Raw genomic sequence first — 144,179 nt, 5'->3', positions numbered from 1 at the left:
CTTAAGTCAAGAGCATAGACATCACTCAAAATTGGGCTGCTTTCTTCCAGGTGCCTGGGAGCAATGACTGCTGCCCAAGGTCATGTCTCACCACAATACAAAACCCAGCCCCTCCACACACCAGGGGAAACCCTAAGACTGCATGGAACCAGGCTCTGCCGAAGCCTCTGAGGCCGGCAAAGGTCAGGGTCAGGGTCAGGTTAGGTTAGGGTCAGGGTCAGGGTCAGGTTAGGGTCAGGGTCAGGGTCAAGGTCAGGTCAGGGTCAGGGTCAGGGTCAGGTCAGGGTAAGGGTTAGCAACCACCAAAATCTGCAGAGGGAGACGGTGAGCTGCAGCCCTCAGATTGTTCACAGCCACCACCAGGACGATAAGGCTGTCTGACGGAGAGTGAGCTGCCGCACTGACTGCAGGGCAGAGGCCCAAGGTCACGTGACTCAGGCGGTAGCCTTCAGAAGTTGCAGCTTCTGAGGCAAAAGGACGTAGGTAACCAGTGGTAAAAATCACTGAGTGAGTGAAAGGAAAATTTAAGATCTTGTGAGACGAAGTGGCATAAAAATCAGAGGACGGGAACCACTCCTTGCACCCACGAAATCCCCGCCCACCCCACCAGCTGGGGTATGCGCTGCAGGTGGGGACCCCATGCCAGCAAGGGAGGACCTGCAGGTCAGCACAGACACATGCCACGCCAGTGCCCGGGACTGAGGAGACTGCAGGGGTGGCCGCGGGGGAATGCAGAGGGACGTCACCCCGGTTCAGATGCAGCTTCTCGCCCAGCGACGGCTGTGAAGGAAAATGGGACCATCAGACACGACCCAGAGCGAGTTGGACACTCGAGAGCCACCGTGAGTCAGACCGAAATCAGCAACGAAGAATGGACAGAAGCCGCAGAAGGTATGGGAGAGGGAATGACCGACCCTGGCTGACCCCTGCAATGAGATGAAAGTAGATCCGGATCACTGCAGAGGCAGGACGCCTCAGGTGAGGGCTCCCAGAGGGACGGAGGGGGGCACCACTCACAGGGAGGGGCGGAGGAGCAAGGGGAGTCGGGGGACGGAGGACACGCGGGCGGAGGTCGCCGTGTGGAGGACCGCGTGGCAAGGAAGAACTGGAACTTGATTCTAACCCAGAATTTTATTTTATTTCCAGAAATAAAATCAGGCCCATGTGTACGCAGGAAAGAGCTGCGGATTCCCCGGACCGGAGGGAGTGGCCAGCCGCAGGCGTCTCCTCGCCACACGCTCGGGCTTCATCTGAGAAATCCATCAGGCTCTCAGGCTCACAGGTGAGTAGTGTCAGAAAGCAAAGGAGTCACTGTAATTAGAAGCCTCAAAAGTGACGTGAAAAGCAAAGCAGCAAGAGCAGAATGTCAGGAAAGTGAAGGAAGCTGTGCGTGGTGGCCACGCCTGTGATCACGGGTACTCAGGAGGAGGCTGAGGCAGGAGGATCGCAGGTTTGAGGCCAGCTTTAGAAATTTGATGAGATCTTAGTTCAAAATAAAAAGTAAAAAGTTCTGGGGTGGAGCTAGTGGTAGAGCACCCCTGGGCCAATCCCCAGCACCCCTGCCGCCCACACATGTGAAAGAAAGTGTGAAAGGGCCTTTCTTCTCAAACTGTCAAGTGCAGAACTGCAGAAGGCCATTGTGCATCCACAACCCCTGGGTGAGGCCAGGAGGAAAGCTTCAGCAGGGGGAGCAACCGTGTGCCAGCCAGGTGTGCAGTGTGTGTGCCAGGCTGGGGCCAGGCAGAGGCAAGGGAGAGTCTCAGTCGCAGGAAAGTCAGCACTGGGACTTAGAGACGAGGGGGACAGGCGGAGGGCGGGCGCTGATCCATCCTCTCTTAGAGACCGTGCGGGCGCCGAATGCTGACGCGCCAGACAGGACACAGAGCACTGAGGGGGCGCAGAGGGACACAGGCCAAGGGCCAGCACAGCAGCAGAAAGACAAAACAAACGCTGTGAAAATGAAGAGCCGATCAAACGTCGTGCAGAGAAGGGAACAGGCAGGAATGACGACGAGACGGGCTGGGCAGGCCTGGAGTCCCTGCTGCCCAGGAGCCTGAGCCGCGGCTGGCCTGCTTGGGGATGGGCGCACGACCAGGAGGCAGAGCGGCCGGCCCTCCACTGCGGCCACCTGCTGTGCGGGTCTGTGAATCTGCGGGTGCCGTGAAGGTGGGGAGGGGGTGGCCTGGGGTCACCCCGTGTCCCCTTAGGGTCCTGTGGGAGGACGCGTGGGCTTGTCAGCTGCATCACAGCCTCCACAACAGCTCTGTCATTCCAAGAGGAGCCCCCGTCTTGTTCCCGGGCTCTGTAGAGACTCAGTGTTGGGCCACAGGGCACCAAGCGACCAGGAGGCCAGAGCCCCGCACGAGCTGCCTGGTGGCACCCATCTGGACGCCAGCCAGGCGCACGGAGCAGCCCGCTGCACAGTGGACATGGCAAAAGTGGATCAGACAGGAGCAGCCCAGCCGGTTCAGAGAGCCAAGAGCTCCAGACCGTCGCCTGAGTTTCCACGTGTGGCCTGAGCTTCTCTCTGCATCCTGGCTTAGTCCAAGACAGACCTAGTGCAAGCACTCAGGGCCAGGCCTTGCCGTGGGGTCTCTGTGACCCAGCCTTGCATGTCACGTGGCACCAGCCTGCAGCACGCCATTCACCAAGGCCAACCATGGACAGAGCTCCAGGTTCAAGGGTGGGGAAGTGGCCTCTCCCTCTCCCTCTCATGACCAGTGGCCATTTTTACTTTTTCACAGGGGCTGTCTTCTGGGGCAGGCGTATGCCCAGATTAACAACCAGCACATAGGGCTGTGTCTCCTATGGCCTAGGACGTGGAAACAGAAAGGACTCCTGTGCTCCACGGCTCCCTCTGGCTCACCTCGGGCTATGCTTCTGGTCCGCGCAGTTCCAAGCTCAGCTTCCACAGGGAGATACGTCCACCAGTGAGAGTCCCATGAGCTCTCAGCTGTGGCCTCTGCTGGTCCCACTGGGCTCCAGGGCCATGAGGGCAGGTGGCAGGGAAAGGAGCCGTCGTACCTGCTGGTGAACCTGACTCTGATGGCTGGGAGGAAGGAGGTCTGATGCTGCCGATGGCCCCCGGCGCTGGTGCCCGGTGTTCCAGGGCCCCTCTTCTGCTCCACGCTCACTTTCTGCAGTCAGTGGAAGCTCAGCAGCCCTGGCCTGAGCTGGGCTTGGTAGCGAGGGTGTCAGTCTCCTGATGATGAGACTCTGGCCCTTCCACCAGGAAGACCACCAGGACTGCAGCCATGCCAGCCAGAGGAGGGGAGTGTGGCGTGTGGTAGGAGGGCACTGATGGCCTGCAGTCACTGCTTCCCCATCACCTGCAGTCATAGGAGCTGTCCACCAACCCTTCTGTTCTATGTTCTCCAGAAAACAGGACCAGAGAGAATCCTGGAGAGCTCTTGTCACATGGCACAGACTGACGACGGGCAGCCCGCTGGTCCGGGTGGGGAGGGGTTGGGCAAGGACCCTTCCTTTAGAGACAGTTTATCCATAACAGGTGTCGGTGGCTGTATCTGCAGCTGTGCTGACCAGTTCCACTCACGCTGGTGAAGGAAGGGTCCCCACCCCAAATAACAGGACGCGGCCAGAACCCGGCACCCGGCACTGGACAGGTGAGACAGCAGCAGTTCATTGGTCACACAGACTCACACCCCGGGTGGAGGGCGTCCCATGCCAGAGAGGGTCACGTGAGGCCCAGAAAGACTTTAAAGCAGGCTTTGTAGTGACTAGAGGGTGAGGGGCCGCGGGCCCTGTGGGAGGACGTGGTTGGCTGTTGGCTTCATGGCTGGCAGGGAGCGGAGACGCCGGGGGCTGGGGCTGGTCTGGTCAGCGGGGAGCAAGCCGTCAGGGAGGAGGGGAGCTCACGGGGTGCCTTTGGAATCTGTGGGGCTCAAGGGCACCAAGGCAGCTCAGGGAAGTGTTTCCTCTTCACCCTGAGTCCACCTTCATGACTTTCCAGCATTCAAATCCTCCCTACTTAGAGGAGCACCTGCTGCCTGTGAGCATATTCCACAGGTGAACCCAGGAGACCACAAGCGTGCACGCCCCGAGTGTCACTGGAGTCTCCCGAGGGCACTGCAGGCCAAGCGGAAATCCACAAGGCCAAAATCAGCCTTCCTACCACGTCTCTCCTCCTGGGACCCACTGAGCCATAGGCAGGAGATTGGGGTCACACACGTGGGGAAGGAAGACAGGATTTTTTTCTTAATACAAGATACTAGCATAGAACATGGTGTGGAATCAGAAAATAATTCATCAGACTGGTCTTTATAAACTCATTTATGAAGTTCAAAATGACATTATAGATCAGAGTTCAACAAATTTTTAAACATTATTTTTATAAATGTGTCAGGCCTGCGGGCCGTGGTCTCTGACGACCCAACTCTGCTGATAGGTGCAGATGCAGCCGCGGACAACAGCCAGCGAACGGCCAGATCGCTTCAGTAAAGTTACCTGCAAGAACCGATGGGGGCTGGACGTGGGCCTCTGGTGTATCTGCCCTTAAGAGCTCGTCTCCTGCCTTCTTACCCAGCACCCTCCAAGTTATGCGTTGTGAGGTGTCTAGGCAACATCCTCTCACTTCACAGGTGAGAAAACTGAGGCTGACCTTCCTGAGAAGCCCTATGCTAAGCAGGGAGCCAGGCCAGCACCGGGCTTCCTGCCGGGGCCCCTGCCCATCTGACTCTTGCTCAGCCAGGCTACAGCTGAGATTCTATCCGTGGGCCACTGTGAGCTGCAGGAAAACAGAAAGCTAGGTAACTACCTTGTATCCAGCTGGCTCTACTAATGTCTGCACTTACTTTTCTTAAAAAAATAAGTTCACTTGTAATATTTTCAGTTTTCCATGGATTTTTATTTATTCATTCATGTGCAGTGCTGAACCGACCCAGTGCGTCACATGGGCGAGGACGGAGCCACCATGGAGCCACACCCGGCCCCACTTTCCTTTGCGTTTATCTCTGCCCTCCTCCCCTCTGGTGCCCGGGGCTGCCATGGCCGTGCGGGCTGCTCAGCCCTCAGCTCGGGGGGGCCCCACTGCTTTTGCCAGCTTCAGCACGTTCTGCAGCTTTCTCCTTTCTGCGTCTTGGCTCTGCCCAGACCCGTGACAGAACATTAAGAAAGAAGCTGAAGAAGACACAAGAAGACGGAAAGGCCTCCATGTTCATGAATAGGCACAACTGATATCGCTAAAGTGGCCATACCACCGAGAGCGATACAGAGTCCAGGCAGTCTCCAACAAAATACCAGTGACGTTCTTCACAGAACTGGAAAAACAGTCCTAAAATCCATTTGGAAGAATGAAAGACCCAGAACAGCCTAAGTAATTCTAACCAAAAAAGAAATGCTGGAGGCGTCATAATACCTGATCTCAAATTGTACCCTCGGCCTGTACTCCCAAAAACTGCATGGTACTGGCCTAAAAACAGACACGTAGGCCAAAACTACAGGATAGAAGACTCAGAGACAAGCCCACAGATACACTCACCTGATGCTTAACAAAGTGCCAGAGACACATTGGAGAAAAGACAGCCTCTGCACCCCATGGTGCTGGGAAAATTGGTGATCCATATGTAGAAGAATGAGAGAAGACTCTTACCTTTCACCATACACAAAAATCAACTCAAAATGGACCAAAGACCTAGGAAACTCTACAACTCCTACAAGAAGACACAGGGCCAACACTCTAGCACATAGACTCAGGCAACGACTTTCTCAATAGGACCCAAAAGCTTGGGAAATAATGCCCAAGAGTTAATAAATGGGATGGCATCAAATTAAAAAGCTTCTGCACAGCAAAGGAAACAATTAGAAATGTGATGAGAGAACCTACAGAATGAGAGAAAAATCTTTGCTAGCTGCTCTTCTGACAGAGAATTAATACTAAAATATATAGAGAACTCAAAAGACAATACCAGAAAGAAACAAAACAAATAAGCAAACAAAAACAACAAATAATGCAATGGATAAATGAGTAAATGAACTAAACAGACACTTCTCAAAAGAATAAATACAAATGGCCAACAAATATATGAAAAAAAATTCAACATCATTAGCAATTGAGGAAATGCAAATCAAAACTATACCAAGATTTTATCTCACTCCAGTCAGAATGGCAATCATAAAGAATACAAAAATAATAAATATCGGGAGAGGATGTGGAAAAAGAGGAGCACTTTTACATTGTTGGTGGGACTATAAATTAGTACAACCACTATGGAAACCAGTCTGGAGGGTCCTCAAAAGACTCGGCATGGAACCGCCATGTGGTCCAGCTACACCACTCCTCAGTATTGACCCTGGAGACGTAAAGTCGTCAGACCTCAGTGATACCGCACACCCATGTTACAGCAGCACAGTTCACAACAGCCAAGCTACGGAACCAGCCTGGGTGTCCGTCAGCGTATGAATTGGTACAGAAAATGTGGCGTACATACAGAATGGGGTCGTACTCAACCATAAAGAAGAATGGAATGATATCATTTGCAGGAAAATGGATGGAATTTGACATCGTGTTAAGTAAAATACACGAAACTCAGAAGTCCCAGGGTCATAGATGAAAGGTGGAGAGGAAGAAGGGAAGACAAAGGTGACGATGGTGGGAATCTCACGAAAGTCAAAGGGAGGTCAGGAGAGTACAGGGGAGGGACCAGGGGAGGGAAGGGAAAATACTGGGGAATGATAGGGCTGAATTAAATTGTCATGTTGAGTGCAAATGCCACCAGCATGTACAGCTACAATGCACCAATAAAAATACAGGGAAAAGGGGAAACAGAAAGAAGTTGTATTTAGGGAAGCTCAACCCCAAGGTGTACGTGAGGCCTGGTGCTGAGGCGGCCATGTGTGCCTCCTCCTGGGCAGTGGGACCACCCTTCCCAGTGTCCCTTGTGGTACGTGGAGTTGACATGAGCCCCTTCTAGACATGGCCCATCCAACACCAGGGCACTCCTTCCTGTCTTGCTTTCCAGGTGTGCCTGGTAACCACAGGTGAATGTGGAGGTGAGATGAACGGACAGTCTTGACTGCAGGTGACCGCCTGGAGAAGTGTCAGTCCAGGCCAGCAACGTTCATTTCAGACTTTGTCCAGGGGAGGAGCCCTGAGGACCCAGGACGGCCTCTTCTGGAAGTGGGCATTATCCTAACTGACACGATTTCTCCAGTGTCAGGGGAAGGTGGGAGGCTGCCAACGCCTGGGCGCCAGAGGTTCCGGGCTCCTGCAGCGGCAGGGTCCTGTGGAAGGTGGGCGCTGTGGGTGTGCAAGGGCCTCTTGCTTAGGACCTGGCCATCCACTCTGCACAGCACTGGGTCCACTCGCCCTGCACCTCTGCTCAGCCACCAGGCCCCCGGCTCTGTGGGACTCAGCCCCTTCCCTCGACTGGGTTGGAAAGGGCACTCCTGAAGAAAGAGACCTCATCCCTGTCCGTTTGGTGGGGTTTGCGAGTCTAGTAAAATGGAACTGTCTGACATTACTTCTCTAGGCCACAGGCAAATTGTCCGAAGATCTCATGCCCCTAACGTCTGGCCGGCCCTCCTCCCCAGCCAATGCCCGGCTACCAGTGGATGCTAAGGACTAGGATTCGGTGGTCAGGTACCACGGCCCTCCCTTTTCTGGCTCTCTCCTCGCCTGCATGCCAGGAACCAGGGCTCCCTGAGGGCATGGGCCCAACCTGAAGCTCCTCATGGTGCACCCTGCTCCCTCGGGTGGGTCCCTGCTGGAAGATACCGGGGAATCCCTCTCTCTGAGCCAGCACTCAGAGCACTGGTTTGCCCTCAGCAATGTCAGCCTCTCCATAGTGCCCCCTGGTGGTGAAGTGGGCACACGTGACCATCCCCACAATGACCCCTGGTGGTGAAGTGGACCCACGTGACCATCTCCATAGTGCCCTCTGGTGGTGAAGTGGGTACACGTGACCATCTCCATAGTGCCCCCTGGTGGTGAAGTGGAAACATGTGACTGTCCCCATAATGACCCCTGGTGGTGAAATGGGCACACGTAACCATCTCCATAGTGCCCCTGGTGGTCAAATGGACACACGTGACCATCTCCATAGTGCCCCCTGGTGGTGCAGTGGGCGCACATGACGTCCCCATAGTGCCCCCTGGTGGTGCAGTGGGCATAGTGTATACCCCAAGGCAGCAGCAGGGCCCTCCTCCACAGCTTGGTGGGGTGGCGACCTAATGGACAGATCGCTATAACAGCCTCATCTGTGTCTGGGGCGCTGGGCAGATGCCCTGGCGGGTTGCTGAGGCCCTTAGAGAAAGCCCTGGGGGCATTTCCTGGATGCCGTGATCCCTCCTTCTGGGACATCAGTCTTGAACTTAATTTGGGGAGTGACAAGGCTGCCTTCGTGTCCTGCGGGCGCCTCGGGCTCCGGCATGACGGGGGCACTGGAGCAGGTCTTGAGCGCCCCAGGCTCTGTGCTGAGAGTAAGGATTTTATGATCAGCCAGCAGGCGGCTGGGTCCCACCTGGTTCTACCGCTGACGGGCTGGCAGGTTGCTGGCCTCGGGCCCTGTCCCCACCCTACGCTAGGTGGTGTGTTGCTTGGCACAGTGGCCTGTGGTCTCGAGGTTCATGAGCCGGGCGGGTGCCGTGCTTTGAGGGGCCCCTGAGTCCGGGGCCCATTCTTGCTCCCCCACCCCACGTTCCTCACGTGTTTGAGTTACAACATCAGCTTCTGATTGGACAAGACCCTGTGCTGGTGACCCGACGGGATGACAGTGCCTTGCAGGGGCCCTCTGCCATGGTGACAACTGTCAGACAACAGTCTTTTTCATTCAGAAACAATACGATCACCATTTCCAATAGTCATCCTTGGTTTTAAGCATTCCAGGGTTGTGGAAACCGGGCAGGGAGAGCTGGGCCTTTCCTGCTGCAGGCTTGGGCAGCACATGCCAGGAGATGCCCAGAACTGCCCGAGGCAGCCGAGTCAAAGGAAGGCTGCTGGCACCTGGCCTCCATCTGCTGTCTGGTCAGCTGGTCACACCGGGCAGGGCACCTCTGTGCACGCAGGCTGCCCAGCCATCTTTCACCTTCTGGAACTGAGCGGTGGGTACCATCTGAGCCAGCTTTTCCCTTGGCACCAGCTGTGCCCATGCTGCAGTGGGAAGGGCAGCTAGCCTCTGGAGAAGCTGGCAAGGACCCAGGACCAGCTTTCAAACATGAACTTACTCTGGGCAGCACCCTGCTGCATCCGCAGGGCCCGCAGGGTGGCGTGTGAGCTGCAGAGATGACCAGGATGGCGGTGGGCAGGAGGACTGGTGAGGGCGCGTCTCTCAGCGGGCTCCAAAGTCCCTGGCACTCTGTCCCCTGCCGAAATCTCCTGGGCCTGTGTCTCTTCCCAGTTCTTCCTCTGGGAGGAAGGCGGGCTTTCCGCTGCTTCCTGGCGGAGCACAGGACAGGCTTAGATTCTCGACCCTCCTCGACTCCCCGGGGCCCTGCAGGCACTGGGTGGTGTGTGCAAAGCTCTTCCCAGTGAGAACTTCTTTTCTGTGAGCAGATCACACGTTCAGCAGAGGGCCTGCGTCTAGGATGTACGTGAACTCTCAGAACCAAGACTCTCAGGAAATGAGCAAAAACCTGGACTGAAATCTTACCTCACAGATACTCAAATTCACTAGTTGGTGGGGAGAGAAAGTTAAGACCATCATGAGGCGTTGCTAATACGTCTGTCAGAATGGGTAAGACAAAAATGAGAGGAAGTGCCAAAGGGGCCAGGGTACCAAGAGACCCCATCACTCAGCCCTGCGGTAGGAAGACGAGCTGGCAGTCCCTCTTAAAGGGACAAGTGGACTTGCCATACACACCAGCAGGTGCACTCCTGAGCACTTGTTCCAGAGAAACGGAAACCTATTTTCATGTAGAAACATGTATGTGAATGAGTTCGTGGCAGCTCTGTTCACAGTAGCTCCAAATTGAAGGCTACCGAGTGCTCTTCAGTGGACGGAAGCTGAGTGTCCGCTACAACCGCCCCACAGAGGGTTACTTGGCAGCAAATGGGAGTGAAATTCCGGATGCCTGGCATGGCTTGATGAATTTCCAGGGCTCATGCTGAGGGAAAAAGCCGACCTCAAAAGGGTCCACATGCACGATCATTTAGTGTAATGTGTGTAATACACTCGCAGACACTGGAGTGAGTTACCAGTGTCCAGGCAGGACAGGCAAGAAGTGGAGGGCATGTCCCGTCAGTGACTGTCACCGGGTGGGAGGGGCGTGAGATGGGCGTGACTGCAGGGATGGTGGCACAGTGGATCCTGACTCTGGCATGTGGAGCTCACACATGGTGCAGAGTACAGAGCAGCAGAGACACGTGTGCACGTGTGATGGGCTGGACGTGCCCAGGAGTGCAGCAGTGTCACCTCCTGCTGTCCACATGGTCATGCAAGGTGTGGTCACTGGGGGCGATGGGCAGGGTGCTCAGGACCTCTCTGTGTCTTTGCAGCTTCCTGTTGTCTTCCTCTTTAGCTGTGTGTTTTGAAGGCACACACCCAGATGTTTCGATGTGCATAGTGAAATGAGCACTAAAGCCAAGTCATCCTTCACATAGTGACTGTGTGTGCAAAAGCACCCAAAATCTCTCTGCAAACTTCCAGTTTAGAGCAGTGATATTAACTGTCACCCTGATGTGTGTTCGACCTCAGGACTTATTCATCCTACATAACTACAAGTTGTGCTTTTTGATTTGTGCATATTTTTGATCAAAATAATAAACATGTACTGAACTGTAAAGTGCAATGGAGACAAAAAAAGGAAATAACAATGTTCACCCAAACAAAACTGTGATAGCATGGGAAGAGCACTGGGCTAGGGTACTGAGGTGGGTTCAGGCCTCCTCCATCCTTGCCATCCTGGCCAGGGGACCTGGGATCTCTGAATCTCAACTGCCTGTTGATTCTACAGGGACAGTAAGAACTGTGTCATTATGCAAAGAATTCAATAAGTTATTGTACATAAAGCAACTTTCATAGTGCTTGGGGCATAATAATCATTCAATAAATGGCAGTTCTTCCTTGATTAGAAACAATCAACAATCATTTCAAAACAGAAGCAGGGATTTTGAATATTCCCCAAGCAAAGAAGTAGTGAATGTCTGAGGCAATGGACATGCCAGCTACCCTGTTGGATCATTACTCCAAAACATGCATATTGAAATATCACATGGTACCCTTCAAATACATACTCTTACTATGTCAATTAAGTAGAAGTATGTAGAATGTTAGTCCTTCCATAGTGAGTTAGAGCCATCATCTTATTTGAACCTGCATCTCTGCAGTGGGAATTCTGGTTGCCCCTATGTAGGAGCTGGCTGTGTTCTCAGGCTTTGATTTGGATAGATTGTGCAGAATACCCTGCTCGAGTGTAATCTAGCCTGGGAGCCACTGGCAAGGGCACCCGCGCATCTGTGTGTTTACACTGGTTACGGGAAAGTATTTACTAGTTAGAACTTCACCTTGCCAGTGGTTGGACCAAGGCAGTTTGCAAATTCCCGTCTCCGAAGTCTGTTTTCTGCAGGCATCCATCTTCATCAGGATTCTTCTAGGTCACTAATAAACGCTGCAATAGAGCTTGTTCATTTACCCACCCTGAACTGGTAAACAAATTTCTGAAACGCTCTCAGCTGAGTGTCTTTTCTGTGTCATTTAGGACTGTATGGATAATAATGTTTGAAGAATTAGATGGATAGGTTGGGGGTATGGTTTTTACTACACATGAAACATTAGCCGACGTGTTAGTTCACTTTGTTTTTGTTGCCATCACAAAATGCCTGAGGCTAAATGCTTTATAAAGTGAACACGTGAGAAAGCAGGCTCCATTCAGATGGAGAGCTATCACTTCTACACAATGTGAAAAGTAAGTGGTTTGTTAGCATTGAGGCCATTAGCAAGCCCACTCACTCTAAAGCCGTTTTATTGATGATTAAGTAACAAATCTGAAGCTGCATTATGGAGGGGTCTCTGTTCTTGAGTGTTGGCTGGTTCCTAAATGGCTGATTTCTGAGGGCAGGGCAGGAAGGCAGGAGAGGATAAAGTTTAGTTTTTGAAGACTTCTAAAAGAGTCTCTTTTAATATTTTATAACTAAATTTATAGGAAGTAGGTTCTAAAAGATTATTGGGCCTCATGAGCTGAGTCCCTTAACATACATAATTCAAGTAATCTTAATTAAGTATTCTAACTGAGGTTTTAGCCATATCCCTTTCATTTAGTTTACCATACCGGATTGCAAAGCTGAGAAGCATGATTTCTCAAACCTACGACCTTTCATCCATTAGATAGCCTTCAAAGTTCTACTTGAACTGGAGAACTCCTGTCTTAACAGTCATTGGGCTCAGATTAGCGGTGTCTATTCTGTAACAACTATAGGAATGAAGACATGTACTGAGTCCAGATCTGATCACCAAAACATAAAAGAAATCACTAAACTAAAATATCAAAGAAGATGCTTGTCCTAAATATTCAGATAGTAAAGTGAACTTTTAGAGAATGTGACCCTCTTCCTCTTTTGCTATCTTTGTCTCACCTGTGCCAGCTGTTTTATAAAACCTGATTTAATCCTGTGATATCTTTTTGAAGTTCTTGTGTTCATAAGTCACAGATGGGGAAACTGAGATCGAGAATGGTTGAGCAGCCTCTGGAGATCACTGCTATATCAGTGTTCACACGTAGTCTGTGGAGTACTGTCAGCCTCACCTGGAGGCCAGAAATGCAGCTTAGGGACCACACGTAGTGCCGTGGTTGGGACGTGTGTCCCCCCAAGGCCCCTGTGCTGTAAGCATGGTCCCCAGCCGCTCCTGGGAGGTGGTGGAGACTTTGAGAGGTGGGCCTGGGGGTGGTGGCCTTGCGGGGGATCTTCAGCCCCTTCCTCTCTCTTTGCTTCCTGTCTTCCAGGAGGTGGGCAGCTGCTTCCACCACGCACACCGGCTATGGTGCGCTGCCTTGCCACAGACCCAGGGCCCCAGGGCCCCGCAACTGAACCGAAGCCTCGGTGCTGCGAGCCAACATGAGTCCTTCCTCCCTTCTAAGGTAAGAAAAGAAAAGCACAGAGGGACTTGGACTTTGGGACTGTCCTCCACACCAGTGGGGGAAGAAGCCCACTTAATCCATCTGGCTTGAGGCCGCTCATGAGAGGCCAGACCTCCTGCACCAAACACAGTCAAAACTACATTTCGAGTGCACTAGAGATAGAAACGCCAGGGCAGGCCGCATCCTGCGGCCACGTTCTTGTGAGCCACAGAGGCATATGTGATAGTGGCCACCAAAGATATTTTGCCTAATGATGGTGCAGTTTGCCTACCTGCGTTCTGTGATGTCCAGACAGTGACAAGACTGCGTAAGGTCGCACAACAAGGCATATCTCAGATGGTGTCCCTCTCGTTGAGCGACACGTGGCTGGAATTTAAAAATAAGGAATTTTAGGATAATAGTTTTTAAACCTGGGGCAGGAGTATCATCTGAATAAAACTAGAAGCATAAGGAAAAGCTGACCACGCTGGCCCCATAAACATGGGGCGTCTCTGTGCAGAGATGCCACAAAGCCAGCCAAAACCTGTGAGGAAGCCAGGGGCAGATTCATCCTGTCCTTCCCCAGCTGGAGGAGACGGCGGCAGGAAAGTGGCCAAGGCTCAAGTTTGCCCCCTCCTCCTCCTCCTACCCCCGTCTTTCCTTCTCCCCCTCTTTCTTTATCTAGGTTTGCATTTTTTATTTTGATTCTTATTTAATCCAAAAGTTAGATCTGAGTGTTTTATATTTTCTGGGTATTTTATATCTTCTAAGTGCTTAAATTTATTTGGACTACATTATTATTTTCAGTTTTATTGACTAAGGGTCAGAAAGTGTCTTTTTTTAAAATTTATTTTTATTGTAAACAAATGGGATACATGTTGTTTCTGTTTGTACATGGAGTAAAGGCATACCATTTGCATATTCTTATATTTACATAGAGTGATGATGTTTGATTCATTCTGTTATTTTTTCCTTCCCCTTACCCCTCCCACCTCTCTTTCCCTCTATACAGTCCCTCCTTCCTCCATTCTTGTCCCACTCCCACCCCCCATTAAGTGTCATCATCCACTTATCAGTGAGATCATTCCTCTTTTGGATTTTTGAGATTGGCTTATCTCACTTAGCATGATATTCTCCAATTTCATCCATTTGCCTGCAAATGCCATAATTTTATTATTCTTTATAGCTGAGTAATATTCCATTGTATATATATATATACCACAGTTCTTTATCCATTCATCAATTGAAGGGCATCTAGGTTGGTTCCATAGTCTGGCTATTGTGAATTGAGCCGCTATGAACATTGACGTGGCTGTATCTCTGTAGTGTGCTGATTTTAAGTCCTTTGGATATAGGCCGAGGAGTGGGATAGGTGGGTCAAATGGTAGGTCCATTCCAAGTTTTCTAAGGAATCTCCACACTGCTTTTCAGAGTGGCTGCACTAATTTGCAGTCCCACCAGCAATGTATGAGTGTACCTTTTTCCCACATCGTCTCCAACACCTATTGTTGCTTGTATTCTTGATAATCGCCATTCTAATTAGGGCGAGATGGAATCTTAGTGTAGTTTGGATTTGCATTCCTCTTATTACTAAAGATGGTGAACATTTTTTCATATGTTTGTTGATTGCTTGTACATCTTCTTCTGTGAAGTGTCTGTTCATTTCCTTAGCCGTTTGTTGATTGGGTTATTTGTATTCTTGGTGTAAGTTTTTTGAGTTCTTTAATATTCTGGAAATTAGTGCTCTATCTGAAGTATGAGTGGCAAAGATATTCTCCCACTCTGTAGGCTCTCTCTTCACATTGCTGATAGTTTCCTTTGCTGAGAGAAAGCTATTTAGTTTGAATCTATCCCAGTTATTGATTCTTGCTTTTATTTCTTGTGCTATGGGAGTCCTGTTAAGGAAGTCTGATCCTAAGCCAACGAGGTGAAGATTTGGACCTACTTTTCTTCTATAAGATGCTGGGTCTCTGGTCTGATTTCAAGGTCCTTGATCCATTGTGAGTTGAGTTTTGTACAGGGTGAGAGATAGGGGTTTAGTTTCATTCTGTTGCATATGGAATTCCAGTTTTCCTAGCACCATTTGTTGAAGAGGCTATCTTTTCTCCATTGCATATTTTTGGCACCTTTGTCTAGTATTACAAAATTGTATTTATTTGAGTTTGTGTCTGTGTCCTCTATTCTGTACCATAGATCGACTTGTCTATTTTGGTGCCAATACCTTGCTGTTTTGGTTACTATTGCTTTGTAGTATAGTTGAAGTTCTGGTATTGCCATACCCCCTGTTCATTCTTCCTGCTAAGGATTGCTTTAGCTAGTCTGGGTTTCTTATTCTTACAGATGAATTTCATGATTGCTTGCTCTATTTCTGTGAGGTACGTCATTGGGATTTTAATTGGAATTGCATTGAATCTGTATAGCACTTTTGGTAGTATGGCCATTTTGACAATATTAATTCTGCCTATCTCAGAACATGGGAGATCTTTCCATCTTCTAAGGTCTTCCTTAATTTCTTTCTTCATCTTTTGTAGTTTTCATTATAGAGATCTTTTACCTCTTTGGTTAGATTGATACCCAAGTATTTATTTTTTTTTGAGGCTATTGCAAATGGAGTTGTTTTCCACATTTCCCTTTCAGCTGTTTTGTCGCTTGCATATAAAAATGCTGTAGATTTATGCATGTTGATTTTATAGCCTGCTATTTTGCTGAATTCATTGATGAGTCTAGAAGTTTTCTGCAGGAGGTTTTTGGATCCTCTAATATAGAATCATGTCATCAGCAAATAGTGACAGCTTAAGTCCCTCTTTTCCTATTCGTATCCCTTTAATTTCTTTAGTCTGCCTAATTGCTCTGGCTAGAGTTTCGAGGACAATGTTGAATAGAAGTGGTGACAGAGGACATCCCTGTCTTGTTCCCGTTTTTAAAGGGAATGGTTTCAGTTTTTCTCCATTAAGAATGATGTTGGCCATGGGCTTAGCATAAATAACCTTTACAATGTTCAGGTATGTTCCTACTATCCCTATTTTTCTAGTGTTTTGAGCATGAAGGGGTGTTGTATTTTGTCAAATGCTTTTTCTGCATCAATTGAATAACCATATGATTCATATCCTTAAGACTATTGACATAATGGATTACATTTATTGATTTACGAATGTTGAACCATCCTTGCATTCCAGGGATGAACCCCACTTGATCGTGGTGCAATTTTCTTAATATGTTTTTGGATACAGTTTGCCAATATTTTGTTAAGGATCTTTGCATCTATATTCATCAAGGATATTGGTCTAAAATTTTCTTTCCTTGATGTGTCTTTTCCTGGTTTGGGTATGAGGGTGATATTAGCTTCATAGAATGAGTTTGGGTGTATGCTGGCCAGGCCAGCATGCAGGGAGGCCCGTGGGCCTGGTGCCCTGGCCCTTTAGCTGACATGGTGCCAGGGTGCTCTTCGCCATGCTCAGTTGTCCACACTTCCGGAGGGCTGCAGACTGGGTTTGGGGTCCCCAGAGGCGGCGTGTTGGAGGCTGGGTCCCTAGCGCCACACTGTTGGGAAGTGGGGCCTGTGGACTCCGTCCTCGGGGACAGGCCCTCAGTGGGTGGAGCGGCGCTTCCTCTTCCTCTCACGTCCACAGCCCACCCCAGGTGGGCTGCTCTGCTGCACGCCTGCCTTGGCCACCAGTGTGCAGCTGAGATGCTGGGGGAGGATGAGGAAGCAGGGGTGTACTGTCTGCTAAGATCACGTGGTCCTGTGGGGACAGCTGGGGCAGCCAGCACAGCCTGCCCGTGGTCAGGAGAGGCAAGCTGTGCTCTGCAGAGCTGGGGGCTTCTCGCCGCCGCTGCTCACTGCAGCCTTGACACCCCTCCCAGCCACTCCAGAACTCCTGTGTCCTCCCAGACTGAAGCTTCCTGTCTCCACAGCAGCCTTGCCATGTCCTCCGCGGAACCCCGTCAGAGCGTCCTCACCCTGGAAGTCAGTTCCTTTTGAAGGAGCACCTTGCAGGGCTGGGACTCGGAGGCCAGCACTGGCCTTTGCTTTGAGGAGTGACGCTTTTCTCCTTGAGAGACGGGAGGGCTTACTGTTTTTTCTGTCCGCACAGGTGGCGTCCACCACCCCTGAGTGGGCAGACCCCACAGCCCCTTGGGGCAGAGACCATGCCCTGCTCTCTGCATCCTAAGGAGTACCCCAGACTTGGCTGTGTCTCCACCACTACGTCTGCTCTGCCCTGGAGGACAGCGTGTCTCTCAGGCTCCCTGGCCCTCGGTCAGGTGCTCTGGGGTAGGACAGGAGGGTGCAAGGAGAGAGTTCAGGGTCTTAATGCCCACTGTCTCCTTCAGGCACACTCTGGGCTCCTGATTCTGGCCAGGTGGCCCCTAGGGCTCACTCTGCTCGTGCCCAGGGAGGCCTGCCTCCTGCCTGGGACCTGGAGGTCCCCTGAGTGGCTACTCTCTGGTGCCCCAGGCCCGCTCTGGCGTCTGTCTTCCAGTGCCTGAGTGAGCAGTCCCCTGTTAAACCCCTTGAATCAAATCCTGGCCTCGTCTCGTTTTAAGACTGGACCCTGACGGACACAGGGTCCATCGTTTGTCAACAGGCCATGTGTTGATCGCGTCCCCTGATTCCTGGGGGGTGGGTGGAGGAGGCGGCCCAGTGGGCACCAGCACACTTCCTGGCGTTCTGCTGGGTGGTGGGCTTGCTGTGGTTCATGGCAATGCACGCCGTCTCTGGAAAACTAGGAGAGCTTGAAGTTCCCCATTCGAAAAGCGATAGGTGTGGAACAACAAGTCCCGGATTTTCAATTCTGCACACATGTCAACAAAATTGGCACGGGTTGAAAACCATGACCTAGAGCTTGTACTATTACATTAATCCATAGTATTAGAATTGTGTATTATATGATCATATTTTACATTATATAATTACATTACATGTGATGTACTATACTTAAATTTTTATAGATGTTCCACATCTGGGATGATGGGACAAAATGTGTAAGGGGATAGAAATGCTAAACACCCCAATTTGATCATTCCACATTGTATGCATGTGGCAAATTATCACACTGTACCTCAGCCTCCAAAATAACAGTAAAGTGCTGGGTGTTTTCTTAATGCCGGCTCTGTGCTGGTTGCTGAGAGTTGGAAGATAAAAGAGAAATAACCATATTAAATATATTTGTGTCATGCAAAGTCTGCAGGAGAGGATCATCCTGCCTTGAGCTCCAGCCCTGCCTCAGGCGCTGAGTATTCTGGACGTCTGTGTGTTTGACGCCTGGACTGCTGTGCTCCTAGCGAGTGGTGTTTCAGAGGAGAGCTGCCCCGTCTCCAGCAGGGGCTAAGTGTTGGATTCATTATTGGACGTGAGTTCCGACTCCCTGGCAACCCAGCGTGTGGTGGCAGCTGAGGAGTTAACCCTGAGCTCAGGCAGGGTTGGAATTCAACATCACGCCAGGACAGTGCTGCCCTGCCAGGGCTCTGCTGCTGGACACAGAGCTGATCTATACTCTATCTCTGGCACTCTAAGGAGCATAAGCATCCTAAAATTCCTTTATGTTCTTGGAAGAGGTTGGTTCTGTATCATTGCTGAACATTTCCAGCATCAGATGCGCAAGTCTTCAAAGTGAAGCTCTTCAGATAGCACCGACCCCATCAGAATGCCAAGCGCCACTTCTGAGCAGGCTACCAGATCTTGCCCACAACGGGAGCTCCTGATGGGAACCAATTTCAGAAACTGGATTAGGAGGACCTTGTCAGAGACTGTGTCTTGAGCTGTGATTCTTTAGGCAAGGCACAGTGTGGCCTCCCACTTGAGCCCTGCACTGTCCTCATACAATTTGATGGATCGTTTAGCGTTTATCAGCCTCTGAAGTTCCTTGCCCAGAAGTGACACTTCCCTGGAATCAAAGTCTTTAAGGGCTCACAGGAGTGCCAGATGAGATGGGTGGGTGATTTATTAGGTTGCTGGGCTGCTTGAGTTTCTTTGACGGTGGTGCAAACGCTGCTTAGTGCCCTGGATGATGACAAACGCTGCTCTCAGAGGAGCCTGACCTCAGAGAAAGTCTCCTTCCATTTGGCGGGTTGTACAATTTCTTCGGCATGGAGCAAACTTCTTAATGTCTTTTCTTTAGGGGAGAGCCAAGGACCCTTTGAGGGTTTGATAAAAGCTCTGCACTTTCATTAAAAGGTATATCTGCACATAATGTTGCATGCAGTCCCTCTTATCCGTGGGCCCAGACAGTGATTGCTAATATGGACTACACACGGCTGATGTGTGCTGGAGAAAGTGCTGGATCCCCGGGCCTGAGACGTGTATATGATGGGCGTCCACACCCTGGTTCTGCCTTCTGGGGACATACCCCATATGCATTGGACAGCTGCAACTCTGTGTAGGACCACAGCGTGTCCGTCTGTGCTCAAGAAAAAGACCCCATCTTCTCTGTGCATTGCTTTCTTGGGAGATGGCTGAACCCGGTGACATCCAGCATTTTTCCATTTCGTTGCAAACGTTTCCACGCGGCTTGTGTTGCTGCACTGCCTAGAAGCTGATCTTATCAAGTTCACCAACAACCTCAGTCTCCCCAAACCCGTCGCGTTTGCTCATCTTTCACGAGAGCTGAGCTGACACAGAGCGTCTCCCCTTGCCTGCATTCTTCTCGTTCTTGGTTCGTGCTGGGGCCTCGCCCCCGGCGCTCCTCCTCAGTCTCCTTTGCTGGCTCCTTTTCTGCTGTCTGCGTCCTGGGCTTTGACCTGAGGTCTTAGTTCACCGCGAGCTGCCCTCGTCGTCTCCATGGTTCCGCAGTTCTATTGCTTTAAAACCCTCCTGGGCGCTGCTGTCTCCAGCCCTGATCTCCGCAGTCATTACTTGGGTGAATAAGCAAGTTGAAATAAGTACACCTAATGGAATTCATGACTGCAACAAGGTGCCATTTTCGTGAGGCAAGGGAGCTGGCAGAGGACCAGGGTGGGGTTCGAGTGGAGAGGTGGCCAGTTATCAACTAACCACTCAGAGCACCCTTAACTCTCCATCTTTCACTTTATCTTGACTACTGAGTTCATCTGAAATGCGAGTCTGAGCTCTGTCTCCAGCCCGGGGCCCTTTCCTCTGGCTGTCCCTGTCTTGGTCACTCGAGGCCATGCCACCTTGGTGCTTGCAGGTGTGAAGCTGTGGCTGCCCACTGGCCTTCCTGCTTCCTCTCTCATCCACGGACAGACCAGGCGTCGGATCACATCACATGTGATACCGTCTAAACGTCAGGGGTGGCCAACCAGCAGCACGCTCGCCGCGGCCCCTGTGCCTCTGCACCAGCTTCCTGTCTCCCGCTATCAAGGTTCGGTGGTTTCCTGTCTGTTTCAGACATGTGGGGCTGCTGACGGAGCCTTGGTGGCAAGGAACGCGTGAGCTCGTGTCCTCAGCTCCTCACGTCCGCCTCCCTCCTCCTGCCTTAGTGTCTGCGACAGTAACGTGCATAATTCACTTAACACGTTGTTTTTGAGCACCTCTGAGTTAGGTACTCGGAGTTTATAGTAGAAGATAGATATGGAGATTTTCTCTCTTAGTTTAGAAATATGAGCCACTGCAGGATGGGGGTAGGAGCGGGTGGGGGGACTTCAGTTATAATTGAGAGATATGTCAATGCAAATTTTCAGCTTGGGTAGAATTTCATCATCCTAATGAATTTTGAAAACTATCGCAAGCTAACTTTATTGCTTTGGATTAGTAATTGACGAAATAGCACCTTGGTTGCATGCAAGAGTAAATATAATTTCCCAAGGTGCTAAATTCACTCCTGGGCTGTAGCTGGAAGAATCAAACTTAATGGAAAATAATGATATTTCCTAACTGGAATAGACAACAAACAAGGTAAGCCCTTGTTTTTCTTCCTTCCCCAGACAGACATCTGCTTCGAGTTCTGTCTGAAATACAGCAGAACCGTCAATTGGAGCATGTTAAAAGAGAAAGCACCACTCTCCTAGCCACAGACTCCTCGTTCAGATTCGAACACAAAAATTATTAGGTACGAGGTCGTGTCTGTGGAAGTGTTGGGTTTAGGACTGGAGAATGTTCCTTACATCTTTGCCTCAAAACTTTGCTAAAAATGCACAGCTGGACTTGCTAGGTTATAACCCAAAGCTGCTTCCTAAGGCCAGTGCAGTCCATGGGGGGCTCTGCAGAGTGGCTGAGCGCTTCCGGTTCAGTAAGCAAGCTGAAGTTTCCTGTGAATTTGAAGTCAATTATAGAAGAGCAGAAGAGCTTGCTTCAGCTGAGATGGTGCCAGGATATCGTCTTCAAAATCCTAAGGGGCTGTGGCAACAGGTGTCATGATGTTACTTAAAAATATACAAGTATGTATACTTTTCCTTTTTGTGCAATTAAAAATAGAATCGGAAGGGGAACCTTGGGCACCTGTGAGTTTTCCTTGCTGTCTGGAAAGTGAAGACTGGTGGAAGTCCATCCTGGGGGCTTCCCGCTCCATTTCGTTTAGGCTAGAACACACATAACATAAAATCTACCATCGTGGTGAACGTTTTAAGTCAACAGTTGTGTTGTGGTACTTGACTGCATCACAATCGCACAACTGTCACCAACCCGTCTCCGTAACTCTTCATCTTGCAAAGCTGAACTGCACTGGTAAGCAGCAGCCCCCAGCCCTGGGAGCCCCGCTTCCACTCCCCGTCACTGGTTGTGACTGCTCCGGGGCCCCCACGCCTGCCATCGAGCAGCCTCTGTCTTTTTTGCAGCTGGCTTACTGCTCAGCATGGTGTCCCAGGTTACCCATGCCGCAGCGAGCCATCCTTCCTTCCTCCCAGGCTGAACACGTTCTGTGGTGTGAGTACACTACATTTTGCTTACCCGCCATTTGAGGATGCTTGGGTTGTTTCCACATTCTCAATATTTTTGAAAAGCCCCGACCATGTTTTCCCCAGCAGCTACACCACTTTACATTCCCACCAGCAGGAATGGGACAGGGATCCAGTCTCCTCCCTGCCCTGCCAGCTCTGGTTACTGTGGGCCTGGATAGAGGCCGTCCTAGGGAGTGTGAGCCCACGTGGGTGCTGGTGTCCTGGGGCCCTTGCACCCTGGCTGTTCTCTGGTGAACAGTCTTAGCTCCCTTGCAAACACCCACTTGACCAGGTATGTGAGGCTTTCTTCCTAGGACCCCTCTGTCCCATTGGTCTATCTTTCTCTCTGTCTCCTATTATTTTTAGTTTATGCAGTGCTGAGGCTTAGACCCAGGGCCTCGGGCATGGTAGCAACCTCTAAGCGACATCCCTAGTCCATCTATGTGCTCTCTTTATGCCAGGATAACACTGTTTTGATTTTATAATTTTGTAGTGTGTTTTCAAATCAGCAACTGTGAGTTCTCTAGCTTTCTTCTTCTTTTTGAGATTATTTTGGTTCTTTGAAATCCCTTGAGATTTCATAAGAATTTTGGGATAGGTTTTTTTAAATTTCTGAAAAAAAATAGGGATTTTGATATGGATTGCATATAGATTGCTTTGGGTAGTGCTGACATCTTAATGCTATTCCTGCTACTTTAATTTATTAGTTTTAGTAAATTTTTGTGGAAATTTTAGAGTTTTGTACAATAAGATTGTATCAGATCACATGTGAACAGAGATTATTTTATTTATTCTTTTTAAATTTGGATTCTTTTTATTTCTTTTTCTTGCCTTATTTCTCTTGGCTGGACTTTCTTGGACTGTGCTGAACAGAAGTGGTAAAAGTGGGCTGGGGATACAGCTCAGTTGGTAGAGTGCTTGCCTTGCATGCACAAGGCCCTGGGTTCAATTCCTGGCACCACCAAAAAAAAAAAAAGAGAGAGAGAGAAGTGGTGGAAGTGGGCATCCTCGACTTGTTCCTGATCTGAGAGGAAAAGCTTTCAATCTCCTTGCACGGAGTACGAGGTTCACTGTGGGATTTTCATCTGCAGCTTTTGCTATGTTGAGAGTTTCCTTTTATTTTTTTAAAAACTATTTTTAATTTGTTCTAATTAGTTGTTCATGACAGTAGAATGCACTTATACATTTTGATAGATCATACATAAATGGAGTGTAATTTCCCATTTTTCTGATTATACGTATTGCAGGATCACATGGGTCTTGCAGTCATGCGTGTACATGAGGGAATAATGTCTGTTTCACTCTGCTATCATTCCTACCCATACCCCTTGCCCTCCCTTCATTCCCCTCTACCTAATATAAAGAAACTGTCCTTCCCTATCCCCCTGCCTTATTGTAAATTAGCACCCACATATTAGAGAAAACATTCAGCCTTTGCTTTCTGGGTTTGGTTTATTTCACTTAGCATGATATTCTCCAACTCCATCCATTTACCAGAAAATGCCATAATTTTATTCTTCTTTAAAGTTGAGTAATATTCCATCATATATATATATATATTTTCTTTATCTGTCCTTCTGTTGAAGGGCGCCTAGGTTGGTTTCATAGTTTAACTATTGTGAATTGAGCTGCTATAAACATTGATGTGGCTGCATCACTGTGGTAAGTTGATTTTAAGTCCTTTGGGTATAAATCAAGGAATGGAATAGCTGGGTCAAATGGTGGTTCCATTCCAAGTTTTCTGAGGAATCTCCACACTGCTTTCCATAATGGTTGCACCAATTTTCAGTCCCACCAGCAATGTATGAGTGTACCTTTTCCCCACATTCTCGCCAACATGTATTGTTGCTTGTACTCTTGATAACTGCCATTCTGATTGGACTGAGATGGAATCTTAGAATAGTTTTTGATTTGGATTTCTCTAATTGCTAGAGATGTTGAACATCTTTTCATATATTTGTTGATTGTCTATCTTCTGTGAAGTGTCTGTTCAGTTCCTTAACCCATTGGGTTATTTGATTTTTTGGTTTTAAGTTTTTTGAGTTCTTTGTATATCCTGAAGATTAGTGCTTTATCTGAGGTGCATGTGGTAAAGGTTTCCTCCCAACTTGTAGGCTACCACTTCACATTATTGATTGTTTCCTTTGCTGAGAAGAAGCGTTTTAGTTTGACTCCATCCCACTTAGTGATTCTTGATTTAACTTCTTGCACTTTAGGGGTCTCATTAAGGAATTCGGGTCCTAGGTCAACATGGTGAAGATTGGGGCCTACTTTTTCTTCTAGTAGTTGCAGGGTCTCTCTTCTAGGGCCTAGTCTTTGATCCACAGTGAGAGATAAGGTTTAATTTCATTTTATTACATGTGGCTTTCCAGTTTTCCCAGCACCATTTGTTGAATAGGCTCTTTTCTCTAGTGAATGTGTTTGGCACCTCTGTCTAGTATAAGATATCTGTATTTATGTGGGTTTGTCTCTATGTGTCTATGTGTCTGTTTTGGTGACAATACCATGTCATTTTTGTTACTATAGCTCTGTAGTATAGTTTAAGTCTGGTATTGTGATGCTTGCTGCTTCACTTGCTAAGGATTGCTTTGGCTATTCTCGTCTCTTGCTTTTCCCAATGAATTTCATGATTGCTTTTTCTAGTTCTATGAAGAATGACATTGGGATTTTAATAGGAATTGTATTAAATTTGTATAATACTTTTGGTAGTATGGCCATTTTGACAATATTAATTCTGCCTATCCAGGAATATGGGAGGTCAAGAAAGAGATGAAAGGAATACAAATAGGTAAAGAACTCAAACTATCAGTATTTTCCAATGACATGATTCTATATTTAGAAGATCCAAAAAATTCCACCAGAAAACTTCTAGGACTAATAAATGAATTCAGCAAATTATGAGGATATAAAATCAACATCCATAAATCAAATATATTCCTTTTACTTCAGTAATGAATCCACCAAAAGAGAAATAAAGAATACTACCCCATTTTCAGTAGCCTCAAAAAAACAAAAACAAAAAACAAACAAACAAAACTTGGGAATCAGTCTAACAAAAGAGGTGAAAGAGTTCTACAGTGAAAACTACAGAATAGTAAGAAAGAAATTGAAGAAGTCATTTTACTCTTAGTTGAGTATTTTGTCATGAAGGTGGGGACTTTGTCAGACACGTACACTGCAGCCGTTGAGATGATCATGTGATTTTCCCCTTCTTTCTATTAATGTGGTATATTACACTGATGATTAATTTTGTTTGAATGTTGATTATCCTTGCAACCCAGGAATAAATCCTACCTGGCCAGGTACATGACCTTTTTTAATGTGCTCTGAATTTGCTTTGCCAGTACGTTGGGGACTTTTGCATTGATATTCCTAGAAGATGCTAGTTTGTGGTTTTCTTGTCTTGTAGTACCTTGTCTGGCTTTGACATCAGGGCAGCGCTGGCCTCATGGAGAGAGTCATGAAGTGTTCCCTTCTTTTCTTTCTTTTTGATAAGTTTGAGAAAGGCCGATGTAAGTTCTTCTTAAAGAACTCACTGTTGAAGCCACCAGACCCAGAGCTTTTTTTGATGAAAACTTTTTATTACTGATTGAATCTTCTTATGATTTTATGTCTATTCAGATTTTCTACTTCTTGCATTTAGTCTTGGTTGGTTTTGTGTTTCTAGGAACTGGTCCATTTTATATAGATTGTCCAGTTTGTTGGTGTACCATTGTGTACAGTACTCTCTTTTTTAAAAAAATGATACATAATATTTGTACAGATTTATGGGGTGCACTGTGATGTCTTGATACGTGTACGTATTGTGCAGTGATCAATCAGGATAACTATTGTATCCATCACTTCAAATATTGATCATTTCTTTGTGGTGAAACATTCAAAATCCTATGTCAAATGAAATAAGTCAAACAGAAATACAAAGAGTGCAGGATCTCTCTCCTATGTGGCTTCCGAAAGGTTGATCTGATCAAGTAGGGAGAGAGTGGGTGGTTACCAGAGGCCACAGAGGGTGGCAGGGAGTGGATGGGGAGAGAGTGGTCAGTGGGTGCCCAGTTACTTCTGGTGATTAATGAACAATAAGGTCTTCTAATCCTTCTCATTTCTGTAGAACCAGTAGCAATATCCCTACTTCCATTTCTGAGTTTAGTAAAGTATGAGAAGTATAAATCTTTCTTTCTTTCTTTCAGTTTTCTCTTCCTTCCTTCCTTCCTTCCTTCCTTCCTTCCTTCCTTCTTTCTTTCTTTCTTTCTTTCTTTCTTTCTTTCTTTCTTTCTTTCTTTCTTTCTTTCTTTCTTTCTTTCTTTCTTTCTTTCTTTCTTTCACCCATCTGGCTAAATATTTGTCAATCTGTTGATACTTTCAAAGAACCAACATTTGGTTTCATTGATTTTTCTCTATTTTTCTGTTCTCTGTTTTGCTCTAATCTTTATTCTTTACTTTCGTCTGCTAGCTTTGGGCTTAATAGTGTTCTTATTTTTCTGAATCCTTCTTAAGATATAAAGCTAGGTTGTTGATTCGAGAGCCTTCTTGTTCTTTTATGTAAGTTTTCATACCAATTAATTTCCCTCTTAGCACCAATTTCAGTGCATCTTGTAGGCTTTGATATGTAGGTTTTTGTTTTCACAACATCGCTAAGTGTTTTATAATTTCCTTTGTGATTTATTCTTTGATCCTTTGTTGCTGAAGACCAGTTTTATTCCTGCTGCTGATCTGACTTTACCCTATTGTGGTGGCAGAGGATGCTTTGTCTCTCCACCATTTAAAATCTGTTGAGACCTAACTTGTGGGCTAAGATCTGGTGTGCCTTGGGAAATGTGCCAGGTGCACTCAGGAGGAATGTGCCTGAGGCTGCTGCGGGTGCCTTGGGACCTGTTGCTTATCGTGTTCTTCAAGACCTTGTTTCCTTCCTTCCTTCCTGTATGGTTTGTCACAACCAGCGCGGACCAAACTCTTGGTCTAGAGAGGGGCCAAGGGGGATTAGAAAATAAAGATCCACAGTCACAAATCTTGAAGAGTAAGCTGGGATCAGGGTGGAGCCTACTATCTGATGGAGATGCATGATCTAAAGAGTTGCTCCAGCAATCTTTATTTATATAGTTCTCATTATCAGGTTAAAGACTATGCAACCGTATCCTTTGTCTTCAGGAAAGTTACAGAAATGAGGACATCTATGTAGCTTTTCTGCAGTAGTAATTCACAGCTGCAAAGTGCAATGTTAGGAGGCTTTGTGTGGCTCTCAAAAAAGTGCATTGTTTTAAAGTTACTGTAAAGCAGGCAGGAACTGAAGAAGCAGAGCTGGTGAAACACTGTGGTTGTCTTGCATGAGTTCCTTCCTTCCCAGGAGCTGTGTGCCTGAGATCAAGGTCAGAGCTGATAGGACTCTTGCACAGAGCCTCCTCATGCAGGGCATTGCAGCTAGACGTCCTGTGCCCTTGCACAGGAACATTCCCAGGCACCAGGCATGCCAGCCATGAGGGCATCAGAGACCCCCCACTCCCAGTCACTGCTCTCCCATCCTCTGCCACCGCACTCAACACTGGTTGCTCCATCTATCACTGGGAGAGGACACTGAAGTCTGCATCTGTCTGTGTCTCATCCCTTACATCAGATTTTGCTTCATGTATTTTGATGGTCTGTTATTGGGTGCGTATAAGTTTATAATCACAGCAACTTCTTGCTGTGTGAACCGTTTGGAGGTATGGTTCTTCTTTGTCGCTTGTAACTCTCTAACTAGAAGTCTCTTTTGTCTGATGTTAGCCTAGCTGCCTCTGCTCTCTTTTGCTTGCTGTTTTCATGGAATATCTCTTTCTAGTCCCCCACTTTCACTTGTGTCTTTGGAACTAACGTGAGTCTCTTGTAGATGGTGCTAAACTGGATTATGGGCTTTTATCCATTCTTCCAACCTCCATTTTGGATTGGAGAATTTAATCCAGTCACTTAAAGTCAATTACTGGTAAGGAAAGACTTATATTTTTTATTTTGATATTTGCTTTCTCTCTATACAGTTTTTTCTGTCTCTCATTTCCTAAGCGACTATCTTTCTGTTTAGTTAATTTTTGTGGTGAAATGTTGAAATGCTTCATCGTTCCTGTGTGTACTCTGTGGCTCATTATGTGTGGTTAACATGGAGATTATACTTAGCCTCATAAAGTCATAGCACTCTAATTGGAATTGATAGTACTTAACTTCAGTGACATATACTTTACTACTTTACAGCTCCATCCTTGGTCCTTTCAAATGTCACTGTCAAAGAATTACACCCTTAGATATTGTGCACCTCAAAACATAAGCTAATTCTTCTAAATGCTTTAGTCTCATAAATCATGGAAATGAAACATGGAGTGACAAACCAAAGTTACAATAATATCAGCTTTTAGACTAATAATCCCTTTGCAAAAATGCATTTGCCTCTGGGGTCATGGGAAAGCAAACGCTGAGGTTACCAGCTGTTGTTAGAACAACGCTGGCTGTTATGTCGCCCCTTGCACTTACTGCATTGAGACCCTTATTCCTTCCTGTGTTTTGAATTACCGTCTGGTGTCCTTTCATTTCGCCTGCAGGACTTTCTTGAATATTTCTTATGGGGCAGGTCTAGGGTTGTGAAAGCCCTCTGGTTTTGTTATCTGGAAATGTCTGGATTTTCTTCTCACTTTTAAAGGACAGTGTTGTTGGATGTAGGGTTTTTCGAGGACCGTCTTTTCTTTCAGCACTTGGAACGTGTCGCCTGTGACCTCCGCGCCTCCGGGCTTCCGATGGGAAACTTCCGTGAGTCGCAGGGAGGATCCTTGTACGCAACAGTCCGCTCTCTTGCTGTTCTTGAGATTCTCTCGTTGACTTCAAACGTTGGATTACAGCGGTTCTTAGTGTGGATCTCTTTGAGTCCGTCTTTCTTGAAACTTGTTGAGCTTCTTGGAAGTTCTATTCCTGTTTCTCATCAAATCTTCAGCCGTATTTCTTCCACACTTCTCTCCACCTCCTGTCCTCTCTTCCTGTGCTCCTGCAGGTGCTGGGTCCTTTCACGTCGTCCCACCTGTCCTGTCGGCTCTGTTCACTTTTCTTTGATCTTTTCCCTTCTTGTCCTCATACTCAATCACTTCCCGCGGACTCTTCCCGCTTGCTGATTCTTTCTAGTCCTTGCTCAAGTGTGTTTTTGAACCTCCCTAGTGACCGTCAACTGTCAGTTCCTGTTCTTTTCAGTTCCAGAATTTCTCCTCGGTGTTCTTTTAGGCTTACCATCTCTTTATTGGCACTTACACTTTCCTTGTCCATTACTTTCTCCATACCTTCCCTTAGTTTTCAAGTGTCTTTCAGACAGTTATTTTAAAGTCCTTGTCTTGTTGACTTGCTGTCAGATCTTTCAGAGACGACTTTTGTTGATTTTAGTTTTTCATCTGAATGTGCTGTTCTTCTCCCTTTCTTTTCATACCTCGTGATTTTTTTGTTGTTGAAAGCTGGACATATGAATCCAATAATGTGGTGGCTCTGAAAGGAGGTTGTCCTCCTTCCCCAGAGTTTGACGTTATTTGTTATTGTTTTTTGCTTTTGGAAGACTGTGAGGCTGTCTCTGTGCTCCAGGATCAGCCTGAGGTGCACACTTCAGGTCGTTTCCAGTCTTTTCTGCACCCATACCATTCCCTAGTCATGCGTGGCCTCTTTCTGATTTTCGCTGTACACACAGTTCGTTTTGAATGCCCAGCTCCTGCCTGGCCATCTGCCTTCCTCCTCCCTGCTTCTCCTTCTGTCCTCATCCTTGCTCATCTGGAGGAGAGTCAGCTGTCCATGGTGCCCGCTGCACCGGGAGGAAGGTCTGCCCCTCCCCGACTCTCTCGTGGGTGTTGACGGATGGTCTGTTCATAGCTTGAAGCACGGGGGCCTTCTCCCCACATGGGTTTCTAGTTTCTACAAAACCTCCGACTCATGGAGCCGCTCCTGCCTATAGTCTTGGGAGTCTCTTACGATGTGATGGGGAAGTTTCAGTACTGGTGATACTTTGTTAGGGACTGCAAGCAGTAGACAGATAAAGGAGCAGCTCCACGCGGCTTGAGGTGGGCCTGGCCTGGCCTGTAGAGGGCACTGTGCACATGGCCATCTGCCCGTGACTTGTCCTGAATCGTCCCTCTGTTGAACCCTTTGATCACCACACAGTGGACAGGCACCGTCCTGGACCCCCTGAGCCCATCAGAGGGTTTTCTGCTGACCTGTTTATGGTAACAACGGCCTCAGGTAAGACCACGTCCTTGGTGGCACCCCATAACCAAGCAGGCTACTATTTTTTTCAGAGTAATATATCTATTCATGAAAAGTGAGGGAAACAGGCTATAAATTGCTTCATTTTAGTTCTGCTCAAAGTGCTGCCAGAAAGTTAAGGAAAAAATGGACTATTTTTAAAGAGCTTCTTGAATTTTGGAATTGTATATGGGATTGTATTAGTCATGGTCCAAAAGAGACCCAGAACACCTACTTGTCTACTATCATCTGTCCGGCATTGACTCACCTACCTTTCTACCATCTTCCATCCACCTACCCACCGGCCTGTCCCCTGGTGGGTCCTGTACATCAGAACTTCCCAACAGGAACGGAAGGCAAGCCCCACAGACCATGTAACAAATCTCAGTAAATACACTCAATACTCTTAGAAAAAGAATAAAAAGAGAGATACATTTAATCATATTATTTTATACAGCACAATATATAAAATTATCTTAACATGTCACCAATGTAGATTTATTAAGGGGATATTTCACGTTGTCTTCTTTTGGCCCAAGTCACTGAAATAAGCTGTGAGTTTTGCACATCTTGGGATGAGTTCCCAGTGGTTAGCTGTGGCTCCCAGGGGCTGTGTGGAGTGGCAGGCTCAGGAGACCATCCCCTGGGTGGGCTGACCCCTCCGTCTGGGGGGGGATGCTGTCCCTTGGGCGGGTTGACCCCACCATCTGGGGGTGGGGGAGGCTGTCCCCTGGGCGGGCTGACCCCTCGGTCTGGGGTGGGGGGCTGTCCCCTGGGCAGGCTGACCCCTCCATCTGGGGGCAGGCGGGCAGGGCAGGTGAGCTGGCTGTGGCCCAGGCCGTGGTCACACACCTCTTCCTACCTCCTTCGCTCACGCACAGCCCTGCAGGAGCTCCAGGTGAGCCTGTTTACCTCTAAGCGGAGGAGGTGCCCACATGTGGAAGGAGGGCCTGCCCGTCACAGTGATTGCCTGGGGGGAGCGCTCTCCGTGCTCTGGGTCGCCCCAACTTCTGGGTGAAGCAGCGATACTCCCGTCGCATCCTCAGCAGACCCAGGTCTCAGACGGATCCGAGCTTTATTTCTAGTCTAGCTGGGATCTCAGTGTTTTATTTCATTTTTATGTTGAAATTTCACAAACAGTACTTTTTGAAAGGCTGCTGATACTAATCCCCAGTTTGAAGATTCATAATGCAAACCAGCACACTAAAGCCCAGAGCTTAAAGAAATTAATTTCGCTTTATTGAATGGAATCCTTTCAAATGTGTACAGACTCAGAACGTGTTTTCATCAGGACACATTATTAATTTTATCTGGACCACTGTGGATGAGGCGAGCCTGCAAGTCCTCAGTCATCCGATTTTGTCATAATCAGGCTCACAATCATCTGATCCTGTCCACCCCTGCTTTCGCACAAGTCTTCAGAACGGGGCGCTCGGCTCTTTTCCCGAAGCTCTGCCTGCTGCGCTCTCTCCCAGTTCACCAAGCTCCAGGACCGTCCTCCGCCTTTGTCCAAACGGCAGCTCTCCTCGGATCGCTCACTGTTACTACCCGAACTTTTTTGTGTGTGTTTTATGGCCTGGGTTCATAACTTCTGTTTATTTATTTACGTTTATTTTTAAAACTGATAACAGAAAAAACACAAAAAACGTGTGGGCGAATGGGGTGCCCATGAGGTTCTGGCTGTGCACACCTGGTGTGGCGCGGGCAGGTTAAACGGACCTGCCTCCTGCAACTTCCGCATTTCCTCCTCCGGCTTCTCTGCTCCCGCATTGTGATGTCCTCGTGACCTCTGGGCCTTGTTTGATCTGCTCCACTATCTTGTTAGCAGGGGCGGGCGACATTGGGGACAGTTGCTTGGCACCATGGACCTCCTCACGCACTGTCTCTCACTGTTGCTGTTCCTGGTGGCGGGTATATGACTGGCCTGAGACCTCAGCTTCCTGCTCTGCAAAATGGGCAGGCCCAGCCTCCCCTGACCAGCACAGCCTCACCTGACTGACTCAGCCTCACCTGACTAACTCAGCCTCTCCTGGCTGGCCCAGCCTCCTCTGGCCAGCACAGCCTCCCCTGGCCAGCACAGCCTCCCTTGTCCTACTCAGCCTCCCCTGGCCAGCACAGCCTCCCGTAACCCACTGCACAGCTGCCTCCTCAACAGCAGACTCTCCACCTCTCAGAAATCAAATTCTTGTAAAACTTTTGACATCAGTTTTGGAATTTGGGTATTTACTACTCTGCTGCTTTATAAATGTCCTTTCTTTAGTTAAGTCATAAATTCAGAGCTTAAGTCAAGAGCATAGACATCACTCAAAATATGGGCTGCTTTCTTCCAGGTGCCTGGGAGCAATGACTGCTGCCCAAGGTCATGTCTCACCACAATACAAAACCCAGCCCCTCCACACACCAGGGGAAACCCCTAAGACTGCATGGAACCAGGCTCTGCCGAAGCCTCTGAGGCCGGCAAAGGTCAGGGTCAGGGTCAGGGTTAGGTTAGGGTCAGGGTCAGGGTCAGGTTAGGGTCAGGGTCAGGGTCAAGGTCAGGTCAGGGTCAGGGTCAGGGTCAGGTCAGGGTAAGGGTTAGCAACCACCAAAATCTGCAGAGGGAGACGGTGAGCTGCAGCCCTCAGATTGTTCACAGCCACCACCAGGACGATAAGGCTGTCTGACGGAGAGTGAGCTGCCGCACTGACTGCAGGGCAGAGGCCCAAGGCACGTGACTCAGGCGGTAGCCTTCAGAAGTTGCAGCTTCTGAGGCAAAAGGACGTAGGTAACCAGTGGTAAAATCACTGAGTGAGTGAAAGGAAAATTTAAGATCTTGTGAGACGAAGTGGCATAAAAATCAGAGGACGGGAACCACTCCTTGCACCCACGAAATCCCCGCCCACCCCACCAGCTGGGGTATGCGCTGCAGGTGGGGACCCCATGCCAGCAAGGGAGGACCTGCAGGTCAGCACAGACACATGCCACGCCAGTGCCCGGGACTGAGGAGACTGCAGGGGTGGCCGCGGGGGAATGCAGAGGGACGTCACCCCGGTTCAGATGCAGCTTCTCGCCCAGCGACGGCTGTGAAGGAAAATGGGACCATCAGACACGACCCAGAGCGAGTTGGGACACTCGAGAGCCACCGTGAGTCAGACCGAAATCAGCAACGAAGAATGGACAGAAGCCGCAGAAGGTATGGGAGAGGGAATGACCGACCCTGGCTGACCCCTGCAATGAGATGAAAGTAGATCCGGATCACTGCAGAGGCAGGACGCCTCAGGTGAGGGCTCCCAGAGGGACGGAGGGGGGCACCACTCACAGGGAGGGGCGGAGGAGCAAGGGGAGTCGGGGGGACGGAGGACACGCGGGCGGAGGTCGCCGTGTGGAGGACCGCGTGGCAAGGAAGAACTGGAACTTGATTCTAACCCAGAATTTTATTTTATTTCCAGAAATAAAATCAGGCCCATGTGTACGCAGGGAAAGAGCTGCGGATTCCCCGGACCGGAGGGAGTGGCCAGCCGCAGGCGTCTCCTCGCCACACGCTCGGGCTTCATCTGAGAAATCCATCAGGCTCTCAGGCTCACAGGTGAGTAGTGTCAGAAAGCAAAGGAGTCACTGTAATTAGAAGCCTCAAAAGTGACGTGAAAAGCAAAGCAGCAAGAGCAGAATGTCAGGAAAGTGAAGGAAGCTGTGCGTGGTGGCCACGCCTGTGATCACGGGTACTCAGGAGGCTGAGGCAGGAGGATCGCAGGTTTGAGGCCAGCTTTAGAAATTTGATGAGATCTTAGTTCAAAATAAAAAGTAAAAAGTTCTGGGGTGGAGCTAGTGGTAGAGCACCCCTGGGCCAATCCCCAGCACCCCTGCCGCCCACACATGTGAAAGAAAGTGTGAAAGGGCCTTTCTTCTCAAACTGTCAAGTGCAGAACTGCAGAAGGCCATTGTGCATCCACAACCCCTGGGTGAGGCCAGGAGGAAAGCTTCAGCAGGGGGAGCAACCGTGTGCCAGCCAGGTGTGCAGTGTGTGTGCCAGGCTGGGGCCAGGCAGAGGCAAGGGAGAGTCTCAGTCGCAGGAAAGTCAGCACTGGGACTTAGAGACGAGGGGACAGGCGGAGGGCGGGCGCTGATCCATCCTCTCTTAGAGACCGTGCGGGCGCCGAATGCTGACGCGCCAGACAGGACACAGAGCACTGAGGGGGCGCAGAGGGACACAGGCCAAGGGCCAGCACAGCAGCAGAAAGACAAAACAAACGCTGTGAAAATGAAGAGCCGATCAAACGTCGTGCAGAGAAGGGAACAGGCAGGAATGACGACGAGACGGGCTGGGCAGGCCTGGAGTCCCTGCTGCCCAGGAGCCTGAGCCGCGGCTGGCCTGCTTGGGGATGGGCGCACGACCAGGAGGCAGAGCGGCCGGCCCTCCACTGCGGCCACCTGCTGTGCGGGTCTGTGAATCTGCGGGTGCCGTGAAGGTGGGGAGGGGGTGGCCTGGGGTCACCCCGTGTCCCCTTAGGGTCCTGTGGGAGGACGCGTGGGCTTGTCAGCTGCATCACAGCCTCCACAACAGCTCTGTCATTCCAAGAGGAGCCCCGTCTTGTTTCCCGGGCTCTGTAGAGACTCAGTGTTGGGCCACAGGGCACCAAGCGACCAGGAGGCCAGAGCCCCGCACGAGCTGCCTGGTGGCACCCATCTGGACGCCAGCCAGGCGCACGGAGCAGCCGCTTGCACAGTGGACATGGCAAAAAGTGGACTCAGACAGGAGCAGCCCAGCCGGTTCAGAGAGCCAAGAGCTCCAGGACCGTCGCCTGAGTTTCCACGTGTGGCCTGAGCTTCTCTCTGCATCCTGGCTTAGTCCAAGACAGACCTAGTGCAAGCACTCAGGGCCAGGCCTTGCCGTGGGGTCTCTGTGACCCAGCCTTGCATGTCACGTGGCACCAGCCTGCAGCACGCCACATTCACCAAGGCCAACCATGGACAGAGCTCCAGGTTCAAGGGTGGGGAAGTGGCCTCTCCCTCTCCCTCTCATGACCAGTGGCCATTTTTACTTTTTCACAGGGGCTGTCTTCTGGGGCAGGCGTATGCCCCAGATTAACAACCAGCACATAGGGCTGTGTCTCCTATGGCCTAGGACGTGGAAACAGAAAGGACTCCTGTGCTCCACGGCTCCCTCTGGCTCACCTCGGGCTATGCTTCTGGTCCGCGCAGTTCCAAGCTCAGCTTCCACAGGGAGATACGTCCACCAGTGAGAGTCCCATGAGCTCTCAGCTGTGGCCTCTGCTGGTCCCCACTGGGCTCCAGGGCCATGAGGGCAGGTGGCAGGGAAAGGAGCCGTCGTACCTGCTGGTGAACCTGACTCTGATGGCTGGGGAGGAAGGAGGTCTGATGCTGTGCCGATGGCCCCCGGCGCTGGTGCCCGGTGTTCCAGGGCCCCCTCTTCTGCTCCACGCTCACTTTCTGCAGTCAGTGGAAGCTCAGCAGCCCTGGCCTGAGCTGGGCTCGGTAGCGGTGAGGGCTGTCGTCCTCCTGATGATGAGACTCTGGCCCTTCCACCAGGAAGACCACCAGGACTGCAGCCATGCCAGCCAGAGGAGGGGAGTGTGGCGTGTGGTAGGAGGGCACTGATGGCCTGCAGTCACTGCTTCCCCATCACCTGCAGTCATAGGAGCTGTCCACCAACCCTTCTGTTCTCTGGTCTCCAGAAAACAGGACCAGAGAGAATCCTGGAGAGCTCTTGTCACATTGGCACAGACTGACGACGGGCAGCCCGCTGGTCCGGGTGGGGAGGGGGTTGGGCAAGGAACCCTTCTTTAGAGACAGTTTATCCATAACAGGTGTCGGTGGCTGTATCTGCAGCTGTGCTGACCAGTTCCACTCACGCTGGTGAAGGAAGGGTCCCCACCCCAAATAACAGGACGCGGCCAGAACCCGGCACCCGGCACTGGACAGGTGAGACAGCAGCAGTTCATTGGTCACACAGACTCACACCCCGGGTGGAGGGCGTCCCATGCCAGAGAGGGTCACGTGAGGCCCAGAAAGACTTTAAAGCAGGCTTTGTAGTGACTAGAGGGTGAGGGGCCGCGGGGCCCTGTGGGAGGACGTGGTTGGCTGTTGGCTTCATGGCTGGCAGGGAGCGGAGACGCCGGGGGCTGGGGCTGGTCTGGTCAGCGGGGAGCAAGCCGTCAGGGAGGAGGGGAGCTCACGGGGTGCCTTTGGAATCTGTGGGGCTCAAGGGCACCAAGGCAGCTCAGGGAAGTGTTTCCCTCTTCACCCTGAGTCCACCTTCATGACTTTCCAGCATTCAAATCCTCCCTACTTAGAGGAGCACCTGCTGCCTGTGAGCATATTCCACAGGTGAACCCAGGAGACCACAAGCGTGCACGCCCCGAGTGTCACTGGAGTCTCCCGAGGGCACTGCAGGCCAAGCGGAAATCCACAAGGCCAAAATCAGCCTTCCTACCACGTCTCTCCTCCTGGGACCCACTGAGCCATAGGCAGGAGATTTGGGGTCACACACGTGGGGAAGGAAGACAGGATTTCTTTTCTTAATACAAGATACTAGCATAGAACATGGTGTGGAATCAGAAAATAATTCATCAGACTGGTCTTTATAAACTCATTTATGAAGTTCAAAATGACATTATAGATCAGAGTTCAACAAATTTTTAAACATATTTTTATAAATGTGTCAGGCCTGCGGGCCGTGGTCTCTGACGACCCAACTCTGCTGATAGGTGCAGATGCAGCCGCGGACAACAGCCAGCGAACGGCCAGATCGCTTCAGTAAAGTTACCTGCAAGAACCGATGGGGGCTGGACGTGGGCCTCTGGTGTATCTGCCCTTAAGAGCTCGTCTCCTGCCTTCTTACCCAGCACCCTCCAAGTTATGCGTTGTGAGGTGTCTAGGCAACATCCTCTCACTTCACAGGTGAGAAAACTGAGGCTGACCTTCCTGAGAAGCCCTATGCTAAGCAGGGAGCCAGGCCAGCACCGGGCTTCCTGCCGGGGCCCCTGCCCATCTGACTCTTGCTCAGCCAGGCTTACAGCTGAGATTCTATCCGTGGGCCACTGTGAGCTGCAGGAAAACAGAAAGCTAGGTAACTACCTTGTATCCAGCTGGCTCTACTAATGTCTGCACTTACTTTTCTTAAAAAAATAAGTTCACTTGTAATATTTTCAGTTTTCCATGGATTTTTATTTATTCATTCATGTGCAGTGCTGAACCGACCCAGTGCGTCACATGGGCGAGGACGGAGCCACCATGGAGCCACACCCGGCCCCACTTTCCTTTGCGTTTATCTCTGCCCTCCTCCCCTCTGGTGCCCGGGGCTGCCATGGCCGTGCGGGCTGCTCAGCCCTCAGCTCGGGGGGGCCCCACTGCTTTTGCCAGCTTCTAGCACGTTCTGCAGCTTTCTCCTTTCTGCGTCTTGGCTCTGCCCAGACCCGTGGGAGAAGAGCTCGTGGCCGGGGTGAAGGCGACATCTCCTTCCTCTCCTCCTCCTTGTCAGGTTGCTGGCTGGCTGCTTACCGGGAGAAGAGGTCTATCACGGTTCCCTCACACCTTCCACTTGGGGAATGAACAAATCCCAGGCAAGACTGTAAAACGAGCAAACGTGTGATAAAAACTTTATTTTTCCAAACTCTGAGCCCTCGTCGGGGGTCCCACTTTAGGGCTCGCCCTCCCCTGTGCCCCTGCCTGGGGTCTTCTTGCTGAGCCAGAGGCTCTGCCTCTAAGAACCGAGAAGTTGCTGATGGAGTCCGGGGAAGACGCGGTGTCCTCTGCGTCCTCAAGAGCACTGCCGTTGAGCCTCCCAGGAGCAGCTGCATGCTGAAGCTGGTGGCAGGAAGGCTATGAGTCACCCGGAGCACTCCTCCACCAAGTATCGGAGCTGGACCTGGAAAGGGGACTTCCCTTAGGGAAACCGCAGGACGCCAGGGACAGAGGAAGGTGCCGGGGACAGCACAGGAGGGGCTCAGGGACCCCAGAGTAGAGACGGCACCTGGACAGGGTGGGCGGAGCGATGGCGTGCGTTCAGGAACTACCAAGCAGCTGGCCACGTGGCTGGTGTCCACGGAAGGGAATGGGGACTGGCGGCCAGTGGAGCCTGGCAGGTGTGCAGCCCAGGCCACCAGGGCTGCTCCGTGAGCATGCACCACTGGGTTCCCGTAGAAGAGGTCAGTCACAAACAATCTGTCATGTGGGTCCCCCAGAGCAGTGCGCTCCTGAATGAAAACAGGCCAAGGTAAAATAAATTGGGAGGGAGCAGAGCATTGCTAAGTAGCTTCTGCTTGAGAGGAGCTCCCGAGGCGCAGCAGGCTCCTTTCCGAAAGGCATGGTGGGCAAGGTTCGCTGGGCTTCGGAGCCTCGCTCCATCCTCTCCACCCTCTCTGGGCCCAGCGGCCTGCTCTAGCTTCTGCTGGGGTTTAGCCAACGGGGACCCAGTAGGTCAGAGGGAAATGATAGAGGGCGGTCACAGGATTTCCCCCGGGGCTCCTCCTGGGTGGTGGCAGGCTGACTGTGCGCCCTGACCCACAGGCACAGGGGCTGCAGGGTCCTCTGCACAACCTCCTCCTGGCTCTCGTGACTGATTCTGCCCTCCCTGCCGGTCCAGCAGAGCCTCAGAGGTTCGTTGTGCTGTCTTCACACACGCACAGAACAGAATTCACTCCGTCTGCTTCTTAGAGGCCTCCCTTTCCCTCGGCCTCCCTCTACTGATCTCCTCCATTGTTGCTGTTATTTAATCAGCGCATAATGTGCACACGATCCATCGTGCTGTGTTTGTACTGCACGTGGAGTAGCGGGGTGATTTTGCTCCCCAGGGTCTCCCTCTGCCCTCCTCTCCTTCCTCCCTCTCAATCCCCTTCCTCTTCTCTACTGTTCTCCCTCCTATTTTCATGAAGTCTCTTTTTTTATTCCTTCTTTCTCTTTAGCTTCCATATATGAAAGAAAATGTCCAACTCTTAACTTTCTGAGTCTGGCTTATTTCACTTAGCATGATAGTCTCCAGTTCCATCCATTTACCAGCAAATGCCATAATATCTTTCTTCTTCATGGCTAAATGAAACTCTGTTGTGTGTATATATGCCACATTTTCTTAGTTCACTTGTCTGTTGGCAGGCTTCTGGGCTGGTTCCACAGTTTGGATATTGTAAATTGTGCTGCTATAAAGCACGAATGCCCATGGATTACTACAGCATGCTGATTTTAGTTCTTTTGAATAAACACTACCAGATGGGACAGCTGGGTCAAGTGGGTGTTCCTTTCCTAGTCTTTTGAGGACTCTCCATACCGCTTTCCAAAGTGGTTGTACTAATTTGTAGTCCCACCAGCAAAGTTTGAGTGTACCCTTTCCCTCACATTCTTGCCAGCGTTTATTATGATTTGCATTTTTGATGATTGTCATTCTATCTGGAGTGAGATGAATTGTCAATGGCACTTATTTTGAAATGCCTAATTTGATTATTGTTTCCTTGGGGACTTCGACTCATCTCTACCTTCTCCAGCTTCATTGACCTGGACTCATGGTGCGCAGCAAGTCTCACATACGCATTGGCTAGCATGGGCAGAAAGGTGGCACGGGGGGGGGAGTGAGCCAAATTCCTAGATGCTACTCACCTTGTAGATCTGCCCCTTACCCAGTTGGACCGCCAGGGGTGTTAATCCTTGATGCACCTGCTGGTAGCAATGGGTGCTTATAAATGTCCAGGCCTGTCTCATTCTGTCAGGCAAGGATTGGCCCTGGGTCTCCTTAATCCTGCCTATTAGGTGCCCCTGAGCGAGGTAGCATGCAGACACAGAACTTTACCCTGGAATTCACACACATTTTGTTTCATATTTCTACATTTATAGGATTTCTCGACTACATAAGGACTGCAATATCCTATCTGGGAATGCTTCCTGGTCACACTGGGGGGGACTGTGCACCTCTCCAGGTCTTGTGACTTCAGCAGTGTTAACCACCTCGGTTCAGAATTCCACTGAGGTCTAGACAGACGTCTAAAGTGACATCCAACCTGATGAGATGCAAGATCAACTTCCACCCCTGCAGGTGTGGACCAAAAAGACACCGAGCAGCAAGGCCTTGAAGATTCTGGTTGACATGATGTGACTGTTCCTCTACAAATCAGGAGAAGCTGACCGTCTGTCTCCCTGAAACTCCTGTGTTGACCATGGTCTCAGTGCTGTGGTGGGAAGGGGCCTTAGAGGGCGTGAGGGCGTGAGGGTGCAGCCCTCATTAGTGGGACTGTGTGCTAATAGAAGAGGTCGAGGGGAGCCCATTCACCCCTCTGCCACGGGGAAAGGTAGGAGGGGCCACCCTTGAAGCAGAGCAGGAAACTTCCCCAGACCCTGAATCTGTGAGCACCTGACCTTGGACTTCCCAGAAGCAGAACTGTGAGCAACACACTCCCCTGTTTACTGATGACCTAGTCTAAGGCATTTCGTGATAGCTGGCTGAAAGGACCGAGACTCTCCTCCTTCCCTTTTGTGTAACTCCTTTCTAAACTATTGAAATTCTGGGCTTAAGAAGGGGTTAATTATCTTTGCTAAGTTTTCTTGTGAGAATTCCAAAGGGATGCTTGATATTGGTGCTGCTCCTGCTCCTGCTCCTGCTGCCCTCGTTTGCTGCGTCAGGCCCCTCGGTCTGTGGCGGCCCTCACAGGCTGCAGCGATGGCCGGCAGGGCTGAGTAAGGGGCCGAGCGCCCACGCAAGTCAGAGCTCTGTGCTTTGCGATGGGGTCCACCACCAGCTCTCCACCTCCGGGACAGCTGCCTGTGTGCCAGCACAGGCCAGTGAGCCAGGCTCGCTCTTGGTGGGGCAGGAAACCTGGGGGCAGCGTGTGGTTGTCCTTCACAGAGGCAGCAGGACTGGCAAGGTCGTGGGAGCTGCAGGCCTACGGTCAGCGCTTGGGGCCCTGGGAAGCCGTCCTGCGCACTGAGTGGCGCCCTGAGAGCTGCAGCGCTCTTTCTGATGCCCCCAAGTTCTCTCTCGTCAGAGGCCACCGCGCTCTGCAGACACTATGCAGACCCCGTGCTGGTTAGGCAATGGCAGCCCAAAGGGCCTGCTCAGGGAAACCAGCTCCCTCCTTTGTCACCAGGCTGCAGAGCAAAGCCCCCGCTGCTGTCCCTGCTGACGGAGGAATGGCTTTGAAGAAGGCAGGCAATGGGCAGGACGCTTGTCTTAGGATGGAAGCTGATAAACAAAATTGACTCTCCACATCACTTGCACTTCAGTGAGATCTATTTTTTTTTTTTTTTTTAGCAAAGTAAATATGATACAATTTACACACACACACAAACTGACACAATTTCATAGTTCGGTAATCCCCGCCACCTGCAATTTCACATTCCATAGTTTTCAACTTCTGTCTGAAAATATCAAATGGAAAATTCCAGAAATAAACAATTTATAAGTCTTACATTGCTTGCAGTTCAGAGTAGCATGATGAAATTGCACACTGTCCTGTTTCACCCTACCCAAGGACATGAGTCATCCTTTCTCCCAGTGTATTCACACGGTATATGCTACTCACTTGTTAGTCACTTAGTAAAACTATCTTGGATTTCAGATTGACTGTGGCAGTAGCACAGTGCGTATTTTCAAGTAGCCTTTATTTTAGTTACTAATGGCCCTACAGTACAAGAGTGGTGATTAGGATATGCCAAAGAAAATCCTTCTTTTTTTTTTTTAATTTATTTTTATTGTAAACAAATGGATACATGTTGTTTCTGTTTGTACATGGAGTAACAGCATACCATTTGCATATTCATAAATTTACATAGAGTAATGATGTTTGATTCATTCCATTACTTTTCCCCTCCCCCCCACCCCTCCCACCTCTCTGCTCCCTCTATACAGTCCCTCCTTCCTCCATTCTTGTCCCACTCCCACCCCCCATTAAGTGTCATCATCTGCTTATCAGTGAGATCATTCCTCTTTTGGATTTTTGAGATTGGCTTATCTCACTTAGCATGATATTCTCCAATTTCATCCATTTGCCTGCAAATGCCATAATTTTATTATTCTTTATAGCTGAGTAATATTCCATTGTATATATATATACCACAGTTTCTTTATCCATTCATCAATTGAAGGGCATCTAGGTTGGTTCCATAGTCTGGCTATTGTGAATTGAGCCGCTATGAACACTGATGTGGCTGTATCTCTGTAGTATGCTGATTTTAAGTCCTTTGGGTATAGGCCGAGGAGCGGGATAGCTGGGTCAAATGATGGGTCCATTCCAAGTTTTCTAAGGAATCTCCACACTGCTTTCCAGAGTGGCTGTACTAATTTGCAGTCCCACCAGCAATGTATGAGTGTACCTTTTTCCCCACATCCTCTCCAATATCTATTGTTGCTTGTGTTCTTCATAATCGCCATTCTAATTGGGGTGAGATGGAATAATAGTGTAGTTTTGATTTGCATTTCTCTTATTACTAAAGATGGTGAACATTTTTTCATATGTTTGTTGATTGCTTGTACATCTTCTTCTGTGAAGTGTCTGTTCATTTCCTTAGCCCGTTTGTTGATTGGGTTATTTGTATTCTTGGTGTAGAGTTTTTTGAGTTCTTTATACATTCTGGAAAATAGTGCTCTATCTGAAGTAAGAGAGGCAAAGATATTCTCCCACTCTGTAGGCTCTCGCTTTGCATTGCTGATAGTTTCCTTTGCTGAGAGAAAGTTTAGTTTGAATCTATCCCAGTTATTGATTCTTGCTTTTATTTCTTGTGCTATGGGAGTCCTGTTAAGGAAGTCTGATCCTAAGCCAACAAGGTGAAGATTTGGACCTATTTTTTCTTCTATAAGATGCTGGGTCTCTGGTCTGATTTCAAGGTCCTTGATCCATTGTGAGTTGAGTTTTGTACAGGGTGAGAGATAGGGGTTTAGTTTCATTCTGTTGCATATGGATTTCCAATTTTCTCAGCACCATTTGTTGAAGAGGCTATCTTTTCTCCATTGCATATTTTTGGCACCTTTGTCTAGTATTAGAAAATTGTATTTATTTGGGTTTGTGTCCGTGTCCTCTATTCTGTACCATTGATCTACCTGTCTATTTTGGTGCCAATACCATGCTGTTTTTGTTACTATTGCTTTGTAGTATAGTTGAAGTTCCGGTATTGCGATACCCTCTGTTTCATTCTTCCTGCTAAGGATTGTTTTAGCTATTCCGGGTTTTTTATTCTTCCAGATGAATTTCATGATTGCTTGCTCTATTTCTGTGAGGTACGTCATTGGGATTTTAATTGGAATTGCATTGAATCTGTATAGCACTTTTGGTAGTATGGCCATTTTGATAATATTAATTCTGCCTATCCAAGAACATGGGAGATCTTTCCATCTTCTAAGGTCTTCCTTAATTTCTTTCTTCAGTGTTTTGTAGTTTTCATTACAGAGATCTTTTACCTCTTTGGTTAGATTGATACCCAAGTATTTTATTTTTTTTGAGGCTATTGCAAATGGGGTTGTTTTCCTCATTTCTCTTTCAGCTGTTTCATCGCTTGCATATAAAAATGCTGTAGATTTATGCGTGTTGATTTTATAGCCTGCTATTTTGCTGAATTCATCGATGAGATCTAGAAGTTTTCTGGAGGAGGTTTTGGATCCTCTAAATATAGAATCATGTCATCCGCAAATAGTGACAGCTTAAGGTCCTCTTTTCCTATTCGTATCCCTTCAATTTCTTTAGTCTGCCTAATTGCTCTGGCTAGAGTTTCGAGGACAATGTTGAATAGAAGTGGTGACAGAGGACACCCCTGTCTTGTTCCCGTTTTTAAAGGGAATGGTTTCAGTTTTTCTCCATTAAGAATGATGTTGGCCATGGGGTTAGCATAAATAGCCTTTACAATGTTCAGGTATGTTTCTACTATCCCTATTTTTTCTAGTGTTTCCAGCATGAAGGGGTGTTGTATATTGTCAAATGCTTTTTCTGTGTCAATTGAAATAACCATATGATTCTTATCCTTAAGTCTATTGACATGATGGATTACGTTTATTGATTTACGGATGTTAAACCATCCTTGCATTCCAGGGATGAACCCCACTTGATCGTGGTGCACAATTTTCTTAATATGTTTTTGGATACGGTTTGCCAATATTTTGTTAAGGATCTTTGCATCTATATTCATCAAGGATATTGGTCTAAAATTTTCTTTCCTTGATGTGTCTTTTCCTGATTTGTGTATGAGGGTGATATTAGCTTCATAGAATGAGTTCGGTATGGTACCCTCCTTTTCTATTTCCTGGAATACTTTGAGAAGTATTGGAATGAGTTCTTCTTTGAAGGTCTTGTAGAACTTGGCTGAGAATCCATCTGGTCCTGAGCTTTTCTTTAATGGTAGATTTTTAATGGCTTCTTCTATTTCATTGCTTGATATTGATCTGTTTAAATCGTGTATGTTCTCCTGGTTCAGTTTGGGAGGAGCATATGCCTCTAGAAATTTGTCTATGTCTTCGGTAGTTTCTATTTTGTTGGAATACAGATTTTCAAAGTAGCTTCTCATTATGTTCTGCATCTCAGTCTGTTGTGATATTTCCTTTTGCATCATGTATTTTAGTAATTTGAGTCTTCTCTCTCCTTCTCTTTGTTAGTGTGGCTAAGGGTTTATCTATTTTGTTTACTTTCTCAAAGAACCAACTTTTTGTTATGTCAATTTTTTGAATAGTTTGTTTTGTTTCAATTTCATTGATTTCAGCTCTGATTTTAATTATTTCCTGTCTTCTACTACTTTTGCTGTTATTCTGTTCTTCTTTTTCTAGGGCTTTGAGCTGTAATGTTAGGTCATTTAATTGTTGACTTTTCATTCTTTTCTGGAATGTGCTTCATGCAATGAATTTTCCTCTTAGTACCACTTTCATAGTGTCCCAGAGATTTTGATATGTTGTATCATCATTCTCATTGACCTCTAAGAATTTTTTAATCTCCTCCCTGATGTTTTTTGTTATCCATGTTTCATTCAATAGCATATTATTTAGTCTCCAAGTGTTGGAGTAATTTCCTTTTTTTACTTTGTCATTGATTTCTACTCTCAGTCCATTATGATCTGATAGAACACAAGGCAGTATCTCTATTTTTTTGCATTTCCTAAGGACTGCTTTGTGGCATAACATATGGTCTATTTTCGAGAAGGTTCCATGTGCTGCTGAGAAGAAAGTGTATCCGGCTCGTTGATGGATGGAATATTCTATATATGTCTATTAAGTCTAGGTTATTGATTGTGTTATTGAGTTCTATGGTTCTTTGGTTGGATGTTGTTTGGAAGATCTATCTAGTGGTGACAGCGGTGCATTAAAGTCGCCCAGAATTATTGTGTTGTGGTCTATGTGATTCTTGAAATTGAGAAGGATTTGTTTGATATACAGGGATGCACCATTGTTTGGGGCATAAATATTTACTATCATTATGTCTTCCTGATTTATGGTTCCCTTAAGCAGTATGAAATGTCCTTCTTTATCCCTTCTGACTAACTTTGGCTTGAAGTCCACTTTATCTGATATAAGGATGGAAACCCCCGCTTTTATACTGAGTCCTTGTGCGTGGTAGGTTTTTCCCCATCCTTTCACCTTTAGTCTGTGGATGTCTTTTTCTATGAGATGAGTCTCTTGCAGGCAGCATATTGTTGGATCTTTCTTTTTAATCCATTCTGCCAGTCTATGTCTTTTGATTGATGAGTTTAGGCCATTAACATTCAGGGTTATTATTGAGAAATGATTTGTATTCCCAGTCATTTGGCTTATTTTTGGTTTTTAAGTTGGCTTGGTTTCTCCTTTGAGTGGTTTTTCTCTAAGGTAGTTCCTCCCTTTGCTGACCTACATTGTTGTTTTTCATTTCCTCCTCATGGACTATTTTGTTGAGAACATTCTGTAGTGCAGGCTTTCTATTTGTAAATTCTTTTACCTTTTGTTTATCATGGAAGGATTTTATTTCATCTTCAAATCTGTAGGTTAGTTTTGCTGGTTATAGGATTCTTGGTTGGCAACCATGTTCTTTTAGAGCTTGAAATACGTTGTTCCAGGCCCTTCTAGCTTTTAGAGTCTGGGTTGAGAAGTCAGCTGCTATCCGTATTGGTCTCCCCCTATATGTAATCTGATGCCTTTCTCTCACGGCCTTCAAAATCCTATCTTTATTTTGAATGTTAGGCATTTTCATTATAATGTGCCTTGGTGTGGATCTGTTGTGATTCTGTGCATTTGGTGTTCTGTAAGCCCCTTGTATTTGATTATCCATTTCATTCTTCAGGTTTGGGAAATTTTCTGATATTATTTCATTGAATAGGTTGTTCATTCCTTTGGTTTGTATCTCTGTGCCTTCCTCAATCCCAATAATTCTTAAATTTGGTCTTTTCATGATGTCCCATAGTTCTTGGAGATTCTGTTCATGATTTCTTACCATCTTCTCTGTTTGGGTGACTTTATTTTCAAGATTCAATATTTTGTCTTCATTGTCTGAGGTTCTGTCTTCCAAGTGGTCTAGTCTGTTGGTGATGCTTTCCATTGAGTTTTTTATTTGGTTTATTGTTTCCTTCATTTCAAGGATTTCCATTTGTTTTTTTTTTTTGTTTTTTTTTTTTTTGAGAATCTCTATCTCTTTGTTGAAATGATCTTTTGCTTCCTGCAGGTGCTCTTTCAGCTTATTGGTATTATCATTCATTGCCTGCATTTGCTCTCTTATCTCATCCTTTGCTTCATGAGTCATCTTAATCATGTATAATCTGAAGTCCTTTTCTGACATTTCTTCTAACATACTGTCATTGGATTCTATTACTATAGAATCTCGATTTGTTTGGATCATTTTCTTCCCTTGTTTATTTATGTTGTTCATGTATCTTCTCCTCTAGCAGTGCAGATCTGGGGTATTGCAGATTTCCCCCTATAGGCTTATAGTGGCTCTATAGGTTTCCAAAACCCTTTCTTTAAGGGGAGATCAATATTAGCAGTGCCCAAATCAGACACTATGCAATCCTAGACCAAATAGCCCCTATGGGGACAATAACATCATGTAAATAAGGGAGAAAGTGACTCTGAGGGAACAGGTAAACAGAAGGAAAAGAAAGCAAGAATCTTAAAGAAATAAAAACAATTTTTTTTTAAAAAAGGAGAAAAAAGAAAATCTACTGTATAATATTCATATACAAATGAAACTTCCCAGTGTTCAGTAGCCTGATGTATGAGAGGTACCTGACAATGAGCTTCAAGCCTCCAGCAGGCGTCGCAAGATGGGATTTGCCCCACCCGAAGATCCGAGCTACGGCTTCCAGGATTATCCAAGATGGCTGCTCTGGCTTCGAAATGTGTTGGCAAATGGGGTGCTGTAGCTCAGGGGTGGACGTGGTCAGCTGGAGGTCCTGGAGACAGGATGCAGTTGGTCTGGCAGGGGTCCTGGAGGTCGGGTGTGTTTGGTGTGGTTGTGGGATCCAGGTGGCTGGGTGCAATCAGTCGGTCTGGGTTCCCGGTGATAGGGCACAGTCAGTTGGTCTGGGGGTCCTGGCGGCAGGGAGCAGTCAGTCGATGTGAGGGCCCCATAGGCAGGGAATGATCGCTCAAAATGGCGGCAGCCACGTGTAATCAAACCTGCAGGTCCTGTAACAGTGAACTTCCAGGCAGCAGCAGGCAGCTGGTTCTCCACTGGCGGTCTGCGGTCAATCTGCTGGCAGCTGTCGGACGATCGGGAGGTGAACCTCCAGCGTTGGGTGATGGATAGTGGTAAGGCAGGTGATGGACAGGCGAGAGGCAGGCAAATGGCGGACGATAGATGCCTGACAGTGAGCAATCTGCTCTCAAAAAAGGCGTTGATATGCTGGCAGATTGCAGGTGATCACAGCAGACAAATGGGGTAAAGAGCAGGGGATTGATAAGCAGCAAAAACCGCCTCACCGAGAAACAGATATCCTCTGCTTGAATCCGGCCTTGCGGAGCGACAAGGAATGCAGCCTCCCTCTAGACTGCCATCTAGGATCCCTCCAGTGAGAACTTCTTTTGGCTCAGATTTAATGAGCTTGTCAAAATAAATAAGAAGCCCTGGTCACTGGATGGCAGAGCCGGCGCTCTGCTGAGTGGCAGTCTGGGGGGCTGGCTCCTCTTGTGGCCTTACTCCCTTCTTCCTTTATTTCCGCGGGCGGTCCCTTACAGCTGCGCCTGAAGCCGCCCTCAGCTCCTCTCTTGGAAGTCCGAGTGTCCGTTCTGAGGTTGTGTCATCTGTGGTCTGGGCTGTGCGGTCTGGCGCTTGAATTCCTTCTGTCTGGAGGGTTCCCGCCTGGTTCCCTGTGGGTGGGCCTGGCCACGAGGAAGCCGGTGCTTTCGCCATCTGCGTTCCACAGAGCGCACGCTCAGTTCTCAGTGGTTCGGCAGGCCTGGGGGATAGTGGGCACCTGCTTTTTGCTACTCAACCTTCATTCTTCCTAAACAAGAACAATCGGGTAGATTGTTACTGACCAAGAGTTTTGGTTGATTGGCCTGTTCCTCAGTAATGGTCAGTTTAGTCTCTTTCTGCTGGTGGTAGTGACCAGTTCTTGGATGTACAGAGGGCCTAGGCCAGTCCAGCCAGAAAGCACTCGGGCCTTCTCTGGAGGAGTAAGGCTCACTCTCAGCTTGCACTCTCAGGACCTACTGGAAGTCACCCTGGGCCACGAGCAGACTCAGCAGCAGGAGGAAGGCAGAGTGGGGAGACACTGTTGAGTCACTGGGCCAAGCCATGCCTGGACTTGTCACTTTCAAGAACCAGTACATTGATCTTTGTCATTTAACCTAGCTGGAAGCATGTTTTTGCTCTAAGTAGCAAGATGAATGCAGGAAATACTCAGCGAACATCTCCATGAGCACGGCCGTTCCTGTTTATGGGGCGTCACTCAGAGATCAGATGTCATGTTTGTGGTTTCTTCTTAGGGTATTCAGTCACTTTTAGGAGGAGTACATTGGCACGTCTTTCAACCAGTTGAGAAAGCTCTGGATCAGGAGACGTGAAGGTCAACACTGCCTGCCCCGTCCCCTCCCTTCAGGGACGTTTCCTTGCAGCTTCCAAGTAATGGAGAACGTTGGTGAGAGGATGATCCAAATTAGTTTTCAGCACTTTCAGATTTTTTTGTCACTACCCAAGTGCCTCATTGACTCCAAATGGGATTTTCCCACCTCTTCTATCAAAGCTTTCTGTTCTGTTTCCTGCCCCTCCAGCTACCCATGCACGTACCAAATACACCTCTCCATGCTGTGTCTCCTGCACACGATGAGTCTCTGCAGCTGCGGGGCTCAGTCTCGAGACTGGACAGTTAGGTCTGGCTGGCTCTTGGCATGAGGGGCTCCTGTGCGTTGGAGGCCCCTGAGCATTGGAGGCCCCTGAGCATTGGAGGCTCCTGTACCTTGGAGGGAATGCAGCAGCATCTGGCTTCCACCCCACAGCAGCCGGGGATAGTGTCACCTCCCACAGCCCAGGGAACCCAAACTGTTTACAGATAGCAGCCATCTGACCTGGAAGAGGTGATGTCTCACTGTGGTTTTAATTTACATTTCCCTAATGATTAGTGGTGATTATGAGCTTGGCCACTTGTACGCCTTCTTTTGAAAAATGTCTGCTCATTTCCTTCTCCCATTTTCGCCTGGGGTAATTTGGTCTCACGCTGTCGTGTTGTCTGAATTCCATACACATTTTGGATACTAACCCCTCAGTCAATAATGATATTTCAAAATTGACAAGTGTAAGTTTCAAATGTCTCATCAAAGAGAACGATGAATAATTGACGTGATGAAAATGTTAGTCTGACTTCAGCATTTCACATTATATGCATGTATACACTCACATCACATTGTGTCCCCTAAATACGTGCAATAAAAACCAAAAACCAAACTAGCAAAATGTTTACAGGCCTTCCAAGTGTCCCTGGGGGTCAATCATCACTGCTCTTGAGATCCTGCCTGCAGGCCGTGGAGGGGTATGCTTTGGGGAGAAGACCCGCTTCCCCCATTCCTCCAGGAGGTGCTGATCTGTGCCCTTAGCATGCTGAGTACATTCACTCAGGGTCTCCATCCTGCAGTGACAAGTCTCAGGATCCCTGGGGCTGGAAGAACTAGAACCCAATTCCACTGGTCTCCTGCAAGAGCCCTGACCCTGGCTGGCAGACAGTGACCCAACAGTCTGTTTAAATCATGTGACTAGCCTGAGGTCTTTGTCATAAAGCAAAAGAGGACCGCATCCCACCAGCTCTGCTTGGTGGGCCCTATGCAGTGGAGAAACAGCCACCCTCTCTCAAGCATCCAGGCGAGCATGTCGCTGGGTACAGCATGTTGGTGTCCCCCCACCCCCAGTCCATGTGTTGAAGTTTATTCTCAGCGTGACGAAGTGAAGAGGCGGGGCTTTGGGAGGTGACCAAGTCACGAGGGTCAAGTCTCATGAATGGGATCAGTGCCTTGTAAAACAGGCCTGAGTGTTGGGGTCATTCACCTCTTCCACCCCATGAGGTTTCCTGAAAGAAGATGGGCTGTCGCCAGACTCCAGGTTCGCCTTGATCTTGGATGTCCCACCTGCAGAACCGTGAGAAATAAACCGAATTTTCAGTAGGCCTGGGCTCACGGACCTCAGACCAGAGTGCACACAGACTGAAGGAGAGGCTTCCCACTTGTCCTCAGCCGCCACCAGGTGTTTCCAGGTGAGCAGCACTGCTCTGTCAGCCTGGCCAGGACTGACCTTCCTGAGCAGTAGGCCAGTCCCCAGAGCCTGTTCCTAGCAGGACTCAAACCTGGATGTCTGCTTCCGGCTCGCGCCGGTTTGCCCTGCAGAAGGGACTCTCCCGGGGAGGGTGCTGTGTTCTCCAGCAGGGTGCTGTTTCCAGGATGGAACTTGGTTGGCAGGGACGGCACCCTCTCCCCTTCTCCAGCTCCGGCTGGCTCTCCAGGTTCTGGTCACAGTCCTGTCCCCTCCACCCCAGCCTAGGAGTGGGGAAGGACCCTGTGTGTGGTTGTGGCCTGCTTCACCACCTCCTGCTGCTTTCTTTCAGTCCTGATCCTAGGCAGTTGCTATTCCATCATGTTACCTTGGTCTTCAGCTAAAAGTAATTGGGTCTCAAATATAAACATGTAATAAATACAAAAAAAAATCAAGCTTCCTTGTGCTCTGACCCTTGGCCAATCCTTCTTTTCAGCATGGCATGGTTTTGTGCTGTGTGGCTTTTTCTCAGTACTGTTTTCATCACAATCATGTGCTTTCTGTATGAACAGACGCCTTCACCTAGCTGTCTTCAATTCAGTTTATCCTTTCTAAGGAAGCAGATGTCATTTTCTGCAGGGAACCTCACGGATACTCAGACCTTCACCTGATCTAACAGTGAACACTCGGCTGAGTGCGGCATTGTTCACAGTAGCCAAGGAGGGGAAACTACTCAAGTGTCCACTGATAGATGAATGGATAAAGAAAATATGGTATGCATATGCAATGGAATATTATGAAGCCTTAAAAAAGGAGATCTTGCCATTTTCGACAACACAGCAAAAGCTAGAGGACATTATGTTAAATGAAATAAGCCAGGAACAGGAAGACAAGAACCATATGATCTTGCTGATGTGTGGAATAAGAAGAATGTGAAACCCAGAAGCAGGCAGTAGAATGGAGATTGCCAAGGGCTGGTCTGGGGGTAGCCAGGAGATGTTGATCACAGGGTGCAGACCTTCAGTTTGAAGATAAATAAGTTCTGGGGGTCTGATGTGTAGGGCAGGAACTAAAATGAACAGTCTTGTGTCATATATGTGAAATTTGCTAAGACAGCAGCCATCAGGTGTCTTATCACACACAAACTGGTGGCGAGGTGAGAGGATTGGTTCGGTGTGCGATGATTTCACTGAGGGTGTGTATCACCCGTCATGCTGTGCACCCTGAATGTTTGTCAGTCATACCTCAATGAAGCTGGAAAACAAACAAACAAGGAACACCCTTGAGTGAGGGTTGCTGCCAATGCTCTCCCTGGCTTTGCAGCAGAAATGGAGCCAGGATCCCCAGGGGAGCTGGAGGGATTGGAGGGGAGGAACCCTCCCCTGATCGTGGGAGGGAGTGGGCTTCTGGGCCACCCTGACCTGACTGGCCGTCTGATCAGGCGGACACCATGCAAGGCCATGTGCAGGAGATCCTTTCACCAGGCAGCACTGCTGACTAGGCCGGCTGTCCTGCAGTGGACACAGGCCATCACTAAATCCAGAAATGTTTGTATCTTCAGTACCCAGGGCAGAAAAAAGGCCAGATAATTGGATTACATTGACCCACTGCTATAAACACAAGATGATTTGAGAAGCAGAACGCCAACCTCTAGACTCTTGGCTTGGAGACCAGTCAGGATGATCCCCAGTGGATAGCCCGCTACTCTCGGAACACAACTTGATTACGGGCAAGTGTTTTGCAAACACGTCATGATTCAGCTTCAGGGACTCTGGCTGTCAGGAGTGATCAGCAATTTATGGGCCTCTAGATTTAATTTGCAAGTGGAAGGTAATTGTGTGGGACCAGCGTCACTCAACACTCCCAGGGGTGCCCAGCTCCGCCTGTGGATTGCGCCAGCCAGGAGCTCCTCTGTGCGGTCTGTGGGGGACAAGCCACCTGTGGGGGACAAGCCACCTGTGGGGGACAAGACATCTGTGGGGGGACAAGCCACTGTGGGAGGACGAGATGTCTGTGGGGGGAGAAGCCACTATGGGAGGACAAGATGTCTGTTGGGGGACAAGCCACCTGTGGGGGGACAAGCCATCTGTGGGGGGACAAGTCACTTGTGGGAGGACAAGCCGTCTGTGGGAGGACAAACTGTCTGTGGGGGGACAAGCCGTCTGTGGGGGGACAAACCATCTGTTGGAGGACAAGCCACCTGTGGGGGGACAAGACGTCTGTGGGGGGACAAGCCACCTGTGGGGGGACAAGCCATCTGAGGCTCTTCCTTCAGGCACGGCAGGCGGGGTGGTGGAACTCGGCATTGACTCTGATCGTCTGGGGGATGATGAGCCGAGAGCGAAGAGATGGACAGGTCAGCAGTGCAAAAGGGAAGCGCCTTCAGGTGCCGGGACTTGCCCTCTTCTCTCCAGCCTCAGGGCTTGTTGGGCTGGTAGCTGCCTCTGCTCTCTCTTGGCCAGGTGGAGGCTCAGTGTGTCAAAGTCCTGCAGCCAAAGACACCAGGGCACAGCCGAGTGGGGTGAGCAGGGTCAGCTCTTCCTGAGGGAGGCGGATCTCCTGGGGGAGCCCGCGCGGAGCACCCTGGGGTCCCGGACATGCAGGAGCTGGGCCAGGGGCCCGAGGGACACGTGAGGACGCAGGCCCCGCTGTGTTTGGGGTCAGGAGCAGCAGGGTTCTCCGACTGGGGAGCTTACTGAGTCCGACTGGGACAGAGGAAGGCTGCACGGAGGCCGATGGTTTCAATGGGAAGAAAAGAGCCAAAACTGCCCTGGGCTGGAGCGGAGGGGCTTTGGTGCAGGGCCCATGCGCTCTGTGTTCAGATCCGCCCATGGGCCGTCTTCCTTTTGTCTAGATCCACCAGGATCACAGGTGGCCTTGCTTGATGCCCAGCTTCTGTAAAACAGCAGATGTCAACAGAAGATGTCCAAGGCCAGCTCCTGAGGCCACCCAGGCCGGCTCCTGAGGCCGCCCAGGCCGGCTCCTGAGGTGGCCAAGGCCAGCTCCTGAGGTCGCCCAGGCCGGCTCCTGAGGTGGCCAAGGCCAGCTCCTGAGGTCACCCAGGCCAGCTCCTGAGGTCACCCAGGCCAGCTCCTGAGGTGGCCAAGGCCAGCTCCTGAGGTCACCCAGGCCAGCTCCTGAGGTGGCCAAGTCCGGCTCCTGAGGTCACCCAGGCCAGCTCCTGAGGTCACCTAGCCCAGCTCCTGAGGTGGCCAAGGCCAGCTCCTGAGGTCACCCAGGCCAGCTCCTGAGGTGGCCAAGGCCAGCTCCTGAGGTCACCCAGGCCAGCTCCTGAGGTGGCCAAGGCCGGCTCCTGAGGTGGCCAAGGCCAGCTCCTGAGGTCACCTAGCCCAGCTCCTGAGGTCGCCCAGGCCAGCTCCTGAGGTCACTCAGGCCAGCTCCTGGAGGTCCGGGGTGCCTTCCTCTTTCTTCCCATTTGCCTTATTGTCTAAATCAGGACCCTTCTAAGAGTGAAGGGGCGCTTTTTCTGGGATGACAGACGTAAACTGGGCTGTCCTGGAGAATCTGTCAGGGACACGCAGTCCCTCTAAATCCTGACCTTTCAGTTCAGCTCTTGCTTTCTTCCTGTTTCTTCCCTGAGTTCCCCAGACAACATCCCCTTTGGTATACATGTGGTGCTTCATCTGGGCGCCCGGGATGAAGACAGGGCTGCACTCAGAGGCCCAGGAGGGCATCAGAGGCACTAATGGCAGAGAGGACCTGGGGCAGGGGGAACGGCGACCTGAGAGGCGGGCCTCTGGCGAGCTGGGATCAGGAGGGCATGGCCTGTCTGTGGCTATGGTCGCAGCCATTTCTCTCTGGCTTTGGAGCTGACGTGCTCGGAGGTTGAGGGCAAGAGTCCTCTACATGTTCCCTGAGAGAAAATCATGTGCCACATTTGACAGAACTTGATGTCCAGTACCGAAGAACTGGTTCACAGTCACTTTTTATTTTAAGCACATTCAAAACTAGTTTTTAAATAAGAAAAGGAGACTTTTTTTTCCTTTAAAAACATGATAAAGTAAAATCCCCACTCTCCACAGAAAATCACCGTGAATGGTTTTCATGAGCTTTAAAAAAGCCTGGAAGGAAGGATTCATACCCAAATCAAGACAATCATTCTAGAAATATTTTTTGTGACTTGAGAATGTGTGCAACCAGATTTAGCCAGAGATCCCTCTTTATTCCTGTGCTTCCTGGATCCACAGTGGCCCACGCAGCTGGGCGCTGACTGTGTGGGTCCCCAGGGTTCTGCTCTCAGGGTTGACCAGTGACCCCCACCCCCAGGGCTGCAGCCTGCAGTTGGCCAGCCTTCCAACGCCCAGAGCTTCTGGATCCTCCCGTCTTGTGTGGAGGCAGGATGATGAGCAGGTACGCGGAGGCGCCGACGCCCCATTGGGTGAGTTTTCTCCCTTTGGAAAGAGAAGGGAGGGAGCCAAAATGGACCAGCTGTCCAGGCAGGGCCTATGGCTGTGTGGACCCTGCTGTGTAAAGAATACCCCAAAGGTGCACAGTGGACGTGAGGGACGTAAACCAGCGACGTGGCAGGTTCTTTTCTGTTTTCCTCCCTCCCTCTCCTTCCTTCTCCCCCTCCCCCTTTCTACTGGGGATTGAACCCAGGCTGGCCTATCACTGAACTACATCCTAGCCTTTTTATTTTACTTTGAGAGACTGGGTCTCACCTAGTTGTAGAATCTGGCTGTGAACTTGCAATCCTCAGCCTCCTCTAGAACAATTAGGCAGAATATCAACAAGGAGATGGAAGACTTGAGGAAAACTGTGGACTGGACCTAGGAGATGTCTTTAGTATACTCCACCCAACAATGGCAGGGAACACGTTTTTCTTGTGTGCACATGAAATGTTCTCTAGGGAATATGTTATGCTGGTCCACAACATAAGCCCTAATTAGTTCGAAAGGATTAAAACTATCATACAAGATGTATTCCAAACACAATGAAATAAAATTAGAAAATAATACTGGAAAGAAATTTGGGAAATTTAAGGATATGTAGATATTAAAACCATGGACCTGAGAGCCATCACAAGGAAAGTCAGAGAGCAAGCCAGTGTGTGGCTGGAGCAGGAGGGGCTTCTCCTATGAGGGACAGCCCCAAACCTGAGCCAAAGTTCCTGACGGGGACAATGATTCCAGAGGAGAAAACTAAATCCAATGAAGCAGAAGGAAGGAAATAATGACAAAGTGGAAATTAACAAAACAGAGAAAGCGTAGAAAAAAATAGTAACAGATTTGACTCTTTGAAAAGATTGACAAAATTAACAAATCTTTTAGCTAGGTTGACTACAAAGAAAGAGAAGATTCAAAGAAATAGATAGGAAAAAAGAGGAAGCATTACCTACAGACCTTACAGACATTTAAAAACATACAAGGGAATACTATGAATAAATGTTTGCCATTAAGTAATTAACTTAGACGAACGAGGAAAAAATCCAGGAAGACACAAACTATAGACATTAACTCAGGAGAACTTAAAATTCTAAAAAGGCTGATAATAAAGACATTAAACTTGTAATTTAAAGCTTATTATCCAAAAGGTCTAGCCCCTGAATTGTACATTTATAGAATCGATACCAATTCTTAACAAAAAGCAGAAGAGGAAGGCACACTCCTGAACTCCTTTTATAGGACCCGGGATCACCCTGATACTAGAACAGGATGAAGACACACAAGAGAAGCTAACGCAGACCAATGCCTCTATGAGTGGAGACTGCCACAGCTGGCTCCAATCACGAGTCCATGTTCATCCGAAGATCAAGCCCACCTTCTGTGCCAGCCACGGATCCAGGGGCCCATTCTCTTTCCTGTGAGTTTCCTCTTACAGACGGACAGAGGAAGCAACAATAGAAAAATGGTGATAAGAACAGAGAAGCAAGACAGCCTTCTACCAAAGAGAAAGCCTTCATATTCCTGAAGAGGGTGCCCCATCCTGGAGGACAGAAGAGACTGGTGTTTGGAAGATGAGCTAAGGAGATCCTAGCTCAGGCTGAGCGTGTCAGGCAGAGGAGCCCACTGCTCTGAGGCTGGGTTGAGATTAGCAAGCCCTGGCAATGAGAGGATCTTGATGGAACCCTGGAAAAATCTCCAGGATCATTAGCTGTCAGTTTCTCCAAAAGACCACCATGAAATGTGGTAAATGGGGCAAATTAAATTATTTAAGAAAACTAAATTATTCAGTCAAGGAGCACCAAAATTATTTAGGAACTAAACTACTTCAGCCAGGGAGCACCTTGTTCTCACAGAGTCTTGGGGGCATCTCAGAGGAGAGAGACCAGGGGAGTGTTGTGGGCTGGGTCCTGGGCTCAGTGGCTGAAAGGGATCTTGCAGGAGAGAATCAGCTTGGCACAGGAGAAAGGCCACACTAGCTTTGGATAAGTGGGCAGAGCAGATGGAACCCCTAAACCTGATGAGTAAGATGTTAATTGTAGTAAGTAAGCTATTCAAAACAGTTCAAGCTTAACTTTCTCAGAAAACACTTTGCTATGTTTTAGACAAATTTCCCCCAAAGTTCTGTGTGTTAAAAGTTGGAGCCAGTCCATAGTGCTCCTGGGCGGTGGTGGAACCTTTAGGAACTGGAGCCCAGTGGCATGTCTTCTTGTCATCAGGGGCATGCCCTCCAAGGGGATAATGGGACCCTAGCTCCTTCTTTCTCTTTTGCTTCCCACCATGGTGTGAGCGGTTTTGCTCTGCCTTGTGCTCCTGCCCCATTGTGCTGCCACACCAAAGGCTTAAGAGCAATGGAATCACAGTCTGGAACCTCAGAAACCACAAGGCAAATATCAACCTTTCCTCTCTATAACTTGATTATCTCAGGGATTTGTTATAGCAACAGAAAGGTGACTAATGTATGCTTACTTCTGGAAGATAAGCTCTTTTTTCTTCATGCAAGTGTCTCTGCACAAAACAGCAAAGTATGACTTTTCTCCAAACTGACTAGAATATGTGGACACAAGCGAAGACCACACATGAGAAGGAGCAGAGGCAGTTTACATAGCTTGGTGAGGCCAAGGAGTAAACCGTCATCACCTCCATTTGCCTGGGATTCATAGTGAGACCTGAGATGATTCCAGGTCCCCGTTCCCCTGGTTTTGAAGACTTAACACCTACAAAACAGTGAGGCAAGATAAAAGGTCTTATTAAGAGGAGAGAAGGGGGGGGGGACTTGTCCATAGAGGAGGGGGTCCAAAACTGGTGCCTGAGGGAGTGGGGGTGTCCTGCCCCTTTTATAGATTTCAGATTTCCTTTCTTCTCATGCCCCTTCCTCCAATCCTATCTATGGGACCCAAAAGATGCAGTGATGCAGTGATTCAGGGCAGGAAGGAAATTGTCCAGGGGTACAGGCAGGAAGGGAGCCACATAGGGGACATCCATTAACAACTCCTTGCAGGGAGGAAGAGTTCCCTGGAGGCAGGTAACCTTGGCAACAGGTTGGAGGAGGGGAAGTGCTCTGGTGGTATTAGCATTTTATTTCCTTTGAGTCAGCCCCCATCTTCCTGACCTGGTCATTCACTGACTGTCCTTTTGCCCCAGCCTCAATACCCTCTCTGATAACAGAACCTTCACTGCTGTAAGGAGAAATGGATGATGACCACTCTGGCTGCTTTGGGCTGAGAGGGGGCAATGTGGAGCATGAAGTTTGGATTTCCCTTTTAGGAATGTTTTGTGTCAGTTGAGGGGTCCATGGCAAAAGTCTGGTTTGGAAGCAACAGTTGTAAAGTCATCTGGGAAGTGGTTCTTCTATGAGAGAAACAGGAAGATACGAGTACTAGAATGCAATTAATACAAAATAAATGTTGCAGCATCTGGAACATGTCAATGAATATCACGATGATAGAAACCAGTAATATCTCACCAGGAGGTGCAAGAGCTAAGAAGTTGTCCCCCATGACAAGGCTGGTGAGGGATGGTCTCTATTTGGGAATGTAAATCTTTAATGATATTAGTTACACTCTCAGAGTTACCCGGAATGTAAACATAACACTTAGTTCTTATGATGTCATAGAGCCCTTATGAGATGCAGTTACCATACATAATGTCATCTGATTTTTGTAAGATATCTTTTTATTGGCATGACCTCTGTGTTTAGTGAAGAGCCCTTTATCTCTGTTACTTAGGGCTAGATAATCGTACTAGCAAATGCAGATCAAGCCTACCTGTGTAGGAGGTTATGAAGATGTGTAGGCCTTAAAATGATTAAAAGAAAAAAAACAAACTTCTGACTCTGATAGTCCCTTTTGACAGTTATCAGGCACTCGCGTCTAATAATTTTTCTTTTATAGCCTCCAGTCTTACTCACTCTTGGTAGAGCTAACACAAGTGTACATCTTAAGTTCCTTTAAAAGAACTATACTCTTTTCTTTTAAATGTCCATGTATGGCTGTATTTTGGTTATAACTGTTTTTGGTAGGTGTTTAAGACAAAGATGGTCAAGTTGACCTTGTTCCTATCTGTTGTAAAGAGTCAGCTGAGTTCCCTCAGGGGGTCACTCATCGGAACTTGACAGCAGCTTCTTAGCTCCTTTAGTACCATCTGTCAGGATGGGTCTTGGAAGCCTCAGGGGCACCTCCCTCTCCAATGACCCTCCTCTTTGCAGTGTGTGCACTAGTGGTCTTTCTGTTCTCCAGCATCTCCGCTGATTTGGAGGTCACGTGACCCAGAGTTGCACAGCTCTAGAGAAGTCCCCTTGTTCCCTGGGTTCCAGTTGACTTCAGAGGGCAAAGTCAAATATTGGCTATTTTTCCTTTCTTGGTCCTTTTATTTCCTTAACTTTAGCCTTTAAGTTTTGGTTTTAAACATCCAGCAAGCTCTTAAATAAACATTACTGGGTTTTAACTTTAATGCCTATAACTTTATAGTTATTTACCCCTTCCATTTAATTGGGGTCAGTATTAGTACTGGAAGTCAGCCTTACATCCTGTCTGTCCTATAGGTGATAGGTTATTATCTCAAATTAACTCAGGTTCTTGTATTAGAAGTTGTACTTCTGTAAGGCCCTAACAGATAATAGTTATAAAATTTACAAGAAAAATATACAATGAAATTAACAAGAGTAAAAACATATTGAGTTTGTATAATAGCTATGAACCAAGAACCATAATTTTCATAATCCCAAATCTTTACTTTGAATTTTAGTTTGAAGAACCAGCTTAGTAAAATGTTCTTCTAAATCTTATATTTAAAAATTTTGTATAATTGTATACTTGGAAGATATGAATACATTTATTATACCAATAAGTGAGTATCAGCATTACAATTGCTCTGATGTTCTTATATTAACCAAGTTTAGCTTTTAAAGAAAAAAATTTAGACTCTGTAATGTAATACTCTAAAATAATAGTTGTTGTATAACCAGAGTTGTACAAACCCTAATTCTCTCAGACTAGTTTCTCTAAAGAATAAAACTTGACACGAGAAATGTACTTGATAGATAAGAGCAGATTAATATTTTAAGAAATTTGTGTTACTTCAACCCATAGGGGATTAAACTTTGGTTTATATCAGTCTGTTAATATTTGACCATAGGGAAAACCTTGAATAGCTTTAACTGATTATGCTAATTATATATAATTAAGTTAGTTACATACTTTTTGAACTTTACCTTCTATAAACCTTCTGCAACTTATTTAGACATCCTGCAACTTTTTACTTTATCATACAAAACACTTTATCATCCAGAAACATTTATTTTTCCTCTACTTTCATATTAAAGCATATTTCCACACATAGAATCTTCCTATATCTCTTTTCTAGTTGTTGAACCTTTTTAAAATTTACATTCTGAAACAATTCTTATGAAATTTAGACAAATTTCTACACTTTAATAAGATTATATACTTTGTTTTTATAGCATTTTAATTAAAATCCAACTGAAACCTTTTTTACTCTTTATATGTAGAATTACACCTGATAGAATCTTAACCCTTAGTAACCTTATTTTTAGTAAACACACAGAAACAAAGTAATCTCAAACATTTTTAATTTACCCATTTATGAAAACACCCATAATGTTTAAATATATTACCTCATGGAATTTAAGAAGTTAAGAGTACTTGATTTTATATTTAGCAGTTGATGTTTTAGCACTTTAAATTTTTAAGTGAATCGGACATCTTGTTAACAAACACATTCATGAAGATTAAAATTACTAATTTTTAGCTGTAAAAACCAAGATATCACAGAAGTGTAGTTAACAGTACTAGCCATCTCTTTCCTGTTGAAGAAAAATTGTACAAGCAATGAATATTTCATTCTAGACATTTTATAGAAACATTTAGTTAATTGTCTGACCACCTACAAAACCTGTGCATTAGTAATTTTAAAGACATTTTTAATCTCATCTGTTTACCTTATTTAAATTGAATCCTTTTTTAAGTCACATGAACTTATAGAAATTTAGATCCATTTTTCTTTTAAATTTTTATTTACGAGCGCTCATCTATCTATATGCCAATTTTGATACCAAGTACATGATATATAAACATAAGCACATATGTAGATGTGAGAATACAGTACACAGGTGTGCACACATATATAATAAAACAGACAGCAAACAGAGATATTGTTGCTTTTGGTAGGTGGATTTCCACAAGTATGAGGAAACTATTAGATTTAACCTGTTAGAAATTGAAACAGAGCCTATCTGACTTTTACATTATGACTTTAATATAAGGCAGGTCTGCACAGTTGGAAATGTGAGGTGTAAAGTCCGACAGCCATTGTGGATGCTGAAACCAAGGGTTCAGGTAGCCACTTGTCCTGTTACGGTTTGGATGTGAGGTGTCCCCCAGAAGCTCATGTGTGAGACAATGTAAGGTTTGGAGGAGGAATGATTGAGTCACAGTCTTAACCTAATCAGTGAATTAACCCCCCGATGGGATTAACTGAGTGGTAACTTGAGGCAGGTGGGGTGAGGCTGGAGGAGGTGGGTCATTGGGCATGGATATGGGGTAAATATTTTGTATCTGGAGAGCGCAATCTCTCTATGCTTTCTGATTGCCATGTAAGCTGCCTCCCTCTGCCACACCCTTCACCATGATGTTCAGCCTCAGCTCAAGCCCCAAGGAATGGAGCTGCTGTCTATGGATGGAGACCTTTGCAACCATGAGCCCTTAAATAAACTTTTCCTCCTCTACAGTTGTTCTGGTTGGGTATTTTAGTCACTGAAGTGAAAAAACTGATTTAAAATGTCCTCAATGGCTTTCAGATTTATTCCCAATATGCCAGTAGCATTTTGAAAAAGAGACATTTTCAATGCATTTGAGAGCTAACCCTTGAAAAATTTTCCTCTGAACAAAGACAGATTGTAAAAACCTCTACAATTAGATGAAATAAGACTGATTAGAGAAATATATTATTTAGGCATACAGAATCAAATGTGAATTCAGCATAAAACCATGAGCTCAAAAAATTTAGAAATTTTAAAAAGAGGAGTTCTAAAAAATTTATTTTCATGGCTATAATTACTCTGGTAAAGGAGCATGTAGAACATCTTTTTCAGATCAGAGTTCACGTTTGACTCAGATTAAGTCAGTTCAGATATTTAAAGAATGCGAGAGTCCTGAAATCCTCAGGTAAAGATTCTCAAGGTAAAGAAGACTTGTATATATGAGACCATTCAATCTTTCCGCCCTGTGCTATAGTGTTTAGTGAAGTACTTGTTAAGAAAGCAGGGTGGTAGTGTGCCAGAGCAGATAAGATAGCCAGTCATTTAGGTCCCTCAGTGGCTCGAATTTAAAAGTGACACTGTTTTTCCCCTTTGGTCTCAACTGGTTATCTGCAAGCCTTATAAGACTTGCAAGCTCTGCAAGCGTCTGCAATTTACATTTTAAATGCAAGCCTTGGAGAGGTAGAGATCTGACGGAAGCTGAGTAAGGAAGCTGCTGTTTTGAGCAACACTTCAAGCTTAGGGCATTTTAACCTTCTTTTTCCTTTCCCCAGTTGGTCACCAGGCCAGGCTGGATGCAGAGAATCATGTGACATCATCTCCCATTACTTTTGAGGGCAAGGCTTCCCTCTGAACAACAACATGAAACAAGAATGAAAACGATCAGATCCCATAGGCACCTGCACTGAGGAGCTGTCTCCTTGGAGGGGGTCGTCTCCCTGGTGCTGGAGCCTCTAGCTCCCAGAGCCGCCCGCGGCAGCAGTTTCTGCCTTCCTTCCATGTGTGACCTGTGGATCTAACCACCGCCTCACCAGTGCTTTCTCATGTGAGCCTCTGGATAATCCGCCCTCACCCTCTGACTCGTGATCTCTGGGAGAACATGGGGCCCCTCTCTGAAATGAACCTTGACTGTCTGTGTTGAGCCTCCCATGTGTTAATAAACTTTGGGGGCAGGAATTTGGCCTCACTTAGAATGGAGAATCAGAGTTGAATCTAATTTACATTTTTGGCACAATGTGGGTTTTTTAAACAAGGTCTGAGAAGTCCTTAGACCCACACATAGGCCCTCCTTCCTCTTTAGAGAACAGGCTGAGATATAGAATGGTACTGGAATTTACATTTCCCTCTGATGGCCATGATTCTCTATCAGGTAGAGACTTGGTATGGAGACCATGTTTGGCAGCAGAGGAACACTAGGGTAAAGGCTGGAATAAAGAGTTTATGCTCTCTGGGCCTCAGGAATCTTCAGGGGGGCTGTGGGTATAAATCTCCCTATTTGCAGCCATAGAGACTCATGGAGCACACAGGAGCACAGAAACAATGGGAACCCCTACAGGCTTGTAAAGGCTTAGTGTGCAACCAAAGGGAACCCAGGCATTTCCTGGAACCACTCCAGGTAAAATGTCCTCTCTCAACACTGGAGTCTGAATGGCAAGGGGAGGAGGGTGCTCAGGAGGAGGGAGCGTGGGAGAGTGCAGCATGGCTCATTGGAAGGTGTATATGTTTGGGCTTTCGCTCAGTGCTGCTGAGAGACTGGCCACCACAGGATACCCCAAAGGCGAGGATGGGAGAGGAGTTGGGAAGGAAGCTTTGAGGTTCACCAGGGTGTGACTCTGCCCAGAAACTCACAGTTGTTCCAACCCTTTGTCTGTCTCCACGCATCCAAAGGCAGACTGGGACTAGATTCACTGTGTCCTCATGCCAAATGCACTCCAAGCCTGGGTAGGATAGTGAGAACCAGCTTTGGCAGAACCCAACATGCCTGACCTGCAGGACAGGTGATTAGGAGCCACCTAAGCCATGAACCCTGTCGCCTGAGTCTTGTAGAATAGCAGCTTGCACCAACTGCACTTGATTAGACTACAGGTGCCCATTATTGTCCTCCAGAAATGAAGAGAGAGAAGGATGCACCTCAGGCAGATGTGGGGTATATATCAAGGTGCTTACCTGGGTGATGGTCCCAGCCAAGCCCCGATCTGAGACCAGAGATGATACTGTATTGAAAAATAATCAGGATCTGGGACCCTGTTCTCTTGGTGTTGATGACTGAACACCCAAAAAATGCTGAGACAAAAGCAAAAAGTTTTAGTGGATAGAACAGGGAGAAAGAGGGGTTGGGGGAGGGAGAGAAGGAGTGGGGAGAGAGAGAGATTCTATAGAGGAGGGGGTCGAAAGCTGGTGCCCAAGGGTGTGGGGGCATCCTGCCCCTTTCATAGATTTCAGATTTCCGTTGTTCTCATGCCCCCTCTGTCCACTCTGTCTACCTGACCCAAAAGGTAGAGTAATCCAAGGGCAGGAAGGAAGCCGTCTAGGGGTATAGGCAGGAAAGGAGCCACCCAGGGGACATTCATTAACAACTCCTTGCTGGGAGGAGCAGTTCCCTGGAGGCAGGTAACCTTGGCAACAGGTTGGAGGAGGGGAAGTGCCAGGAGGTATTAGCATTTTATCTCCTTTGAATCCTCCCTGCTCTTCCTGCCCCAGTTGTTCATCACCTACACTGACTGTCCTTTTGCCCTGGCCACAATAAGCAGCAGGGGAGTCGGAAAGATGTGAGGTTAAAAAAAAGAACAAGAGGCATCAGGATGTGCCAGCTCTGGCCAGGGCTTGCTGGCCAGGGAAAGCTGGGAGTTGGCCCACTAGGCACAGGGTATTGGATACAGCTAGTTTTCAGGCCATATTTGGCTTCCTCTGGCTGGCCTGGTTAAGAAGCAGGGAAGGTGGCGGTCACCGACCCAGTCCTGGCAGGTTGGAGTTCTGTGATCCGAAATGGCCTGGCCCCATCTGTTTGTAAGGTCAGTCTTACAGCTCAGACTGGAAAGTACATCAGTGCCAGTTCCTGATTGCAGATGGACTTACAAGGTTCAGCTCTGGGGGAAAACTTGTTTTTAAAGTACAGAACTAGAAATGGTCCAGGAGTTCTGGCTCTCTGAGAATGCTCACGTATTTTACCAATTGAACTCAGAGGAGATGAACTTCCCAGCCAGGATTCTTGAAAGGATTGTGGAATTTCACACATAGGAGAGGACCAGCTGCATGTGGAGCTTGGCTTTGCCTGTGTGTGACCACATTGCCCTTGGGTGACATTGGCTTAGCCCTCTGCCAGCCAGGGCGCTGTCTCTGGAATTTCCTCTGAGTCCCAGGTGGGAGATGAGGTGGAGTGCAGCGGCCTAGAGGGTCTTCTGACGACCCCTGGTCAGGATGACCCTTTGCCCTGAGCTTCCTTCATCACAGACTTCCGCGTCACTGCAGTTTCTCTCCCCAGTGGTCCTCCTGGGTTGACATGTAAGTGGTTCTCAAACGTTCAGCCAAGTCCGTCCTTTCACTCTTGCTAAAATATTATCATGTCAGATTTTATTTTCTGGATCGTACAAATTTAAGGGACATGAAGATTTATTTTAGATTGCTGGGCTCAAACTCACTAATAATTGAAATGTTTTTCTTAAAAAGTGAGATTTTGTTCAACTTCTATCTCAATGTGATGAAGGTGCTACAAATATGCACGGCTTACCACTAAAAATCATAGAAACGTGCCAGATCCTGTCTGGATATTGTGAGTCACCGGACTCCGGTGTTCTTGGTGCTCCTTCTCCATCCCTGCACCACTGTGGATGTGCAGGGCCCCCGTGTTTTCCGGCCAGTCCCTCTCCCTGTGCCACTCTGGTCTCGCTGAGCCCCTCCCAGCACTGCCTGTCGGGCGCAGGCCTCAGTGTGCGTCTGCAGGAGGAACGCGCTACCTCATCTTCCCACCTCGCGTGTCTGGGGTGACAGAGCCCTGCTGCCCTAAGTTGCTGCAGTTTTATTTTTTAGGGTAATTACTCTGAAGAGTAAGATACTCAAATTAGGTAGAAAAGGAACAGCTTTGTAGACTTTCTCATTCGGTTGCTGTGTTTTCGTGGTTTTCACTGTTGTTGAAGCACTTTACATTTCAGCACAGAATTTCTCAAGTCAAATGATGATTAACTAAAAATGATGCTGCAGCCTAGCCCCCACCACCAACCTAGGTCTCCCTGGGTCCTCAGTTTTTGGGGTGCCTGTGCAAGGATCATCAGTAGTTTCCTAAGAGAGTGCTGGAGGCACAGTGGGCATTTGAAGGTGAGGGAACCCGGGCTCAAGGTCAGCCAGAGGATGAGTGGGAGGCGCCCCGTCAGGAACGCTAGTGAGGCCCCACCTCCAATCTCTCTCCTCAACCACCTTCTCTTCTATTTTCTCTATGTCCGTGTCTTTAAGGCAGATTCTGTAAACACCGACGTGGGTAATTCAGGAAACACACAGTTTAAGCTTTTTTTCTTTCTTACTTTGTCTTTTTTCGTGGTGCTGGGAACTGAACCCAGGGCCTGTGCATGCGAGGCAGGCACTCTACCAACCGAGCTATATCCCCAGTCCCACAGTTTAAACTTTACTCTCAGCAAACATTGTATTCTCCGCACACGGACACACAGGCATTTCTGGAACAAGGAGCATTCAGATAAACTTACCAGTACCCATTTTCACAAGCCAGGTTTACTGAAGTATAATCTGTAATACAGTGAAATTCACTGGGTTTAGTTTAGTTTTGTTTTTGGTATTGGGGATTGAACCCAAGGGTGCTTAACCACTGAACTACATCCCCTACCCTTTTTTATTTTGAGACAGGGTTTCACTAAATTGCTTAGGGCCTCACTAAGTTGCTGAGGCTGGCTTTGAATTTGTAATTCCCCTGCCTCAGCCTCCTGAGTCACTGGGATTACAGGCATGAGCCCCTGTGCTGGGTAATTCACCTGTTTTTGAGGGGTATGGTTCTATGGGCTTTGATAAACACATACAGTTTATAATCACCAATGCAATCCTGTTGATCACTTTGTGATCAGTATCCCCCAGCCTCCTGGTTTTGGCAAATGTAAATCTGATTTTTGCCAAGAGTTTGCCTTTTCCAAAATCTCATATTAATGGAAGCTCATAGCATATAGCTTTTTGGCTTCTTTAAAAATCTACACAATGTATTTGGGGCTGGCTCCTCCTGGTGAGGCATGGTAGAGTCCTGTCCTCTTTCTTGTCCAGTGCTGTTCCATTTTCTGGATTTGCCACAATTCGTTGATTTGCCCATGAGCCAATAGACACTTGGACTGTTTCCAGTTTGGGGCAGTGGTTTTTAAAAAACTGTGCTGACCATCTGTGAATAGAATCTGTGAGGTTCTCCATCATGTGCATTTCACCTCTTTCATCAAATACCTAAGAATGTTACTAGCTGGCACACGTCGATCTGGAAGCAGGCAAGTTACTCCCAGAAGGGCAGCATGCCCAACACAGGCTGAAGGCTCTGTCCCTCCTCCTGAGGGCATGTCCCTGGCCTGGCACACTCTGGTGACCACACAAGGGTCAGCAGGCTGCACAGTGGTCTTTCCCAGCAGAGGCTTTACGTTCTGAGATGCTGAGGTCCCCGGAGCCCCGGTCAACCACAGGAAGCAGGCAAGGCAGGAAGAAGCTCTGCAGCATTGAACGGGCATCTGTACTCTAAGTCCCATAGGGAGCTCCTTCTTGGGAACTGCCCTGGAACTGGATTGTGTGTGGTCACTGGTGTTCTGAGTCATCCTCAGACCACTCCAGTCTACTCTCAAGCTCTCTTGTCCTCCCACCACCTAAAGTGAGTCGCCATCTGCGCTGGCTCTTCATGGTCCACACCATCTGCATCCTGAAGGTTTGCATTTAAGCACAATGGTACTTGAGGTGCTATGAGCTGGTTATACAGTTTTACATTAAGAAATCTTCATGCTTGAAATACAGTGTTTTACTTGCACTACTTTGGGGAAGTTGTTTTAGAGAGGTATTCTAGGAATGTCACAAGACCATAGATGACATTAGAACAACTAGAATATTATGTTCATTGTGGTCTGAAGCTGATTTTATTGAATTTATTAGAATCACTTAAGAACTAGAGGGATTATTAGGCAATCGGAGAACTTAATGAACACAATTTTAAAGGTTTAAAGGTGTTTAAAGTTTGTAAGTAGGATTAAATGTTAGTTTTTCTATACTTACAAATAGCTTGAGAAAGACCTGGAATTCTGAAATGGCAACCTCTGTAAGTTAAACATGAGTTTCATAGTCCACAGCCCTGTCAGATGGATTTGTAGGTGTGGCTGCCCCAGGCCCTTTGCTCCTGGTGGCTTCTCCCCATTCACTCTCTTGGCATGACATGCCACTGGTGTCTGTTGGTGCCTGCTCCAGGTTTCTGTGGGAGGGATCGGGTATGGAGCATCCTCAAGACGATGCCCATTGGGCTGGGGATACAGCTCAGTTGGTAGAGTGCTTGCCTAGCATGCACAAGGCCCTGGGTTCAATCCCCAGCACCACCACCACCAGGAAAAAAAAAAAAGGCGATGCCCGCTAACCTCTGGGCTCAGGTTGCTCCTCACCTGGGCTTGGTGGAGCGGGTCCTGCCCTGGAGGGTTCCCGTCCCCAGGCCGCTGCTGCCTGAGGTGAGGAGGAGCCAGCTAAGGGAGGAGCACTCGCAGCCTTGGCTGTGCGGAGTCATTCTCCCGTGTTGATTTGCTCTGGAGGAGGTGCTTACTGTGTGTCGAAGTTTTTCAGATAATACAGAACCTGTTCTTTCTGGTTCGAGACGGCTGCTTCCCAGGCTTTGTAGTGAGGGACCTGAATCCATTTTGACTTTGAATATATAACGTGGCAAATTTAAAACTGGCTTACAGGTAAGTCCTGTTTTGAGGAGCACTGGTGTTAGGATGGCAGATTGGCTTTGCTGAAATACAAACCCACTTGGGCATTAGAGAAAAGGAAGGGCATGATAAAAGTCAAATAAGAATCGTGTCTTCCACTCCTATGTGAACCTATGTGAATGCAAAGCGACCTGCTCTCTGCAAGCACCTGACTTTCAACATTCATTATATTCTTCCTACCACCTCAGCTGCTAGGTGACTGGCTTTGCTATAAAAATGAAATTTTTATAGGATTGCATTGTCTGTATATATTTCTTCATGCAATAATAGAAATGATGGGTCAGTTTAAAACTACCTTTACTGGTATTTAAAAGAAGAAATGAAGTTTGAGACAATCACATTTTGCAGATGTACTGAATGAGTTTCTCATCCAGATGCAAATCTCCATAACTAGCAATACAGAGTCTCAGTTCGGTAGTAGGAATGTGCTTCTTTTACCTTTATTTGCTGAATTCCAGCCACTTCTATAGTAAATATGAAACAAGTAGTTAAGTTCAAAAGTAAAGATTTGATGAGTATGCAAGTATTTTATAAAACCTCTGTATAGTGACAAAAATTTTTCCCTGTAACATTTATATATTTTAGCACCAGAGAATATTTTTAAAATAAGATATTTGTTTTAAATTAAACTCCTCTTTTGCTTTACCAAATACTTTAGGAATCAGATTAGAATAATTCTGCAAAATTCCATTCATCATAAGACTCGCTGATTCCGAGACCCCCCACCTCAAAGTGTTAAAGAAGAATCTCACCAGAATTACCAAAAACTGTCTCCCAGCAGCCGGAGCTCCGAGCAAGCCTGGATGCAGAAGCGGCCAACACAGAGCTGGGGATGCTATGGGCGGGTGGGTGTGGACCAGCTGCAGTGGCCCTTCCCAGGAGCCAGGGAGCTGGGGAGCGGGACACTTTCTTCCCTGAAGTTTACATCTCCAAGGGTGGCTCCAAGGCCTTCACTGCTGGGTTGTAAAACTGGCAACAAGTTTGAACAAAGATTCACATCTCTGAGGGGCAGATAAAGATTGTGCAAGTTTTCTAAAGCCAACTTTCCCCATAAGGGACAGCCCAGGGCTCAGGAGGTGCTGTCTGAAGTTGAGCGCAGGCAGGGGCTGTGAGGGTGGCTTTGGCAGGTGATCTTACCTTGAAAGTGTCGGTTAGTTCTTGCCACACCCCTCATTTCAGGGATGCAGACACTACACAGGATTCAGAGTAGACTCGACCCAGTGCTTGGGGCCTCTGCCGCAGGGCACAGCTTTCTCCACGGGCCTTTCTTGTTGGGAGCAGCAAACGAATCATTGCTTGAACTCCATAGCCTTGGACAGCGAGACTGTCCCATCTGGGAATATTTCTGTGCACAGGTCCTGAAAGACACACCCATTTGCAGGTGGCCCCTGTTAATGGGGCAGATTCCATGTCCGGTGTGGATTTTATGGGTTCCAAAATTTTGAATTCAGATGCCTTCTGCCCTGGGGTGAAAGAAACACGGGCAACGGCTGTCGGGAGCCTAGAGAAGATGTCGCGCAAGCAGCTGAGTTCCAGTAGCCTGTTCCTGCTCCACTTTGCTTTTTGTTTACCTTGAAGAACTTTTTCTCAACAAATCCTTTTGATGTATTTCTCTATAAATTAAAGGTTCGTGGGCCTTTTCTCTTGGTATGGATCAGACCCATCAGGTCGAATCCAGCCACCAGGTGTCTGCTGTGAAACTGTTTTCATGTCTTTTGTCTTCATTTCTTAATATTTCTTCAGACTTTCATTTTCTCAGCCAGCTTCCAACCTGCAGACCGTGGACTACTCCTTTGCTGTGCAGGTTGCAGCAAGATTTTCTTGGGGCTGGGCTTTTGTGTTGCTTTCCCATGGCTGGTCTCCACTGCCTGCACCCGGCATTAAACCACGTCCTGCATCCAAACCCTCCTTGACACTCTGCTTCGTGACCCTGGTCTGGGAATCTGCCAGGCACATGTCTGCTTGGTCAGCGAGTTCCCCACTTAGGGGAAGCGTCCAACCCAGGGGAGTGGTGGGCGTCTGTTACCTGGGAGGGGAAGAGGTCACAGGGTGCCCTCTCGCTGGAGGTGTCCTATCTGGTGCCCATTCTTGCAGCAGCAATGCTTTCTCACCTGGCAGTGCCAGGGACCCATCCACCCCGTGGTCCTGAGGCCTCTGGGTGTGTCCATGAGGGCATGTCTAGGAATGATTGGCATGTAGGATAGTGAACTGACGTGGAGCCCCTGCCTAAGTGTGGGCAGCATAGGATGGAATAGAAGCTGGAAGAACCAGGAAGCAGATGCAGATGCAAGCTCGGCTCTTCTTGAATGGGTTCTTGATGGCTGCTTTCATCATCTGAGGACATCGGACTCTGCCTGTGATTCTCCAGGGAGTTTCCAGAAGCCTTGGTCTTGGACTAGGGTGGCACTGTTGATCCCTCTTGTTCTGGGGCTTCTGCCTCTTGGACTGCACAGCTGCTGGTTCTTCCAGCTCTCCAGCTGCAGACGGCCATGGTGGACTATCCAGCTTCTGGTTAGGTAAGCCAATCTAATAAATCTCCTTTTCTAATCACACTTCCTGTTGATTCTCTTCCTCTTGAGAACCCTGACTGATGCAGGTGTGAAAGGATCAGTTTGTCAATCGGAGCAAAGAGAACATTGCCTGTGGTACTAGTGCGCCTGGGCATGGGTCGCCTTCATCAGGAAACTGTGTTTTGATGCCTTTAGCCTCAGCTTCATAGATTTTTATTAAACTAAATTCATTACAGTACTGCCGCACACCAGAGATTTGAGGCTAAGTATGCTGGTGCTGGCAGCCTGTGCCACCTGACCAGCTTGGCACACAGCCATGTTGTGGGCTGACAACCCCAAAGGGGAGAGCATTTGTAAATGGGGGTGGGACATGGTGTGGCGACACAGGTTCTTCTCATTTATAGTGTTGGTGGATGAGTTTTACACCTCTCTCTCTCTCTCTCTCTAGGTACACACACTCCTACTGGTCTACCTGGGAGACAGTTCTTCTCTGAATAGCTAGAGACAACTTAGCTCTCTCATGTCTAAATTCTTTGAAAATCTTTGAATACTAAAATGAGTTAAGTTTTTTTAATAAAATTGTTTAGATAAGATATGACCTCCTTCCTGTCATATCAGAAGGCGTGAACTCTAAAACACTCGTGTCATTTGCTTTTGTTTCCTGTCTGTCAGAGTGAATTCCCAGCTGCTTCTTTATAAAGTGTGTTGCCCTCTTTAGGGAATGGCTCCATATAACTCTCCAGATTTTTTTTTTTTTTAATATGAGCTCTGGTGATGGATTTCTGACATCTAAGACGACGGATATGAGTTAGAGAAGGAAGTTGAAAATGAAAAATAGTATTTTCTAGTCCAAGGAAAGAAGAGTTACTGAGGACGATTCCCTTGAGTAACATTCTAAAGGGAACCAACCTAGAAGCATGTGTATCCAATTTTAGGGCTAAAATGGATGTTAAAGTCTGACGAGTGACTTTGTAAACGATAAGGTCGTTGAATGGAATGATGACCTAGTGTGTGGGACCCCAAGTGTGCCTGGAACCCAAGTGTGCACTGGGGGTGCAGCGCCGCTTGGTAGGAAGAGCAAGAGGTGGAGGTTGGGCCCCCTTGGGTTGAGCCCCGGCTCTGTCTCTGGTAGCTGTGGGAGCCAGGCAGGCTGCTGGGCCACACGCTCCTAACTGTCCTCCTGGGTTTGTCTGAGCACAAGCAATCGTATTCGCAGGGCACCTGATACAGTGATCCACGGACGTGCTGTGTACCCAGAAGAGGATGGAGTAAACACATAACACTTCTTCTGCAAAAATAAACAATCTGAGTAATACGTAATCTAACAGTTATATAAGATTTGCCTAAGAAAGAAGTTTTATGGATAATTATATCAGGAGACCTAAACAGAATTAAAATGAAATCATTGATGTGAATTTTACCCTTATGGTTACCATGTAAGAGTTATGGATTTCTTACTATTTAACAAAAAGTATAAAATCATATAATTAAGAGAGAGAAATATCCTATCAAATTTCACAATGAAGAACAACTTCGAGTCATTAGAGAAAGTGTTTTAATTAGCTTTTCCACTGCTGTGACCAAAAGACCTGACAAGAACAATTTTAGGAGGAAAAATTGATGTGAGGTTCATGGTGTCAGAGGTTTCAGTCCGCAGACATGTGACTGCATTCCTCATGGCTCGAGGTGAGGCTGAGCATCATGGCAGAAGAGTGTGGTGGAGGGAAGCAGCTCACGTGGAGATCAGGAAGGAGGCGGGGAGACAGGGAGAGCATGAACTCTCCTCAATAAAGACAAAATATAAACCCCAAGGCAAGCCCCAAGGACCCACCTCCTCCAGCTGCGGCCCTACCTGGCTGCAGTTACGACCCTCTTAATCTCTATCAGAGGATTAATGCACTCATTGGGTTAAACCCAATCATTTCATCGATAAACTTTCTTGCCTTGTCTCACACATGAGTTTTTGGGAGTCACCTCACATCCAAACCATGACAGAAAGCATTTAAAATCCAAATAAATAATTGCAACGGTGCAGAGAATGTGTAAAACAAGCCAGATTCAAAATGAGTTCCCAGGGAAAGGATTTGCATATGAGGCTCTGGTAAGTCCAGGGCGGGCTGAGCAGTGAAGTTCCTCCCGCGTGCCTGGGGTCTCCCCACGCGTCCTGGGATCTGAACGAGGGCAGTGATTTTAATTAAGTCTTATCTTACATCGTTCTGTTCTTTCCTTTGGAATTTAAACTCTAGCACTGAATAGTTAATTTGGCTAAGCTGTTTCATTGACCCAATTCTTCCAAACTTACTCCAAAGTCTTTTGAAAAGACTGGTTTTATCTGGGTGACATCCTCTGCGGTATCCCTGGAGCCTGGCACTTCAAGGACAGCCAGGCAAATGCACAGATTGTTACCTTTAAACACGGGTGCACAGGGTGAGAGGGCGGGAGGTCTGCCCCATCCCAGAGTTTCTGCAGGCTCATTTGCTCCCACGCGCCTTTTTCTCTTCTGCAGAGAGTCGGACCCTCATCACTTCCTCGTGCTCTTCACTTCAGAGACGAAGCCCAAACCCATTTGGGGACTGTGTCCACCATGCACTTACCTTCATGATTTATCTTTATGGTGTTCGTTTTGCTCAAAGAAAACAATTAGCTGCAGATGATATTAATAGTTTGAAAGATGTTACTGAAAAGTACTTCTTTTTTTTGTCTTTTTTTTTTTTTTTTTTTTTTTGCAGTGCTGGGGATTGACCCAGGGCCTTGTGCATGAGAGGCAAACACTCTACCAACTGAGCTATATCTCCAGCCCCTGAAAAATACTTTAATGTGTTCTGTTGCTTGAATTTACATTGGGAAAATATTGCATTCATAACAAAGACCTTACTTTGAGAAAATATTGCATTCATAACAAAGACTTCCCTGCAAAAAGGGGAAATTTCTTTCATTTTATGACTATGATTGCCAAAATAAGCAACTTAGATTGATGTTAAAGAAAATGTAAAGAAAATTTTCCAGATCTTAGGGCAGAAGAGGCAAAGAAATGGAAGTAACAAGTTGTAGTTGGACCAATCTGTTAAATCAATCATATAATGCAATCAAGAAAGAGAAGGGAAATAGAGGAGAGGAAATAAGAAATGATAGAAGAAAATTTCCCTGAGTTGAAAGGATGAAAGTCTTCAATTGAAAGGACTCATGAATACCAACCAATATGAATGGAAGAGACTCCAACAGCTAGACATACCCTTATTAAAATGTAAGAAGCCAGGGATAAATAAAAGATCCCAAGAGCTTCAGAGAGAACAGAAAAAAACACATTTTGTTCCCTACAAAGAATGAGAATCACCAGCACTGTTGTGAGAAAACAAGAGGCAAATACCTTTATGCCTGAGGGAAATGATTTAAAATCTAGGATCTTTTAACTGTCAAAGTAGCAAGTGACAAGGCAAAATTAAGACATTTCCAGTTAGATCAAGACTCAGAAAGCCTTTTTCACGTCCTCCCCGCATCTCAGAAAATAGCAAGAATTCTCCCAAAATGCAAGTGATTTAAAAATCAGCCAGCCCAACCCAGGTGTGCAGGGGTGGAGATCCCAGGGTACAGGAACAGGTGCACCTGGAAGACACCAGGTCCCAGCTGAAGCTTGGGGGTGGCTGTGGGAGAAGCAGCAGCAGGCGAGAGCTGGCGAGTGATGTCACGACTCCTACTGTACTTGGTGCTCCGGGAAACCTATACAGCCTTGTAGAAGTTACGGCCTGGGTTGAGGCGCATAAACTGGGACAAGGTTTGAGCAGGTCTTGAGTGTAAGAAAGGAAATGTGCTTCATCTAGATAATCGGAACTGTGGGGGCGGGGAGCAACATTTTAACAGGGTGCATTGTGATTTTTTCTCTGTAGGGCCAGTTCAACTAGTTGGCTCCATGGTGACTAGGCTTTGAGCTATCGGTGTTGGAAAGACTGCTACGTGGCTGTTCAGCATCTAGAAACTGTTTATGGAGAAATCACGGAAGACCTAACATTGACATGTTATTTGGCACCTCCAGTTTTTAATCAAGACACTCTAACGTAGTTATATTGCTGTATGGTTTTGTGGGGGACGATGCAGAAGGGGAGCTAGAAGAAATTAGGGAGGATTGGGCTCTTTTATATAATGGAGATGCAAGAGATGTTAAGTCAAGGAATCAGAAATAGAGATTTAAGTGTTGTTTTAAGATTCAGAGTAAGTAAGAAAGTGTAAACTGGGAAGATGACAGAAATCAGGAGAAAAAGGGGAGGTGGGGAGTCAGTACATGATGTTTAAAATGCACAGATGGGAAATGTGGAGATTGCACACTGAAGCCACAGGCAGATGGTCGCCAACCCTCAGGCCCGACGCCCTGGCTGTCCAGCCTGCTGCTCGCTGTTGTGCAGCCTGAGGGTTTTCCTGAGGACCGAGGAGCTACCATGTAGGTACACGTGCTCACAGAGCACCCCAGATCTACGAAGTCCATGGTCACTCAAGCCACATCCTGACCACCGGTGGCCCTGCCTCTGGTGGTGACCTTCTTGGTGGGAAACAGGAAGTGGAGCAGCAGCTCCGCTTCACGGGAGTCAGTGAGGAAGCGAGGTCCCGGGTAGAAGAGGCTGACCTTCAACTTCATCCTCCTGCAGCCTGGGTTCTCACCACACGGGGACTACTGTGATTGAAGAATACATCTCTGGGTCTAAAGGACATTTGCCTACAGTACTGCAGGTATCGCAGAGATACATGTTCACAGAGGCCAGGATTTGGAAGTAGAAAGAGCCCATTCATTTGATCTCTGGGAAATGATGGGCAAGGCAGTAGAGGGCCAAGGGAGAGGAGTCCTGTGTCCTCTGAGGGCTGAGGAATGACAAGAAAAGACGGAGGTCCAGACAGCAGGGTGCCCGGCTTCTCCAGGGGTCAGGACGCTGGAGCAGGACTCTTCTCCTCCACCACACATCAACGCAGATAGCACCTGCGGATAGCACCTCCAGGCAGAAGGCGAGACGTGCTGCTGGCAGCTCAGGGCCATGCGGGTGGCGAGCAGCTTTCTGGGGAGCCTCTGTGACAGTTCTTGGCTTGACCTTAGCGGCTGCATTGGGACTCCTGTATGAGTACAGTTGTGAGTGACCTGGAGCCACCAGAGTGCTTGGGACAGCTGACTGGCCAGCCCTAGCGTGGTGGAGGGTCCCGTGTTCTGGGTAGGGCCTGGGGCTGTGGGCTATGGGTGTGGATGTCCACTGGTCTCCATGCAACCAGGGTTTGTGAAGCGGGAGCCTGTCTGAGCACTGTCACTGTCCCCTGCTAGGGTGCTGATCAGTCCCCACTCCAGCTTGTCCGGGAGAACCCTCTAGGGCCTGCAGTTGGAACCTCAGCCTCAGCAGATGGCTCCCTGGAGCTTCCAGGACATTCCCTTCCTGGAAAAGCCAGCCCTCAGCAGAGAGGCTCTCGAGCAGCTGGGAAGTCCAGCACCATGGCAGGAAGGCCATGGGTGGTGCGACCTGTTGCCTGCAGCAAGCTCACCTGGGTCACCTTCTGCCACTCTGGTTGTCTTAGACTTATTCGGAACTGCCTGCTTCCCATCCCACTAATGGATGGCCCAGCACCTTCTGTTTTGGGGCTAGGAATCCTCAACCCAACTGAGTGACCAAACTGAGATCAGTTTCGAGCTCCTGCTCTGTCCCAGTGGACACTGGTCTCTCGTCGGTCTGCACACGAGAGATCTACGTGCGCAGTCCTGTGCAGCCCAGTGCATGAATGTTGGTTCTGAGACCTCAGCACCTTGGTGTGGAGCAGGATGGGGAGAGGGAGACTCACCCAGTTGTAGGTCTGATCCCATCGTAGACATGCAGGTGGAGCTGGTGGCAGAGAGCCCAGGGCCCCAGGCAGGCAGCTAGCAGGTATTTCTGGGGGGGCCAGCATGAGCAGTGGAGGAGCACGTTGAGCAAGGCTTGTGTTCTGCTACCAGGCCTCGTGGGTCCTCTGTGGATGACGGACACACTAGCACTAACTCCCAAACGCTAGTCCGTAAAGACTATGTTAGAATTATTTAGAGAATTCTTGGTAGATATAAAGGTCTACAATGTTATACTATGTTTTGGGGGTTTTCCCTTCCTTTTCTTTGCTGAAGCAACAAAATGGAATGCGAACACCTTGTCTCTCTTGGCCTTACGGGACGGTGGAGCCCTAATCCCTTTGTAATTTGGAGGAAATGTACCTTCATTTTCTTTGCTTTCAGGGATCATGAGCCATCAAAGTCTACTGTGAAAGAACTGGACATAGAGGTGCTGAGAAACAGGAAGGGGAGATCTGGTGCCTGGAAGCAAGGGCTAAGCCCAGGCTGCGGCCAACTCTGCCTTCACAGAAGCTGGGCCTAGGCTTGCCATTCTGTCACCAGCCTCCACAAGCAGAAGGACGCAGGAGCAGGTCCATGGGCCTGGAGGAACCATGTCAGCAGGGGCCATGGAAACTCCGGAGACTACCACATGGACAGGTGGTGACTGTCCCCTGCCTTGGCCCTGCGTCAGATCACAGAGCTTAGAAACCACCCCAGGCGGAGGTGGGCAAGAGAAGCTGAAGGTGAAAGGTTGTCCCTTTTGAGAACAAGGGAGCTCACCGTTAAAGTGAAGCGAGGTGGTGGGAAATAAGGTCAAGACGTCTGATTTCAGTGCTGCTCACATACACCCCCTACTGCCCTGGGAGCTTCTGTCCTTTGTATGGCTGCTGGACAGACACCTGGGGCCCATGGCTCCTCCTGGACTGTGGCTGGGCAGTCTCAGAGTCCTGATCTGTTTGTGAGGCCATGTGCATCCTACACTTCCTAACCGGACACTTGCTAGTTAAGCCTTAAAACCTCTGCCCACCGAAAAGTCCCCCCACGGTCACCTTTGGTTGTCTTCAGCAGGTAAAACGACTTGTTTCACTGGCAACAGGCGAGGATGGGGTGGCTGGCCAGATGGTAAGGGGACTTGAGCCCCATCCAGGTTGCAGAAGTCAGCCCCCAGTGCATGGGAAAGGCGGCTTCAGATAGGTAGGCACCCGACGAGGGCCGTTGTGGCCAGGCACAGCATGAGTAGTCACAGGAACAGCACCTGGCATGTGTGGAGGTCGAGAAGGGAAGGTTCTGTGCCATCTGACCTCCACCGTGAGCCTCCGTTCCACCGCGTTGGGAGCCAAGTTCCTTTTCTCACCTGCTCCTTCGCCACCACTCCCTCCCCAGCCCTGTGTGTTCGGCACCACAGGAAACTTTCTGAGCCCTCCTCTTCTCCTGCGGAGGGTTTGGATTCCTCCTTCAGGCCAGGATGCAGAGGAAGAGCCTCCTGGACTAAAGTGAGGGCACTGGATCCAGAGAGAGAAAAGGGAAGAACAGGCGAGCCAGTGGCACAGCCCCTCGCCTCTGCGTCACCCCCTTCCACCCCCAGAGTCTTCTAGACTTCCAGACGAGATGAATACCAACCACGGGAACGTGAGCGAGGGAAGAGCCCGGCGGTGATCCGAGTGTCAGGTGTGGAGCTGTACCTAGGTGATCGGTGATCCGAGTGTCAGGTGTGGAGCTGCACCTAGGTGATTGGTGATCCGAGTGTCAGATGCAGAGCTGTACCTAGGAGAGCCATCTCACAACACTGCAGGACATCCTGCCGGAGAACAATGGATGCTCTTGGTTGCAGAGGAGCCGAGAAGAGACGGTTGCCTTACCCCACAGTGGCGGAGGCTCCACTTTCCACCTAATCAAATCAGCTCCTGTCTGCGCTCCAGCGGGTCAGAAGCGCTCATCTCCAGATCAGGCCTGAGAAGCAAACACCATCACGGTGTGACGCTAACTGGACAAGATGTGCCGGCCACTAATACAATATAGACCATCATCGGATATTAGCCAGTCATTTAGAAAAATCATGGTGTAGATCCTCTGCCATTTTCCACAAGGGAGGGACTAGGCAGCTATTGAGGAGGGGACCACACACTTGATTTACAGATGCTCTGCTTCTCTGTGACCTCACTGGCTTCTGGTGGAGGCAGTGAGACCCCTGTGTTTGCCTTTGTGAGGCCTAGCAGTCTCCTGTGCACTTCATAGTGTTCTCGGCAGCTTGGTTAGCTGTGCTCACCTGTGCTCATCTATGCTCACCTGTGCTCTCCTGCACCCTCCTATGCTCAGCTAGGCTCTCCTGTGCCCACTTGTGCTCTCCTGGACTCTCCTATGCTCACCTACGCTCTCTTGTGCCCTCCTAGGCCCTCCTATGCTCTCCTGTGCTCTCCTATGCAGCATAGCTCCCGTGAATTAAGACCTGAGAAGCAGCCAAGGTAAATGAATCTTTTAGGCAAGTTCTCAACATTAAGAAAGAACAAAGATGTTATGGATTTGAAAAGCACATCCAATTGGAATAAATCATTCAATCCTTGAATGCAGTTCAGGGTGAGGTGGAACTGGTTTTCTTTATAAATACACTATTTTTTTCTGCCAAGGTAGTATGAAAAGTATCAAAGTTTGAAAATGCAACTAGGGAAACCAGATAAGAGAAAAAAGGGACCCTAGAGGAAATAAGACCAGTGACAGGCCTCCTCTGCTCTTTGTGCCCATTCAACCAACATTTATTAAGTTGGATCTAGGCCAAGCAAGATACACGTGAATAAATTAATGGCCAAGTTAGCGAACAGGGCTTTGGAGGAAGGAGGTAATGAAAAAGATTGTTTCTGTTTCCACTGAAGCAGTAAACATTAATTAAACCTTGTGTGGTGCATTGTCTGTTCTAATTCCTCCACTCTCTTCTGGGAAGTGACCCTGCAGTGGGCAAGGACAGGAGAGTGTGTTTCTTTGCCCCATAGGTGATGGGTCTGACCATGTGACTTGGGGCCAACACAATGTCCATGAACCCCGTGTGCTCAAGGGATTTGACTGGCCCCTCACATTCCTGTGAGCTGCCACCAAAAACACGCCCCAGATAGCTGCTGGTGGGAGATGCAGAGACAAGGGACAGAACAGAACTCAGTAAGAGCCCAGAGCCAAGTGCAGCCACCTCAGGTTGCCTGCTGTCCTGGGAGCAAGGAAAAGAACAAATGCCAGTTACGAGCACCCTGGGGTGGCAGTGGTCACACAGCACTGGTGCAGCAATAGCTGACTAATGCGACCCTTACAACCAGCAGCGAGCAACTGGAAAGTGGTCACCATGATATGGAGAGTTCAAGTTTTGACACGAGCGTGTGCGTGTGTGGGTGTGTGTGTGCGCGTGTTGCTGGGAATCGCACCAATGGCCTTGTGCACGCTGGGAAAGTGTTCTACCCCTGAGCCACACCCCCAGCCACCTTAATGGCTTTTAGTGAATAACAACAGTAATTTTAAATCATTTGAAAGCCTTTTCTAGCTGAAAATACAGTATGGGGACAAAGAAGAAACTTCTCCAAAGAGGCCAGTTTCACCTACCCAGGAAACGTGAGAACAGAACTCAGTTGGCTACCTCTGAAATTCCCATGTGTTTTACCAAGAACAGTCATACCCTGTGTCTGTGCATTCTGCACCCATGGATTCAACCAAGAAGGGACTGAAAATATTCAGAAAAAAATTGCACCTGCACTGAACCTACGCAGGTATTTTTCTTGTCACTTCCCTAAATCATACAGAAATGACAACAATTTGCCCATCGTTCACACTGCATCAGGTTAAGTCATCCAGAGGCGATTCAAAGTACACAGGAGATGTGTGTGTAGATGATGTGCAAATGCCATGACATTCTGTATAAGAAACTGGAGCGTCTGTGATTTTGGCGCCTGTGGGGACCCTGGAGCAGGTCCCCATGGATGCAGAGGGTGGCACAAGCCTTCACCTCTCCTGTTCCTGCTCCTCTTGCTGGGGTCACACCTCCCTTTGGTGCCCATTGCCAAATCAGCATCTTTGCCACCTGTGCTCCCTGGGAGTGGGGGTCTGCCATCCTCCAGAGGAGCCTGCCAGTGCAGGATGCCCAGGGGCTCCTGTCCACGCTTAGGGCACTTCCTTTTGTCATTGCCAAAGCTTCTGGGGCCAGTTCTGGAACGTCCTTTGTTGTTAGCATCCTGCTCTTCCAATTCCCACTCAAAATCCATGGCAGCCATGGTGCCCTGGGACTCCTCATGTCCTTCAGGACGGGGATACCTAGGGCCACGGCTGTGCTGTGGTTGTGTTCCCCTGGGGCTCAGCAAGAGGCTTCTGATATTCTTCCTAAGGTGGGTTCCTTGCTAGGACCTCCTAGTACTTCTGAGAGCACACCTCTGAAGGCTGCCGCACCAGCCTCTAGCCCGAGGCCTCCAGGACCCCAGCCCCACATTGGGGTCCCAGCCATTCTGTGACGTCTACACATCTTGTTTCTCTGTGATGAAAGGTGAAGGAGGGCAGGCTGATAGAGATTTGATGCCCTGAAATAATCAATACTGAAGCCAGGAAGCAGCTACAGAGAAAAGCTGTGGAAGAGGTATGGGCTGGCCTGGTGGGTCCTCAGCCAGCTCTGAGACTCGGATCCCTCCTTGGCAGGAGATTGCTGCTCTGACTCCCAGGATACTTGGGACCTATCATGGGTCTGGATAGCCCTGAGACGGGGAGGTACATCTCTGGTCAATACCAAAAGACCCAAGTTATGGAGGACAGCCCTGGAGAGGAAGCCATGAGATGAAAGAGAGAGAATGACATCAGCTCGTAAGGCTTGGCTTGCTCTGCTTTATGCTCCAGCATGTGGTTGATGAGACGGTTCTAAGGATGCCTGTACCTCTAACTTTGCGTGATTCTATCCAGATTTAGGGAAAGCTTTCTGAGCTTCTACTTTCTAATGGGCTCGCTTTACACCAGATCCAGAGGAGAACGAAACAACCCCTCCTGGTTCCATCTAGTCCGCAGGGAGGGAACAAAGAGGCATAAAATCAGGAGACAGAGTTTGGGAAATGTTCTTATTTTAAGGGAAAGGAGTGATGATTGAACTGAAATAAATAATTAGTGGGGAGTGTCTGTGTCACTATGGCAACGTGTGAGGGGAGGGCGGGGAGGGCAGAGGCCATGCGTCTGGGAGGGGGACCAGGCTGGGATTCTCGGATTTTGCAAATCTTGCTCTTCTTGAATCCTTTGTTCCATTCGCAGGGCTCATCCTCCAGGATCTTTCTGCAGTGAAGCTGATTATAAAATCCTTACTCTTCACGGTTTGGCTTAATTTCCATTGTCCAAGATTATAGTAAAATCTCATCAATTCTGTCTTGCTGCTTCGAGTCCTTTTGTTAGCAAGTTCAGTTGGCCCTCTGTACCATGTGTTCAGCCAACTGCAGTTTGAAAATATTTGGGAGAAAAATGTGTCTTTACTGAACATGTGTGGGCTTCTTTCTTGCCAGGATTCCCTAAACAGTACAGCAACTATTTACCTGGCATGTACATCGTGTTAGGCGTAAGTAGCCTGGAGCCCATTTATGTGGGAGACCATGCACAGGCCACAGGCCGCCCTGTGCCATTTTAAACAAGACCCCTGGGCATGGCAGATGGAGCACCCTGGGGGCCTGGTGCCACCCTCCATGGGCACCAGGGGAGGACTGTACACGCTTCTTCCCTCCTCAGCGTCCCTCGCTCTGTGACCTCCCTGCAGGGAGCTAGGCTGAGTTTGGTTTTGTTCCCTCTGAAGAAGGGTCATGAAAACCAGTGATAGCCACACAGAGACCACACAGGAGTGCCATTTACCTAAGTAACCAAACCAAGAAATCCTCCCCTGTCACACCAAAAAATATCCACTCAGTAGAGAAGAACTCTACACTCTTAACCTCCAAAACACAGGCAAGAAACCTCTAAATTGTAGCTCTCCTAGGTGTTGGGTCTCCTATTTCCATGTGGTGAAAAACAAAATTATTCTTTTTGAGAAGAACTTGAGGGTATTTTGATGGAGATTTTATTGAATCTGTAGATCACTTTTGGTAATATGGCCATTTGGCAAAGCTTTTCTGCCTATCCAAGAACATGGGAGGTCTTTCTATTTCCTCAGTTTCTCCAGTCAGTATTCTATAATTCCATTGTAGAGGACTTTCACCTCCTTGATTAGATTTGTTCCCAAGTATTTAATTTTTTGAGGCTATTGTGAATAGAATTGTTTTCTTTCTCAGAAGATTCCTTATTGGAGTATAGGAAAGCCATAGATTATTGTGTGTTGATCTGGCATCCTGCTACTTTGCTGAATTTACTTGCTAATGCTGTAAGTCTTCCAGTGGAAGTTGTGGGGTCTCTAGACATAGAATCATGTCATCAGCAAACAGATGATTTAACTTCTTTCTTTTCTATTTGTATCCCTTTAATTTCCTCCTCTTGTCTGATGGCTCTGGCTAGAGTTTTAAGAACTATATTGAATAAAAATGGTAAGAGTGGACATCCTTGTCTTGTTCCTGATCTTAGAGGAAATACATTCACTGTCCCTCTGTTTAGTATGAACGGAGGTTTTGGTCTGTCACATACAGCCTGGATGATGTTGAGATAACTTCCTTCCATTCCTAGTTTCTTCAGTGCTTTAAACATAAATGGGTGCTGAGTTTTGTTGAAGGCCTTTTGTGTATTTATTGAGATGACCCTGGGATTTTTGTCCTTAATTCTATTTATGTGGTGAATTGCATTTTATTGATTTGTGTATGTTGAACCAAACTTATGTCCTGAGATGAAACCAGCTTTATCATGATGTGCAATTTTTAAAATGCATTTTTGAATGCAGGTTGCTTACATTTTATTAAGGATATTTGCATCTGTGTTCATGGGGGATATCGGTTTATAGTTTTCCCTATCTGTTTTTGGTACCTTCCTAGTATGAGTTTGGGAGTGTTCCTCCCTTTCTATTTCATGGAATAATTTGAGGAGGATTGGCATTTTCTCTTCTTTAGAGGTCTTGTAGAGCTCAATTGAGAACCAATCCATCTGGTCCTAAAATTCATATGGAAGAATAAAAACTCCAGAATAGCCAAAGCAATACTGAGCAAGAAAAATGATGCTAGAGGTATCAAAAAATCTGACCTCAAATTACACAGAGATGTAGCATCAAAAACAGACAAGAAGACCAAAATAAATCCAGAGACAATGTCGTCCCCTCCTTGACCTCAAAGTGATCAAAGACCTAGGAATTTGTTTAGTAGCTTTTTTGTTGCTGTGACCAAAAGACCTGACAGACAACTTAGAGAAGGAAAAGTTTATTTTGGAGCATGGTTTCAGAAGTTCAGTCCATGGTCTGCTGACTCACAGTTTGGGGCCTGAGATGAGGTAGGACATCATGGAGGAAGGGTGTGGCGAAGGAAAGCAGCCCAGGAGATGGCAACCAGGAAGCAGAGGACTTCTCTTACCAGGGACAAAATGCAAACTCCAAAGGCTCTCCCCACTACCCTACCTCCTCCAGTCACAGCCTCCCTGCCTGCAGCTAGCACCTCGTTGACTGGCTGAGTGGATTAATCCACTGATTAGGTGGACGCTCTCACAACCTAAACGTTTGCCTCTGAACTCCCTTGCATCATCTCACACGTGAGCTTTTGGGGACACCTCATATCTAGGGCACAACAGAATCAGATCTAAAACACTGCAATGAGGATAAGGAAGCACAGGGTCGACACTCCAGCATAGTGGCACAGGCCCTGGCTTCCTTAAGGCCACTAAAGTTCAAGGAATAAAACCAAGACACAGTGAGTGGGTTGCCTTCAAATGAAAACGCTTCTGCACGGCAAAGGGAACAGGAGCATGAAGAAAGCCTACCAAATGGGAGAAAAATCTTCACCAGCTACTCTTCTAATAGGGAATTACTGTCTAGATATATAAAAAAATGAAAAAATTCAACACCAAAACAAATAACAACTCGATCAATAAATGGGCAAATGAACTAAGTTAACATTTTTAAAATGAAGAAATACAAATGTTCAACAAATATCTGAGAAAAATGTCCATCATCCTTAGCAATTGGGAGAATGCAAATCAAAACTACCTGAGGTTTCACTTCAATCCAGTTAGAATGGCAGCCACCAAGAATACCAATAACAACACAAGCTGGTGAGGATGTGGGAAAAAGATACGCAAATGCAAATGCATTGTTGGTGTGATTGCAAATTAGTAAGGCCACTTTGGAAAGCTATACGGAGGGTCCTCAAAAGACTAGGAAAGGACCCACCACATGACACAGCTGTCCCACTCATTATTATCCTAAAGAATGAAAATCAGCATACTGCAGTGATACGTGCGTACAAATGTTCATAGCAGAAAAATTCACAAAAGCGAAGCAATGGAACCAGCCTAGGTGTTCTTTATCAGACAAATGGATAAAGAAAATGTGGCATATCTGCACAACAGAGGTTTACTCAGCTCTAAGAGTGAAATTATGTCTTTAGCTGCTCAGTGGATGGAACTGGAAAACATGGTAAGTGAAATAAGTCAGACTCAGAGAGTCAAGGACTGGATGTTTTCTCTCACATGTGGATGTTAGAGGGAAATAAATAATTAAAAGGAGGGATCCTCATGAAAATAAAAGGAAGGAGATCAAGGCAGAAGGAGGAGGGATGGGAAAAGGAGGAACAGCAGAATGAAACTGACCAGCGTGCTGTGTGCATGCATGAACGCGTCACGACGCATTCACTCCTGTCTAGCTATAATGCACCACTTGAAATTAATTAATTAATTTATTTATTAATTATAAATAAGCAAATGGAAGACCGATAGAGTAGAGGAAGGGGATCAGAAGAGGAAGCCGGGGGGGAGAGGAATTGAAATGGAGCAAAACTATATCATATACTTTATGAATATGTCAGAAGGAACCCTGTGCTATTATGTGTGGCTCTAATGCACTAATAAAAAGAACTTATAGCTTTATTTTTCACTTAGAATGAGACTTGTTCTTACCCCTTAATCAACAAGCCAATATTTATTGAGATGAATTTCTGTACAAACTGTGCTTTTGTGAAAATAAAAAGAAGTACACCAAGGTTTGTCCTTAAGGAGATTAAAGACTGGTGGAGGAAACCAAACCTTACTCTTACTTACATTTGAAAACGTGGCTATCAATCAAGAGAGCATAAGGGAAAATGTGCCCCTGGTTTTTACCATCCTTAGAAGGGAAAAGGATCAAAATCACAATTAACTTTCTCCCTCTCAAACGACTCCAAGAGGACTCCAGTCACAGAACCCAGCTGCTCTCCTAACACTGCCCACCTGGCGGGCTGTGAAACAGATGCCGGGGTGAGGCCGGCGCCCTTCCCCCTGGTCTGTGGGCTCGTCGCTCCAGGGAGGTGCTGCTTGCAGCTCCCAGCAGGGCCCGTCCTCTCTGGGCTTGGGGACGGCCTCTGCGCTCCAGGTCTGCTGTGGCCACCGCCAAGGTACTTTTCTGTTTTTGTCTGAGAAGGAAGAGCTCCCAGGCAGGAGGCGGCCCTGGGTCCTGTTTCCCACGTGGTTTCCCTACACTCTGTCCACACCTCTGTAATTAGTCCCTTTGCAAACAAACTCTCCCCAGTTTTCCCCTAATTCAGTGTTCTGGTTTTGGCTGGGGACCCTGACTGGCACAAGGCTCTCATTGTCCAGTACTGCCGCCTGACAGCAGCCATGCAGAGGGTGGAATGCCCTGCACGGGAGTCCTGGTGGAGTCATTTCGGGTGAAGATGCCTCCCTTTACGTCCTGAGCAACCATCTGACATATTTACTCCTGATTGCCAACTTTGAACTGTTGAAAGCTGGTGATTCTTAAATAAAAAATAATTTGTGTCCAGCGCATGGAACGGGTTTCAAAAGGAATTGCTCATGGTGATTTAGTGAATCGTCAGGTTTCTATTTCATAAATAACAAAATAGAAATTAGGAGCATGTCAGGACACATTAGTACTTGCACATAAATAAAAGTGATTTTATTAGAACTGGTAAATTACGCGTCCTTAATTCACTTTGCCAGGCTGGCACTTTGCTATATATCCTGTGGGTTTTCAGTCCTTCCTGGTGTTACAGTTCAGCAAGACGCACTTCCTGGGTTGGAGATATAATAGGAACGCAATTGCAAGTAAATGAATCTTGTTCTCTGGGTTTCATTCAGTAGCGTTTGGGTCTCCTTCCCCTGACATACCAGGAAGGAGCTTATTGAAAATGGAGATTAATGTGCTCACTCTCTCTTTAAAGCTGAGCGTGGAGAAGAAACGCAAAGATTGAAAGTCTGTCAGTGAACTTCAGAGGCCAGGATGCAGGGGACTTGTCCTATAATAGACGGTTCTGGTGCCTCTGATTTTCAGTTCCTGGGCAGAGGAACCTTTGGTCTGTCTTTGTGCTGCAGAGATGGCGCTGGGCTTCTGGCTGTGTCACACAGGCCAAGGCTCAAGGCCCTGAAGGTCACGAAGGGCAGCACTCCAGGACCTGCACAATCCAGGTTGGACATGGACACACGCCGGAAATACAGATAGCACTAGCGGTCACGTGGGGTCAGAGGCCAGGGAGGACAGGAGGCAGGGTTCTGAGAGGCCTGCGCTGGGCCCTGAAGGGCTGGCCCAGGGAGAGATCTTCACCCCAGTGCTTCTGTCTGGCAGAGACGGCCCCTAACAAACCCCAGGCCCCTGAGCCAACTTCTGGGGCATCACAGACCCTAGACACAGATTTCCCCTTCCCTCTCAGCCAGGTCTTAAAGCCCTTCTCCTCTTCAGGAAAACGCCTCTTTTTGTTTGTTTTTTATTTGCTCGTTTGTTCTTTTTTTTTTTTTTTTTTTTAAATACATTATGATAATGTGATGAAAACACATTATCAACAAATATCATAACAAATATTAACATAGTTAATATGCTGCAAATAAGTCAATGCCTCCCTGGGGCAGCGTCTCTCTCCCTGTTGGAATTTCTCCATCGGGAGTCTTGAGCCTCTGCAGGGACAGCGGGGAAGAGCTCACAGGGAGCCTGCAGGCCAGCCTGGCCAGCATGGGATGCCCCCTCAGGAGTGCCAAGCTCTCCCAGATTCTGGATAGCCTCATGGGAGGCATTTCCGACCCCGTGCTCCCTCCCACCTCTGGCCTGGTGGTCCGTGCTATGGGAACCCTCTGTAATCACACCCTGAAAGCACATCCTATCTTGAGAGTTGGCATCTGATCTCCAAGGTAATAGGGATCCTCCTCACTCACTGTTGGGGGACCTGAGGCCCCAGGAGGAACAGGGCTCAAGGTCAGTGCTGCAGAGCCAGGTGTGGAACCTGGGTCCTGACTCTCCACAGCCTCCTGCTGCTCTGCTGCTGGCAGAAGTCGGGACCCACCATGCCTGATTTTCAGATGGCTCTAGATGTCTGAGCACCAAGTTCTAGAATCCAGCAACGAGGGTGGCTGGCTGTGGTGGCTGGTCATTATTTCAGTTCTGCTCAGTGAAAGAGATAGAAGCCTTTCTCTGTGGAGGTAGTGATCAGTGAAAGCCCATTTTTAGTGCCTACTTAGAATTTAATGAAATCTTTCCCCACGTTTGTTCAACTATTTCCATTTCACAAATGAAGAAGTTGAGGTTTAAAGGAACTGAGTGTGTCCATGCTGACCCTGCTGGTCATGGGCTGCCAGCCTTTCTGACCCACGCTTGTGATTCTGCCACCTATGCTGCTGCTCCTGCTTGGAAGGTAAGGGAAACTGAATGCCAGTCATAACACGGAGTCCCCGCAACGCGTGGTTACCATACTTCTTAGAAATTTAAAAGACATTTAAAGCAAAAGACTAAGTTTGTATTTTTTGGGTGTTAGTATCACAGTCTATTTCCATATCTAAGCCTAGCTGATTATTTAGAAAATGTGGCAATAAGCTGAGGCTCATTTCCTGGGCAGTGAGGGCCAACGCCATACTGGACAGGGTGGATGGAGGCAGAGAAAGCAATGCATGAGACACCGTCCCAGCCCCGGGGGGCCTCGTGTTGGCGCAGTCTCTTCAGTTTCAGGGCATCTCCGATCTCCCCCTCCCCGTCCCACGCGGTCAGCGAGCCTGGCCGAGGGCTCTTCTGGGCACACAGGGTGCTGAGGGCACAGACCCCAGCTGCGCAGCCCCGGCCACCACACTGGGAGTGGTTGGAGAAGCAGAGGGGCCCTGGAGGCCGTCCAGGAGCACTCAAGGGCTCAGTGGGGCCGGTTCACAGCTTTTCGTCACTGTGACCAACACGTCCATAGAACTACTTAGAGGAGGAGAGGCTTATTTTGGCTCATGGTTTCAGAGGTCCAGTCCAGGCTGGCCGACTCCATTGCTCTGGTCTGAGGGGAAGCTGAGCAGCGTGGTGGAAGGGCACAGTGGAGGGCAGCTGCTGCGAAGTAGAGACACGAGACTCTAGGGACAGACTGTGAACCCCAAGGCACGTCCCCCTGACCTACCTCCTCTAGCCACATGCCACCTGCCCACAGTGGCCCGCCAGTCAGAGCTGTTCTTTCAGATGATCCTCCAGATGATCAGCTAGTCCACCGATCAGGCTGGATTAGTGCTCCTAATCCAGTCACCTCGCCTCTGACCATGACTGCATTGTCCACTGTGTGAGCCTTCCTGGGACACCTCACATCCAAACCACACAGATGCCCTGAGGAGAAAAGGGACCAGAGATCAAATCCAAATAACCCCAAGATGTCTTCTCTCGAGGCCCACTGAGACATGCTGGGCACCTGGTTTCTGTTTGCTCCTAATGTCCTGTTTGAACAGTAAGGGGACGAACTCATTGTGGAAACTGCTGGACTCTGTCAGGAGCATGTGCTCTGGTCCTGGCTTGCCACCAACTCCATGTGCATTCGGTCAGGTCACTGAACAGGGGCATAGGATCACGAGTGTCCAGGGCCCAGTCCTCGGAAGCAGAAAGCCTCCTACAAATCCGGGGTCGGCTGCTCACGACGGACCTTCACCATGTCACTTAGTCCGCCCTGCCTCAGTTTCCCAGGCTTTAGACATGGACAGTGACAGGACCAGCGCCTGCTCCTGGGGCCAGTGAGAGGCTCCCCAGAGCTGACGGTGAACGTGAACGCGTGCCAGCACGGATGTGCCGGGTAGGACGCGGGTGCTTAGCAGATGGTTACTGTCCTGTCCGCTTCTGAAATGGGCCTTACCTTCTCTTACAGGCTGGTGCTAAGATCAAGAAAAAAACAAGACAATCATGATTCAAGGAGAATGATGTTCTTAAAAACGGATGAAGAGACGTGTGTGGCCATTATGGTCCCCATCACCCTCCCCCTCCTCCCCTCCATGCTTGGAGCCCTGGAGGAACGTAGACCCCAACAGAGGGGTCTCTGGTGGCCCTCCTCAGCCCATGCTCTCCGCTGAGAATTACTTCCTCTGTGAGCCATGATTGCCGAGCACATTCAACCAGATAAAAAGGTGGAGAACCACTGGTGTGTATGCAGAAGGAAAAATTAACCAATTAAAATGGAAGCAATACTATTTGTACTCCATCCGTGTGTTGAAATTGCTGCTGACATTTATCCTCACACATACGTGGAGCAGGATCCGACCGTGTTAACAGGCCACATGTTGACGCAGCCTTGTGTGGAAGGGGCTCTGCCGTCGCCCGGCGGCAGAGTGTCAGTGAGTTCCTCTGGTGTCTGTTCCCGTCTGGACAAAGCAGACCAAATCAGCCTATTAATATTCAGCTGAATACCAGTAAAGTCCTTGTTCAGTGGTGATTTATTTATCATATTGATCTTCCTTTCCTATGCCAAGAGCAAATTAAATGAGCATGGGCTTGTATTGCCTGGAAAACGCAATACAGATAAAATCAAATTGTTATCTTCTGTGTACTTGGAAGATTAATTGGAAACTCTATTCTTTCAGTGTTCGATATAATGTACTAAACAGTTGTTTGGGGAAATCATGGCCTTTGTATAATGAGGCTGCATTTATCAGGAGGTATCTCTATATTCACAAATATCTAATTAACATTTCTACTTGGGGGTTTTCTTCTAAAAATAGTTAACAATGACCCCAACTCCTAAGTACCTGCTTATGCCTTGTTTCACCAGCCAACCCACGTATCCTCAGGGGTTTCCAGGAAGTGCATCTCAAAATGCTCCTGCCAGCTGTGAGGGGTGGATGTCCTCAGGTCAAGTGACAGGAGGGTCTCACAGAGGCCCACAGACCATATGCCGAGGCTGAAAATGCTTACAGAGTTTTCTCAAACTCAAATTCACCATATTTTCTGTTATGGTTTGGATGTGAGGCATCCCCCAAAGCTCACGTGTGAGACAGTGCAAGAAGGTTCAGAGGAGGAACGACTGGGTTGTGAGTCTTAATCAGTGAACTAGCCCCCTGACAGGGATTAGCTGAGTGGTAACTGAGCGGAGAAGGCCTGGAGGAGGTGGGCATGGGGCATGGCTATGGGCATATATTTGTATCTGGCAGTGGAGTCTCTGCTTCCTGACACCACGTGAACTGCCTCCTCGGCCACACTCTTCCACCTTGAGCTCCAAGGAATGGAGCCAGCCCTCTATGGGACTAAGACCTCTGAACCCGTGAGCCCCCAAAATAAACGTTCCCTCCTCTACAGTTGTTCTGGTCAGATCTTTTAGTCACAAGCAGTGAAATAACTGAGTACACATTTCTTTTGAGGACTTGAGGCATCGGTGGCCTATGTTCAGCTGCGGGGCCTGAGGATTCTGCAGCTGCAGAAGCTGAGGAGGAGCTAGCTCTGAGAGTCCGCCTGTGTGCACTGTCACATCTGAGGAGCAGACACAGGAAGCCAGCAAGCCGCCTGCTGTCCCCAATCAGGTGGAAGTCACGGGGCTGCAGGCGGGGACCAGGCCTCGTGGGAGGCCTGAGGTCATGTGGAGTGAGCCTGTGGGGATTGTGGGCCCTGGCCTGTCCTTTCTTGCTTCCTGGCTCATGGTGTGAGCAGTTGTTCTGCCACATGCTCCTGGTATGGGGTGCCACCCTTGCCAGAGGCCCAAACCTGATCTTGGACTGGACCCTCCAGAATTGTGAGCCCAAATAAGCCGTCTCTCTCTATAAGCTAACAGCCTCAGGTATTTTGTTACAGTAATCTGAAGCTTACTAACACACATGCGCACTCTCCACATTCACACACACACACACACACACACACACACACGTACACCCTCACACACTCACTCTCACCCCTGCTCCCTCCTCACTGTGCCCTCTCTCGTTCTGTTCCAAACTCAGGGATTACTCAGCAATTATTTGTTTCTCTCTTAAAATAAAGATTGGAGATAAAGAGGACAGGGTAGGCCAAGTGTTTTCCAGTTGCTTGAGGTATTTCTGCCCTCCAGAGGAATATATTTTAGTTTAACTGACATAAACCCAGTTTTGAGAGGCAGCAGTTGGAGCCTGGTCGTCTGAGGAGCCACCGAGGCCCTGGGGGTCCAGAGGACTCGGGTGCAGATGCTATGCTCTTGGGCCTCCTGCCCAAGGCCTTCACTGGCTTGGGATGGCAAGGCACTGCCTTCCCCAAAGGCTGGTGTGGCAGGAAGACACAGGCACGTTCCAGGGCTGGGGTTCCTTTCAACCACCGGGATGAGACAGGTATGTTGGAGGGGCCAGGCAGGCACGTCCGCGTGATTACCTCGCAGCAGAGCGCTTCTTCTCCATGGATTTTAAGGCTCCTGTTCGGCCTGCTGTTAGCCTGGATTGAAGGGAAGGGCAATACACAATTGGATTCAAAATTCATGGTCTGTATTATATTGATTCTTCGGTATTTATACAACTTGCTTCTTGCATCCGTGATCGATTTTGAAACTCTTCTCTGCATGCCTGAAAAGAATTCTTAGGTGACGTGTTCTATGCATAGCCTTTAGAACAAGCTCACAATCTTGTCGTTCAAATCTTCTGCAACATTTGATAAATTGATTAGTTCTTGAAAGGAGCAGAAAGTCGCCAACATTTCATATCTATCACATTTCTACGTCCTTCTTGCAGTTTTTAATCTGTTCAGTTTGAAACGACGTTGGGCTCATAGTGGCTCCACATTTCCCCAGCTTCCCAGTGACTTCCTCTTCTGCTTCTCAGCAGCGTGTGCACCATGTCAAGGGCCCTTTGCTGACACCTGGGGTGCAATGGCAGCGGTGCCTTGGCCTGGGTTGTCTGCCATGGCGTTTCCTCTTGCACTGCTTTCAACCTCAATTTTAGGAACGTCCCTTGCAATATCACATCGCTACATATTTGCTTCCTATCAACTGAAGATATATTTTTTAGTCTGGGAAGTTTGATCCAGTTACTCTTCCTGTGGACAAGCAGGCCTCTCTGCAGCCTCCTTTGGTACCTTGTAGCTGGGTGGTTTTGCTTTTCTCTTCCCTTTATTATCTCTCTTTAAACAAAGGTTTTTTATCATCCTTATATTCTCTCTGGTGCTTTGGAAGTTTTAGATTTCTTTCTCATTCAATTTAATGGCTAAGCTGCACTTTCAATTAAAAAATTTTAAACAACCTCATTCTTACAGAAAAATGCAGTTGACGTGCAAAGCATGCAGCTGCAATGTCCCTGAACGTTGGTGTGCATGTCACACATGCAGGGTATGCTCCCCGAGCCACGGGCAGACCCTCCTGGAAGCAGCTTCCCCCGCTACCTCGTGCCCGCAAAGCCCTCGCTCAACTCACCAACGTCCCAGTATTTCTCGTGGTGCCAACGATCCAGTTCCGAATCCCACATGCCTCCATTGCCAGGTCCAATCTTCTTTTATCCAGAAGAGTCCTGTGCTCATTCCTTGACTTTTACATCCTGGACACTTCTGAAGGTTGGGGTCAACTGAGTGTCCTTTCGTTTGGCGTGCCCGGATCCATCCCGCTGTCTGATCTCATTGCAGGGGTGCCCATGTTCTTTCCATCGGCCTCTGTCAGGTGCACGAAGCTTCCACCAGTCTCTCCGTGCATGATGTTGCCTCGGATCGTTACTGCCAGATTCTCCACTGTGCAGTTGCTCAATTCTCTTTATAACTAACAAGTGCATTGTGGCGAGGGACTTTGAAACTGTGACGGGATCTCGTTTTCATCAACTTTTCAGTTCGTGACTGACGTCAGTGTAGACGTGTGGTTTCCTACCCGTATTCACTGTGTTATAATCTCCTACCAACATTCCTTCTTACATTCAACAATCGTCCCAGATTTGGTCAGTGACTTCTTGAACCTACTTCCTATCTTTCGATATGTCCATCCTGTTTTTTTCCTTTTGCTGTCCTGATTTCCAGCACAACAAGATAGCATATTACACTTTTCTGTTCCAAACCTGGAATCTGTCATCTCTCCAGGGAACTCTGGCTTCTTATGGCAGAGGATAATATTTAGGAGCCAAGATCTGCACAGAAGTTGTGCTCCTTGCTAGTGGACATCTGTCTGCCTATCCTGTCTGCCTGTCTGTCTGTCCCTCTCTCACGCGCCCCCAACATTTGCATCTGTATTTTCACCTGCGTCCGTCCAGCTGTTCACTGGAAGCAGTGAGTTCGCACTGATTCCTCATGTTCTAAGCTTGTGTTGCAGAGGGTTCCTGTTGCTTGGATATGCAGTGTCCCCAGAGCTCATGTGAGACAATGCAGGCATGTTCAGAGGTGAACGTCTAGATTATGAGAGTTGCAACCTAGTCGGGCAGATTAATCATTTGAAAGGACTAGTCTAACTGAGAGAAAACTGTAGGCAGGTGGGGCAGGGCTGGAGGAGGTAGGTCTGGGGAGGAGGGTGTGACTTTGGGGCTTGTATTTTGTCTCTGGTGATTTGCTCGCTCTCTGTTCCCATCTGTCATGAGCTGGCCAGCTCTCCTTTGTCATGTCTTTCTGCCATGATGTTACACCTCACCTCAGGCCCAGAGCAATGGAGTCGGCTGACCAGGGACTGAACCTCTGAAACTGTGAGCCAAAATATGTTTTTCTTCCTCTAAATGGCTCTGGTCAGGTGTGTCAGCCACCTGACGAACACAGTTCACTTTAGGACTTTTCCTTTGCAGATTTCTCCCTTCCCCAGTGATGAAATCTCCCACTGCCCCATATCTAAACAATGTCCGTGGCCACCACTGCCCACGCCCCATGTGACGTCCTTCCCGTGTGCCTCCTGTTCCCATCCGCAGAGGGGACAGCCTCTGCCTCAGGAGCTCAGCTCTGCGCTAACTACTGCTCTTGTGTTCTATTTAGGTTCTGTAACCGGCTTTAGAAAGTGCTTTCATTGGTGCATACTCTACAGAATGTGGGTTTCATCGTGTCTGTTAACACACACATGAAGACACAGTTTGAAGGCTCCCCCTTCCCTCCTCCACCCGTTGACCCTCTTTCCTCTTCCCTGACGGTCTCCCTTCCACTCTCTAGGCAACCCCTTTCCCTGTTTCCCCCTCTAGTTTCACATATGAGAGAAAACATGTGATACTTCTCTCTCTGATTTATTTAATTCAAAATTATCGTCTCCAGTTCCATCCATTTTCTGCAAATGATATAATTTTATTCTTACTTATGGCCAAATAAAACTCTATTTTCTTTATCATCTGTTGATGGACCTAGGCTGATTCCATGACGGCTATGGGAATTATGCTGTGATAAACATGAGTAGGCATGTATTTCTGAACTACGGTGTATTTATCCTTTTGCATAAATACTAGAGGGTGGTATAGCTAGATCATGTGGTTGGTCCATTTTTGAGGGAACTCCTGTAATGAGTTTCATGGTAGTTATACTAATTTATATTCCCATGGTAGTGCACAAGAATTCCTTCATCTCACCAGCATTGATTGCGCTTTGTGTTCTTGATGGCTGTCATCTAACTAGAGTGAGATGGAATCTCAGTGCAGTTTTGATTTGCACTTCCCTGATTGCTCAAAATGTTGCTTCATAGATTTGTTGGTCTTTGGTATTTATTTATTTACTTTTTTGAGAAGTTGTCTATTCAGTTAATTTGCCCTTTTAGTGATTAGGTAATTTGTTTCTTAGTGTTGAGTGTTTTGAGTCCTTCATGTATTCTGCATATTATTTTCTGCTGGAAGAGTAACTACCAGAGATTTTTCTCCTATTTTGGAGGTTGTCTTTTCACTATGCTGTTTCTTTGCTGTGCAGAAGTTTTTTAATATGATGCCAGTCCGTTTACTGATTCCTGACCATTGGAGTCTTATTCAGGAAGACTTTGCCTGTTTAAGTGTTTCTCCTGGTTTTTTCTTCTGACAGCTGCAAAGTTGCTGGTTGTGTACTGAGATCTTGGTTGGGTTGACTTTTGTGTAGGGTGAGTGCTAGGGAACTAATCTTCTTTTTCTGCAAGTGACTATCCAGTTTTCCCAGCATCACTTATTAAAGAGGCTGCCTTTTCTATACTGTATGTTTTTGACAACTTCGTCAAGAATCAGATGACTGTTGCTGTGTGGGTTTTTCTCTGTCTTCTATTTTGTTCCATGGGTTTACTTCTGTTTGTTTGGCAGTACCGTACTGTTTTTTTATTATAACTCTGTAATATCATTAGAAATCTGCTATTGTGAAGCCTCCAATTAGTCTTTTTTTTTTTAATTGTAAGCAAATGGGATACATGTTGTTTCTGTGTTTGTACATGATGGAAAGGCATACCATTTCTGTAGTCATAAATTTACATAGGGTATTTTTGTTTGATTCATTCTGTTATTTTTTCCATTCCCCCCACCCCTCCCACCTCTCTTTTCCCTCTATACAGTACTTTCTTCCTCCATACTTGCCCCCCCTAAACCTAACTCTAACAATAACACTAACCTTCCCTCCCCCCCATTATGTGTCATCCTCCACTTATTAGCGATATCATTCGTCCTTTGGCTTTTTGAGATTGGCTTATCTCACTTAGCATGATATTCTCCAATTTCATCCATTTGCCTGCAAACGCCATCATTTTATCATTCTTTATGGCTGAGTAATATTCCATTGTATATATATACCACAGTTTCTTTATCCACTCATCAATTGAAGGGCATCTAGGTTGGTTCCACAGTCTGGCTATTGTGAATTGAGCAGCTATGAACATTGATGTGGCTGTATCTCTGTAGTATGCTGATTTTAAGTCCTTTGGGTATAGGCCAAGGAGTGGGATAGCTGGGTCAATGGGGGTCCATTCCAAGTTTTCTAAGGAATCTCCACACTGCTTTCCAGAGTGGCTGCACTAATTTGCAGCCCCACCAGCAATGTATGAGTGTACCTTTCTCCCCACATCCTCGCCAACACCTATTGTTGCTCGTATTCTTGATAATTGCCATTCTAATTGGGGTGAGATGGAATCTTAGGTGTTTTGATTTGCATTTCTCTTATTACTAGAGATGTTGAACATTTTTCCATATGTTTGTTGATTGCTTTAGATCTTCTTCTGTGAAGTGTCTATTCATTTCCTTAGCCCATTTGTCGACTGGATTATTTGAATTCTTGGAGTAGAGTTTTTTGAGTTCTTTATAGATTCTGGAATTAGTGTCTATCTGAAGTATGATTGGCAAAGATATTCTCCCACTCTGTAGGCTCTTTCTTCGCATTGCTGATAGTTTCCTTTGCTGAGAGAAAGCTTTTAGTTTGAATCTATCCCAGTGGTTGATTCTAGCTTTTATTTCTTGTGGTATGGGAGTCCTGTTAAGGAAGTCTGATCCTAGACCAACGAGGTGAAGATTTGGACCTACTTTTTCTTCTATAATCTGCAGGGTCTCTGGTCTGATTCCGAGGTCCTCCTTAATCTATTTTGAGTTGAGTTTCGTGCATGGTGAGAGATATGGGTTTAGTTCATTCTGTTGCATATGGATTTCAATTCTCCCAGCACCATTTGTTGAAGAGGCTATCTTTTCTCCATTGCATATTTTTGGCCCCTTTGTCTAGTATGAGAAAATTGTATTTATTTGGGTTTGTGTCCGTGTCCTCTATTCTGCACCATTGATCTACCTTTCTATTTTGGTACCAATACCATGCCGTTTTGTTACTATTGCTTTGTAGTAGAGTTGAAGATCTGGTATTGCGATACCCCTGTTTCACTCTTCCTGCTAAGGATTGCTTTAGCTATTCTGGGTTTCTTCTTCCAGATGAATTTCATAATTGCTTGCTCTATTTCTGTAAGGTACGTCATTGGGATTTTAATTGGAATTGCATTGAATTTGTATAGCACTTTAGGGTATGGCCATTTGACAATATTAATTCTTCCTATCCAAGAACATGGAAGATCTTTCCATCTTCTAAGGTGTTCTTTAATTTCTTTCTTTAATGTTGTATAGTTCTCATTGTAGAGGTCTTTCACCTCTTTTGTGAGATTGATTCCCAAGTATTTTATTTTTTTCGAGGCTATTGTGAATGGGGTAGTTTTCCTAATTTCTCTTTCTGAAGATTCATCACTTATGTATAAAAATGCGTTGGATTTATGGGCATTGATCTTGTAACCTGCTACTTTACTGAATTCACTTATGAGTTTAAGAGTTTTCTGGTGGAATTTCCAGGTTCCTCTAAATATACAATCATGTCATCAGCGAACAGGGATAGTTTGAGTTCTTCTTTTCCAATTCGTATCCCTTTAATTTCTTTGGTTGTCTAATTGCTCTGGCCAGAGTCTCAAGAACTGTTGACTAGAAGTGGTGAAAGAGGGCATCCCTGCCTTGTTCCAGTTTTTAGGGGGAATGCTTTCAGTTTTTCACCATTTAGAATGATATTGCCATGGGCTTAGCATAAATGGCCTTTACAATGTTAAGGAAGTTCCCACTATCCCTATTTTTTCTAGTGTTTGAGCATGAAGGGGTGCTGTATTTTATCAAATGCTTTTTCTGCATCTATTGAAATAATCATGTGATTCTTGACTTTAAGTCTATTAATATGGTGAATTACGTTTATTGATTTCCTGATGTTGAACCAACCTTGCATCCCTGGGATGAAACCCACTTGATCATGGTGCACTATCTTTTTAATATGTTTTTGTATGTGATTTGCTAAAATTTTGTTGAAGAATTTTTGCGTCGATGTTCATTAAGGATATTGGTCTGAAATTTTCTTTCCTTGATGAGTCTCTCTGTCTGGTTTAGGTATCAGTGTGATATTGGCTTCATAGAATGAGTTTGGGAGGGTTCCCTCCTCTTCTATTTTATGGAATACTTTGAGAAGTATTGGAATGAGCTCTTCTTTAAAGGTTTTGTAGAACTCGCTGAGAACCCATCTGGTCCCGGACTTTTCTTTGTTGGTAGGCTTTTGATGACTTCTTCTATTTCAGTACTTGAAATTGGTCTATTAAAATTGTTTATGTCCTCCTCGTTCAGTTTAGGCAATTATATGTCTCTAGAAACCTGTTGATGTCTTCGAAATTTTCTATTTTGTTGGAGTATAGATTTCAAAATAGCCTTTATGTTTTGTATTTCAATCCTGTCTGTTGTGATATTTCCTTGTTCATTCCGAATTTTAGTGATTTGGGTTTCTCTCGTCTTCTCTTTGTTAGTGTGGCTAAAGGTTTATCAATTTTGTTTATTTTTTCGAAGAACCAACTATTTATTTTGTCAAATTTTTGTATTGTTTTCTTTTGCTTCAATTTCATTGATTTCAGCTCTGAGTTTAACTATTTCCTGTCTTCTACTACTTTTGGTGCTGTTCTGTTCTTCTTTCTAGGGCTTTGAGCTGTAGTGTTAGGTTGTTTATTTGTTGAGTTTTACTTCTTTTATTAAATGCACTCCATGAAATAAATTTCCCTCTAAGTACTGCTTTCATAGTGTCCCAAAGATTTTGATATGATGTTTCTTTGTTCTCATTTACCTCTAAGAATTTTTTAATTTCCTTCCTAATATCTTCTGTTATCCATTCATCATAATAGCATATTGTTTAATCTCCAGATGTTGGAATAGTTTCTGTGTTTTACTCTTTTTCATTTATTTCTAACTTCAATCCATTATGATCTGATAGAATACATGGTAGTGTCTCTATCTTCTTGTATTTGCTAACATTAGCTTTGTGGCATAATATGGTCTATTTTAGAGAAGGATCCATGTGCTGCTAAGAAGAAAGTGTATTCACTCTTGTTGGATGGATATTCTATAAATGTCCGTTAAGTCTAAATTATTGATTGTGTTATTGAGGTCTATGGTTTCTTTGTTCAATTTTTGTCTGGAAGATCTGTCCAGTGGTGAGAGAGGCGTGTTAAAATCACCTAGTTTATTGTGTTATGGTCTATTTGGTTTCTGAAATTGAGAAGGATTTGTTTGAAATATATGGATGAGTCACTGTTTGGGGCATAGATTTTATGATTGTTATCTTGCTGATTTATGCTTCCCTTAAGCAGTATGAAATGACCTTCTTTATCCTTCTGACTAACTTTGGCTTGAAGTCCACATTATCAGAAATGAGGATGGATACTCCAGCTTTTTTGCTGAGTCCGTGTGCATGGTATGTTTTTCCCCATCCTTTCACCTTTAGTCTATGGGTATCTTTTTCTATGAGGTGAGTCTCTTGCAGGCAACATATTGTTGGATCTTTCTTTTTAATCCAATCTGCCAGTCTATGTCTTTTGATTGATGAATTCAGGCCATTAACATTCAGGGTTATTATAGATATGATTTGGTTTCCCGGTCATTTGGTTCATTTTTAAATTTATTTATTTATTTGTTTCTTTCCCCATAAGGGACAGCCCAGCTCCAGGAGGGCTGTCTGAAGTTGAGCGCAGGCAGGGCTGTGAGGGTGGCTTTGGCAGGTGATCTTACCTTGAAAGTGTCAGTTAGTTCTTGCCACACCCCTCATTTCAGGGATGCAGACACTACACAGGATTCAGAGTAGACTCGACCCAGTGCTTGGGGCCTCTGCCGCAGGGCACAGCTTTCTCCACGGGCCTTTCTTGTTGGGCAGCAAACGAATCATTGCTTGAACTCCATAGCCTTGGACAGCGAGACTGTCCCATCTGGGAATATTTCTGTGCACAGGTCCTGAAAGACACACCCATTTGCAGGTGGCCCCTGTTAATGGGGCAGATTCCATGTCCGGTGTGGATTTTATGGGTTCCAAAATTTTGAATTCAGATGCCTTCTGCCCTGGGGTGAAAGAAACACGGGCAACGGCTGTCGGGAGCCTAGAGAAGATGTCGCGCAAGCAGCTGAGTTCCAGTAGCCTGTTCCTGCTCCACTTTGCTTTTTGTTTACCTTGAAGAACTTTTTCTCAACAAATCCTTTTGATGTATTTCTCTATAAATTAAAGGTTCGTGGGCCTTTTCTCTTGGTATGGATCAGACCCATCAGGTCGAATCCAGCCACCAGGTGTCTGCTGTGAAACTGTTTCATGTCTTTTGTCTTCATTTCTTAATATTTCTTCAGACTTTCATTTTCTCAGCCAGCTTCCAACCTGCAGACCGTGGACTACTCCTTTGCTGTGCAGGTCGCAGCAAGATTTTCTTGGGGCTGGGCTTTTGTGTTGCTTTCCCATGGCTGGTCTCCACTGCCTGCACCCGGCATTAAACCACGTCCCTCCAAACCCTCCTTGACACTCTGCTTTGTGTGACCCTGGTCTGGGAATCTGTCAGGCACATGTCTGCTTGGTCAGCGAGTTCCCCACTTAGGGGAAGCGTCCAACCCAGGGGAGTGGTGGGCGTCTGTTGCCTGGGAGGGGAAGAGGTCACAGGGTGCCCTCTCGCTGGAGGTGTCCTATCTGGTGCCCATTCTTGCAGCAGCAATGCTTTCTCACCTGGCAGTGCCAGGGACCCATCCACCCCGTGGTCCTGAGGCCTCTGGGTGTGTCCATGAGGGCATGTCTAGGAATGATTGGCATGTAGGATAGTGAACTGACGTGGAGCCCCTGCCTAAGTGTGGGCAGCATAGGATGGAATAGAAGCTGGAAGAACCAGGAAGCAGATGCAGATGCAAGCTCGGCTCTTCTTGAACGGGTTCTTGATGGCTGCTTTCATCATCTGAGGACATCAGACTCTGCCTGTGATTCTCCAGGGAGTTTCCAGAAGCCTTGGTCTTGGACTAGGGTGGCATTGTTGATCCCTCTTGTTCTGGGGCTTCTGCCTCTTGGACTGCACAGCTACCGGTTCTTCCAGCTCTCCAGCTGCAGATGGCCATGGTGGACTATCCAGCTTCTGGTTAGGTAAGCCAATCTAATAAATCTCCTTTTCTAATCACACTTCCTGTTGATTCTCTTCCTCTTGAGAACCCTGACTGATGCAGGTGTGAAAGGATCAGTTTGTCAATCGGAGCAAAGAGAACATTGCCTGTGGTACTAGTGCGCCTGGGCATGGGTCGCCTTCATCAGGAAACTGTGTTTTGATGCCTTTAGCCTCAGCTTCATAGATTTTTATTAAACTAAATTCATTACAGTACTGCCGCACACCAGAGATTTGAGGCTAAGTATGCTGGTGCTGGCAGCCTGTGCCACCTGACCAGCTTGGCACACAGCCACGTTGTGGGCTGACAACCCCAAAGGGGAGAGCATTTGTAAATGGGGGTGGGACATGGTGTGGCGACACAGGTTCTTCTCATTTATAGTGTTGGTGGATGAGTTTTACACCTCTCTCTCTCTCTCTCTCTAGGTACACACACTCCTACTGGTCTACCTGGGAGACAGTTCTTCTCTGAATAGCTAGAGACAACTTAGCTCTCTCATGTCTAAATTCTTTGAAATCTTTGAATACTAAAATGAGTTAAGTTTTTTTAATAAAATTGTTTAGATAAGATATGACCTCCTTCCTGTCATATCAGAAGGCGTGAACTCTAAAACACTCGTGTCATTTGCTTTTGTTTCCTGTCTGTCAGAGTGAATTCCCAGCTGCTTCTTTATAAAGTGTGTTGCCTCTTTAGGGAATGGCTCCATATAACTCTCCAGATTTTTTTTTTTTTTAATATGAGCTCTGGTGATGGATTTCTGACATCTAAGACGACGGATATGAGTTAGAGAAGGAAGTTGAAAATGAAAAATAGTATTTTCTAGTCCAAGGAAAGAAGAGTTACTGAGGACGATTCCCTTGAGTAACATTCTAAAGGGAACCAACCTAGAAGCATGTGTATCCAATTTTAGGGCTAAAATGGATGTTAAAGTCTGATGAGTGACTTTGTAAACGATAAGGTCGTTGAATGGAATGATGACCTAGTGTGTGGGACCCCAAGTGTGCCTGGAACCCAAGTGTGCACTGGGGGTGCAGCGCCGCTTGGTAGGAAGAGCAAGAGGTGGAGGTTGGGCCCCCTTGGGTTGAGCCCCGGCTCTGTCTCTGGTAGCTGTGGGAGCCAGGCAGGCTGCTGGGCCACACGCTCCTAACTGTCCTCCTGGGTTTGTCTGAGCACAAGCAATCGTATTCGCAGGGCACCTGATACAGTGATCCACGGACGTGCTGTGTACCCAGAAGAGGATGGAGTAAACACATAACACTTCTTCTGCAAAAATAAACAATCTGAGTAATACGTAATCTAACAGTTATATAAGATTTGCCTAAGAAAGAAGTTTTATGGATAATTATATCAGGAGACCTAAACAGAATTAAAATGAAATCATTGATGTGAATTTTACCCTTATGGTTACCATGTAAGAGTTATGGATTTCTTACTATTTAACAAAAAGTATAAAATCATATAATTAAGAGAGAGAAATATCCTATCAAATTTCACAATGAAGAACAACTTCGAGTCATTAGAGAAAGTGTTTTAATTAGCTTTTCCACTGCTGTGACCAAAAGACCTGACAAGAACAATTTTAGGAGGAAAAATTGATGTGAGGTTCATGGTGTCAGAGGTTTCAGTCCGCAGACATGTGACTGCATTCCTCATGGCTCGAGGTGAGGCTGAGCATCATGGCAGAAGAGTGTGGTGGAGGGAAGCAGCTCACGTGGAGATCAGGAAGGAGGCGGGGAGACAGGGAGAGCATGAACTCTCCTCAATAAAGACAAAATATAAACCCCAAGGCAAGCCCCCAAGGACCCACCTCCTCCAGCTGCGGCCCTACCTGGCTGCAGTTACGACCCTCTTAATCTCTATCAGAGGATTAATGCACTCATTGGGTTAAACCCAATCATTTCATCGATAAACTTTCTTGCCTTGTCTCACACATGAGTTTTTGGGAGTCACCTCACATCCAAACCATGACAGAAAGCATTTAAAATCCAAATAAATAATTGCAACGGTGCAGAGAATGTGTAAAACAAGCCAGATTCAAAATGAGTTCCCAGGGAAAGGATTTGCATATGAGGCTCTGGTAAGTCCAGGGCGGGCTGAGCAGTGAAGTTCCTCCCGCGTGCCTGGGGTCTCCCCACGCGTCCTGGGATCTGAACGAGGGCAGTGATTTTAATTAAGTCTTATCTTACATCGTTCTGTTCTTTCCTTTTGGAATTTAAACTCTAGCACTGAATAGTTAATTTGGCTAAGCTGTTTCATTGACCCAATTCTTCCAAACTTACTCCAAAGTCTTTTGAAAAGACTGGTTTTATCTGGGTGACATCCTCTGCGGTATCCCTGGAGCCTGGCACTTCAAGGACAGCCAGGCAAATGCACAGATTGTTACCTTTAAACACGGGTGCACAGGGTGAGAGGGCGGGAGGTCTGCCCCATCCCAGAGTTTCTGCAGGCTCATTTGCTCCCACGCGCCTTTTTCTCTTCTGCAGAGAGTCGGACCCTCATCACTTCCTCGTGCTCTTCACTTCAGAGACGAAGCCCAAACCCATTTGGGGACTGTGTCCACCATGCACTTACCTTCATGATTTATCTTTATGGTGTTCGTTTTGCTCAAAGAAAACAATTAGCTGCAGATGATATTAATAGTTTGAAAGATGTTACTGAAAAGTTCTTCTTTTTTTTGTCTTTTTTTTTTTTTTTTTTTTTGCAGTGCTGGGGATTGACCCAGGGCCTTGTGCATGAGAGGCAAACACTCTACCAACTGAGCTATATCTCCAGCCCCTGAAAAATACTTTAATGTGTTCTGTTGCTTGAATTTACATTGGGAAAATATTGCATTCATAACAAAGACCTTACTTTGAGAAAATATTGCATTCATAACAAAGACTTCCCTGCAAAAAGGGGAAATTTCTTTCATTTTATGACTATGATTGCCAAAATAAGCAACTTAGATTGATGTTAAAGAAAATGTAAAGAAAATTTTCCAGATCTTAGGGCAGAAGAGGCAAAGAAATGGAAGTAACAAGTTGTAGTTGGACCAATCTGTTAAATCAATCATATAATGCAATCAAGAAAGAGAAGGGAAATAGAGGAGAGGAAATAAGAAATGATAGAAGAAAATTTCCCTGAGTTGAAAGGATGAAAGTCTTCAATTGAAAGGACTCATGAATACCAACCAATATGAATGGAAGAGACTCCAACAGCTAGACATACCCTTATTAAAATGTAAGAAGCCAGGGATAAATAAAAGATCCCAAGAGCTTCAGAGAGAACAGAAAAAAACACATTTTGTTCCCTGCAAAGAATGAGAATCACCAGCACTGTTGTGAGAAAACAAGAGGCAAATACCTTTATGCCTGAGGGAAATGATTTAAAATCTAGGATCTTTTAACTGTCAAAGTAGCAAGTGACAAGGCAAAATTAAGACATTTCCAGTTAGATCAAGACTCAGAAAGCCTTTTTCACGTCCTCCCCATCTCAGAAAATAGCAAGAATTCTCCCAAAATGCAAGTGATTTAAAAATCAGCCAGCCCAACCCAGGTGTGCAGGGGTGGAGATCCCAGGGTACAGGAACAGGTGCACCTGGAAGACACCAGGTCCCAGCTGAAGCTTGGGGGTGGCTGTGGGAGAAGCAGCAGCAGGCGAGAGCTGGCGAGTGATGTCACGACTCCTATGTACTTGGTGCTCCGGGAAACCTATACAGCCTTGTAGAAGTTACGGCCTGGGTTGAGGCGCATAAACTGGGACAAGGTTTGAGCAGGTCTTGAGTGTAAGAAAGGAAATGTGCTTCATCTAGATAATCGGAACTGTGGGGGCGGGGAGCAACATTTTAACAGGGTGCATTGTGATTTTTTCTCTGTAGGGCCAGTTCAACTAGTTGGCTCCATGGTGACTAGGCTTTGAGCTATCGGTGTTGGAAAGACTGCTACGTGGCTGTTCAGCATCTAGAAACTGTTTATGGAGAAATCACGGAAGACCTAACATTGACATGTTATTTGGCACCTCCAGTTTTTAATCAAGACACTCTAACGTAGTTATATTGCTGTATGGTTTTGTGGGGGACGATGCAGAAGGGGAGCTAGAAGAAATTAGGGAGGATTGGGCTCTTTTATAATGGAGATGCAAGAGATGTTAAGTCAAGGAATCAGAAATAGAGATTTAAGTGTTGTTTTAAGATTTAGAGTAAGTAAGAAAGTGTAAACTGGGAAGATGACAGAAATCAGGAGAAAAAGGGGAGGTGGGGAGTCAGTACATGATGTTTAAAATGCACAGATGGGAAATGTGGAGATCGCACACTGAAGCCACAGGCAGATGGTCGCCAACCCTCAGGCCCGACGCCCTGGCTGTCCAGCCTGCTGCTCGCTGTTGTGCAGCCTGAGGGTTTTCCTGAGGACCGAGGAGCTACCATGTAGGTACACGTGCTCACAGAGCACCCCGATCTACGAAGCCCATGGTCACTCAAGCCACATCCTGACCACCGGTGGCCCTGCCTCTGGTGGTGACCTTCTTGGTGGGAAACAGGAAGTGGAGCAGCAGCTCCGCTTCACGGGAGTCAGTGAGGAAGCGAGGTCCCGGGTAGAGAGGCTGACCTTCAACTTCATCCTCCTGCAGCTGGGTTCTCACCACACGGGGACTACTGTGATTGAAGAATACATCTCTGGGTCTAAAGGAATTTGCCTACAGTACTGCAGGTATCGCAGAGATACATGTTCACAGAGGCCAGGATTTGGAAGTAGAAAGAGCCCATTCATTTGATCTCTGGGAAATGATGGGCAAGGCAGTAGAGGGCCAAGGGAGAGGAGTCCTGTGTCCTCTGAGGGCTGAGGAATGACAAGAAAAGACGGAGGTCCAGACAGCAGGGTGCCCGGCTTCTCCAGGGGTCAGGACGCTGGAGCAGGACTCTTCTCCTCCACCACACATCAACGCAGATAGCACCTGCGGATAGCACCTCCAGGCAGAAGGCGAGATGTGCTGCTGGCAGCTCAGGGCCATGCGGGTGGCGAGCAGCTTTCTGGGGAGCCTCTGTGACAGTTCTTGGCTTGACCTTAGCGGCTGCATTGGGACTCCTGTATGAGTACAGTTGTGAGTGACCTGGAGCCACCAGAGTGCTTGGGACAGCTGACTGGCCAGCCCTAGCGTGGTGGAGGGTCCCGTGTTCTGGGTAGGGCCTGGGGCTGTGGGCTATGGGTGTGGATGTCCACTGGTCTCCATGCAACCAGGGTTTGTGAAGCGGGAGCCTGTCTGAGCACTGTCACTGTCCCCTGCTAGGGTGCTGATCAGTCCCCACTCCAGCTTGTCCGGGAGAACCCTCTAGGGCCTGCAGTTGGAACCTCAGCCTCAGCAGATGGCTCCCTGGAGCTTCCAGGACATTCCCTTCCTGGAAAAGCCAGCCCTCAGCAGAGAGGCTCTCGAGCAGCTGGGAAGTCCAGCACCATGGCAGGAAGGCCATGGGTGGTGCGACCTGTTGCCTGCAGCAAGTCACCTGGGTCCCTTCTGCCACTCTGGTTGTCTTAGACTTATTCGGAACTGCCTGCTTCCCATCCCACTAATGGATGGCCCAGCACCTTCTGTTTTGGGGCTAGGAATCCTCAACCCAACTGAGTGACCAAACTGAGATCAGTTTCGAGCTCCTGCTCTGTCCCAGTGGACACTGGTCTCTCGTCGGTCTGCACACGAGAGATCTACGTGCGCAGTCCTGTGCAGCCCAGTGCATGAATGTTGGTTCTGAGACCTCAGCACCTTGGTGTGGAGCAGGATGGGGAGAGGGAGACTCACCCAGTTGTAGGTCTGATCCCATCGTAGACATGCAGGTGGAGCTGGTGGCAGAGAGCCCAGGGCCCAGGCAGGCAGCTAGCAGGTATTTCTGGGGGGGCCAGCATGAGCAGTGGAGGAGCACGTTGAGCAAGGCTTGTGTTCTGCTACCAGGCCTCGTGGGTCCTCTGTGGATGACGGACACACTAGCACTAACTCCCAAACGCTAGTCCGTAAAGACTATGTTAGAATTATTTAGAGAATTCTTGGTAGATATAAAGGTCTACAATGTTATACTATGTTTTGGGGGTTTTCCCTTCCTTTTCTTTGCTGAAGCAACAAAATGGAATGCAACACCTTGTCTCTCTTGGCCTTACGGGACGGTGGAGCCTAATCCCTTTGTAATTTGGAGGAAATGTACCTTCATTTTCTTTGCTTTCAGGGATCATGAGCCATCAAAGTCTACTGTGAAAGAACTGGACATAGAGGTGCTGAGAAACAGGAAGGGGAGATCTGGTGCCTGGAAGCAAGGGCTAAGCCCAGGCTGCGGCCAACTCTGCCTTCACAGAAGCTGGGCCTAGGCTTGCCATTCTGTCACCAGCCTCCACAAGCAGAAGGACGCAGGAGCAGGTCCATGGGCCTGGAGGAACCATGTCAGCAGGGGCCATGGAAACTCCGGAGACTACCACATGGACAGGTGGTGACTGTCCCCTGCCTTGGCCCTGCGTCAGATCACAGAGCTTAGAAACCACCCCAGGCGGAGGTGGGCAAGAGAAGCTGAAGGTGAAAGGTTGTCCCTTTTGAGAACAAGGGAGCTCACCGTTAAAGTGAAGTGAGGGTGGTGGGAAATAAGGTCAAGACGTCTGATTTCAGTGCTGCTCACATACACCCCCTACTGCCCTGGGAGCTTCTGTCTCTGTATGGCTGCTGGACAGACACCTGGGGCCCATGGCTCCTCCTGGACTGTGGCTGGGCAGTCAGAGTCCTGATCTGTTTGTGAGGCCATGTGCATCCTACACTTCCTAACCGGACACTTGCTAGTTAAGCCTTAAAACCTCTGCCCACCGAAAGTCCCCCCACGGTCACCTTTGGTTGTCTTCAGCAGGTAAAACGACTTGTTTCACTGGCAACAGGCGAGGAAGGGGTGGCTGGCCGATGGTAAGGGGACTTGAGCCCCATCCAGGTTGCAGAAGTCAGCCCCCAGTGCATGGGAAAGGCGGCTTCAGATAGGTAGGCACCCGACGAGGGCCGTTGTGGCCAGGCACAGCATGAGTAGTCACAGGAACAGCACCTGGCATGTGTGGAGGTCGAGAAGGGAAGGTTCTGTGCCATCTGACCTCCACCGTGAGCCTCCGTTCCACCGCGTTGGGAGCCAAGTTCCTTTTCTCACCTGCTCCTTCGCCACCACTCCCTCCCCAGCCCTGTGTGTTCGGCACCACAGGAAACTTTCTGAGCCCTCCTCTTCTCCTGCGGAGGGTTTGGATTCCTCCTTCAGGCCAGGATGCAGAGGAAGAGCCTCCTGGACTAAAGTGAGGGCACTGGATCCAGAGAGAGAAAAGGGAAGAACAGGCGAGCCAGTGGCACAGCCCCTCGCCTCTGCGTCACCCCCTTCCACCCCCAGAGTCTTCTAGACTTCCAGACGAGATGAATACCAACCACGGGAACGAGCGAGGGAAGAGCCCGGCGGTGATCCGAGTGTCAGGTGTGGAGCTGTACCTAGGTGATCGGTGATCCGAGTGTCAGGTGTGGAGCTGCACCTAGGTGATTGGTGATCCGAGTGTCAGATGCAGAGCTGTACCTAGGAGAGCCATCTCACAACACTGCAGGACATCCTGCCGGAGAACAATGGATTCTCTTGGTTGCAGAGGAGCCGAGAAGAGACGGTTGCCTTACCCCACAGTGGCGGGCTCCACTTTCCACCTAATCAAATCAGCTCCTGTCTGCGCTCCAGCGGGTCAGAAGCGCTCATCTCCATCAGGCCTGAGAAGCAAACACCATCACGGTGTGACGCTAACTGGACAAGATGTGCCGGCCACTAATACAATATAGACCATCATCGGATATTAGCCAGTCATTTAGAAAAATCATGGTGTAGATCCTCTGCCATTTTCCACAAGGGAGGGACTAGGCAGCTATTGAGGAGGGGACCACACACTTGATTTACAGATGCTCTGCTTCTCTGTGACCTCACTGGCTTCTGTGGAGGCAGTGAGACCCCTGTGTTTGCCTTTGTGAGGCCTAGCAGTCTCTGTGCACTTCATAGTGTTCTCGGCAGCTTGGTTAGCTGTGCTCACCTGTGCTCATCTATGCTCACCTGTGCTCTCCTGCACCCTCCTATGCTCAGCTAGGCTCTCCTGTGCCCACTTGTGCTCTCCTGGACTCTCCTATGCTCACCTACGCTCTCTTGTGCCCTCCTAGGCCCTCCTATGCTCTCCTGTGCTCTCCTATGCAGCATAGCTCCCGTGAATTAAGACCTGAGAAGCAGCCAAGGTAAATGAATCTTTTAGGCAAGTTCTCAACATTAAGAAAGAACAAAGATGTTATGGATTTGAAAAGCACATCCAATTGGAATAAATCATTCAATCCTTGAATGCAGTTCAGGGTGAGGTGGAACTGGTTTTCTTTATAAATACACTATTTTTTTCTGCCAAGGTAGTATGAAAAGTATCAAAGTTTGAAAATGCAACTAGGGAAACCAGATAAGAGAAAAAAGGGACCCTAGAGGAAATAAGACCAGTGACAGGCCTCCTCTGCTCTTTGTGCCCATTCAACCAACATTTATTAAGTTGGATCTAGGCCAAGCAAGATACACGTGAATAAATTAATGGCCAAGTTAGCGAACAGGGCTTTGGAGGAAGGAGGTAATGAAAAAGATTGTTTCTGTTTCCACTGAAGCAGTAACATTAATTAAACCTTGTGTGGTGCATTGTCTGTTCTAATTCCTCCACTCTCTTCTGGGAAGTGACCCTGCAGTGGGCAAGGACAGGAGAGTGTGTTTCTTTGCCCCATAGGTGATGGGTCTGACCATGTGACTTGGGGCCAACACAATGTCCATGAACCCCGTGTGCTCAAGGGATTTGACTGGCCCCTCACATTCCTGTGAGCTGCCACCAAAAACACGCCCCAGATAGCTGCTGGTGGAGATGCAGAGACAAGGGACAGAACAGAACTCAGTAAGAGCCCAGAGCCAAGGCAGCCACCTCAGGTTGCTGCTGTCCTGGGGAAGCAAGGAAAAGAACAAATGCCAGTTACGAGCACCCTGGGGTGGCAGTGGTCACACAGCACTGGTGCAGCAATAGCTGACTAATGCGACCCTTACAACCAGCAGCGAGCAACTGGAAAAGTGGTCACCATGATATGGAGAGTTCAAGTTTTTGACACGTGGGTGTGGCGTGTGTGGGTGTGGCGTGTGTGGGCGTGTTGCTGGGAATCGCACCAATGGCCTTGTGCACGCTGGGAAAGTGTTCTAACCCCTGAAGCACACCCCCAGCCACCTTAATGGCTTTTAGTGAATAACAACAGTAATTTTTAAATCATTGAAAGCCTTTTCTAGCTGAAAATACAGTATGGGGACAAAGAAGAACACTTCTCCAAAGAGGCCAGTTCACCTACCAGGAAACGTGTGAGAACAGAACTCAGTTGGTACCTCTGAAATTCCATGTGTCTTTACCAAGAACAGTCATACCCTGTGTCTGTGCATTTTGCACCCCATGGATTCAACCAAGAAGGACTGAAAATATTCAGAAAAAATTGCACCTGCACTGAACCTACGCAGGTATTTTTCTTGTCACTTCCCTAAATCAGACAGAATGACAACAATTTGCCCATCGTTCACACTGCATAGGTAAGTCATCCAGAGGCGATTCAAAGTACACAGGAGATGTGTGTGTAGATGATGTGCAAATGCCACTTGACATTCTGTATAAGAAACTGGAGCGTCTGTGATTTTGGCGCCTGTGGGGACCCTGGAGAGGTCCCATGGATTGCAGAGGGTGGCACAAGCCTTCACCTCTCCTGTTCCTGCTCCTCTTGCTGGGGTCCCACCTCCCTTGGTGCCCATTGCCAATCAGCATCTTTGCCACCTGTGCTCCCTGGGAGTGGGGGTCTGCCATCCTCCAGAGGAGCCTGCCAGTGCAGGATGCCCAGGGGGCTCCTGTCCACGCTTAGGGCACTTCCTTTTGTCATTGCCAAAGACTTCTGGGGCCAGTTCTGGAACGTCCTTTGTTGTTAGCATCCTGCTCTTCCAATTCCCACTCAAAATCCATGCGAGCCATGGTGCCCTGGGACTCCTCATGTCCTTCAGGACGGGGATACCTAGGGCCACGGCTGTGCTGTGGTTGTGTTCCCCTGGGGCTCAGCAAGAGGCTTCTGATATTCTTCCTAAGGTGGTTCCTTGCTAGGACCTCCTAGTACTTCTGAGAGCACACCTCTGAAGGCTGCCGCACCAGCCTCTAGCCCGAGGCCTCCAGGACCCCAGCCCCACATTGGGGTCCCAGCCATTCTGTGACGTCTACACATCTTGTTTCTCTGTGATGAAAGGTGAAGGAGGGCAGGCTGATAGAGATTTGATGCCCTGAAATAATCAATACTGAAGCCAGGAAGCAGCTACAGAGAAAAGCTGTGGAAGAGGTATGGGCTGGCCTGGTGGGTCCTCAGCCAGCTCTGAGACTCGGATCCCCCTCCTTGGCAGGAGATTGCTGCTCTGACTCCCAGGATACTTGGGACCTATCATGGGTCTGGATAGCCCTGAGACGGGGAGGTACATCTCTGGTCAATACCAAAAGACCCAAGTTATGGAGGACAGCCCTGGAGAGGAAGCCATGAGATGAAAGAGAGAGAATGACATCAGCTCGTAAGGCTTGGCTTGCTCTGCTTTATGCTCCAGCATGTGGTTGATGAGACGGTTCTAAGGATGCCTGTACCTCTAACTTGCGTGATTCTATCCAGATTTAGGGAAAGCTTTCTGAGCTTCTACTTTCTAATGGGCTCGCTTTACACCAGATCCAGAGGAGAACGAAACAACCCCTCCTGGTTCCATCTAGTCCGCAGGGAGGGAACAAAGAGGCATAAAATCAGGAGACAGAGTTTGGGAAATGTTCTTATTTTAAGGGAAAGGAGTGATGATTGAACTGAAATAAATAATTAGTGGGGAGTGTCTGTGTCACTATGGCAACGTGTGAGGGGAGGGCGGGGGAGGGCAGAGGCCATGCGTCTGGGAGGGGGACCAGGCTGGGATTCTCGGATTTTGCAAATCTTGCTCTTCTTGAATCCTTTGTTCCATTCGCAGGGCTCATCCTCCAGGATCTTTCTGCAGTGAAGCTGATTATAAATCCCTTACTCTTCACGGTTTGGGCTTAATTTCCATTGTCCAAGATTATAGTAAAATCTCATCAATTCTGTCTTGCTGCTTCGAGTCCTTTTGTTAGCAAGTTCAGTTGGCCCTCTGTACCATGTGTTCAGCCAACTGCAGTTTGAAAATATTTGGAGAAAAATGTGTCTTTACTGAACATGTGTGGGCTTCTTTCTTGCCAGGATTCCCTAAACAGTACAGCAACTATTTACCTGGCATGTACATCGTGTTAGGCGTAAGTAGCCTGGAGCCCATTTATGTGGGAGACCATGCACAGGCCACAGGCCGCCCTGTGCCATTTTAAACAAGACCCCTGGGCATGGCAGATGGAGCACCCTGGGGGCCTGGTGCCACCCTCCATGGGCACCCAGGGGAGGACTGTACACGCTTCTTCCCTCCTCAGCGTCCCTCGCTCTGTGACCTCCCTGCAGGGAGCTAGGCTGAGTTTGGTTTTGTTCCCTCTGAAGAAGGGTCATGAAAACCAGTGATAGCCACACAGAGACCACACAGGAGTGCCATTTACCTAAGTAACCAAACCAAGAAATCCTCCCCTGTCACACCAAAAATATCCACTCAGTAGAGAAGAACTCTACACTCTTAACCTCCAAAACACAGGCAAGAAACCTCTAAATTGTAGCTCTCCTAGGTGTTGGGTCTTCCTATTTCCATGTGGTGAAAAACAAAATTATTCTTTTTGAGAAGAACTTGAGGGTATTTTGATGGAGATTTTATTGAATCTGTAGATCACTTTGGTAATATGGCCATTTGGCAAAGCTTTTCTGCCTATCCAAGAACATGGGAGGTCTTCTATTTCCTCAGTTTCTCCAGTCAGTATTCTATAATTCCATTGTAGAGGACTTTCACCTCCTTGATTAGATTTGTTCCCAAGTATTTAATTTTTTGAGGCTATTGTGAATAGAATTGTTTTCTTTCTCAGAAGATTCCTTATTGGAGTATAGGAAAGCCATAGATTATTGTGTGTTGATCTGGCATCCTGCTACTTGCTGAATTTACTTGCTAATGCTGTAGTCTTCCAGTGGAAGTTGTGGGGTCTCTAGACATAGAATCATGTCATCAGCAAACAGATGATTTAACTTCTTTCTTTTCTATTTTGTATCCCTTTAATTTCCTCCTCTTGTCTGATGGCTCTGGCTAGAGTTTTAAGAACTATATTGAATAAAAATGGTAAGAGTGGACAATCCTTGTCTTGTTCCTGATCTTAGAGGAAATACATTCACTGTCCCTCTGTTTAGTATGAACGGAGGTTTTGGTCTGTCACATACAGCCTGGATGATGTTGAGATAACTTCCTTCCATTCCTAGTTTCTTCAGTGCTTTAAACATAAATGGGTGCTGAGTTTTGTTGAAGGCCTTTTGTGTATTTATTGAGATGACCCTGGGATTTTTGTCCTTAATTCTATTTATGTGGTGAATTGCATTTTATTGATTTGTGTATGTTGAACCAAACTTATGTCCTGAGATGAAACCAGCTTTATCATGATGTGCAATTTTTAAAATGCATTTTTGAATGCAGGTTGCTTACATTTTATTAAGGATATTTGCATCTGTGTTCATGGGGGATATCGGTTTATAGTTTTCCCTATCTGTTTTGGTACCTTCCTAGTATGAGTTTGGGAGTGTTCCTCCCTTTCTATTTCATGGAATAATTTGAGGAGGATTGGCATTTTTCTCTTCTTTAGAGGTCTTGTAGAGCTCAATTGAGAACCAATCCATCTGGTCCTAAAATTCATATGGAAGAATAAAAACTCCAGAATAGCCAAAGCAATACTGAGCAAGAAAAATGATGCTAGAGGTATCAAAAAATCTGACCTCAAATTACACAGAGATGTAGCATCAAAAACAGACAAGAAGACCAAAATAAATCCAGAGACAATGTCGTCCCCTCCTTGACCTCAAAGTGATCAAAGACCTAGGAATTTGTTTAGTAGCTTTTTTTGTTGCTGTGACCAAAAGACCTGACAGACAACTTAGAGAAGGAAAAGTTTATTTTGGAGCATGGTTTCAGAAGTTCAGTCCATGGTCTGCTGACTCACAGTTTGGGGCCTGAGATGAGGTAGGACATCATGGAGGAAGGGTTGTGGCGAAGGAAAGCAGCCCAGGAGATGGCAACCAGGAAGCAGAGGACTTCTCTTACCAGGGACAAAATGCAAACTCCAAAGGCTCTCCCCACTACCCTACCTCCTCCAGTCACAGCCTCCCTGCCTGCAGCTAGCACCTCGTTGACTGGCTGAGTGGATTAATCCACTGATTAGGTGGACGCTCTCACAACCTAAACGTTTGCCTCTGAACTCCCTTGCATCATCTCACACGTGAGCTTTTGGGGACACCTCATATCTAGGGCACAACAGAATCAGATCTAAAACACTGCAATGAGGATAAGGAAGCACAGGGTCGACACTCCAGCATAGTGGCACAGGCCCTGGCTTCCTTAAGGCCACTAAAGTTCAAGGAATAAAACCAAGACACAGTGAGTGGGTTGCCTTCAAATGAAAACGCTTCTGCACGGCAAAGGGAACAGGAGCATGAAGAAAGCCTACCAAATGGGAGAAAAATCTTCACCAGCTACTCTTCTAATAGGGAATTACTGTCTAGATATATAAAAAAATGAAAAAATTCAACACCAAAACAAATAACAACTCGATCAATAAATGGGCAAATGAACTAAGTTAACATTTTTAAAATGAAGAAATACAAATGTTCAACAAATATCTGAGAAAAAATGTCCATCATCCTTAGCAATTGGGAGAATGCAAATCAAAACTACCTGAGGTTTCACTTCAATCCAGTTAGAATGGCAGCCACCAAGAATACCAATAACAACACAAGCTGGTGAGGATGTGGGAAAAAGATACGCAAATGCAAATGCATTGTTGGTGTGATTGCAAATTAGTAAGGCCACTTTTGGAAAGCTATACGGAGGGTCCTCAAAAGACTAGGAAAGGACCCACCACATGACACAGCTGTCCCACTCATTATATCCTAAAGAATGAAAATCAGCATACTGCAGTGATACGTGCGTACAAATGTTCATAGCAGAAAAATTCACAAAAGCGAAGCAATGGAACCAGCCTAGGTGTTCTTTATCAGACAATGGATAAAGAAAATGTGGCATATCTGCACAACAGAGGTTTTACTCAGCTCTAAGAGTGAAATTATGTCTTTAGCTGCTCAGTGGATGGAACTGGAAAACATGGTAAGTGAAATAAGTCAGACTCAGAGAGTCAAGGACTGGATGTTTTCTCTCACATGTGGATGTTAGAGGGAAATAAATAATTAAAAGGAGGGATCCTCATGAAAATAAAAGGAAGGAGATCAAGGCAGAAGGAGGAGGGATGGGAAAAGGAGGAACAGCAGAATGAAACTGACCAGCGTGCTGTGTGCATGCATGAACGCGTCACGACGCATTCACTCCTGTCTAGCTATAATGCACCACTTGAAATTAATTAATTAATTTATTTATTAATTATAAATAAGCAAATGGAAGACCGATAGAGTAGAGGAAGGGGATCAGAAGAGGAAGCCGGGGGGGAGAGGAATTGAAATGGAGCAAACTATATCATATACTTTATGAATATGTCAGAAGGAACCCTGTGCTATTATGTGTGGCTCTAATGCACTAATAAAAAGAACTTATAGCTTTATTTTTCACTTAGAATGAGACTTGTTCTTACCCCTTAATCAACAAGCCAATATTTATTGAGATGAATTTCTGTACAAACTGTGCTTTTGTGAAAATAAAAAGAAGTACACCAAGGTTTGTCCTTAAGGAGATTAAAGACTGGTGGAGGAAACCAAACCTTACTCTTACTTACATTTGAAAACGTGGCTATCAATCAAGAGAGCATAAGGGAAATGTGCCCCTGGTTTTTACCATCCTTAGAAGGGAAAAGGATCAAAATCACAATTAACTTTCTCCCTCTCAAACGACTCCAAGAGGACTCCAGTCACAGAACCCAGCTGCTCTCCTAACACTGCCCACCTGGCGGGCTGTGAAACAGATGCCGGGGTGAGGCCGGCGCCCTTCCCCCTGGTCTGTGGGCTCGTCGCTCCAGGGAGGTGCTGCTTGCAGCTCCCAGCAGGGCCCGTCCTCTCTGGGCTTGGGGACGGCCTCTGCGCTCCAGGTCTGCTGTGGCCACCGCCAAGGTACTTTTCTGTTTTTGTCTGAGAAGGAAGAGCTCCCAGGCAGGAGGCGGCCCTGGGTCCTGTTTCCCACGTGGTTTCCCTACACTCTGTCCACACCTCTGTAATTAGTCCCTTTGCAAACAAACTCTCCCCAGTTTTCCCCTAATTCAGTGTTCTGGTTTTGGCTGGGACCCTGACTGGCACAAGGCTCTCATTGTCCAGTACTGCCGCCTGACAGCAGCCATGCAGAGGGTGGAATGCCCTGCACGGGAGTCCTGGTGGAGTCATTTCGGGTGAAGATGCCTCCCTTTACGTCCTGAGCAACCATCTGACATATTTACTCCTGATTGCCAACTTTGAACTGTTGAAAGCTGGTGATTCTTAAATAAAAAATAATTTGTGTCCAGCGCATGGAACGGGTTTCAAAAGGAATTGCTCATGGTGATTTAGTGAATCGTCAGGTTTCTATTTCATAAATAACAAAATAGAAATTAGGAGCATGTCAGGACACATTAGTACTTGCACATAAATAAAAGTGATTTTATTAGAACTGGTAAATTACGCGTCCTTAATTCACTTTGCCAGGCTGGCACTTTGCTATATATCCTGTGGGTTTTCAGTCCTTCCTGGTGTTACAGTTCAGCAAGACGCACTTCCTGGGTTGGAGATATAATAGGAACGCAATTGCAAGTAAATGAATCTTGTTCTCTGGGTTTCATTCAGTAGCGTTTGGGTCTCCTTCCCCTGACATACCAGGAAGGAGCTTATTGAAAATGGAGATTAATGTGCTCACTCTCTCTTTAAAGCTGAGCGTGGAGAAGAAACGCAAAGATTGAAAGTCTGTCAGTGAACTTCAGAGGCCAGGATGCAGGGGACTTGTCCTATAATAGACGGTTCTGGTGCCTCTGATTTTCAGTTCCTGGGCAGAGGAACCTTGGTCTGTCTTTGTGCTGCAGAGATGGCGCTGGGCTTCTGGCTGTGTCACACAGGCCAAGGCTCAAGGCCCTGAAGGTCACGAAGGGCAGCACTCCAGGACCTGCACAATCCAGGTTGGACATGGACACACGCCGGAAATACAGATAGCACTAGCGGTCACGTGGGGTCAGAGGCCAGGGAGGACAGGAGGCAGGGTTCTGAGAGGCCTGCGCTGGGCCCTGAAGGGCTGGCCCAGGGAGAGATCTTCACCCCAGTGCTTCTGTCTGGCAGAGACGGCCCCTAACAAACCCCAGGCCCTGAGCCAACTTCTGGGGCATCACAGACCCTAGACACAGATTTCCCCTTCCCTCTCAGCCAGGTCTTAAAGCCCTTCTCCTCTTCAGGAAAACGCCTCTTTTTGTTTGTTTTTATTTGCTCGTTTGTTCTTTTTTTTTTTTTTTTTTTTAAATACATTATGATAATGTGATGAAAACACATTATCAACAAATATCATAACAAATATTAACATAGTTAATATGCTGCAAATAAGTCAATTGCCTCCCTGGGGCAGCGTCTCTCTCCCTGTTGGAATTTCTCCATCGGGAGTCTTGAGCCTCTGCAGGGACAGCGGGGAAGAGCTCACAGGGAGCCTGCAGGCCAGCCTGGCCAGCATGGGATGCCCCCTCAGGAGTGCCAAGCTCTCCCAGATTCTGGATAGCCTCATGGGAGGCATTTCCGACCCCGTGCTCCCTCCCACCTCTGGCCTGGTGGTCCGTGCTATGGGAACCCTCTGTAATCACACCCTGAAAGCACATCCTATCTTGAGAGTTGGCATCTGATCTCCAAGGTAATAGGGATCCTCCTCACTCACTGTTGGGGGACCTGAGGCCCCAGGAGGAACAGGGCTCAAGGTCAGTGCTGCAGAGCCAGGTGTGGAACCTGGGTCCTGACTCTCCACAGCCTCCTGCTGCTCTGCTGCTGGCAGAAGTCGGGACCCACCATGCCTGATTTTCAGATGGCTCTAGATGTCTGAGCACCAAGTTCTAGAATCCAGCAACGAGGGTGGCTGGCTGTGGTGGCTGGTCATTATTTCAGTTCTGCTCAGTGAAAGAGATAGAAGCCTTTCTCTGTGGAGGTAGTGATCAGTGAAAGCCCATTTTTAGTGCCTACTTAGAATTTAATGAAATCTTTCCCCACGTTTGTTCAACTATTTCCATTTCACAAATGAAGAAGTTGAGGTTTAAAGGAACTGTGTGTGTCCATGCTGACCCTGCTGGTCATGGGCTGCCAGCCTTTCTGACCCACGCTTGTGATTCTGCCACCTATGCTGCTGCTCCTGCTTGGAAGGTAAGGGAAACTGAATGCCAGTCATAACACGGAGTCCCCGCAACGCGTGGTTACCATACTTCTTAGAAATTTAAAAGACATTTAAAGCAAAAGACTAAGTTTGTATTTTTTGGGTGTTAGTATCACAGTCTATTTCCATATCTAAGCCTAGCTGATTATTTAGAAAATGTGGCAAATAAGCTGAGGCTCATTTCCTGGGCCAGTGAGGGCCAACGCCATACTGGACAGGGTGGATGGAGGCAGAGAAGCAATGCATGAGACACCGTCCCAGCCCCGGGGGGCCTCGTGTTGGCGCAGTCTCTTCAGTTTCAGGGCATCTCCGATCTCCCCCTCCCCGTCCCACGCGGTCAGCGAGCCTGGCCGAGGGCTCTTCTGGGCACACAGGGTGCTGAGGGCACAGACCCCAGCTGCGCAGCCCCGGCCACCACACTGGGAGTGGTTGGAGAAGCAGAGGGGCCCTGGAGGCCGTCCAGGAGCACTCAAGGGCTCAGTGGGGCCGGTTCACAGCTTTTCGTCACTGTGACCAACACGTCCCATAGAACTACTTAGAGGAGGAGAGGCTTATTTTGGCTCATGGTTTCAGAGGTCCAGTCCAGGCTGGCCGACTCCATTGCTCTGGTCTGAGGGGAAGCTGAGCAGCGTGGTGGAAGGGCACAGTGGAGGGCAGCTGCTGCGAAGTAGAGACACGAGACTCTAGGGACAGACTGTGAACCCCAAAGGCACGTCCCCCTGACCTACCTCCTCTAGCCACATGCCACCTGCCCACAGTGGCCCGCCAGTCAGAGCTGTTCTTTCAGATGATCCATCCAGATGATCAGCTAGTCCACCGATCAGGCTGGATTAGTGCTCCTAATCCAGTCACCTCGCCTCTGACCATGACTGCATTGTCCACTGTGTGAGCTTCCTGGGGACACCTCACATCCAAACCACACAGATGCCCTGAGGAGAAAAGGGACCAGAGATCAAATCCAAATAACCCCAAGATGTCTTCTCTCGAGGCCCAACTGAGGACATGCTGGGCACCTGGTTTTCTGTTTGCTCCTAAATGTCCTGTTTGAACAGTAAGGGGACGAACTCATTGTGGAAACTGCTGGACTCTGTCAGGAGCTGTGCTCTGGTCCCTGGCTTGCCACCAACTCCATGTGCATTCGGTCAGGTCACTGAACAGGGGCATAGGATCACGAGTGTCCAGGGCCCAGTCCTCGGAAGCAGAAAGCCTCCTACAAATCCGGGTCGGCTGCTCACGACGGACCTTCACCATGTCACTTAGTCCGCCCTGCCTCAGTTTCCCAGGCTTTAGACATGGACAGTGACAGGACCAGCGCCTGCTCCTGGGGCCAGTGAGAGGCTCCCCAGAGCTGACGGTGAACGTGAACGCGTGCCAGCACGGATGTGCCGGGTAGGACGCGGGTGCTTAGCAGATGGTTACTGTCCTGTCCGCTTCTGAAATGGGCCTTACTTCTCTTACAGGCTGGTGCTAAGATCAAGAAAAAAACAAGACAATCATGATTCAAGGAGAATGATGTTCTTAAAAACGGATGAAGAGACGTGTGTGGCCATTATGGTCCCCATCACCCTCCCCCTCCTCCCCTCCATGCTTGGAGCCCTGGAGGAACGTAGACCCCAACAGAGGGGTCTCTGGTGGCCCTCCTCAGCCCATGCTCTCCGCTGAGAATTACTTCCTCTGTGAGCCATGATTGCCGAGCACATTCAACCAGATAAAAAGGTGGAGAACCACTGGTGTGTATGCAGAAGGAAAAATTAACCAATTAAAATGGAAGCAATACTATTTGTACTCCATCCGTGTGTTGAAAATTGCTGCTGACATTTATCCTCACACAATACGTGGAGCAGGATCCGACCGTGTTAACAGGCCACATGTTGACGCAGCCTTGTGTGGAAGGGGCTCTGCCGTCGCCCGGCGGCAGAGTGTCAGTGAGTTCCTCTGGTGTCTGTTCCCGTCTGGACAAAGCAGACCAAATCAGCCTATTAATATTCAGCTGAATACCAGTAAAGTCCTTGTTCAGTGTGATTTATTTATCATATTGATCTTCCTTTCCTATGCCAAGAGCAAATTAAATGAGCATGGGCTTGTATTGCCTGGAAAACGCAATACAGATAAAAATCAAATTGTTATCTTCTGTGTACTTGGAAGATTAATTGGAAACTCTATTCTTTCAGTGTTCGATATAATGTACTAAACAGTTGTTTGGGGAAATCATGGCCTTTGTATAATGAGGCTGCATTTATCAGGAGGTATCTCTATATTCACAAAATATCTAATTAACATTTCTACTTGGGGGTTTTCTTCTAAAAATAGTTAACAAATTGACCCCAACTCCTAAGTACCTGCTTATGCCTTGTTTCACCAGCCAACCCACGTATCCTCAGGGGTTTCCAGGAAGTGCATCTCAAAATGCTCCTGCCAGCTGTGAGGGGTGGATGTCCTCAGGTCAAGTGACAGGAGGGTCTCACAGAGGCCCACAGACCATATGCCGAGGCTGAAAAATGCTTACAGAGTTTTCTCAAACTCAAATTCACCATATTTTCTGTTATGGTTTGGATGTGAGGCATCCCCCAAAGCTCACGTGTGAGACAGTGCAAGAAGGTTCAGAGGAGGAACGACTGGGTTGTGAGTCTTAATCAGTGAACTAGCCCCCTGACAGGGATTAGCTGAGTGGTAACTGAGCGGAGAAGGCCTGGAGGAGGTGGGCATGGGGCATGGCTATGGGCATATATTTGTATCTGGCAGTGGAGTCTCTGCTTCCTGACCACCACGTGAACTGCCTCCCTCTGCCACACTCTTCCACCTTGAGCTCCAAGGAATGGAGCCAGCCCTCTATGGACTAAGACCTCTGAACCCGTGAGCCCCCAAATAAACTTTCCCTCCTCTACAGTTGTTCTGGTCAGATCTTTTAGTCACAGCAGTGAAATAACTGAGTACAACATTTTCTTTTGAGGACTTTGAGGCATCGGTGGCCTAGTGTTCAGCTGCGGGGCCTGAGGATTCTGCAGCTGCAGAAGCTGAGGAGGAGCTAGCTCTAGAGTCCCCTGTGTGCACTGTCACATCTGAGGAAGCAGACACAGGAAGCCAGCAAGCCGCCTGCTGTCCCCAATCAGGTGGAAGTCACGGGGCTGCAGGCGGGGAAGACCAGGCCTCGTGGGAGGCCCTGAGGTCATGTGGAGTGAGCCTGTGGGGATTGTGGGCCCTGGCCTGTCCTTTCTTGCTTCCTGGCTCATGGTGTGAGCAGTTGTTCTGCCACATGCTCCTGGTATGGGGTGCCACCCTTGCCAGAGGCCCAAACCTGATCTTGGACTGGACCCTCCAGAATTGTGAGCCCAAATAAGCCGTCTCTCTCTATAAGCTAACAGCCTCAGGTATTTTGTTACAGTAATCTGAAGCTTACTAACACACATGCGCACTCTCCACATTCACACACACACACACACACACACACACACGTACACCCTCACACACTCACTCTCACCCCTGCTCCCTCCTCACTGTGCCCTCTCTCGTTCTGTTCCAAACTCAGGGATTACTCAGCAATTATTTGTTTCTCTCTTAAAATAAAGATTGGAGATAAAGAGGACAGGGTAGGCCAAGTGTTTTCCAGTTGCTTGAGGTATTTCTGCCCTCCAGAGGAATATATTTTAGTTTAACTGACATAAACCCAGTTTTGAGAGGCAGCAGTTGGAGCCTGGTCGTCTGAGGAGCCACCGAGGCCCTGGGGGTCAGAGGACTCGGGTGGCAGATGCTATGCTCTTGGGCCTCCTGCCAAGGCCTTCACTGGCTTGGGATGGCAAGGCACTGCCTTCCCCAAAGGCTGGTGTGGCAGGAAGACACAGGCACGTTCCAGGGCTGGGTTCCTTTCACCACCGGGATGAGACAGGTATGTTGGAGGGGCCAGGCAGGCACGTCCGCGTGATTTACCTCGCAGCAGAGCGCTTCTTCTCCATGGATTTTAAGGCTCCTGTTCGGCCTGCTGTTAGCCTGGATTGAAGGGAAGGGCAATACACAATTGGATTCAAAAATTCATGGTCTGTATTATATTGATTCTTCGGTATTTATACAACTTGCTTCTTTGCATCCGTGATCGATTTTGAAACTCTTCTCTGCATGCCTGAAAAGAATTCTTAGGTGACGTGTTCTATGCATAGCCTTTAGAACAAGCTCACAATCTTGTCGTTCAAATCTTCTGCACATTTGATAAATTGATTAGTTCTTGAAAGGAGCAGAAAGTCGCCAACATTTCATATCTATCACATTTTCTACGTCCTTCTTGCAGTTTTTAATCTGTTCAGTTTGAAACGACGTTGGGCTCATAGTGGCTCCACATTTCCCCAGCTTCCCAGTGACTTTCCTCTTCTGCTTCTCAGCAGCGTGTGCACCATGTCAAGGGCCCTTTGCTGACACCTGGGGTGCAATGGCAGCGGTGCCTTGGCCTGGGTTTGTCTGCCATGGCGTTTCCTCTTGCACTGCTTTCAACCTCAATTTTAGGAACGTCCCTTTGCAATATCACATCGCTACATATTTGCTTCCTATCAACTGAAGATATATTTTTTAGTCTGGGAAGTTTGATCCAGTTACTCTTCCTGTGGACAGCAGGCCTCTCTGCAGCCTCCTTTGGTACCTTGTAGCTGGGTGGTTTTGCTTTTCTCTTTCCCTTTATTATCTTCTTTAAAACAAAAGGTTTTTTATCATCCTTATATTCTCTCTGGTGCTTTGGAAGTTTTAGATTTCTTTCTCATTCAATTTAATGGCTAAGCTGCACTTTCAATTAAAAAATTTTAAACAACCTCATTCTTACAGAAAAGATGCAGTTGACGTGCAAAGCATGCAGCTGCAATGTCCCTGAACGTTGGTGTGCATGTCACACATGCAGGGTATGCTCCCCGGAGCCACGGGCAGACCCTCCTGGAAGCAGCTTCCCCGCGCTACCTCGTGCCCGCAAAGCCCTCGCTCAACTCACCAACGTCCCAGTATTTCTCGTGGTGCCAACGATCCAGTTCCGAATCCCACATGCCTCCATTGCCAGGTCCAATCTTCTTTTATCCAGAAGAGTCCTGTGCTCATTCCTTGACTTTTACATCCTGGACACTTCTGAAGGTTGGGGTCAACTGAGTGTCCTTTCGTTTGGCGTGCCCGGATCCATCCCGCTGTCTGATCTCATTGCAGGGGTGCCCATGTTCTTTCCATCGGCCTCTGTCAGGTGCACGAAGCTTCCACCAGTCTCTCCGTGCATGATGTTGCCTCGGATCGTTACTGCCAGATTCTCCACTGTGCAGTTGCTCAATTCTCTTTATAACTAACAAGTGCATTGTGGCGAGGGACTTTGAAACTGTGACGGGATCTCGTTTTCATCAACTTTTCAGTTCGTGACTGACGTCAGTGTAGACGTGTGGTTTCCTACCCGTATTCACTGTGTTATAATCTCCTACCAACATTCCTTCTTACATTCAACAATCGTCCCAGATTTGGTCAGTGACTTCTTGAACCTACTTCCTATCTTTCGATATGTCCATCCTGTTTTTTTTCCTTTTGCTGTCCTGATTTCCAGCACAACAAGATAGCATATTACACTTTTCTGTTCCAAACCTGGAATCTGTCATCTCTCCAGGGAACTCTGGCTTCTTATGGCAGAGGATAATATTTAGGAGCCAAGATCTGCACAGAAGTTGTGCTCCTTGCTAGTGGACATCTGTCTGCCTATCCTGTCTGCCTGTCTGTCTGTCCCTCTCTCACGCGCCCCCAACATTTGCATCTGTATTTTCACCTGCGTCCGTCCAGCTGTTCACTGGAAGCAGTGAGTTCGCACTGATTCCTCATGTTCTAAGCTTGTGTTTGCAGAGGGTTCCTGTTGCTTGGATATGCAGTGTCCCCAGAGCTCATGTGAGACAATGCAGGCATGTTCAGAGGTGAACGTCTAGATTATGAGAGTTGCAACCTAGTCGGGCAGATTAATCATTTGAAAGGACTAGTCTAACTGAGAGAAAACTGTAGGCAGGTGGGGCAGGGCTGGAGGAGGTAGGTCATGGGGAGGAGGGTGTGACTTTGGGGCTTGTATTTTGTCTCTGGTGATTTGCTCGCTCTCTGCTTCCCATCTGTCATGAGCTGGCCAGCTCTCCTTTGTCATGTCTTTCTGCCATGATGTTACACCTCACCTCAGGCCCAGAGCAATGGAGTCGGCTGACCAGGGACTGAACCTCTGAAACTGTGAGCCAAAATATGTTTTTCTTCCTCTAAATGGCTCTGGTCAGGTGTGTCAGCCACCTGACGAACACAGTTCACTTTAGGACTTTTCCTTTGCAGATTTCTCCCTTCCCCAGTGATGAAATCTCCCACTGCCCCATATCTAAACAATGTCCGTGGCCACCACTGCCCACGCCCCATGTGACGTCCTTCCCGTGTGCCTCCCGTTCCCATCCGCAGAGGGGACAGCCTCTGCCTCAGGAGCTCAGCTCTGCGCTAACTACTGCTCTTGTGTTCTATTTAGGTTCTGTAACCGGCTTTAGAAAGTGCTTTCATTGGTGCATACTCTACAGAATGGTGGGTTTCATCGTGTCTGTTAACACACACATGAAGACACAGTTTGAAGGCTCCCCCTTCCCTCCTCCACCCGTTGACCCTCTTTCCTCTTCCCTGACGGTCTCCCTTCCACTCTCTAGGCAACCCCTTTCCCTGTTTCCCCCTCTAGTTTCACATATGAGAGAAAACATGTGATACTTCTCTCTCTGATTTATTTAATTCAAAATTATCGTCTCCAGTTCCATCCATTTTCTGCAAATGATATAATTTTATTCTTACTTATGGCCAAATAAAACTCTATTTTCTTTATCATCTGTTGATGGACACCTAGGCTGATTCCATGACGGCTATTGGGAATTATGCTGTGATAAACATGAGTAGGCATGTATTTCTGAACTACGGTGTATTTATCCTTTTGCATAAATACTAGAGGGTGGTATAGCTAGATCATGTGGTTGGTCCATTTTTGAGGGAACTCCTGTAATGAGTTTCATGGTAGTTATACTAATTTATATTCCCATGGTAGTGCACAAGAATTCCTTCATCTCACCAGCATTGATTGCGCTTTGTGTTCTTGATGGCTGTCATCTAACTAGAGTGAGATGGAATCTCAGTGCAGTTTTGATTTGCACTTCCCTGATTGCTCAAAATGTTGCTTCATAGATTTGTTGGTCTTTGGTATTTATTTATTTACTTTTTTGAGAAGTTGTCTATTCAGTTAATTTGCCCTTTTAGTGATTAGGTAATTTGTTTCTTAGTGTTGAGTGTTTTGAGTCCTTCATGTATTCTGCATATTATTTTCTGCTGGAAGAGTAACTACCAGAGATTTTTCTCCTATTTTGGAGGTTGTCTTTTCACTATGCTGTTTCCTTTGCTGTGCAGAAGTTTTTTAATATGATGCCAGTCCGTTTACTGATTCCTGACCATTGGAGTCTTATTCAGGAAGACTTTGCCTGTTTAAGTGTTTCTCCTGGTTTTTTCTTCTGACAGCTGCAAAGTTACTGGTTGTGTACTGAGATCTTGGTAGGGTTGACTTTTGTGTAGGGTGAGTGCTAGGGAACTAATCTTCTTTTTCTGCAAGTGACTATCCAGTTTTCCCAGCATCACTTATTAAAGAGGCTGCGTTTTCTATACTGTATGTTTTTGACAACTTCGTCAAGAATCAGATGACTGTTGCTGTGTGGGTTTTTCTCTGTCTTCTATTTTGTTCCATGGGTTTACTTGTCTGTTTGTTTGGCAGTACCGTACTGTTTTTCTTATTATAACTCTGTAATATCATTAGAAATCTGCTATTGTGAAGCCTCCAATATTAGTCTTTTTTTTTTTTTATTGTAAACAAATGGGATACATGTTGTTTCTCTGTTTGTACATGGCGTAAAGGCATACCATTTGTGTAATCATAAATTTACATAGGGTAATGTTGTTTGATTCATTCTGTTATTTTTTCCATTCCCCCCACCCCTCCCACCCCTCTTTACCCTCTATACAGTACTTCCTTCCTCCATACTTGCCCCCCCGCCCTAACCCTAACTCTAACCCTAACACTAAGCCTTCCCTCCCCCCCATTATGTGTCATCCTCCACTTATTAGCGATATCATTCGTCCTTTGGCTTTTTGAGATTGGCTTATCTCACTTAGCATGATATTCTCCAATTTCATCCATTTGCCTGCAAACGCCATCATTTTATCATTCTTTATGGCTGAGTAATATTCCATTGTATATATATACCACAGTTTCTTTATCCACTCATCAATTGAAGGGCATCTAGGTTGGTTCCACAGTCTGGCTATTGTGAATTGAGCAGCTATGAACATTGATGTGGCTGTATCTCTGTAGTATGCTGATTTTAAGTCCTTTGGGTATAGGCCAAGGAGTGGGATAGCTGGGTCAAATGGTGGGTCCATTCCAAGTTTTCTAAGGAATCTCCACACTGCTTTCCAGAGTGGCTGCACTAATTTGCAGCCCCACCAGCAATGTATGAGTGTACCTTTCTCCCCACATCCTCGCCAACACCTATTGTTGCTCGTATTCTTGATAATTGCCATTCTAATTGGGGTGAGATGGAATCTTAGGGTGGTTTTGATTTGCATTTCTCTTATTACTAGAGATGTTGAACATTTTTCCATATGTTTGTTGATTGCTTGTAGATCTTCTTCTGTGAAGTGTCTATTCATTTCCTTAGCCCATTTGTCGACTGGATTATTTGAATTCTTGGAGTAGAGTTTTTTGAGTTCTTTATAGATTCTGGAAATTAGTGTTCTATCTGAAGTATGATTGGCAAAGATATTCTCCCACTCTGTAGGCTCTTTCTTCGCATTGCTGATAGTTTCCTTTGCTGAGAGAAAGCTTTTTAGTTTGAATCTATCCCAGTGGTTGATTCTAGCTTTTATTTCTTGTGCTATGGGAGTCCTGTTAAGGAAGTCTGATCCTAGACCAACGAGGTGAAGATTTGGACCTACTTTTTCTTCTATAATCTGCAGGGTCTCTGGTCTGATTCCGAGGTCCTTAATCTATTTTGAGTTTAGTTTCGTGCATGGTGAGAGATATGGGTTTAGCTTCATTCTGTTGCATATGGATTTCCAATTCTCCCAGCACCATTTGTTGAAGAGGCTATCTTTTCTCCATTGCATATTTTTGGCCCCTTTGTCTAGTATGAGAAAATTGTATTTATTTGGGTTTGTGTCCGTGTCCTCTATTCTGCACCATTGATCTACCTTTCTATTTTGGTACCAATACCATGCCGTTTTTGTTACTATTGCTTTGTAGTAGAGTTGAAGATCTGGTATTGCGATACCCCCTGTTTCACTCTTCCTGCTAAGGATTGCTTTAGCTATTCTGGGTTTCGTATTCTTCCAGATGAATTTCATAATTGCTTGCTCTATTTCTGTAAGGTACGTCATTGGGATTTTAATTGGAATTGCATTGAATTTGTATAGCACTTTAGGGAGTATGGCCATCTTGACAATATTAATTCTTCCTATCCAAGAACATGGAAGATCTTTCCATCTTCTAAGGTGTTCTTAATTTCTTTCTTTAATGTTGTATAGTTCTCATTGTAGAGGTCTTTCACCTCTTTTGTGAGATTGATTCCCAAGTATTTTATTTTTTTCGAGGCTATTGTGAATGGGGTAGTTTTCCTAATTTCTCTTTCTGAAGATTCATCACTTATGTATAAAAATGCGTTGGATTTATGGGCATTGATCTTGTAACCTGCTACTTTACTGAATTCACTTATGAGTTTTAAGAGTTTTCTGGTGGAATTTCCAGGTTCCTCTAAATATATAATCATGTCATCAGCGAACAGGGATAGTTTGAGTTCTTCTTTTCCTATTCGTATCCCTTTAATTTCTTTGGTCTGTCTAATTGCTCTGGCCAGAGTCTCAAGAACGATGTTGACTAGAAGTGGTGAAAGAGGGCATCCCTGCCTTGTTCCAGTTTTTAGGGGGAATGCTTTCAGTTTTTCACCATTTAGAATGATATTAGCCATGGGCTTAGCATAAATGGCCTTTACAATGTTAAGGAATGTTCCCACTATCCCTATTTTTTCTAGTGTTTTGAGCATGAAGGGGTGCTGTATTTTATCAAATGCTTTTTCTGCATCTATTGAAATAATCATGTGATTCTTGACTTTAAGTCTATTAATATGGTGAATTACGTTTATTGATTTCCTGATGTTGAACCAACCTTGCATCCCTGGGATGAAACCCACTTGATCATGGTGCACTATCTTTTTAATATGTTTTTGTATGCGATTTGCTAAAATTTTGTTGAAAGAATTTTTGCGTCGATGTTCATTAAGGATATTGGTCTGAAATTTTCTTTCCTTGATGAGTCTCTGTCTGGTTTAGGTATCAGTGTGATATTGGCTTCATAGAATGAGTTTGGGAGGGTTCCCTCCTCTTCTATTTTATGGAATACTTTGAGAAGTATTGGAATGAGCTCTTCTTTAAAGGTTTTGTAGAACTCGGCTGAGAGCCCATCTGGTCCCGGACTTTTCTTTGTTGGTAGGCTTTTGATGACTTCTTCTATTTCAGTACTTGAAATTGGTCTATTAAAATTGTTTATGTCCTCCTCGTTCAGTTTAGGCAATTCATATGTCTCTAGAAACCTGTTGATGTCTTCGAAATTTTCTATTTTGTTGGAGTATAGATTTTCAAAATAGCTTCTAATTATGTTTTGTATTTCAATCCTGTCTGTTGTGATATTTCCTTGTTCATTACGAATTTTAGTGATTTGGGGTTTCTCTTGTCTTCTCTTTGTTAGTGTGGCTAAAGGTTTATCAATTTTGCTTATTTTTTCGAAGAACCAACTATTTATTATGTCAATTTTTTGTATTGTTTCTTTTGCTTCAATTTCATTGATTTCAGCTCTGAGTTTAACTATTTCCTGTCTTCTACTACTTTTGGTGCTGTTCTGTTCTTCTTTCTCTGGGGCTTTGAGCTGTAGTGTTAGGTTGTTTATTTGTTGAGTTTTACTTCTTTTATTAAATGCGCTCCATGAAATAAATTTCCCTCTAAGTACTGCTTTCATAGTGTCCCAGAGATTTTGATATGATGTTTCTTTGTTCTCATTTACCTCTAAGAATTTTTTAATTTCCTTCCTAATATCTTCTGTTATCCATTCATCATATAATAGCATATTGTTTAATCTCCAGATGTTGGAATAGTTTCTGTGTTTTACTCTTTCATTTATTTCTAACTTCAATCCATTATGATCTGATAGAATACATGGTAGTGTCTCTATCTTCTTGTATTTGCTAACATTAGCTTTGTGGCATAATATATGGTCTATTTTAGAGAAGGATCCATGTGCTGCTAAGAAGAAAGTGTATTCGCTCTTTGTTGGATGGTATATTCTATAAATGTCCGTTAAGTCTAAATTATTGATTGTGTTATTGAGATCTATGGTTTCTTTGTTCAATTTTTGTCTGGAAGATCTGTCCAGTGGTGAGAGAGGCGTGTTAAAATCACCTAGTATTATTGTGTTATGGTCTATTTGGTTTCTGAAATTGAGAAGGATTTGTTTGAAATATATGGATGAGTCACTGTTTGGGGCATAGATATTTATGATTGTTATATCTTGCTGATTTATGCTTCCCTTAAGCAGTATGAAATGACCTTCTTTATCCCTTCTGACTAACTTTGGCTTGAAGTCCACATTATCGGAAATGAGGATGGATACTCCAGCTTTTTTGCTGAGTCCGTGTGCATGGTATGTTTTTCCCCATCCTTTCACCTTTAGTCTATGGGTATCTTTTTCTATGAGGTGAGTCTCTTGCAGGCAACATATTGTTGGATCTTTCTTTTTAATCCAATCTGCCAGTCTATGTCTTTTGATTGATGAATTCAGGCCATTAACATTCAGGGTTATTATAGAGATATGATTTGGTTTCCCGGTCATTTGGTTCATTTTTTAAATTTTATTTATTTATTTGTTTGACACAACTTGTTTCCTCCTTTATTTGACAATTCCTTTAGGATAATTCCTCCCTTTGCTGATTTGCTTCTTTGTTTTTCATCTCTTCCTCATGGAATATTTTGCTGAGAATGTTCTGTAATGCTGGCTTTCTTTTTGTAAATTCTTTTAGCTTTTGTTTATCATGGAAAGATTTTATTTCATCGTCAAATTTGAAGGTAAGTTTTGCTGGGTATAAGATTCTTGGTTGGCATCCATTTTCTTTCAGGGCTTGAAAAATGTTGTTCCAGGCCCTTCTAGCTTTTAGGGTCTGGATTGAAAAATCTGCTGCTATCCGTATTGGTTTCCCCCTGAATGTAATTTGGTTCTTTTCTCTCACAGCCTTTAAAATTCTGTCTTTATTTTGTATGTTAGGTATTTTCATTATAATGTGCCTTGGTGTGGGTCTGTTGTAATTTTGTGTATTTGGAGTCCTATAAGCCTCTTGAACTTGATTTTCCATTTCATTCTTCAGATTTGGGAAATTTTCTGATATTATTTCATTGAATAAATTGTTCATTCCTTTGGCTTGTTTCTCTAGGCCTTCCTCAATCCCAATAATTCTTAAATCTGGCCTTTTCATGATATCCCATAGTTCTTGTAGATTCTGTTCATGATTTCTTACCATCTTCTCTGTTTGTTCAACTTTGTTTTCAAGGTTAAATATTTTGTCTTCAATATCTGAGGTTCTGTTTTCCAGCTGTTCTATCCTATTGGATATGCTTTCTATGGAGTTCTTAATTTGGTTTATTGTTTCTTTCATGTCAAGGATTTCTGTTTGGTTTTTTTTCAATATCTCTAACTCTTTATTGAAATGATCTTTTGCTTCCTGTATTTGCTCTTTTAACTGTCCATTGGTGCGATCATTCAGTGCCTGCATTTGCTCTTTCATCTCATCATTCAGTGCATGCATTTGCTCTTTCATCTCATCGTTTGCTTCTCTGATCATTTTAATTATGTACATTCTGAACTCCTTTTCTGTCATTTCTTCTGCCATGCTGTCATTGGGTTTTATTGATGTAACATCTAGATTTGTTTGCAGCATTTTCTTTCCTTGTTTTCTCATATTGTTCAGGTATCAGTGGACCGCTGAGATATTGCAGATTTCCTCTATTGACTTACAATGTCCCTGAAGATTTCTATATATATCCCCCCTTAGCCTTCAGTAGGCTGAAGTCTTGGAGGAAGTTGATAATGCGGTGCTCCACAAGGAAGCTGCCTCTCTAGGAGTGGTGGCCTTCAGGTGGGGTATAATCCCTGCTAGTGGGCAGAGGTGCCTCCAGTTGTTGACCAATGGTCATCCAAAGGGGACCTAGGCTGCGGGCTGAGGCAAGGCCTGTTTGGGCCTGAGTCTCTGGTTTTACCGTCCTTGTGGGGAAACCTCACCCGGCAGGGAAGACTCACCCGGTGGGGAGGTCTCGCTGGTCAGTTCCCTCCTAGAGGTTCCCCTCAATTTACAGCTACCGCCTGGGCTGGGCTGCCTTCCTCTGCAAAGTTCCCAGGGGCCCGGCCCTACCTCCTGGGCCTGGGAGCCTCATCCTTCGCAGATGAATCTCCTTAGGCTGCCCCTCCTCAGAGAATCTGCCAGCAGGCCTGGAACCTTCGCTCCGCCCTAAGCCTGTCTCTGTGCGGCTCTTCCACCAAGAAGCCTCCTAGATCCTGGGACCCTGCTCTGCACCTAATCGCCTGGCTATGCGGCCCCTCCTCTGAGCAGCCACCTGGGGCCCCGTACAATCGCTCTGAGTCCCAGAGACCTGCCACACGCCTCTTCCTCCAGACAGCCGCCCAGTATTCCGGTGCGGTCACTAGGAGTCCAAGAAACTCACTGCGTGCCTCCTCCTCCCACCATCCACCTGTAGCCCGGGGCAATCAATCACTCCGATTCGAAGTGACCCTCCCCGTTCCTCCTCCTTCTCCAGATAACCCCCTCCAGATAACCCTCCAGATAACTCAGAGCGGTCACTCTGAGTGGCTCTGAATCCACATGACCCGCTGCACGGGTCCTCTGGGCAACCGCCCGGAGCTCTGGTGAGGCCACTCAAGACCAAGCGACCCACCGTGCTCCTCCTCCAGGCAGCCCCCCTGTGTTCAGGAGCTGTCACTTTAAGTCCAAACAACTCACCACTCGCCTTCTCCTCTAGCAGCCGCCTGGAGCGCTAATGCAGTCACTGTGAGTCTACACGACCCCCCGCGCTCCTCCTCCTCCTCCTCCTACTCCTCCGGGCAGGCCCGGGGGTTCAGAAGTGGTCTGAGTCCAAACAGCTCGCCACGCAGCCCCTTCTCTGGCAACCGCCTGTAGCTCTGGTGCAGTCACTCCGAATCCAAGCGGCCACGTTCCTCCTCCTCCTCCTCAGGGCAGGCCCTGGTGTTCTGAGTCCACACAGCTCTCCTCGCCACTCTTCCCCTGGGCAGCCGCCTGAGCCCCAGTGGTTGCTCCGAGTCCCAGCGCTGTGCCGAGCGGCCTCCTTTACGGTGCTCCCAGCTGTCCGAGTTCGCTGCTCCAGCGGGGGGAGGGGTGTCTCGCCGGCAGCTCTACTTCACAAAGTTTCCTGCGCTCCGGGACCACCGTCCCATCCGGGACGCCCTCCCAATGGGTGAGAGTCACCCGGCTGCTTTGAGTTGGTCCCAAGTGTCTCAATATCTCCTCTTTTGAATCCTGAGTCCTGGAGCAACACGAAATGCAGCCACCCTCTAGGCCGCCATCTTGAAACCCCCTCCAACATTAGTCTTTTTCCTTAGGATTGCTTTGTGTATTGTGGGTCTGTTCTTCTTTTGTTGAGGACTGCCTTTTCTACTTCTGTGAAGAATATCATTGGTATTTTGATGGGGAATGATTGAATCTGTGAATTTTGGCAGAGTGGCCATTTAAACAATATTAATTCTGCCTATCCATGAACATGGGAGGTCTTTCCATCTTCTAGTGTCTTCTTTAATTTCTTTCTTAGGTATCCTATAATTTTCATTGTAGAGCACTTTCACCTCCTTGTTTAGGTTTATTTCTACATATTTTATTTTTTGAAGCTACTGAGAATGGAATTATTTTTCTGATTTCTTTCTCAGCACATTCATTATTAGTACATAGAAAAGCTATTGAAGTTTATATGTTGAATTTGTATCCAGATACTTCACTGAATTTATCAACTCTAGAAGTCTTCTGGTGTAACCTGTAGGGTCTTCTAAGTATAAGATCATATCATCTTCAAATAAGAATAATTTGACTTCTTCCTTTCCTTTTTGTATTCCTCTATTTCTTTCTCCTGCTTAATTGCTCTGATCAGAATATCAAGTTTTACATTGAATAGGAATGGTGAATGTGGACCCCCTTGTTTTATTCCTGATTTTAGGGGAAATGCTTTGGGTTCCTTCCCCTGCAGTGTTCTGATGCCCTTGGTTTTGTCTTATAAAGCCTTCGTGATGCTGAGGTGAGTTCCTTCTATCCCTAGTTTCTTCGGTGTTTTTATCGTGAAGGGGTGTCGAATTTTGCCAAATTTTCTGTCCAAAGAGATCATTATTATCAAATTTTTAAAATTTGTTCTGATTAGTTGTACATGAAAGTAGAATGCATTTATACATTTTGATAAATCATACATTGTACTTGGTTCTATTTTTGTGGTGAATTACTATTTATTGATTTTAATATGTCAAACCATCCTTGCCTCCCTGGGATGTAACTTGATTGTGGTGTATGATCTTTCTAATGTGTTCTTGCATTCGATTTGCTAATTTCCATTGGGGATGTCTGCATCTATATTCATCAGATGATGAACATCGGTCTGCAGTTTTCTTGCCTTGAAGTGTCCTTATCTGGTTTTCTATCAGGTAATACAGGCTTTTGAGAATGAGTTTGGGAGCACTCCTTCCCTTTCTAGTTCATGGAATAATGGGAGGAGCATTGGCATTAGTTCTTCTTTTAGAGATCTGGTCAAATCCATCTGGCCCTGGGCTTTTCTTTGCTGGGAGGGTTTTTTATCACTGCTTTAGACTCATTGACTGTTATGGGTATGCTTAGGTTTTCTCTATTCTCTTGTTTTTTTTTTTTTTTTTTTTTTTAATTAGAGCTTTATGATTATACATAGTAGTTGGGTTCATCTGGACAAACTCATACATATATGGAAATCAATTTCAGTTCAGTTTTGACAGGTTATGTGTTTTGAAATTTATACATTTCTTTTAGATTTTTCAATTTATTGTTATGTAAGTTTTCAAAATAATTCCTAATGATTCTATGGATTTAGTTTTTTTCTGTTGTAATATTCCCATTTTCATATATAATTTTATTAAGTTGGGTCTCCTCTCTCTTCTAGTTAATTTTTCTAGGGGTTTATCAATCTTGTTTTTTTTTCAGAGAATTAACTCTTTGCTTCATTGATCCTTTGTATTGTTTTCTTTTTTAGTTTCTATTTCATTGATTTTAGCTCTAATCTTTATTGCTTCTTTCCTTCTACTAGTTTTATGATTGTTTGTTCTTGTTTCTCTAAGAACACAAGATGCATCATTAGGTTGATTATTTGAGGTCAGTTGTATGTGTGTGTGTGTGTCTGTGTGTGTGTGTGTGTGTGTGTGTGTGTGTCTGTGTGTGTGTGAGTGTATGTGTAGCCATTCAAGTCTGTAAACTTCCCTCTTAGAACTTCCTTTGCTGTATTCTAGAGATTCTGGGATGTTATGCTTCCATTTTTATTTGTTTATAAGAATGTTTAAATTTCTCCCTTAATTTCTTCAATGACCCACTCATCATTCAAAAGTATATTACTCAAACTCAATGTATTAATATAGTTTCTATAATTTTTCTTGTTGACTTATAATCTAATTTTATTAGATCTAAAATGATACCAGAAATGATTTAAAGTTTTTTGTATTTGCTAAGACTTGCTTTATGGCTGAATATGTGGTCAATTTTGGAGATAGTTCCATGAGTGGTTAAAATAAAGTATATTTGGCTACTGTTGAATAAATATTCTGTAGATGTCTATTAAGTCCAATTGATCTACAGTAAAGTTTAAATATGATGTGTCTTTGTTGATTTTCTGCTACATGACCTATCTGTTAGTGAGAGTGGCATAGTTTAGTTACTTAGTATTATTATATTGGGATCTGTCAGTTCCTTTATTTCATTATTTTATAAAATTGGGTACACTGATATTTGGATCACAAATATTTGCAATCATTATATCTTTTTGTTGTATTATTGCCTTTACCAATATGTAATGATCTTCTTTGACTCTTCTGACTAATTTTGGCCTACAGTCTGCTTTATCTGATGTGAGAGGGGCTACTCCTTCTCTGTTTCAAACTCCATTTGCATGGATTCTCATTTTCCAATATTTCACTTTCATTCTTAATGTCTTTGCCTGTGAGGTATGTTTCTTGGAGACAACATACAAATGAGTTTCATTTTTTTTAAATCCAATCCACTGGTCTGTCTTTTAATTGAAGAATAGAGACCATTTTACATTCAGTGTTATTTTGGAGGTATGTGTTACTTCCTATCATTTTTTTTTATTTCTAATGTTGACTTGTTATTAATTCTCATTTGTTTATCTACTATTCTAATGAGATTTATTCTTTCTCGAGCTCTCTTGACTGTTTTTATCTTCTTCTGATTGTAGGATTCCTTTCAGTATCTTCTGCAATACTGGTTTAGTGGTCATAAATTCCTTTAGTTTATATTTATCTTGGTACTTTTTATTTCTTCTTTGATTCTGAAGGATATCTTTAATATATATAGGAATCTTGGTTGATGGTTATTTTCTTTCAGGGCTTGAAATACATCACTCCACAATCTCCTGAAAAAAAATGGAATACTTATGACCTTTCATATCATCCTCCTTTAGTCTGCTTTTTTGCTGCTGTGACTTAAAGGTGTGACCAGAACAAGTTCACAAAAGGAAAATTTTATTTGAGGGCTCACAGTTTCAGAGGTCTTGTTCTAGAGAGCCCACTCCTTTCCTCAGGGCTCAAGGTGAAGCAGAACATCATGGTGGAAGAGTGTGGCAGAGGGAAGCAGCTCACATGGTGATCAGAAAGCAGAAAGAGAGACTCCACTGGCCAGATATAAATATATTCCCCAAAGCCATGCCCCCAGTGAATCACTTCCTCCAGCCACACCCCACCTGACTCCAGTTACCACCTAGTTAATCCCATCAGGGAGTAATTCACTGATTAGTTTAAGGTCATAGCTCAATCATTTTCCTCCAAACCTTGCATTGTCTCACACGTGTGACACATCTTTATGCAGGGACAACACTAACCTTCTCTGTATAATTCCAATTTTAGTACATGTGCTATTGAAGTGAGCATAACATGTTTTTTTAAGTAGTGCTTTTGACTCCCTATTTGTGGTCTTTTTGCTATAATTTTATCCAGCATTTTTAAGTGTTTGTAGGAGGTGTCTCATGATTTTTCCACATTTTTAAAAACAAAACTCCACATGGGTCATTTCACATTTTTTCTGTATTTTAAGTCTTCCCTTAAGGGATTCCTTTTGGCTCTTTCTCCTTGCAAGGAAGCTGGGCCTGGATGCCCTGATTCAAGACAAGGAAGATGTCTTGGTCTTGGTGAATCAGGCTGAATTTAAAAAATGACAATAGAGCTTAAAGGAAGTTTGAAATTCAAAAAGAACAAAAATAAGGTATGTATACAAAAGAATATAATTTCTGAAAAGAGTTTTAGACCTTTGAGACTTGCAAAGTTTTAGATCATAGAGACATCTGAAGTAACTTGTGATTTCTGGAAGGTCCATACAAATGCTTAGCAACGGAGCTGAGCATGTCCAGACTCCCACCCCGGGCCAGTCACTTAGCAAACGTGGTGGTGGGTGGCTCATGTTGTCATTAAGCAATTCCCTCACCCAGAGTTCTGTGGGATCCTCTCCTGCCGGACCCTCCTGGTCTCATGCTGACACCTTTCCATGAAGACCCCACTCCCTGAGGTTCTTCCACCTTCCTCTTTGGTCCTTCGCCTCGCTGTGTTACCTAATGAGTGCTGGACCTTGCAGCTGCAGGTTTCATGACATAATGCCACGCTAGGCGGTGGGTCCCTCTTGGCCACGTGGGGGTTGCTCCTTGTGCTGCCTCGACTCCCGGGGTCTGGAGCCACCCTGGTGCAGGTCATATGGCAGGACTCAGATTGCACTTGGCCTGGTCCTGGGATATTGGGTCAAGGACAAGGAGGCAGTTACGGCATCCTGAAAGCAAGCGTGATCTGGTCTGTGCAACCCAACTCAGAGTAGGAACAGGAAAGATGCTCCTCCCTCTTCCTGCTAAGGCCACTCAGCTGGCCTCCCGCCCTCCCCAATGCCTCCCTCTCATTCTGTGCGTTTCAATTGCCTTCACCATCACAAAAGCCATAGATCTGTTCTTAAGTCCTAGTCTGGCTTATTAATAGATGTTAATCTTGTGGTTTTCAAAAGTACCCTCCCAGCCCAGGGCCAGCTGGACCCTTGAAGTCAAAGGTTGCCCCAGATGCCCACGGAGACTGTCTCCAAAAGCTGAGATGAGACTCAGGTGCAAGTACTGATGGGGGTGGTTGTTCCAGCAGGACAGGAGGAGTGGACACAAAGGATTCGCCCCCACAGCATTGCCGAGGCCCTTCCTGAGGCAAAGAGGCTCACTCCCTGCTGAGCCTTCTGAGGAAGACAGAGGGCATGTCTCAGGCTCAGTGACCCAAGGATCAGCCAGCCACAAGCTTTGTCCTCTTCTCCTGCCCTGCCATGTCCTGCTGAGGCACAACCTCCACAGCATCCACTGGGTTCAAGACCTTCAGGGCAGGAAGTAACCAAAGTGCTGGTGGAAGACAACCCTGACCGAGGGGCCCACCCCGTTCCCTGTCACCAGGGCTGACAGGCAGGACCCTGACTCCCTTTACCAAGAACACTGTCTTCAGCAGACTTGTAAGTTTTTTCTCTCCCCTCCGAGATACAAGTATTTTAAAAGCCTCTTACCAGTTCTGCAACCCAGGACTGTCTATCCAGGACCTGGGCGCCATCCCTGGAGAAGGGAACATCAAGGGAGAAAGCACCCCATGTTCCCAGTCCCCACGGGCAGTAGAAGCCTATGTGGGGCTTGGCTGCCCAGGCTGTCCCAAAGATGTGCAGCAGCCTGCCCTTCCTCCAGGTGAAGCACTTAACAGTCGGAGGCCAATCCCCTGACTCTCCTCCAGCTCTGAGCTTGCTCGGAGCCCTGGGCTCTTTCTGGAAGTGGAAGAGGCCTGGCACCTGTGGTCAGGGGCTCTTTCCCAGTCGCTGCCTTCGCTCACTGCCACCCTGGCTCCTCTCTAGCCAACCTCCTGTGCTGACAGCCCTATTCCTAGACACAGAGTGCCAACTGGGAGCCTGCACGTGGGCGGAGGACTCCTGATCCACAGGATAAGAGACCACAGGGCTTCTCTGCCCTCATTCCATGGGCCCCAGCTTCCGCCTCTGCTTCCCTGTGTCCCAGGCCCTGTGACAGGGCAGGCAGCGTGGGCAGGTCGTCGCCTCTCTTGTATCCTTTACACCTCTTCTTAGCAGGACCCCTATCCCTTGGCCCTGCAGCCATGCCTCCCTTCCCAGGAGGAGGGGGCCAGCACTTCCCTGAGAGCCAGGACCCTCCAGCAAGTCCCTCTCATACCTTGTCTCTCCTCCATGCATCATCTAAACTCTCTCATCTGGGGGTGAGGGAGTCTCACTGTAAGGAGACAGCTTCTCACTCTTGGCTTCGGCAAATTCAGTTCTAAAAGTTTCAGGGACAGTTTTGGGTGTGTATCCCAACTGCACACCCCTGTGCACACTGAAGCTCAGGACTTCAGGCCAACCAGACCTCATAACCTTCTTGAAGGGTGTTGAGCTGGGCTGTTTCACTTACGCTGTCTTCACTATCCATGGACCATCCGGTGATGCTTGCCACCGTCCAGCATGCTGGGAGAGTTCTGCAAGGAGGCAGGAGCGGGGCCTGTGCCTTGCCTCAGGACTGCAGTGTGGGGCCAGCAGCTTCTCTGCAGGTTACCATGGCAATGGCTTCTCCATCCCCCTGTGGTGCCAGGATATCAGGCTTACCAAGAAGGCAGAGGCTAGTCTTCAGGCTCTTAGTGGGCACCCCACTAACACTGCAGTGATCAGGGTACAGGGTGGGCTGGGGGTACCTTTGGGCCTATCTGGGCACTTAAAAAAATATGAGCATATCTTTTAGATCAGTCAACCAAAACCCCTCCTTGTTGGTGGCCTTTTCAGTCCTAATTCCCTACCCCGTTTTCGGACGGGGTGCATTCAAAGAGCATATTACCCAGGGCGGGTAACTGTGGGAGATGCGACTGCCTGGTGAGTCCCGGGAGTATGTGGTATTTGGAAATTGAGACAGAAAGGGAGCTGGCACTGGGCTCCCTGGGGGCCAGGTGACTGGGTGAAACTCAAGGTCAAAGGTTCCTTCCCAGGGAGAAATGGCCTGTGGAGGGCGGATCAGGGAAAGACGGTTTTCCTTGGTCTGGCAAGGAAACAACTCAAGTTAGGGAAGGAGGACGAGACAAGAACCTGGTTCCCAGCACTGGGATGCTGCCGAGGGGTGGCCTAGCACGAGCAGCCACAGTGGCCCCACTCTGGGTCTGGTCTCGGTCCCTTGAAGAATCCTGGTTCTGATACCACCAGCACTTTGATTTTGGGCTGATGGCTTAGCCCCTCAGTGTCTCAATTTCTTCCTCTGGAAAATGGGGATCATCAATCAGCCATGCTCTGGGTTTTCTGTGAGGCTCAAACGAGATGGTGAAGGGACAGTGGTAAATATCATCTGGCTGCTTCTATTCAAGATCAAGCAGAAACTTTGCCACTAGAGCCGAGGCCTGAGGTCAGGCTGACTAGGCAGCACGTTGACTTGACTGCTCGGCTGGATTTCCATTCATGCTGGCTGGCGGTGGACTGTCAGCCCCGGCTTCAGGACCTGCTGGCCCGGACTGCAGGGTGCTAGGCGTCAGGAGATGGAGAAGCTCGCTCCCTGCTTAGAGGAATGCTAGCCCTTGAGTGTCACTTCCGGCTCATGGGGAGCCATGGTCTGTGTCCATCCAGCGGACCCGGGTCGCTAAGTCACTGTGCGCACCTCTCAGGGAGTCCTTGGGCTGCAGGTGTCTTTGGAGATGGTCTTTGTCACAACGCAGCCGCTGGTGACTGCAGCTGGGAGTATTTTCTCACCTCCTCACAAGCAGTGGAGTGAAGGAAGAGGGTGTAAATTGAAAAGCAAACTCATCTTTCAAGTCCATAAAAAAGATCAGATGGAGGGGAGAGGAGGAGAGGCATAGGCAGACCAGACGTCCTGCGCAGAGAGACTTACAAGGAATAATAGGACCGAGCCATAAAATGTTTATGGCATCCTGGGAATAATTGAATATTTCCTGGTTTGTTGTGCTGAGATTTTATGAGCCAAACCAAAGACCTTTAAAGCCTATTTTCTTTTGCTCTTCAATAGGTTTAATTAAAGTTGGACTTGAAGCCTAAACTTGAGATTTAAAACCAAACAACTCAAGAAGCCGACATGGGTCTGTGGGGACCCGGTGGCCCTGCCCCTGGGCTCGTCGCTCGGAGTTTGTCGAAGGAAGCTGCCTGTTCGTGCTCCACAGGCTTGCTGGCTCGGCTGCCCAGCCTGCTCCAGGCAGGAGGCCCGTGTGCCTTCCAGTCCTTCGCCTCCCCTCCTCCACCCCACAGCGCAGCTCGCCTTGGGCGGGAGTCCATCTCCTCTCCCACTTCCACCTCCGCTTCCACTGGCTGAGCCGTCGGAACATCCACTACTCAAGGCAGTCCCCAGTCCGTGCAGGCCCGAGGCATCCGTTAAGGAAAGCTTCGTGACAACAGCAGCAGGTCTTTCAGATGATCAAATCCTTAAGGAGGGCTTATACCAATACAGAACAGGGAGCTCCCCATGTGTGCTGGTGAAAACTGGAGCCAGCATTGAGCTTAACTGACCCGTGTTTTTATCATATCTTATGGAAACTCGGGTTAACCGGCATGAGGGTCACTGAGCATTTTTAATAGATATCACCTTTTAGGGGAGTTTTAGTTCACAGATAAATGGAGCAGACAGCACAGAGTTCCCTTCCACCTTCTCTCCCGGGTGGGGAGCCTCTCACTGGCGACACCCCCACCACAGTGGCACCTGTGTGGCACTCGAGGAAACCACACTGGCAGCCATTTCCACCCTGAGTCACTGCCTGCTCTGGGGATCGCTCAGCTTTGCACGCACGATGGGTCTGCACCAATGCGTTAGTTGGCGCCTCAGACAGAAGTCTCGCTACACCCAGGTCCCTGGTGCTCACCCACGCGCCACTCCTCCTAACCCTGCCAACCACTGCCCTTTGGCCAACTCCATGGTTGTTTTTTCTAGAACACACTACAGTTGGAACCATAGAGTCTGCAGCCCCCTCAGGTTCTTCCACTTAGGAGTATGCACTTGAGCTGTCTGCCTTTTTCTTGAATAGCCTTTTATTATTACAGCAGTGGCATTTACTTTTCATTTAGTGATGACTTAGGGTGGCTTCCAAGTAGGAAATCTAGTCATTCATATTCATCAAAAGGGGTCTGCCATTGCTAAAAACCATAAGAGATGGAAGCTGGGTTCCACGTCGTGGACCGTGAGTTGCTTCCTCCTTGAGTGACTGTAGAGACCTTCTCTCACTTTCTCACAAAAGGGGCAAGTGGGAAGATAAGGGTGCCCAGAGGGCACCTCCTCAGCCCGCTGCTTCTGCATGTCGGGTGTGGCCTTCACGTTGATGGTCTTATTTCCTGAAGGAATTTCAGTGGTCCTTGAAATAAAAGGTCCGTGAGTCCTTGTTTTTATGAACCAGAGCTTTTAGTTGAGAGGGACTGAATGACAAATAATGTCTTCTGAAATTTCCACATGATCTGAAATCTCTTGCTTCTTCCTTCCGATCCTAACACATAGCCTACATCATGTTTGCTTGTGTTGATTATAAGTACAGGAGAGGGGCCAGTAATGCATAGCCTGAAATCTCGGTGTGCTTCATAACTTAGTGCCAAAGGAAAAGTGAAAGGAAACCCATTTCCACCCTCCCTGTTTTCTTGGAGTTGAAGATTCTGAATATGTGATGGGTCAACTTAGTTCTTCCCTTCCCCCCAACCCCCCCTGCCCTCTCAGAGTGCATGTCTAATGTGTTTAGATGAGCTATAATTGAACACTAGGGATAAAAGCTGACACAGGATATTCTCTTTCTCCAAAAGCAAAAGTAACCAGGAGGAAGACTCCATCCATCAGACTCTGGATGACCCTGCACCATCTTTGATTGATGGCAAAGACATTTGGTGCTCAATAAGGCAATTGGAGTTGCTTCTGCCACAACTCTTTCTTTCTTTATTCATGGAATTTCTCCAAAAGGCCAGGATAAAATGAATAATGACATCAGTTTAATGTCTTTTCTATATCCATTTGTGTTTTATTGGTTCTCAGCTCTCCGTCCAAGTCTTACACTGTTGGAAGGTGTGAGAGCTGACTAACCTCCTGCAATCTTTTAGACTTGCCACT

This window comes from Sciurus vulgaris (assembly GCF_902686455.1).
Source record: "Sciurus vulgaris genome assembly, chromosome: 8".
Taxonomy (NCBI): domain Eukaryota; kingdom Metazoa; phylum Chordata; class Mammalia; order Rodentia; family Sciuridae; genus Sciurus; species Sciurus vulgaris.
This window is presented reverse-complemented; position numbering follows the sequence as displayed.